This window comes from Euwallacea fornicatus, chromosome 3 (assembly GCF_040115645.1).
Source record: "Euwallacea fornicatus isolate EFF26 chromosome 3, ASM4011564v1, whole genome shotgun sequence".
Lineage (NCBI taxonomy): Eukaryota > Metazoa > Arthropoda > Insecta > Coleoptera > Curculionidae > Euwallacea > Euwallacea fornicatus.
In genome coordinates this window covers 3,106,356-3,244,016 of record NC_089543.1, presented here as the reverse complement: position 1 = coordinate 3,244,016, position 137,661 = coordinate 3,106,356, and the positions used below count along the sequence as shown (strand labels likewise).

Genomic DNA, 137,661 nt, shown 5'->3' with positions numbered 1-137,661 from the left:
TGATATAGGAAAAGTTTTCGTGTATTCAAAACGAACAATTTTGCTTCCGTTTTGCGACATATTTACTTAGGAGAGGCCGTGTTCCCACGTAACCAAATATATTAAATTTTTGAAGGAAAAAATTTCTGACAGTTCCGATGAAACCTTAACTTCAATATTTTTTTTGCAATGACTCAGATGTTTGTTGATAATGAATACTCCCACGTAATGCTTCACGACCGTACATTTATGTAGTCGTAACTTTTGCACATCGCAATACCTTGACTTCAATGTTGATGATGAACTTTGACAGTTTATTGTAACAACTTTGTTTTGTAAATTATAAGAAATAAAAATTGCGTTCTTCGTGACCTGAAATTCATCATCGAAGTTCCTGATTCAACATCGTCGATGTAGATTTTGATTCGATATTTGTGTTCTCCCATGATAAAATCCAAACACGTTCTAAGAAGTTAAGAAAACTAGTATCAAGTGTATAGGGTGGCCCAAATTTTTTATGCATAAAACCTAACATCCAATCCCTTTTTTTATTATGACCCGGGACTCACAGCACGTTTGTATACATACAGATCACTTTAAGATTCCCAATCCGACCTCCGAAAGATTATATTTTTTTCATCGTGCTCAATCTCTGTTTTGTCAGCCCATAAATTTTTCTTAAAAACTTTTGCATATTTCTTGAAAATGAAATATTTGCATGAGTAGAAGATTTATTTTCTAAGAGAAATAGTTTAAATTTAAAATTTTTAACGTTTACGCAGAGGTGAATACAATGAATATGAATTAAGTAGTAAACTTACGACATGTAAATTAACAAGTCAATCTGCTTTGCGGATATCCATTGATTACAACGGGTGATTACAGATAGGTGTAGGAGGAAATTAAGCATAACTAGCTACAAAATAGAACAGATAGTTAAAGGAATCCAACTAAAAACAAGATTTGGTTTTAAAATATGAATCAAAGTCAAGACATGGAATAAATGGATATAAAACAACCTATTTCTAGTAAAAGTGCCTGTAAAATCTCTAACTCACTTGAGGAAGTGCACCTGTTTCTTCAATGCAACTTCTATTCTGTTTCATGTTTTAGCCGCTATAGCCGCAAAGCAGATTTGCTTGCAAATTACCATTTTGTAATTTTATTACTTACTTCATATTCATTGTACTCACTTCTGTGTAAACACTAAAAATTCAAAACTATTTTTTTTAGAAAATAAATATTCTATTCAGTAAAACTCTGCATGTAGTACCTCATAGGTCATGTTAGAAAGTTTTTTTCTCATCGAAACACAGAGTGTGAGAAATAGCGAAAAAACAATCTTTTATCGGCATTAATGGAATGACCACAAAGCAAATTTGCTTGCAGATTTCCAACTTCTAATCTCTCTTCCTGCATATTCATTTCATTCCTGTTCTATTTCATTTAACCTTTTTTTTTATGATACCATTTATATTTTGTGATAGCCATTATCAGTCCTGAATGGCGAATCCCTTAAAGAAAATATCACATTTTATTATTAAATTTCGTTTAAAGAAAACGTACTAACGCAGCCACTTTGTCCAATAATGGATAAATTTCTATCCATATCCGTTCGGCCCAATAATGTAGTAGCTGAGATTTAGGATCTTAGGACAAACCGAAACATGTGCACCTCACCAAATTCACTAGGAAATCGCACTTTTTGTTAATTACTATTGTCTTTCTTATATTGACCATTGGAAATTGAATAGATTCGCATCCTGGTAACTTCTATTCTGAGTAAGTAAACTTCGTAATTATCAACAGATCGTTAACACAAAAACTAATTAGTGTTAGTTGAGTCGGTTGAGGAGATCCCTAGAGAAGAGTGTATGTGAATTCCTTAATAAATATTTTAATTCACTTACATAGTTGATTTAGGCTTGCTGGCGGAAAGACGGGCGGAATATTACTCTCCAGAGAAAACGTTATAGAGCCAAAAGCCTGGTGCCGCAAGCAGTTACTATTAATTAGCGACATTACGTCTCCAGCCTTCTACGAAGCCTTTCTGACTGTTAATTTAACCGTTTCAGACTTCATAGTCTAATAGAGTCGAGCTAAATACCTTTGCTCTCGTATAATATTTAGAGGGCATGGTTAAAAAGTTAATAATGTATTGGAGATTGAGAAAGTGCACGCTCATCTAATTTACCTAAAAAAATAAAATGGTTTCCTTATTCGTCTTGTTTTAAAAGGACCCATTAAACGACAGCACATTTTGACTGATCGTTTACACATGAATATAAGAACAGTAACTGGAACCAATGAATTTCATATCCTTTTAACATAATCGCGCCAAATCCTTGGGGAAATCAAGGGCTCCGCTGAAGGGGCTTGAGTGAGAGAAGTCGATCGGAGCACCAAGGATATCGGTGGCAAGAGGTCTAAATTTATTTCCTGCTGTTTGAACGACAATAATTTTCAAAAAAAAAAAAAATTAACCATACATTTTTCAGCCACGCCTAAAATTTGTGAGATGTTGGGAAATCAATTTCAATACCTACGCGATTATGTAAATCCAAAATGAAGCATCATTTCAGCGTACACGTTACGATAGAAGTAATAAAAAGAATGGGAAATGTTAATTTTGAAATAAGGGAATGACGAAATCCCTAGAGCACGAAAGCTGCACGTATTTTCTTTGGAGCGGCGTCTCTTGAATATTTCTCAATAAAAGCGGAAATTTATTGTTATAGTTCCATATCAGAGATTTCTAAAAATTCGTCCAGATGACTCAACGCCGCTGCAGCTTTTACCAAAATCAAGACAAGACAAAAAAGTATTTCTCAATTTTTCAGGTATTTTAGAGACACCACTACTGAGACAGAAACATTCAATTGAGAAAATATTATTTATCAAGATTATCTTTTGGCACTCGTTCGCGTGCAGAAAACTGATCTTTACTGATGTAGTGTTTCACAACGTGCCGTATGCGGCCTATTCCGTTTGGGTAGCACCTATAACATTATAAAGATATCAATTGACCAACCAAAATACTAAGGAACAATTCATCTACCTAAACATTGATAACAAAATATAATAGTATAGGTCTGTGCTGCGAGACATCCTGTACCAAGTCGTGCTTTTAAGGAAAAATGTCTTTTAAAAGCCTGATCAAAATCAATTTGTTAATTCACTATCAAACTTATCTATTTCATGTCTGTAGAATATACTTACTATTTTGACATCTAACTGCAATAAGGATGCACGAGAGCCGCATCAAAGCCATTGAGAATTCATATCGTCCCCTACTGTGCTTTACAAGAAAATCACTACCTATACCATTTTCAGAAGTTCCAAAGTTCAAGCTTGATGATTCACCTTTGAGGCAACATACTGACAGGTAACAAAAGTTCCCTTACAAAGTGCATTAATTTTAGCAGAGAGAATGACCAGTGTACATTTTCAAGGCTTCAACGAGACGATAGGAGAGCTAAGCATCCATAGATTATTAGTAAAACATGAACTCCGTAAGCCAAATTACAAATAACTTACCTTAAGTGTTGGGGCGGGAATTTTGAACTGGCTCTGGTAGAAGCTTATAAGTGATTGGGAAGTTTGTTATATATGCATTTCAGGGTTGTTTGCATACATGTATACTGCTCTTATTATTATTCAATTATGCAGAACCGCGCTTCTAATGATTCATTATAAGTCGAAAGTGCCATTTGGTAATTAAGTATTCCAGTAAAGTCGTCTTCAATTTAAAAATGAAGCGAAGTCGAAAATTTCTAATTTATCAGTTCAAACAGCAAAAACGAACTCTTGAGGCCCGTTTCCGCTCATTTTCGACTGATGAATAATCAATTACCTTCTGTTTTACAGTCGAAGTCAAATATACGGCACCTGGCTTCTGTTGCCTCAGTCTCTCATTCTTTTCTGCCTCAAACGGTCCAAATTGAAAAGTTTATAGACGGGGACTCCGATGCAATTTATTTCCTAAACGCCATGAATAGGACCTATTTTGTAGTTGCTTATTGAATTTGCATAACCTTTTAAAAATTGTCGAAAAACTTTTTTGTATGGGCCCTTTGTGAGATCCAAGCATTTTTTAAATTATCTCCACTAAGAGGAACGTGCCTTGGCATTATGTATATATGTGGACGTGTTTGGTCTAGCTAAAATTGAAGTTTACACTTGTCAAGTTGTTTCAGCTGAGGTTGCGTGCATAGTTTGTGGGGCAATGACGATTTTCCTATTCAAGTAATGTTTTAACGATAAGTTTCGTACACTAAATTACATGACATTTACTTATGCAAAATTCCAAACACGACTCTATTATCCCCTATTGACCACATTTACTGGTCATATTCTCCGATCTGGAAGTAGAGAATTCCTGGGAATGACGTTAAAATAACTTATATTTATGGACATTGCATATAAGACAACACACAAAAACCGTAAAAAAATCCTTTTTTCCTTAATTGATGATGATGTATAAGGATAGCTATAAAAGTATCCGACCTAAGAGTTAAAGAAAAAAAAATTTTGCAAAATATCACACTTCTTCTTAACATAGTCCTCTATGAGATTGACCCACTTTTCCCAACGATTTTTTATGGCTTCTATACCCTGTTCATAGTAAGAAGCTTTGAATGTTTCAAAATAGATATCGACCTCGGATTTCACCTCTTCATTAATGGCAAATATCTTTCGACCTATCATTTTTTTTTTAAGTTTAGAAATAGAAAATAATCTAAGGAGGCTAAGTCTGGTGAATAGGGTGGGTGACGAATAAGTTCTACATCAAGTTAATGAAGTTTAGCCATCGCGATAACGAAAGGATGGACTGGTGCGTTGTCTTGATGAAACACGCCTTTCTTTTTTTACCCAATGCGATCGTTTTTTCCTAATTTCTTCGTCAAACTCTGCCATCACCTTTTCTGCAGATAGAACCACTTTCTCCTTCTTTGGAGCCAATTCTTTTGAGTTCATTGTTTTAATTATTTTTTCGTCTCAGATATGTATTGATACACTCATGTTGCATCCATTGTTACGAATTAATATAAAAATTCAGTTTTTTTGCTGGAGAACTTTGCCAAATACTCCCTTGCAACATTCTCACGGCGCTGTTTTCGTTCATTCGTGAGTAATCGCGAGGCCCACCTTGCGCACAGTTTTCTCATGTTCAATGGTTCGGTCATAATTTGATGTCCAGGGCTTTGTGAAATTCCTATCATGTCGACTAACTCACGCAATTTTAACCGAAGGTCTTCTAGTACAGTTTTGTGGGTTTTCACCATAATTTCTGGAGTGGTCAAATCTGGAGTGTCATTGGGTCGACCACTGCGGAGCTCGTTTTAGCATCTCGTACAACCGTGTTTAAACTCTGCCACTCGATATTTTACACTTGTTAACGAAAAACCAGATTTCCCTGAAATAGAATTTAACTCCGTTTTGATGTTCGATAGACTAAGCCGTATCAAATGAAAGTATTGAATCGCGTAAGGATGATCAACTTGTTCCACGCTTACATAATCTTTAAAAGCGTTCACTAAAAACGGCTTAAAAACATACCAAAATCAGCGTAGCATCCTTAAAATCATCTTTTCACATAAGTTTTTTACAATTAGATTTTTGTAATATAGATAAATTTTTAACACAAAAATAATATCAGGTCGGGTACTTCTGAGACTATCCTCGTATAGACAGTCAGTCACGAAAGTACTCAAATGAAACAAATAACAATGTAATATTGCTATTTACTTAACATATGGTAAATTAAACTATATATATATATATATAGAGGGAGAATCTATATAGATAAATAGCCACTAAAAAAATAAAAAATACCACTCTATTGTGTGTGTGTGTGGGGGTGCATGGCGGCAGGTGGGTCTAGAAACCTTGTCATCATAGACATAATTATAGATAAAGTGAAAGATTTGCAAATATTAAAAAACAATTTAAAAGAAAATGTAAACAAATTAGGTTTGCCAAAAAATTGTTAGTTCCAACAGGACAATGATTCATAGCACAGAGCCCATGTAATAAAAACTTGAGTGCTTTATAATAAACCTTCCTTATTACCAACTCTACAATAAAGCTCAGATATATATATATCCCATAGAACATTTGTAGGATGAAGTAAAAAAAAAATTAAGAACCTTAACTAACCAGAAATAATCCGATCATCGTTAAGGATAGTTTAGCCCAATATATCTTGAAGTTCTGGAATTCAAGTGGTGTCCAAGTGGCACTAAATTTAGTATATTCCATGCCACAACATCTACAAGTGGTGATCGAGGCAAAAGGGGGCCCAGTTAAATATTAAAACTCTAAAAATCTATTTACTTTTATTATGTTCGAATACTTTTATGCGTTACATTTTATGATTTGCGCAAAAACATTATAATTTACATTGGTGGTATCTAATTATTCTTAATTTTATTTTTTTATATAATTTAATAAAAATTAATGTTCTTTTATAAAATATAGTATATCTTATTTTTTTATGATGTATAAGAATAATAAAGAATTTTACTTCAAAAACTTAATGCCGTTCGAATACTTTCGTGATTGACTGTATATAGTTAATAGATCGAACGTTCCTGCACCGCTGAACATCTGCCCTTAGCATGAAGAAATCCAAGGTACACTTAACAGTACCAAAGAGATTTCTTCTTCGACTCGACAGGAAAAATGCGAGGATTGCGACCTGCCTATCAACTAGTCACTTTCACCTCCAGCAACATCAACATCTGGTGGAAATTTTTGAGGACCCTGAGGGCTGTGCCGCTGATGAAACGCTTGATGGAGGAATGTCCAGCTTTCAGACGTACATACGTGCGGTACTGATGGTCGGACTAATTTTGCGATACTGCCAATTACGATTAAAGACTTCGAACGTAATAAACTTTTCGGCTTCGTCGATTTGACTGAACTACTGTAACTTCACTTAATTGGGACTTGACTAACACATTCTTGACAACTCTCATTACTGATGGATTTTAATCATAAAACATGTATTCTCCCTTACAAATACCCGCAAGTTATAAATGGAAATCACGGATCTGAAACGTTTCTTTTGTAACAGCAAAGAAAGTGTCGTGAGTCACGTTTAGGCTAGGCCAACAAACTTAATGATATATTATGCGTCAGCACAACACACAATGGAGCTTTAAAATTACCTTAACAGTTAAAATTCGGACTTACACATCAAATCAAAACCTGATTTTGCAATAATAGAAGAAATAAAATTATCATTTTCTTAAGCAGCCGGAAACGACATTTAAAGTGGCGTAACAAATAGTATGTCTTATGCTCATGTTTATAGATCATTAAATGAAAATACGACATGTTTTGCAATGTTAAACAATACAAATTCTAGTACACAGGATATGAAAATTATGCATGCCTTTTCAGCCATGTCCCTGAATGGCTTCTCGAGATATAGATGATAAATCCATATAGGAGAATCCTTCGTAACAATATTCGCCACCCGTTACAAAAACAGCGACATTCAAATGATTTTGCCAATCCGTTTCGCACCCCGTAAGTGGTCCCTCTATGCGACATTTGGACTTTTTCGACAATATCCTGCATCAACGAGAAACAACCCCTAGATCTGCCCTTAATATTTCATTCCTAAAAACGCGGTATTAAGTCGTTCTGAAGCAGGCTAATAGAGGCAACGCCATGGGAGTTTTCTGCAGATTTGCAAGTTTTAAACATGAGAAATCTCAATAAATTTGTTACAGATCTGAGTAACAAATGGTCTTTATCTGAAAACTCTGGGGTCCACTTTGCGGTCAGTATCCGGGGTCTGTCGAGGGCATTTCCTTTCCGTACCGTAGCGTGTAAATTGCTTTTTTCTTCCAGTGGTCGACAAATGTGACTTGTCAATATTATTTTTGACTAATGACCTTCCAAATATAAATATATTTTAATGGCAAAAGGCACATCTCCTCAACTTGTCAAGTCTGGAGAACGTTCTCGAAGACTGGTTATTAAAACGGAAAACGTAATAAATCGACGAATATTATTTTATTACGGTAATTATCCGCGAAACCTTCAAACCTGACTCGACTCAAAAACAATACAAATTGAGACAAAATGGGTCCAATTTGGAAGTTTCGGAAGATAAATTGCTTCGGTCTCTGCGTATAAACTTCTCAATCGAGATCATTTCATTGGGACATGAAATAATGGGATAAAGTGGAGAATCAGAAGAGGAAGGTGAAACAGATTGGAGCTGGCATCCTAAACAAGGTATAATTGATTATTCAACAAGCAGAACAAAGATAATGGGTAACTTGTTTTTTTGGATCTAATAATCATATTCCGCCAAATACCCTAGGAGACTTTAGACTATATGGAGACAAACACGGGCAGGCACGATATTTTGCATTTTCGAAATAATAAATCACTTGATTGATTATCTATCGTCTGTTAAAGAACGCTATTAGATGTGCTGTTTCGACTCCCTTGTAAAAAACAAGTTACTACAGAACGGGTCAGCTCGATATAATAATATATAAATTCATGGACATAGATTCATATTACAAGAATTTCAATGTTTCAATCAATTTGGACACCTCTCTGACTTAAATGTATTTTCAAGAAAAAATGTCTTCATTATTCATGTAAGTATCAGAGATGGCACTCACAAAAATATAATATTTTGCGAATAAATGTGTAAATAAAATTCTCGAATAATAACGCCGAAACAAAGACTAATTTCAAGATTCACAAATTTTACACTGAAGTAAGTGATTATTAAAAAAAAAATGTGTGACGCTAGGTATCATGTTAAATGGTTGTGGAAGATACATTGCATAAATGTACTTATCTGAAGCATAAGCAGCTTTCACATTTGCAATACTCTTTAAAAGTAACAAGAAACAAAGCTTCAAAATAGCTTCCATTGTCAAGAAAGAAAAGTTCGAAGGATAATAAATCCCCTCGTTCTTTCCACCTGTGGCAAAGAAAATAAATCCGGCTATTTCGTGGTGAATTTTTAAAATCCGGATGTAGTAAATTTGGAACTTTGCTCAATCGAAGGCGGAATTTTACAGAAATATAACCATCCTATCTAATTTTATAACTAAATGGAATTTAAAACAAAATTGCCCTGTCATCTGAAAATGGCCAACATTAAAATGCCTTTTTCCCTAGTTCAGATACTGTGCCATTCCCATTCGAAGCCCCAAGCCATTTCCAAACCGCATCTGAATGGCTGGGTTTATTCAGTTTGGACTAAAAATGAAACGATCCCCTGAAAAGTCGACGTCAGGAAATCTTGTAAACATTTTTGTATGTGTTCCATTCAACGGAATAAAGAAAATCTGGCCAAAGGGGGCCTGGTAAATGACAACTTTATGCATGTTTAATGCCCTGCCTGTTTGTTATTCATCACCATCTGAAATAAATTTTACACAGAGCTTTGTCTCAGCTGCTATATTGAAATATACCTAGCAACTGGATTTTTTTGCATATAAAAAAAAAACATGAGAAAATTGGAGAAGTATAAGGATTTCTTTTGTCGTCAAATTTAAAAGTAAATAATTAAAAAAAATCATGTGGTGAATACCCCGATGTCAGATACTCACAAGAACATTTTTAGAATTGAATAGCCCTGGAGAAGAATGGCTCTTTTGTAAAAAAAAAGGAGAGTTTCAATTAGAGTCTCAATCCTGATAATTGACCCACTACTACGATATTAGGAAATTCTCCAATGAACAGGTGCTACGAATTACTCAGGGGACCAAATGATTGGATGAAACAATCTTATATTTAAATAAAACTTTTCATTCCTGAATTATACAGGATTGCTCATAAATCCGATATTATTCCAAATGTATATCATTGCGCAACAAAATAATTTTTGTCAATGCACACGTGTATGTTTTTAGAAGAATTTAATATGGTTATCTCATAAGCACTACATCTAACGTATGAAATGTCCCTGAGAAGGGGGTCACCCTTAAAACTCGTGTTCGATACCTAGCTAAAATGAGATTTTCAGGTTATTAAAGTGAAAGTGAAAGTGAAGGAGTGAAGGAAAGAAAGAGAAAACAAAACCTAAAAATTGTTACATATGTAAGAGATACAAAGGTGACCTTCAAAACCTGGCTATTTTTATAATCGTAAGTAGTAAATATGGTGATCTCAAAAAATACATATTAGTAAAACATCAAAAAGTCAACTTGTAGAGGTTTACAGTGCTCAACATATTCAAATTATGCGACATATTTCCAAAAATGCATAAGAACATCGAATACTTAATCTAAACCTCAAATTCTTTAAATTTTTAAGAACTCATTATGCCATTTAAAAAAATCACCTCATAAATGGTTAACACCTACAACCAACATTCCGTATTGCTGAAAACTCGTACTTCCAAGTACACCCTACATGTGCATCCTTGCAATCTTCAGCAATGATCACCTAATCTAAATCAGCAGAGGTCAAATTAAAAAGTAATATAACGACCTTTAAATTCCGAAAGAAGGCTGATGTACTCCTTTTAAATTCTTGATCTTCATTCATGTATTTCACTGCTTGGCAGAGGCGTGCTCGGCAATATTCAACTTTCATTTTCCACCCTCAGAGAGCTATTTTCTTCGTAATTGTCATAATTGCTGCAATTGTCCCACTTGAAAGGGCTAAAACCGCCAGTTCTGCGGCATTGCAGAAACCAAACAATTGCTAAATTAAAATCAACGTCCACGTAGGGAGGTTTAATTAAGCTCGTGAATTAATAATATATATGTTTCATTTTACCCCGTAGGCTGTTGTAGTTTGGAAAGAGCACTAAATGAGAAAAAATCTTTTCTCCCTAAACTGAAGTAATCTGGCCCGGGGACAAACACAAATATCAATTTGCAGAACACACTGGAAGATAAATGATTATAAACATAGGACACGCCAATGCGTTTAGATGGGAAGACCGAAAAGCCAATATTTACCGAGACCAACCTGCAGACATGGAGAAAGCGAGACCTTGAAAGCTGTAATATGAGAAAGAACTACATTGTGTGTGATTTGCATTCTTGGCATATGATGGTGCATGTGGTTTACTGAATCCTTGGGGATCCAGAAAATTTCTAAAAATGTATATACATTTATGTATATGATTACCAAAAGGCTGTTACGAAAAACACATTTGTTTGGGTATAATTAGTTTCATGTTTAATGGATCAAGAAGTATTGGTTTCCGCTTTTATGTTTCAGTAGACGAATTTATGCGTAATGTGCCTTTCTAATTTAAAACGGGCAATAACTTTTGTAATACTCGACATGTCAGCAGTTCCCATGCAAAGATATAATCTTTTCCTACAAACTTTTCAAGGCGCTGCCTTTTTCGCATTCTACAAATTTCCCATTTAACCTTTTTAAAAACAGCTTTTGAGAACTATCCAATTTGAGAAAGCTGGAATACATCTCCTGTCTTTATTAATTTAAATTTTTTTAAAGTTTTTTGGATGTGCTATCATGTCCGAGGTCCCTGTAGATACTAATAAAAATCTCAACCTGTATATCTGCCACAAATTCATTTTAACAATAAAATTCAAAAAATGGGTGAAGGTCCGCTATTTTAAAAAATAATTAAGTGAATGTATGTAGGTACAGCTGTAATAGTTCCTATAGTATGTTATATCAGAAAAGAGGAATTTTATGCCACAGCCGTATTAACCAAATTAATTTGATTGATTTATCGAAATCTTACTCTTATTAATCAGTAAGACCAATACAAGGGTAACGAGAGATTATAATATGAATCTCTGTAATTAAAATTACGTCAATGAGCAGCAAATTAAAAATATGCGTAATATGCGGGGTGTTCTGTCTGAAAATGTAGATTTTTGAAGTAAACCGTGAAAGTAAAATTATTTAAAATTTTGAACTGTTTATGTCCCCAAAAACTTATAATAATAATAATGATCATACTTGCCTGGTTTAGGGGTTACCGTAATTAATCAGGCAGTTTACACAGGCTTTGGATGTGGCGCATTGCCGGACGATTGAGATAGTCCCTGTGGTTGTCCCTAATATCGACAACTTATGGATGTAATAATTTTTGGTAATTAGGACTGTGCTTGTGTTAATAGCATATGGTATGTTACATAACAGCCTAAAAAAGTAACTTAACGCACGAGCGTGAAACATTGCGTACGAGAAGCAGGCGAGAGTGGCTATCGTGCGACAGCTGTCTTTTTTTTTTTTTTTTTTTTTTTTTTTTACAGAGGTGGAAAACCTTCCAAAGGTACCCGGTCTTATGGACTGGCGACCTGGTTATGTGGGATTCACCCCCTGAAGGGAGGCGCCTACCCACTAAAAACCCACCTCTCTTCACCGTTGTTCCCCCCCGGAACCGCCTAAAGGCATTACTTCAGGGGGGTGGTGGTATCAACGACAGCTGTCTTACGAGTAATTCATATTATTTTTTCAACGATCATGGATCATTTACAAAAAAATCACAGAGATACTTCAACATTTCATAATTGCAGGTTGGCCCATTATCACTTTCACGATAGCTTCTTGAGCGAAGCTTTTTGACGTTTCATGACACATTTGTTAATTCCTAAAACACGAGTGTGTTAGTATTTCTGTTTGCGACCATTATCATTACTTATAAGGCCTATTTTTATATTAGGTTGTGGGAAAATAATTCATAACGCAGGTGGTAGCGAGGTTTTATTAGCTGCGTTGATGTGCGACTTCCCAAGCATCAGTTGCCAAGGGATGATCATGACGTAGGCCAAACTATAGGCTGTGGGTGTATGATTTACTAAACCAGGCCTTCGGCCTTAAACTTTGGATCATTTATCACTCCGGAACTCTAAAAAAGTGAATAACTGAGAACAGTGTTTGTATTAAGTAGGTAAATGATTCTTGTAGTTGGTAGATTACAAAGAATTAGCAAGACTGGATTATCTTGATTATTTAAGTCTTAAAGGAAAACGAGACTAAAATTACAAAATGTGAAGACTAATTGATTAGTTCAAGTCCGCATGGTTAAAAACTAGACAAAAAACGGGAGGTGCCTTGATTTCGCCTCCTAACACTGCATTAATTCTTTTCCTATCTACAAGATGAAATCCCTAACACATGCATCTAGCAACTTACTTTAATAAAGGGTTGTTATTAAAGAAAAAATCTACCAGAAGATGGCAAAACGTAATCGTAAAGGCGTTGATAATACAATTTACTAGTTAGTTTCAACGCCTTTTGAGATTTTTTTAATGATCACTTTTTATTATACTCCCATATTTTTCAACTTGGAGCTGTTCCACGTAACAATTGAAATTTCTTTCATGGTATCGTGCTGTCTCTCGTTACAAATACAACTAATCCGGAATTCCATGCTTTTAGTTAATTTGCAACAACGAAAAATTATATCGAACTGAAATCGATGGTTCAACGATATAAAAGGAAAATAATAAATAAATGCAACCTACGTCAATGCATGAAAGTGAAATTGATTTGTTCGATAATAAGACCTTATTACAGATGGTGCAATAATTCAATGGCGACCGATACACATATGCTAGAATTACCGTTTAGTTGAAAGATAACTTTCTACAAGTATTTATCTCGAAGCACCTGAAATGTTTTAAAGAGATATTAGTTTAATTACCGTAATGGTGGAGTAGAAATTGAAATTTTAAGGCAGGAAATTTCCGGCTTGAAATAAAAACCTGCCTCAAAAATGGAGAACTACAAGAAAAGAAAAATTAAAATGGAGGTCTGGCAAAATACTAAAATGCAAATTACGTAATTTAAATCAACCACTGGCAAATTACTCCGTGCCTAATGACGGTTAAAATAATTATGAATTCGTGGCACGCATATACACGGTTCTCTTGTGGCATTACACTTATTTGGCAACGCTTAAACATATAATACACACCGTGTAAATGCAAAGTAAAAAATTATTTAAATTTCCCTATTTTCACTAGAGAATGCAATTTTCTATGCAAGATGTCAACACAACGTAATGCAAATTAGGACTTCCGCTCAATTATACATCGGGGCAATTAAAATTCGAACTTTTACTTTAATTTGAGTATACTAACTAGGTACATGACAACGTGCTTGTTACAAAGTTCATTAACTGAAATACGGACCGGCGTAGCCCATCAGATTTATGGTAAAATATTATCATATATGTATACTCAAAAACAACTATTCTTATCCTTCAGGTGCCTGATTATTTCTTTTTCTGGGTTTTCTACTCCGAATTAAAATAAAACCAACACCTAACCTTCTTCGCTCGGTATTTGCTTTCTTGCTCTTATTAAACACTTTCTTGCCGATATTGCACCATCATTATTTCTGATACACACATCGCTAAAACTGGAGTAAGAATAATTAGCGATGATGATGACTTCAGCAAGCAGGATTTCGGGCAATTAAAAAAAAATAGTTGAAACCTGAATATTCGTGTTAAGGTCATTATTAGAATTATTTAATTGTTTAGCTTCGTGAAGCATTTTAAAAATACCCATAAATCTGGTAAGCTGTCTTGTAATAAGAAAAGATGCAGCAAAATTGTTTTCATAATTATTGTAGCATGTAATTTTTCTACTTATGATTACATGAATTACATTGAAGGACTTTGCGTGAAAGAAAATGATAATAAGATAATATAATCATTTATGTGAGATAACATAAAAAAACACAATGGTATATGTCGTAATTGCGTTATATTCTTAGAGGATGCACTAGTTTCCCCATTTCAGTCGTTAGGTGTCATATTTGAGCCTCATTTATTCCAATATAGGCAAAATGGCATATATTTTTTCAATACTTCTAAGACATCTAGTAAAGCTAAACAATGTTTTAAAAGGTGGACCTGATAGTTTTTCTAAACACTTTTTCTTACCCAGTATATATACATTTTACGTAAATATGCGGTTCCCAATTTACTATACCAGGTGTACCACATTAAATGCATACTATTGTTCACTATATCATTAATAGAGCTAGAACCCTAGTTTAAATTACGGAGAGTTGTATTTTCTTCGGCTGGTTGCGATGGTGATACTAGAAAAACAATCAAACATCGTGTTTTAAAAATAATTTTAAAACCTCTTTTTTCTAATGAAACACTGTATATATTTATAAAAGAAATTAAAATTAATATAATTTTATAGAAAAAACTGCAGTAACGTTTTTTCTAAAATTAATATCTTTTAAGATATTGAACTATTTTTATTTCTAATTGTATAAGAGGCAAATAATCAAATTACTTTAATCTGGCCAGTGCTCAGTGGCTAGAGGTCAAATAGATAATGCACATAATATAATACATTAGTTGATAAAGTGTCTTTAAGGCATTTCTGAATTGATAGTAAAGGTGCTTAAATACTTTAAAATGACTTTTTCACACAAAGAAAAATATGATATGTTATTAGCGCACATAACATATAACAAAAAATACTTCTTTTAGAAAAAAAAAGTTATTATTTCAGTTATATGTAAATATACGCGGTGTTTCATTTAAAAAAGTGTTTTCCTTTTAATTATCTTAACAACGTGATATTCAGTTGTTTTCCTAGTGTCACTATCATAGTAGCAGCGGAAAATACAGCTCTTTGCAATTTAAACTAGGGTTCTATCGCTACTACCAACAAAGTTGAAAATGGTGCGCATTTAATTTGAAGCACCCAGTATATAAATGATTTGCATCGGTACACCATCTTAACTTTGATATCACATTACACACTCTATGTCGACGATCTAAAAGAGGTAGATGTAGCATTGCTTTTCACAGTTTTGCGTGCTCTTTTTAAGTGCACGTAAGGGCGTGTAGGTAGGTACCTATTACCTACTTCTGAGTAAAAACAACAGCTTCTCCTACTCGCATAGAAGTATCTGACACATTTAGAGTTTTCTCTATTTTTCTGATTGGAGCTTAATATAACCACAAACTGCTTAAAATATTAAATAATGCCTATAAGAACTAAAATGTTTGGAGAGGTAGTGAATAAAGCCAGGACTCTCCGAAAGCACTTTAGCCAAAGAAAAATCTAAAATGACGGCTTAACAAAAATTTCTCATTCTCCCAAATGACGTCTACGTTTTCACTAAAATTAAATTATGCTCACTGTTTTTATGGAATGCATAAAACATTGTGCCTTCACTGAAATTAATTAAAAAAAAAAAACATTACTTTAAGCACCTGGGCAACGATCCAAAAATATCTCCAAACTAATTAAGTGCAAAATATATTTTCTGGTTATTTCACGGATCCTTTTCTAATGTATTTAAATTTCAATAAAATACATATTTTCTTATACGTACAAATTCTAATTACAAATTGTTATTTAATCTCTCCTCACATATATACGGTATTTTGCACAAAAGAAAGTCAAACTATGAAGCAATAAAATTCCCATTTGTATCAAATATTCTAAACAAGATTTTGAATTTCAATATACCTCTGGTCGGTTAATTTATGGACATCTCTTGTGATACTTAATACGAGCTGGGTAGACCGAATGGGCATGGCGCGACTACTTTCATTATCCTACTTTCTCTCTCATGTCCGCTTAAAATGATCTGAGGAAATGCTTTAACCTTCTGTTTCTTATGACTAAAGCCATATTAAGAGGGGATACTCATCTCGAAGCCGATATTGTAAAGTGAATCTATATATTCCTCCCGGCCGACAGGTGTGGGGTATTTTTGAAAAAACAACACAGTCACTCACATGGTGTTAAATGTAGTTTAGTGTTTGTGACTTACTTATTTTTTGGATTACCCCTTATCATGTGGTCACGAAAGGTTAGTGACATTTCGTTTTGTTATAGTGTTAGTGAGTAGTGATGTCAATATCATCCCCCAGGCGAATAGATTTGTGAAATCTGGATTATTTTGGAATTAATTATTTTAGATATTTTTTAAGTGTACCCTTCAGAAGGAAGAATTTTATAGAAAAAATTTGTTTGGTATTTATTGAGACAAAACACGATAAGTGATGAGATCGATAGTGGTAATATTTCAAGTCGCCCCCGTCACCATTTTTATTCAAAATGCAAAGTAATAGCCAAAAGAGCTATAGCAAGTGCTCTCATTAATGATTAATATATTGTATTAATTTACCGGCATTTCAATTAAAGTAATACACTAGTCTGAACTGTTTGATGAAACTATCATAACAATTTGCTCCCTTTCGACAATTTTAATTTGCAATTTAATTAATGAGTGGTAATTGAGAGAAGTGGAAATTATTGAATGCAAAATATCCTTTTTAAGTCTATTGTTAAAACCGATACATATACTCAAAAGCTGAATTTTCGATTCAACAATTTTTTTAGCTTAAAAAGAAATTAATGGGCGCTGTCCAATTTAGCCAGTAATATTTTGTTTCAAAAAGTTTTAGATGAATTTTAGGTCGTTTTATAAAGTGCGAAAATTTCAATGAAGCAAACAATAATAGGACCCTAACGTTCTAAAAAGGGTTACTCGCATACATAATACGTATTCAAGGTTTTGTTCACAGGAACAAGTGCACAATCAGGGAAAGTAGCATTGCATGTCAAGCAACAGTTTGAACTTAGAGTAATGATAAAGAATAAAAATTACTCTTTATCTCGAAAAATATATGGGCATGTTGAGGAAGTTATATTCATTGACGTAATAGGCCTAATCTCCCAGTTAAAACGCGAAAAATATGGTAATTTTCATATTAGACTCACTAACATCAGGAAATGTGCAGATAATGGCCCTTATGTTAGCACAATTTGATACGTCATCTAAACCTTACAGTAATTACGTAAATTCCTTATATACCTTAATGATGAGGCCATATTTATAGTGAAACTACTGATACTAAAGTAGCTGAAGACTAATCCACTAACCTACTATGTACTACAACGCATAAACTCAAAGATTCTACTATAGAAAGTTGCATATGTATTTTTGTTGTTTCACATTTTGTCCACCACTGCAGCATCATCATCGGGCAAGTATATGTACATACTTCAAGAAGTGGTAGATCATATGATTCTAAGAAGAAATTCTCCTTTGAAAATTTGTGTGCTAAGGTTTCGTTACTGAGATATACGGCATCCAAATTTCAGACTTGATGAAAACATTTCATAGCCTTTAGTTTTTGAAATATTAAATTCAAATTTTGGAACTTTGTTTGAGACCTGCACGATACGAAATTTTTTTGTAAAAGTATTCTAGTCTTTTTGGGGTAAGACCTTCTTTCCCTTTTTAAAGTTTTTAAAGTACACCTTAACTTATATTCCAAAATTTCAGTTCATAGGCAAATTTATGGGCTTTGTTGCTCCTTTTTTTTTCGATTTTTTTACAGTTATTAACGACTATCTTGAAGGAAAACATGTCATAGAATCGTCTAAGCTGCTCACTTTGTCCTACTCTATCTCATTAACGAAGAGATAGGCTTCAGTAAAGAACTGATTCAAAGTAATTTCACATTTGTAATCACTAATAGTAATTTATATTTTTTTTTCAATTTTTTTGTACATTGTAACGGTTATTAGCACTAATATTATATACACTATCTCCTTAACAAATTGCTAAAATTAACTGGGTGAAGAAAGCGTTTAAAACAATTTAACATTACTTGTTTACAAATTTGTGTATAAATATCTTCTGAGTACTACTTTCCTCGTATTGGGACTTTTTTTTTAATCAAATTTTTTTGTAATTTACTACTGACCGCTAATATTAATCCTAAATTTTAGTTAAATTTTTATTAAAAAATTATTTTGCCTATTGCTTTGATTTTCAATATGATGCAGTTTTCAAGTTATTAGTAACAGTACTGAAGAAAAATTCCTCTTAGTGCACTCCAGACTACTCACTTTTCCTTTTATACTCTATTTCATTAATAAAGCACTGAAATTGCCAGAATGAAGAAATCAATTGGAACAATTAAATCATCACGATAAATTTTACTATTAGCTGCAGTTATCCCGTAATTAGCGAGAGTATTGAAAAAAAATACGTTCTGGTGGAATCTAAGCAGCCTTTTTGCCCCTATATGATAAATCGTACATTTGAAAACAACCAAAGGTACCAGAAATTTACAACATATTTTGGCGTAATTTGCGTCTCCATCAGACTAAAATCGGATTAAAGGCAACGACAAGCCGATTGAAATAATACCACAAATACATGTAAATTATGCACATAAATTTGGGTTTTATTACTTAGTTTAAACAGAATTACTTTTTCATCAGGATGTGATTTCTGAGACCTAAATTTTTGCTTGCTTTTGCAACATGGATTTATTATTATCTTTAATTAATCATTATTTTTTATCATAATTTATTGCTTGATAAAAATTTAGATACAAATACCGCCATTTCAAACAATCATTTGAGTTACATATTCCTTTAATCGTTTTTCAGTAGTTTTTTTATCAATGAAAGATTAAATCGACAGGTTTAAAATTCTTAAAAATTCTTCATAAATCAACTTTTTTAGCTTTCAAATAAGAATATGTGACCATTGGCACAGTAAAGTGAGACCAGATAATTTCCAGTAATTGACAATGCCGATTATAACAGTTGACAAGATACAAAGCTAGCAGGCATATAAACAACTTATTCCATCTCGCGATGGAATAGTTCTCACATATATATTTTATTATTATGTTAACAATATTATGCTCTTATTGCAAAAGCGAATGCAGCCATAATTCAACTACATGATTAGCGGCAAATATCAAACATGCAACCTAATTTCAGTTTTCTTCGGATACACCTGTCTGTATGTAAACTCTTTTCTCAACGATAATTAATTGCTACCGCAATCAACTCCAGACTTGCCCTGACACATTCAACTACAACTATCTCTAGAGGACGTGCACTTGGACTAAAAGAAGTAATGATCGCTTCGGAATTATTAATTGAGGTAGATTAAAAATCGCACTAATTGCAAAATTTCACGACCTCGTTACCAAGGACGCGGATCTTCCAATATTTACCTTACAAATATACCAAAATATACCATAAGAGCCTAATACTTTCCTTTTTAAATTGAGTCCCAAAATTGATAAATTGTTCCTGTGTTGCCTCATCATTTTCTTAAGAATGCGTCAACATGAATAGACAGCCGCCGGTGTCGGCAGATACATCTGAATAAATTTACTTTCACAGCCAGGGTCAACTTTCATTTCAGTTTCAATGTCGATGTCAGTATGAAACAGGTTGGACTAGATTTTTCCTGATTTTGCAATTCATGCCCTTGATAAATTTGTTTTCGTTACAAAAATACGCGAATCTAGCCATTACACACCGCGAACTATTTAAATTCTGGCAAATTATAACTCCCTTATAATAAAAAAATTCAATAGAGACTGAAATTAAGACTAAAGCAATTTAGTTCCATTAACATCTATCCGACTTAGAGCTTTCTCCTATCTTGCCATCATTTTCATCTAATGAGGTTCGACTGTAAACTATATCGTGACATAGGACTTTCCAAAATGGGACAACTGAAACCTAACAAGTTATGCTTCACTTAGTCAATAAATTAATAAAAAATACTAACCACCTCTTTCTTAAATTAAAATCTTCAAAATTATATTCGTTTCAGATGCTTGTTGCACTGTTGTCGCTCTGCCTGTCTCTGCAATTCACCGCAGGAGTGGTGAATAGTGGCCAAACCAAAAAGAACGAAGAACAAGTCAAATCCGTGTCCGAAACCAAAGAATCAGACCAAATCGTTGCTGAAGGTGGAGATCTGGTGGCGGAGGGTTCTGAATCAGCCAACCGTAGAGAAGCCCCTGCTATTTTAGACAGTTATGCTCCTCCCGCATTGACTTCTTCTATTGTTAGTTTGCCAGTGCCGATTTATGGGGTTCCCAACACACCATCCAATAACGTGGTATATCCTGCTCCACCCCCAGATATACCTCCACCACTTCCGAAACCCCTGTATGGAACTCCGGTTTTAGGGAACACTTATGGACTTCCCCAAGTGCCGGTGATACCTAAAGGCTACGGACCTCCATCTCTGAAATACGGAACGTCTTCATTTGGCTTTACTCAATTTTTCCCGCAGAAACTGTATGGTCCTCCTAAGACTACTTATGGAATTCCTACTAAACCATTCAAATTCCATAAGTATCCTCAGAAAAATTTCGGACTAAGGCCTCCGAAACCTGTATATGGAACTCCTTTGATCTATAAGGATAACTTCAGCTTTAATAAATTAAACTACCCGAAGACCAACACTTTTAACAACTTATTCACCTCAAATTTATACTCTGGAGTGTCGAATTTAAACCATCAATACGGAGCTCCAGTTTTGCCTCCTAAAATCTCTTACTCTGCTCCTCCTAGTATAGGAATATCAACCCAATATGGAATTCCCGAAAGGACAATCTCATCCAGCCACTCCCTTGCAGCCTATGGCCCTCCACAACCTTCTCCAAACCCCAGACCTCCACATCCTGGGGCACCTGCACCCCCCACTCCTCCAGACATCAAATATGATGGATGGCAGCCAATTCCTGGATTAGTATCCAAACGCCCTATTGAAACAGACATCCATCAGGTATCAGGGGAAGGTTCGGGATACCACGACCTGTCTCCCCCATCTTTGAGCATTGGAAAGAATCAATTAAGTGAAACTTACGGAACTCCGTCTATAACTTTAAACGTCGGTCATTTGGATCAATCAGCAGGAGCTAAAGGGGTTGCTGATTCATATAGTGCACCTCTAGGTACCGTTACAGGTTCTGGAGGAGTTGTCACGTCGTCTGGAAATGAAGCACATGGTGCCGGAGTACATGGAACTTCTCACAGCAATTCTCATAGTATTAGCCTGGATTTGTCTTCTATTGGAATTGGACATGGATCTGATATTCAAGCTGTGAAGAGCATTGAGTACAATTTAAGTCCTTCTGGAGGTAATTCCTTATCTGATACCTACGTTGCTCCACAAATTGGAAACTTTGGGCATGAAACACATAAAACGTTGTCTGGGTCAGCCATAGGCTTGGTACCTCCCACAGGAGTTTATGGAACTCCATCTAGTCAATATGGTATTCCCCAGTATTCAAATATATATTCAAATTCAGGGTACAAAACTACCTCCAGTAAAGGGGTATATGCTAGTGCCTCCAAAGGTAACTCTTATTTACCTCCATCACCTCCAATTGCCCCGATCAGTTCGTATGGAGTACCTGAAAGTGGACCTGCCATTTCCTTCCAGAACCTAGCGTATGGTTCTTCTACCGCAGGGCTCGATATTCAGCACAGTACTTTGAATATTGAAGGTGCAAGCGCACTCCCATTGAGTAGCTATAATGTTCCTTTGGGAAATATTGATGGTAGCTATACACTTCCTCAATCCGAGGATGCAGGTCTAACTGTGGGGGTAGATTTTTCACACCCTCCTCTATCAATTGATCTAACTAAAGCAAAACATGGACAGGCTGTACCTCATGATTGTTACAAACAGCAGTTGCAAGTGCCTTCTTTAGCATATGGCGTGCCTTCAGCTGATAGCTATACTTCAGCACTATCAAGCCTGACGACCAATATTGCAAATAGTCATGTACAAGCCATAGGGCCTCAAGCCACCTACGGAGTGCCAGCACCTCAATACGGAGCTCCAGATTTGATTCACAGCTCTTCTGTTAAAAGCGAAGCGAAAGTTAACTCTGTTATCAGTGAAAATGATGAAGAAACTCATGGAAAAAGCTACGGCAAATCTGTAGCTGCCAGTTTTGGGCCTAATAGTGAATTAGTGGAATCGCAATCTATTGATCTGAACAACATTCCTTTGCAAGGAAATTTGGGAAGTTACACTCTTCAAATTCAATCTGCAGACGGCAGTAATGGACAAGTCCCTCACACTCAGGTGCTGAACGACGGACTCTTGCAAAGCATTTTACAAGCTATAGAAGAGCCAGGAAAACAGGGGCAGGAAAATAAATATCCGATCATACTTCAGCCTAGCGTGGAAGAGGAAAATTACTCTGTTAACGAGACCATCAGTAATTTTGAAAAGGCTCATCCGCAAGCTTCGGAAATCAGGGAAGTCATAGTTGATGCACCTAATCAGGGCAATATTGATACTAAAAGTAGTAACGCAGAAAGCGAAGAAACACTTCAATTATTGGATACTAGCAATATAGCTCTGTATTTCAAGAAAGATGCTGAGAATGAAAAAACTGAAGAGAAAGTGGATGATAACAGTGTAGATACTGAGGAAAATTAAATTGTTAAGCCATAGTTGTCGTGCATGTGGCCATATTTGATCCTAGTTGAGGACGGTAGAAGCGGAAGTTTATAGTTGCTCAACTTATTTCTTTATCGTAATAAGAATTGCCGTGTTTTTCTACTTTAGGGAATTTTCAAAAGTAAAGCAAATTGCCAGGAAATAACTTTATGTACATACTAATGTTAGTTGTAGAACGATAATAATATTTATTTATTTCTTGTCTTACATATATGCTATTCTTAAATCAATAAAAGAATAAAAACGTTTATTCATATTAAAGTAGATTTTATTCCCTCAAGTAAACTCCAATTTGATTTTAACAGATATGTACATTACTCTAACGATCATACTTTCACCCTTAATGACAGAAAGCTGAATTCTCCCTCGCTGTGATAACGTCAGTGCTAAAAAGATCAAAAGGGAGTAACGGACATAGAAAACCAGCAGGAATGTACAAAAAGCTGGGTCACTCGAGAAAATTCTTGTTTCAGTTAAAACATCCTTTGTATCCATAGCATTTTAGGGTTGATGTCTTCACAAATGGCCCTTTGTGTAGCTCGGCAGCCTTCCCTAAGTCTCCGTATGATGTATGACCGGATTAAAACAAAGCCATAACATACGATGTCCACTGAGAGCCTAAGTGCAATGTTAGACCTCGAAAGCGATATTGTATCGATTTCGTTATAGGAGACCCTACACCTACAACAATCATTTATTTTTTCCCCGGGAAGTATTAAAGGGACCATAATTTTTAGCTTGTGCTGTGTGTTGTAGGTCATGTAAGTTTCATTACGAGGGGAACACCAATATTTCCGGAATGAAAAATTAAACAAGTCTATCCAACAGAATACTGGAGACTGGCAATAAAAAAGTATCAAATATTAATTTGCCGCAAAGTTCTCGAAAAATAACGTTTACGTCCACAGCTTTGTGGATGAAACCTCTAGACTTTCCGTAAGGATTCAGAGAAAAGTCGGTATCAAAATCGAAAATATAATAGAACTTGTCTTAAATGACTGTAACTGGAATATTAGCAGAATTGTTATGATAATGAGTAATGAACTAGTACATATGGAGTATTACATGCAGACGAAATATGAAAAGTTTTTTTAAAGCTAACGTTGCTTGTAATCTTTAAACATGAGTCTATCCTCTAGTCAGCCAGAGCTAATTAAACAAAGACAATTCCTGAAAAGTCCGCATACTGGTCTATAAATTGCCAACCAAAGAAAATTAATTCCTCCGAACCTGGAAAAAGCAGGCGGAGTATCCTATAAGCGGCCCGGCTGCCGTTTGATCTATAACTCTTCCTTCTCCCTATCAAAACGAACTGAGGCGAAACATCCACTGGTTAAATTGAAAATTTCGCTGTACAGCAGCTGTTGACATTTTTCCCATCCTGAAAATGAATATGTAATTAAATTTAAATTAGATTGGATTTTTCGTTAATTTGGCTCTGCTGGGGCGAAAAGGTTTATGAATTTTAAAAGCATGATTTCCCGGTGTTCGTTCAGACAAAGGGAAGCGCATGCCGCAGATTTGTATGCCAGATATCTGATAGGGCACCTTCAAAAGTTGAGGTATTTAACCTCTTAAATCGTATCTTTCAGCCAATATAGTTCCAAATTGGCTCCAAATTCTCTTACCGTTTGCTTTACTTATCCGCAAAAGTCACTCCTATTTTTCCACAAAGTATTTGCCCCATACTTTACCAACCTTTGCTGATAAAAGTGTTTATTTTTCATCAAGGTTTGACCCTAATATTTTATTAATCGTTTTCACTGTTTTTCCTTTCCCCCTGAGCTGAGCAAATACACCTATATCCAACATGATTCAGAACCATTTATTATTATAAGTAAACGGATGGATTAAAAGACTGAAAGGTACCTACTTGGCTAAACAGACAAAAATTGATAGAAAATAAATAAAAAGGGACCGTATTGGTAGTGCCAATTTGACGTTGAAAGAAAGTTATAATATAAAAATTTTAAAAAACCTTGTAGAAACTATTCACCAAGATCATATATCACAAATTCGAATTAATTGCAATTGACAATGAATACGTAAAATACTTGAAGATTCACCATCGCAAAAATCTAATCATGGTTTCCCATACATATAAAGTAGAGTATGAAGTCTTCGATTTGTCAAGAAACCTACAATCGATCGGACCATAAATTGGAGAACGAGTTTTGCTAAGAGGAAACTGCAAAAATGTGAAATGTGCTGTTATATATAAAACACCAGTATGGGCAAAGCCGCTACACAGTAGTGGTACCACAAAAAAACAAATAATAGAGACGTTTAAGTAAGGTAAAAATATATTAAACAGCAGCAAGAAACTATTTGAAATGACGAGCTAAATGGAGAAAAGAACAAAAATCTGCATCCCATATATGCAACTGTGGTGCAAAAGGAAGTGGGATACTGTCAGGTATTACGAACACAAGCGAAAACCGTAGATTTACTTCCAGTGGATATTGAACGCGTTTAGCGGATCTTTTATCGACGTAAAAAGACAATAAAACAAAACACTGATCTAAGTAATCGCTTTATTGAGAATACGACATGAAACAAGACATATCAAAAGAAATATTAAAATCTAAAATTACACACAAAATTAGGATCTATGACCATCAACTGTCTTTAGTCTGCAATGGATATTTAATAAATTTGATTGACAGCTACAAGAGATAAATTGACTTTTTAAAGGAGTCATAGATCCCCGCTAATAAAAGTAAATCTTGCACAAATTCAATAAACTATTAACTGCACTTATACATAAGATCTTTTGTGAAAATAAATATAATTATTGAATGTTGAAGGTGCTTTATTGTTAGAGACGCCACAAACTGAAGAAGCTTTATTAACACTTCTATACAAATATTTATCTATTTGACATACATCAGCAAACAATACTATTTAGTTTCTTTTTCACTTGCGGCTAAACATGTCTAGCAATAATCCCTTCAAATCAATTTACAAACCTGCGTGTATATTTCTCCGTGACAGATTGCAAGGAGGCCTACTTACTGGTAACACTGTGAACAGATTACATTCTCCATAGGAAAATTGCAAAAACGAGCACCAGAAATACTAAGTTTATGTGGAGACACAGAAAACGATAAACAACAAACCGGGTTTTAGTACAGACGTTCAGCGTGGAAAACCTAAACTTCCTTACTATTTACTTATAACTTTTCCTTTAGATTGTAAGGCTAAAACTGAGTTTTGTTACAAGGTAGTGAGGATGTTTTTCGTAGGTACTTTTACTATACATTTGTATATTATTAAAGGCGATTGCTTTATGAACATTATCAAAGAGTAGCTAGTTAGTTAGCACTCTCAACTACCTCCTACATCTTAAAGCTTATTTATTGTTTTATTATGATCTGCGTTTTAAATCAACAGAAAAGCTTACACTTATAAGGACAATACTGGAAGCAATGGGCGCTTCGAAACTTATCAGTCGAATAAAAAATTAAATACTTACAACTACTAATTTAACAATATCTTCTTGGCTATTACAAATATTTAACAAATGACTACTGCCCGTCGTCATTTTCGGGTTTATTGACCTCCTCTTTCTTAGAGTCCTCCTTGGGTTGAGGGAATAACAATAATTTATCCCAATCTATTGGGTGACCAAAAACCTCTTGCTCCAGCCACAATTTGTAATGTTTTGTGAAACTATCTGAGAGTTCAGGACTGCGGCCTAAGACGCTGGTTAAGTTATTATCTACGGGTTCAAATTCGCTGTCCTAGGGGAAAAAGCAGTGTTTGAAAAGGAGTTCAAAGTAGCTTCTTTAATTAGACAAGTAGCCATTTGTTCTGATCATAAAACATGAAAATCGTAGGAAGTAGATGCACGACGGATGAATTGCATTAGAAAATATTTACATACACATCAAAACCTGACCGTTTTACTTACTTGAGCCTCAGTATATCTGCGATTATTGAATCTATCCACAGAAGCTCTCAAAGCACACTCCTCGGCCTGAAAATCCCATGGTCTGGCATCAAGATCTGTGAAAAAAAATCTTAATAAGTCCCAATTGAATTATACAAATATATAAACACAATAGATAAGCAGAATACGACAAACATACCATTCCCATACGCCCAATCATCATTGAGTCTATGGCGTACCTTCTGATAAATGGCACTAATAGTTTTCATGTTAGACTTACGCCATTGCCTGCCCAAATATTTAGTTTGCATTTTGAGTAGTTTTAACACATAGAGTTGTGTCATAGCGTGTCTGATTTTCAGAGTGCGTTTCAGGATTGGAGCCGATTTAAAAACCACTAACATCTGCAACACGTAATAGTGATTTTTAAAAAATCATTAGAAAGAATTGATCTCAGATATTTATCAGATTTTGATAGACAACAATCTAATATTTTTAGTCAAAACTAACCATGATCCTAGAGTGTTTCCACTTGGTCAACTTATTTAGAATCCTCAGAAGATTAATACAAGCAAACAAATTACGCCAAGAAAAGGGAGCTGCGTCTCCGATTTCTAGACTTTCGGCAGTTAATTCCGGTTGATCTCCCAAGATGCATGCTGGGAAATCCAGAATTGGAATGCTGTAAAAAGAAATATATTTAAGATACACCACAAATTCATAAAATTATGAAACTTACGCGTTCTTAGCTCCGATATAGCCCATGATATTCTGGTTAAAAAATTTTAAAACGAGGGGGATACAATTTGCAAACACTAAATGTTGAGACATGAATTCAAACTGGTAAATGTGGTTAAGCTTGAAATGCTTTAAAAGGAGCAACAAAATTGCTGAGACTGCTTTTACTATAATTTCTTTGTGCCTGTTCACATCGTTGCCGAGTTTCATTGACTGTAAGACAGTCATGCTATAAGAGAAACATTTTTTAGTAGTTAATAAGTGATTCATAGTTAAATATTCATTTAATATTTATGAGCAGCAAAGTATCAGAAAACTAAATAAGAATGGCCCTTGGCATAGAGACCTGACAAATATACAATGTAGCCTATGAAGTAAAAAAATGACAACGTGAAAAAGTTAATATCTGAAAAATAATACTAAATAAACGAAAAGAATTACAGACGTTGAAAACATTAAGCATTTCTTTTAATATAAATTCTTACGGCATTTCTTCCGGTAAAACATCTGCCATAATGTTAATGGAGTCAGTTTTAGCCTTAGACGTGGGGGCCGCTGCAAGCAATATCTTCAATAAAGCGATCATATACTGAGGTAAATTCGGCAACATTGCCTGATAGAGTATTTCAGTCGGATTATAATCGATTTCCGGCTCTTCTGTAGAAACAGGATTCCTAGCAATCTCCTCTTCTTTTTTAACTTGGAGCTCTGCTATTGAGGTGTAAACATGCTGAGAGAACAATCAATTAAAATTTCATCACACACAAAAACTACGTCTCTTACTTCATTTAAAATCCTCATTCCTTCGTGAATTGGCTGAGGCAGCCCGAATATAGTGGTTTGATCGTTGGACAAACTATATCCAAGGAACTTCAATCTCGAAGTATCCAAAAAGGCATCAATATCCTTCTGCCTAACCTTGGGTTTCCACGGGAGACCTCTCGGTATGGCTTCATGCTGGGGAGGAGGCGAAACTTGCATGTTATACATGTTCAAAATGTGGTTGTTAAACATCTGATTGGTTTCATTGGTATCTGCAGGACGTCTCTCATCGTAATCGACCATATCAGTCATGTCATCCCCATTTTCGTTAGCCATGGATGTTTCTAATTCCATGCCTAAGGACTCCTGGTCGTCCAGGCTGCTTTGCTTCATCAAGCTCCTACGAAAAGGGCGAGTGCTTCGCTTCTGGTTTTGAGCTTCTAATAAATCTGAGGCACTGGCAGGGGGTGAAGAGGATCGCATTGTTTTGGCTATCTCCATGGTGTCTTCGTCTTGAGGTGGAAGATTTGCTTTACACCGTTTTTCTGCTTTCATTTCCTATAACAAAAAGTTATATGAAAAACAAAAATTTTACTGGAACTTAAAGGTTTTCCAACCTTTAATTTGTTCATACCGCCCAGCGATACGAGTATTATTTTCCACAGAAGTAACAAAACTTTTTTCATGGGGAAATGAGGTGCAGCTCCACTGCAAAATCTTGTGACCATGGTTAACAGTTTGATTACCAAGTGATCTTCTCCAGAACCGTATCCTAAAATTATATTGATGCTAGGGAAAAAAACTAAAAGTAGGCAACCGACTTTTACCTATTTCGTAAATAAAAGAGTTAATTTCAGATTGGTACTCGCTGTCTTCATTTAATCTCTCAACCCGAAGGACTTCAACTATTGTATACATTACTGATAAAATAACTCGTAAATCTTGGGAATCAGCCAATGAGACTGCGATTTTCCGCATTGCAACATGTGCAGCAGTGCTGTTACTATGAAGTCCGAAACATAGACACTTAATAAGACGGCAAAATATTATCATAGAGAAAACAACTTACTCGATTTCGATGTTCAACAAATCCATAAATGAACTGAAGGTCCCCAACTGAAATAGCATCAGTGTATTCAACCGTGCCCAATGCTGTTGCTCGGTGTCTGACTGTACTTCAGCCCAGCATCCCTGTGCAATATACAGTATGCACCTAGCACTCCTCATTCTTTCCCGTCTCCTGGTACATTCCAGTTGGTCCAATAGTTTCATCACTACCGATTTGCGCTTCTCTACCGACAACCGTTGCCAGCTAGGTGGTAAATCGTACAGGGTCATTTGATCTTCAAACGCCTGATACAAACAACAATGGAATAACTAAATAAATATAGTCTGAGGAAAATTATGAAAATTACCCGAACATTGAGTTGATATTCCGGTTGTTCTGTGTAACTATATAGTTCTGCAATCTCATTCGCATGAGAGTCGGCGTCATCATAGATGAAGTCCAAATCTGGAGAATCCGTTCCACCGCCCTATAAATTCGAAAAATGCGTAAACACCTTCCCTTGGGCAAAATCTTAGTCTCCTACTGTGAGGAAAAAAACAAAAAACGGCAAAAAAGCAGATAGTTGAACTCAGAATACCTCTCCTGAACTCATATTGGTTTGAATCTTGCTATCAACTTGAGTTTTCTTTTACACAATGCGTGGCGTTTTTAAATAGTTCCTTCATAGAGGAATAGAATTGCGGGATTTCTTTACAGCAGCAAGGCGTAAATTGGTTCTGATAGTCATCTTCCCGTAACCCTGAAATGATAGCTCGTGAATCATCACTGTTTCTTTTGGCCTTTAACAGGTTTTTTTACAAACACCGCAAGCGGCCAGTATTGAATGTCAACTCGTGTATAATGAAAGATACTTCTTTGTCAAATTCATTATCAGTCTTTTTTTTTATTCTAGGACAGCAAATGATAAGAAATAAAAAAAAAACTGAGATCGTCCTTGGAATGCACAGAAATATTTAAAGGTAAATTATTCTTAACTACCTACCATTCTCTAGGGAGATTTCCGAAATTTTCTGAGGTTTAGGAGAAACAAAGAGATCTGGAGTTTCTTTTTTAACAGGGCTAATGATAAAAAGCTTTTTACTGCTCGATCTATGTCAATTATGTTTTAAATTATAATGTGGTGAAGAGCCACTAAAAAACAGATTTTGCTGAATCTTTTGTGGTCATATCAACATGTGTGTTTGTATTGAAATTTTTGGAGAAGACTTACAAGTGGAATCATCAAAACTCGACAGCTTAAATCTACTGATCAATTGGCCTTCAGTTTTACTGTTTAATAATACTTGTCTTTATGTGAGAAACCCTCAAGATTTTTTTTCCCACAATTTTGAGCTAGATTTACACTTTATGACATCAAATTATTCTAAAAAACTTTCAAAAGGCATTGTAAGAATTTGAGGTTTTGAAGTCAAGGCAACACAACCCTGAAGACCTATTTTCAAAAATGTTTCTTACTTTATACATCTTTTTTATAAAGCCTGGTGAACTTGAATTTGACCTATCATGGGATTTTTCAAAACAAAAGCAGTTTAAGACCTAAATTTTGTTATTATTTTTGACAAACAGGTTTGCAAAAGCATGAATACAAACTTTTCAAACAAAATGGGATTTTTTGAGGCTTAAATGCTGCATATAGTATTGAAAGGCTAAAATATTAAAATTTCACAAATTTTGACTATAATTTAAGAGCTATATTCTGCTTTTAAAAAATGAATGCAATCCACTTCAATATCAGACTTATTGAAGTTGATTGATGTTGCTTTGTGATCCAGAAGCTACCTGGGATAAAACTTTTGATTTACCAGTACCTCATATTGCAATCCATTATTAAAGAGTACTGTTGATAACTTTGTACTATGTGAAGTACAAAAGAGACTGCTTGAGGATACTGTTATTCCAACATATTTGTATATTGTATTCAAGAATATTTTTTGTTAATGAGGCACATACATTATCAAATGGGTTTTTTAAAACTGATTCGTAGTGATTCTAAAACAAAAAATTAGTTACCAAAATTAATGATTGGTCTATAACAAATATAAAGAAATATTGCTAATGTGCATGATTGACAGTTCTATTACTGATACAAAATTTTTAATTGTGGAATATTGTAGGTGTCTTTTCTACTGCCACTGACATTGCCAGCGATGTAAGATATTATTATGATAGTTTTTATCTTTGCATGTATTATGAAATATTCCTATGGAATCCTCATGGCACTGTAATCTAGTTCGTACATGTACTATGATGAATGCTTACCCTCTCAGTTTAAAGAGATGCATTTATAACAATATCAAGTAATTAAAGCAAAACAAAATAGAATAACCATAATATTACTACTAATAAACAGTTAACCCAATAGCTCAAATCAAAATCTGTGCAAAACATGAAAAACTACATGCTGTTATAACTGACACTACCTTATAATGGATGTTATATGTTAGGTGCACCATGAAGTTAATATTATGTGAAACACAACACCCACACTAATTAGTCGTTAGAAGATTTTTCTAACACCAAAAACACAGTCAATCACTTTGAATTCAAACTAATCCATCCCAAATGAATTTTTTTCTACTTCTCTGTGTTGCTCAGTCCCTTACATCTGAATCTTGACGCTGACGTCGGATTAATTCTCTCAGTAGCGGTTTAACATCTTTCTTGCCATTGCCATTTGGATCCATTTCAATATTATAAGCATTATTCCACTAATTATTTTGAAAAATTTACTTTACGACATCAACTAATATTGTTATCCGCCATATTTTTGTTTTCGGCTTATCTTGTCGCTTGCTAACGCCATTTGTCATTTGTTTTGGGCATTTGATGTTCTTACTCCGCTCACCGCTCAGATTGATTCCATATGTGATTCATTTATTAAATGCATTAGAAAAAGAAAAAAATAGGTAATAATGCTTCGAAGAATGTCACTTTAGTTACGTCATAGGTGTCACTTTATCTGATTGACGAACAAACCAATGGGCTCTTCACAGGGACGCCTGCGTTCTGAAAAGAAACAGTCCTTTTTATGTATTTTTAGGAATTAGATGTTCTTAATTAAGTTACCAAATTAATAGAGATACAAAACACGTATCCGTTAATTAGAAACAATTCCAATTAAAGACTGACAATGCCTGTACGAAGAGCCTTACACGCAGGAAGCTGGTACAATGACTCAGGTAATATCCCGTGAATGAATTGACCATCAGCTGTTCCTTTATTATATTAGCTTTGTTTGAAATTACAATGCCCTAGAAAATATATTTTATTAATAATTTCTCAGGTGCTGAACTGTCGCGGCAACTGGAATATTGGCTGAATCAAGCTGATCTCTCCCATGGTCCTGCAAGGGCTATTATTGCCCCGTAAGTAATTTAACAACCCATTTCTCATTTGTTTTGAAAGACTGCTTCACAAATATTAATGAATTTAAACAGATAATAATGTAAAATAAACCCACATTAAATCATTTCTTAATTTGAACCATTCATGGTATACTGAAGCTAAGTTTATAGATTTACCTAATATAAAATTAGCACAGCATATAAAAATCAAACCAATTTAAACAGTAAGCACATTTATGTGAGTAATGTAAGTGATCCATAAGAAAATTGCATAGCATTCAGACTGTTATATTGTATATACTTCATATTATGTGTGTAAATCGATAAACTCAACTTTAGTATTTGGAATTACAGTAATAGTTTTAATAATATTATATTGTTGGTATTGTGGCACTTCATATAGCTTTACAGATAAGATACTTTTTAGTTTAATCCCGTTTTCCTTAAGTTTTTTAATCATAATTGACAAAAGCTGACTTAATCCTGTTACATAAAGTTTATTTTACTTTTGGATTAGTTTTGGAAAACCCAATTTTATATATTCCTTTACAAAATTTATTTTTTATACATAAATAATGTGTGCTATACTAGGGAGGATTTACAAGCATTATTAATATTACCTACATGATAATTATTTTTAAATATACTACTAAAATGTATTTAAATGTATAATAAATAATAAGTTAACAAATATATTGTTGAAAAAGTGTGTCACCTAAACTTTTAGTCATGCAGGGTATCAATATTGTGGAGCATGTGGAGGTCATGCTTATAGGCAAATCAGCCCTGTAGTGGTACGTAGAATCTTCGTGCTGGGTCCTTCTCATCATGTGCGTTTGTCAGGTTGTGCCTTGTCTAGTGCACAGAAATACAAGACTCCCCTATATGACTTACACATAGACATAACAGGTTAGTAAGTGATTGTATTGAAACATGTCTATGATTAAAAGCATAGAGAATTCCCTGCTGGGATTTTATTTAATTACACTAACAAATTGTATTGTTACAGTGAATCATGAACTAGAAAAGACTGGCCAATTTGAGTGGATGGATTTAGATACTGACGAGAATGAACATAGCATAGAAATGCATTTACCATATATAGCTAAAGTCATGGAAAAGTAAGTCTAATTGGTCTTTTACTAGTTGCTTAAGTTATTTTCTTGTAAATTTTAGTTTTAAAAATCAATTTACCATCATCCCAATATTGGTAGGATCTCTTAGTCCAGATAGGGAAGCCTATTATGGCAGGATTTTGGCGCCGTATCTAGCCGATCCAAAAAATCTATTTGTAATATCATCTGACTTTTGCCACTGGGGCCACCGTTTTAGGTATACTTATTATGATAGAACTTATGGCAGCATTTATCAATCCATCGAAGGTTTAGACCGCGTGGTATGTAAATTAGTCACATTTAAAATTTTTAACTCACAATTTAATCATCGGCTCGAAAAATGTTCGTCTTATTACAGTATGTTCGTTCTGCCTTTCTTTACAATATACCAAAATCGGTTTTAGGGAATGAACATTATTGAAAATTTAAATCCAACTGAATTTACAAATTACTTGAAAAAGTATGGAAATACTATTTGTGGAAGACATCCTATAGGCATTTTGCTTCAAGTGAGTTACAACTAAAATTCACTAATCGGAACTATCCCAAATTTTTACTTTCAGGCCATTCAGGAACTTCTCAGGAACGATAGCACCCAAAACGCAAGTTTGAAGTTTTTAAAATATGCTCAGTCCAGTCAGTGTCGTAATATGAATGATTCATCCGTAAGCTATGCTTCGGCTGCCTTGATAATTGAATAGTATCAGAGGGGCCTTAAATCATATTATTTTAATAGATTATCTTATGAACTTAATTCAGGCATATTATGATAGTTGATTAACTTTTCGTTTCTGAAGTGGATCTTCAAGAAAATTTATTTGCGAAATTAATAAGTGATTTCTATATGTATAGAAGCCATGATTTTTGGGAAGAAATGTAATTATTTTGATATTAAGGACATAATAGGCGTCCCTCTGTGGTTCATTTTTCGGGGATGTACGAAAATTGTAGCACTAATTATAAAGCGCAAGTGCAATTGCCTTTGTAATTAAAGCTTTATTTGGTTAGCGGCCATATATTTTACATTTTGTACGCTTTTTAATTGATATTTTAAGATTATTTTTCAAAGGATTGTTTATTCTTTATATTATAGAGTGGCTGAATAAGTTCAGTATGGGGGCAATATATCGTATTTAATGGTTTCAGATTCGATGATAAATAAATCTGAAAGATAGTTTGTGGATTGAGGAATCCTTTATTTCTCAACTTGCTATATTTCCAATTTGAAAATGTAAAAAGGCGTAAATACGAAAGCTCTTACTGCATAAAATATAAACAGTTAGAACTTTATTAAAATCATGAGGGATTTCTTTATATTAAAATTTAGCCTTTTCATTTGCGTTGCAATATTTTATACATATGTATGTATCATGCAGGCCGATTATTATTTCCTTAACATCTTTTTTTAATAAAAAGAGCTCCGGCTGGTGATTCTCAAACTTTTGGTACCTATACAAACAAAGACTGTAGGTACTATATTATATGTATATATTGAACAGTTTTGCTATGTAAATCCTGCAATTCTTATAATAAGCTTATCTGTGACTAAACGTTAAATCTGGAAAATAATATGTGTATATGAGAGGATGATATATTAATATTGTATTCGTGCATAAGCGACAGTGGTTTTCAAAGAAGTGTGCACCATCTTTGAAAAAACGAATCAATAATGCCCTTATTACAGATTCCTAAACGCATGCCCAGTCTTCATCAACTGATCGTTTCAGGAAAGTATTTGGAAAAACATTACTCTTACAAAATTATTTGGATATGTTCGATTTTCCTTTCAATTTTCTTGAAATTATCCGCTGATTAAAACTTTATTTAAACTTCTATATTACATATTAATGCAGTTTTACTTTTAAACTGCTAAGAGTGACAAAAATTACTAGACAATTTCAGAGAGACATAACATAACCTTTCTCATGCTATTACCTCTAAATTATCTAGAGCGTCTAATGAAATACATACTAACAATTATCTACTTGTTACTATAACAAAATAATGCTGGGTTGGTAATTAATCCGCCAATTAATATAGACTATGCGTATGACAAAACTGCAATAAATTGTTTCTACAAAATTTTTAAAGGCGAAAACTTGCAGGAAAAAATTTAACAAGGATCACTTTTTTCAGTCGTCCCGATCACAAAAAAGACATCTTTTTAAAATTTATATTTGAACACATTCAATCAAGTTTTTGTCATTAAAGACAATTTTTTAATGGTAATTTTCACTAACCTGGTCATAAAATTGGTGCACACTTTTCCGCAATTTCATACAAGACAACATCTTTGATTAATCATACATTTTAGTCTTATAACCTTATAAGATCTCGTTTATGAGCTACCATATATAAAAATATTAAACAAAATTTGGCTTTTTTCTGCTAATTTAAGTGTTAGAAGTTAAGTTTAAGTTGTTCGTAATTACTATAATTATTATGTAATTTTGGTCATAAATATTATGAGGAAGTAAGAATTAAGACTTACGGTGGTGAAAAAATAATTAATTTCTAAATACCTTTTGATAATAAACATGTTTGGAATTTATATCTTTACTTAATAAAAAAATTTTTATCATAAAAACCCTTGAACATGGAACAGACATATAGCTTGAATCTTATATTAGAACAAAGGCAATAATATAAAATATCACACTTTGAATAACCGTCTTTTCTAGAATTTTAAGTGTCTAGGGTGGTGGATGTTCTCAATTCAATTCTGAAGGAAGACTTCAAGTTCCTTTTACTGTTGGGCTAGAAATTTCCCTAAATAAATCCAACTCTTTAATTCTTATTATAAAATCCGTACAGTAAAATTGCGCCTTGAAATATTAGTAGTCGAAACTACTACTCGATTAGAAGTTATCGCTCTTTTCCTGAAGGAATATTTGTAATTTGAGAAATAAATGTAAAATTCTGAACCTTATGGCGACTGTGTCTAGGATAGTTAAATGTCGGATTAAATCAATAATTGGCAATAACTCCCGAATTAAGGTTTACTGGATATATCCCAGACAATAACAGTAAAATAGATATATGCACTGAGTGTTATCTTATGTTATTTGGTAAAAATCTATTTTAGTATCATATAATAATAAATTTTCATATGAAAACCCCTACTACCGCTCCACGTATCATAAAAAGTACTAACAATATCTTGCACTCATAACCACATTTTGTGTTTATTTTATTTTAGGTTCTTAGGCTTCTTTGAATATTTTCAATGCCTTTAACAATTTTTAAATGATTATTGAAATTATTTACACATTATTATCTATTAGCATTATTGCCCTTATAAGATTTTATCGGGTCAAGCACCAGTTCACTACCAGTGTGGCATTTTTCAATAAACATTATATTGTAGTAAACAAAGAACCTGATTTAAAAATTAATAGCAACCAGAAATATGAGGTAAATAAACTGTATAGTCCGTATTATTATCTCTTCCTTTGCAAATAGATCCCTTAACATATATATTGTTAATAATTTTGGTATAATTATTTTCTGTCTTATTTAGAGGTATTTTACTGTCCTAGAATTTTTATAGTTACAACTAAGGGATAGGAATTTTTTGTAATTATTAATAGTTTGCTGTGCATTATTTATGCATTATATTATGCTGTATTTGTTGAGTAAATTCACCATTAGACACAGCTCAGCTTCAAGCACAATTAAGAGCAATCCCTGTTAACTCTCTACCACTGCTTAATTGCCCCCAATGAGCCATAATTTTAATTCATTTCCTTATTTTAAGCCAACCCTACAAACCTATTTGCGACAGACATTTCCAAATGTAGCTAACAAGAACCTCTATCATGAATTTTATTTTCCACATCGACTTGATTTTGCAACTAGTGGTCTTTTGTGTATCCCAAAAACTAAAGAAGCCTGCAAGGTTGTATCAAGAGCTTTTTCTGGCAGAATTACCAGGAAATACTATTTGGCTCTAGTAAGAGGCTGGTTATCAAAAGATTTAATTGATATTAATATTCCAATTGGTATGTGGTGTTGTGTTGTGATTTACTTAAACTTCACTCTGAGCAATTGCTTAATAGGAGAAGATGATCGTGAACCCCACATTCAGAAAATGTGCGCCCAGCAAGAGGCTCCGTATTGCCGAAATTCCCGAGTTGCTCAGACAATCATCACAATCCTTGAAGAAGGGGTTTTTAATAATTTTCCCAGCACTAAAATATTGTGCCGTCCTATTAGTGGGAGAAGACATCAAATAAGAGTTCATTGTTCATCTATTGGGCACACAATTGTGGGCGATTATACGTACAGTAATAGAAAAGACGTAAACCCTGTTAGAATGTATTTGCATTCACTAAGGTAAGATTCATTGCAGAAAAATTCCTCTAAAGCTTCAAAATGATTTTTAGACTGCATTTGCCTAATAAAATGGGCGATATTGACGTTGCCACGAAAGATCCGTTTGTTGAAATTAAAGACTGGAAAGTTTTTAGAATAGTTAAATCAATAGACTTAGCATACAGTAATCTTGATGATTATATCAATCATCTAGTTCTGCTTAAAGGTTCATAGATTTGATTGAAAATTAAACATGTTTTCATCTTTATTAAAATTATTTATTTCATCACAGGTAAAATTACAAAAATTGATTGGATTATTATTCAAAATAGGTGATTACATTTCTTATTAGAGAAATTAGGTACTTTTGGGTATTGCAACCAAGTATTTTGATAATTAAATCAAATGAAGAAATTGAACATGTAAACTATAATAAAGCGGTCCAATGTCCTGTATCTGTGCAGGATAGATGTGTTTTAAAAGATAATGGGATCAATAAAAATATTACAGATATTTTCACTATAGGAGAAGGATGTTTGAGCTATTGTTACATATTGCAAGTCATTTATTGAAACAAAAGTGTTTATGACTAACTTTTTTACCTTTCAAATTGTCTCAAATCTGGCCACTTTTTTTCAAATCTATTGAGGATCTCCTTTTTTACCCTGTGTTATATATGAAGAATTAATTTACTAGGTTACATATTATTTATTGCCAAATAGTAATTTGATACTGTTATTAATATTCAAAGCGTAAGGTAAATAGTGCTCAAAAGAAAATCTACAGAAGCAAGCATGAAATTTAACGTGCAAGTATCTTATCTCCTAAAAAACGTCAGTCATTTTTTATATAGGTCTCCGTTTTCAAATTCAATTTGATTGTATCTTTCATCATTATTACAATCTTTGTAGTGATTACTGTTATGGTACTGATTGGTTTTGCTGCTATCCCTGGGGATTACTGGAAAGCAGCACCATAGAATGAATGCCACAAACGCCACGATAGTACCGACAAGAAGGATTATATCCTCGAAAGTCTAGAAATATATCCAATCATTATCCCTACAAAATAAGTAAGAAACACTTACCGCCTCATTTCCCCAAAACACGTTGATAAACACCCATCCTAACTCCTCTATTGGCCGTAGAATTTCGTATATAGCGGGGTGCAGTGGTGAATCTTCATTCATAATGCTTTAGTTTGTATGGAAATTCTTTTACATTTTTTTATTCAAGCTATTTTTAACCTCATATTTTTAAAACCCTTTATCTGCGGTAACAGGTGACGACTAAATCATCACAGGGTAAGAATCGCTTGAACTTCTATTGATTTCGGGAAATGGGTTGGAAAATGTGGATGACCCTGCACCATCTACTAGCGCTCAGGTCGCTTACATTATAGATTTGTCACGAATGTATTGATTAGTGCTGCTATATGATACGAGTCGATTCAAGGGGTTGTTTGAGAATTAAAGCAAAGAGGGAATTAGGGGTAGAGTTAGAGGGGTTATATGAATGATATGAAACTTTATGTTAATTTCAATCGTCGTTATTGGTTGACGTTAAGGCGTTGGTTCGCATATGAAATCGTGTTATGTGAAACATTTGAAAATAAGAGCATTTTCTTGCGCAATTGCTTTTACTAGGATTATATTAAAAATATTTAGATTTTCAGGATGCTGTAGGAATAGATTATAAAATCCCTTGATCTCTTTTGTCCTAGACTATTGTAAAAACGTTTTTGGAAATTTGCATGCTTTACCTTCAAAGCTAAATTAACTGAATAGCGGTTATGCTTATTGTGTAATCTACTGTGTCTCGCTATCTGTTGGTGAATAACTTATTACGAACTCCAATTACAAGAGACAAAATGTTAGCGTATACGTAACGAACCTTGTGTGACAAGCCTAAAATCTACTAATAGCAACACACCATTTAATATCCCGGATATATTCCCAGGGATAAATAGAGCCAATTTCGGAGTGTAATAGACTTGAAATAGCCATTTTCCCGAAAATTAACAATTACGTCATTCATGTTGATATTAGCAAACCACGAGGCATTATAACTCGTGTTCCGTTAGTTCGTCGAAAATGGTAGAATTTGAGATTAATTCGGTTGCATCACCTCAGGAGAGACAAACACCCCTGCCCTCCTTCAGAATATATAGGCCCTTCGTCATTGTCTAGAGAGAAAACTCACTTCTCAACGCTTCGGCCTGTAATTGCTAGTGCGAACGTGGAAACCCTTGACGTTTCATGCCCTTCTGGCTGCTGCCTAATTAGAGACAGTCCACTTGTCATTTCCTGTACGCTCAAAGGGTTGCTTCCTGAATATTTTCTAAACAAATTGTTTCTGAGTGCCGTCATTCCCTTCAAAGCAAAAACACGTGTAGACTCTGCCTCCCGGGTCTTTCTCCTGCTGTGTAAGCAAATTTATCACGGTGATTTATTCAGCCGATTCTGAGAAATGACCAGTGCAATAAGGAAATCGATACATAAGACATCTGCTGGACATTATACAGATGAGGCTAATCCATTATACCAGCTTTAAGGGGTTCAGATGCGGTAATCGCAAGGAACAGAATCTGGGCTAATGAATTTCAATGAGGACCGTTTTCAGAAGTAAAAAGTCCAATCAGAGCGCCTGAAGTGAATGTTTAGGCGAAAGCTTTCAGTTTCTTTGAGAGCTCAGGACCCTGCGTGAATCACTTTAAATTAGAAAAGAGACCTTTCTTTTTTTATGTTAAATATATTAAGTGGAGAGATTCGTTTATTTTCCTTTCGCAGTTCGAGCCTCTGCTTCCGGCTTAAGGTCAGGGCTCAATGCCGATTTTTCTGGAAGAATAATGTAGCACTCCTAGTCGTTTTAATTTTGGAATGACTGAAACGATTGTAGATATCTCGACGGTTTTTCGACACTTGATCTTCAAATAAGGTATCTCAGTCGATTTAAGCCCAACTCGCCAAAAAAAATATTGAAGTTTTACTAAATATTTCCATAAAAAGTTTCTGGTTTTCATGGCTTCAGGAGCCCAATTCAGTTTTAATATGTGATTGAGTCAATCATATTATTTATAATTAACCTTTAATAATGGCCGTTCTGTCCTTTTGCGCATCGCTATGCGAGTACGCTAGATTCAAATTAACTCCACACTGGAATATCTTACTTCAAATTATTATACTTATCAATGTTTAATTTTTTGTTTTTACCTGTAAGACATTTTAAGACCATCTACCCTTAAGTGACCATCCTTCAATCTTAACTCAAGACATTCGCAGATAACTCTATCTCTAAAATAGAACTGCTTAGAGCACATCATTCGCGTGATTTATTGCTCGAAACTGAAAACAGGCGTTTGAGCTCGGCGTTAATGATAGTACTTAAGGAAAAATAAATGGGAAGGGAAAATACGACTGAAATGATCAAGACGACGGGGTTTTTTCAGTCCACTCGAAATTAATATATCACCCGTATTTTGCCCCTATTGACAGGATCTGCGGGAAGAGAGGTTACTTAATAGATCTGCGTGCAGAATACTGTAGAAAGTGATGAGCATGCGGCGTTAAAAACTACAAATTTATTTTATGTTCGCAAGTTACCTACGATGAGTTTCCAATTATAATTAATTTCTTTAAACGACCCGCTGTTCTGGAACCCTTATCTCTTATGCTGCATCTTCTTGCTTTTGTAGAATCATTTGTCTTAATTCGCGTGCCCTGAAAAGGGGTTGGAATAAAGCACCTCGTTTTACGAAATGCGGGACATGGCTAAGCTAGTGGCTTTTACAAGGATTTGCATTACTTACTATCACTGAAGATTAATATCACACTTCTAGAAGCTATGTGGTTATATTTTTTACCTAATTGCCATTTTATTTGGTAATCCCTGTATGTATACAAACTAGGAGTAGCACCCTCCCTTGTAAGATTATGATAAAAAGCAAGCATCTAAGATATTTTTAGTTGATAGATTGGCTCTGAGAGGCTTTCAGACAAGGCTTTATATGGGGTGCTATATTACGAGATTTTCTTCTCTATCAATATACGTAGAGGCTTTTACCGTGCTGGAACGAATATTGCATACTTATATTAGTGAAAACATACTATATAGGCGGGGTATACTTGCAAGTTTTCTTTTCCGATAGTAGGTAAACAAGCAAAATGCGTTTATGTTTACTTATTGTGAACGTTATTCATGTAATACCGATTGATAGCTGAGTTTGCGACATATATGCAGTATGTAGACATGCATATTGCATGTTTTTCTTTAATGGTACTGGAGTCACTTTTAGATTTCTCTGACGAGGTAAAAGTCTTGCTTTTGCGCGAATGTATTTGGTGTGAATTGACAATGCACCTCAAGAAAGGAAAGGACTGTATTTTTCTATTGATTTTTTGGGTAATTACCCTAGTACGTGGGACAGGTTAAATTGTGGTTAAACGTATTTTGAAATCACCGAGAGACAAAGGAACGGGATGATACCTTTCACCAGGTTAGTTCAGGTCACCAACCCATAGCTTATTAAATTAATCGAAAAATGTCAAGTGCATATGTTGTATAAAATTGGATTGAAGTTGTGGAAGATGTCTAAGAAATTATACTTAAAAGACCAAAAGTCCTGCATAAATTCATTAAAAATTGAAGGAAACGTTTTTCATGAAAATCCTGCAACACGTCAAATATTGTTTTAATTGTGTATTTTTTGACGTAACAGCCACATATATAGGATTACCCATGTAGTAGATAAATGTATTTTTTCATTTTTTTCTTGTGGAACTCTGTATATATTATAACACTTTTAAGTTCTTTGAGAATAAACTAATGTATTTAATGTTCGACCTCTGCCTTGTTAGCCTAACTTTAACCTAAACTAACTTGACAGTGGGCAAGTTGCAATTCAGGTTCCTCAAGAATTTTTTTTATCGTTTGAGGAGGTATTTGTTGAGTTTTTTGAGTCATTTTATTTTTTAACTCTTCTATATTATGTGGTTTATTTAAATGCACTCTATTTTTCGGATAATCTCATAAAAAAAGTCCATAGAGGTGAGGTCACGCTATCTAGTAGGCCACTCTAATTGCAATATTGCGCATATATTTCAATAACTGTTGAGTTTAGATATAGTTATGTTCCGAATTCCTCAAAGAACTCTAAAACGTGATACTATACATGAGGTTCTAAAAGGAAAAAATGAAAAAGTACATTTATATACTACATAGGCAACTTTGTATACATGTCTGTCATGTCAAAAAGTACACAACTAAAAACAATATTTGACGTGTTCTAACATTTTCATGAAAAATATTTCCTTCAATTTTTAACAAATTTATACGAAACTTTTGGTGCTCTCTGTACATATACCGTACGACATGTCTCAAGTGAATAGCCCCAAATATCATATATCATATTTGTATTCTGCTCACAATTTTAACTCTTCTGTATTTTAAGCCATTTGAAATAAAAAAAAAGAAACATATTTCCAAAATTCCTTCAATTTATCCCTTCTAAAGTAGTAATAATTACGTTTTTCCTCTTCCATTTCCCACAACTAATTTTAATAGGCAAATCCTTTGTGTGTTTGCTGAAACAGAAAAAAGCAATTTATGTTACATCAAATGAATCTGCCCAAGATAATAGAATTATGTATAAACCTACGAGCAAACATCAACAAACTTTCTCAATGCAGCCTATTATTTCTTTACTGAGCAACTCATCTGTTGATGACAAGGTAAAACTCCCATTTAATTCACAAGACGTGTGTATTTTTCCGACAGTCTAAGCAGCTTCAAAACGTATCGTTTGCATGTTTACTAAACGAAATAGAAATCCCTTCAATAAAGGGTTGTGGCAAGGTGGAGGGAATTAGAGCAGTTCTTTGATATGTGACCGTAAAGTTAAACGTGTACTATTTAGCAGTAACATTCATAGCCTTAGTAGCAAGTAATGATCATCAAATCGTATTTACATCATCCGCAGTTTCAATGGAAAGAAACATGGAAATATACCTTCGTTACTCTAAAGAGATTTACAAAAGCTGTTTTCCAAATCCAGGTACAAGATTTGAAACCTGGAAAGTAAATAAATGTAATGATAATGCTATAGAGCAGGAAAGACACTCGACGACGTCGTAAATGTGCCATTATATTGGAAACAAGTCGATAGGTACACCTTATATCTTCCATTTTTATATTTCTTGCCTGTCAATTGTGAGATCGTTTTCTTGATGTATGAAACTTGATTGGTGTGTAAAACCCATTGACGGAATCGTTTCTCTCGTCTTTTTCCCTACCTTTATTCTTAAATACTGCCAAGTACATTTTGGATGACAGTAACTATGTTTAAAAGGCCTGAAAAAATTTATATTATTTAAATTGGGAAAGTTCTTTGAAGTTCTGCGAGAGAAACCTCATTTTCGCTTAGTAACACAATTGGTTTGTTCTCGATAATTCTCGTCAAAGTTTTACAAACTTTAAACACACTGCTAACTATAAAGCTATTGAATTAAGTGGTGTCAAGAATGTCGGTAAACTTTAGGAGGTATTTGACAAGCATGAAGTTTGGGTTTGTGGCTTTGTATGAGAAATTCCTTATTCCCAACTGGCGCAGAAAATTATCATTTTAAATAGTAATGGTTTTAAGAAGTCTTTTAAGTCTTCCTTCTTGGGTTAAACTGTTTTCAAAACAGAATGGATAATTAAGGCTCCTCACTAATTCAAGGAAAAATTCTTACATTTTTAATAACTTCCAACTTACTTTTTGCGCTTCGCTAAGCTAATTGATTCGGCAAAAATTCCACTTCCAAAAATATACAAACCGGAAATTAAGTCGCGGAAGATAATGGGAACTCTAAAAAATTCAATCTACTAAAACCTACATGGCCCATTATTCTGCTTTTTTTGCAAATTTAAAGTGTCAAAGTAGATAAAGTTGGGCTACGTATACTTACATGAGTCATGTAGCTATAGACTTTGTTTGATATATGCCATTTCTGTGCATGCCAGTCCATTTTTCTTGCTCGAGAAAAAGGACAAAATGTTAAGGAAAGCAGGTCACACATAGCTCGCATTATGCTTAAACGCCACTAAATTTATATTCTCTTGAAGAGCATTATTCTAATGCCTCCGATATCGTTAAATGGGTGTAAAACTGTTGGCGAGAAAATGATTCAACAGAAAGACTATAAGGCGAACGGAAACCCTATAGATGGGCTTTAAATCGACCAACTTTCGAACTACGAAGGCGCACTATTTATGTGCGGCACAACTACACTTTACCGGAAAGTTCGTTTGTGGTAAACGTAATAAATTTGCTTTCATTTATATTTCCAAATAAATTGAAGGCGAACCTCATAGCTCAGTGTATTTCGCTGGAAATTGGCAGAATTTTTCAACTTTTCCTTTGTCTGTTTTACTTGTCGTTTGGAGTTTGACCAGAAGAGGAAGGATTGGTGGGATAAAGAAAGGTTTTAAAATAATTTTTTACTTCGAAATTTACTGAAATGTGCCCAATAAAAAAAAAGAATCAAAACAGCAGCGTGTCCAGGGGGAGCAGCAGCCTTCTCCTCACTACAAGCAACATTTAGCGTAGCGACATAAGAATATCGCCATACTAATGATGTACAGTGTGACCCTTTTTAGTATTGAAACATCCCTGGGATTTTTGCATTTATAACTTGATTTTACAGAAGCAAGACTCAAAAGATTTTTTATGTCCAAATTCGGAAAAAAGGATTGGGGCATTTTTTTTGTAAAAAAATAAGCATACCATTAAATTAAACATTCTTGGGTACGTACTAAATTTCATCAAAAAATAACAATTATTGATCATTTCAGGTAAGTTTATTTTGTAGTTGTAAGCAATATTATTTCAGTAAGATAGTTGAAAACACAAATTCAAACCAATTAAATTGAAAGATAAATGTCAAACTTATTTCTTTTTGGTTGGAAACCTAAATGGACCAAATTTTCTTGAATTTCTTTAACAAAAAGCAATGAACGTTTTGGATGATTTGACATTCACTTATTTGAAAAACTTCTATTTTCAATGAGATGACAGTCCTGTTTGTAATTCCATTTGTGTAAGATAATATTTAAAGTTTGAAATATAAGTGGATAGGCCGTAATAGTCCATAAATCGAACGGCCACCTAGATTTCCCGATTTTACGTCCCTAGATTTTTTTCTGTAGGGTGCGATTCAAAATAAAGTTTATATGCAAATCGCGTCCTCACGATATTGAAGATTTTCGAACCCGCATACGCAAAGCTTGTGAGGAAATAACTCCACAAGTACTGAAAAATGTCGAAAGGAATATTTTAAAAAGGCACAATAAATGCATTAAATTAAAGAGTCGCTTAGTGCGAGTTTTCAAGATTTAATATATTAGTTTATTTACTTTATGTTTTATTTGTTTTTATGGCTATCTTGATAAAATAATATCGTCTGCAATTATATAATAAATTTCTCTGAAATATTTAATAATTATTATTTTTTTATGAAATTTTCAACGTACCTATTTTAAATAATTCTGATTTCAGTGGCGTGCTTATTTTTTCCAAAAAACATCCCAGTCTTTTTTTTTCATTTTTAACAGAAAAAATAAATAGTAGTAGACGTTAGTCGGTTGAGTTAGAAAACAATTTTTACATCTTAAATAAAGCTTTTTATTCTCTATCTTTTGAGCCTTGATTATTTTAAATCGGGTTATAAATGCAAAAGTTACAGGGGTATTTTTACCTTAAATGAAAATACAATATTTCCACTGTAAAAATTCCGACGAAGATATTAATAAATAAAGCAAACTGCATCTCGCTTTAACATGTTTAGCTGTCTTGAATCACTCAAATGTTTACCTTAAAGGATCCCATTCGTTATCAGACAAATTGTGCAACACATGCAGTTACGCAATCATTTTCCAATGTATGGCAATGTTTGATGCGTTGCGCAAATGTTTGATTAGTTTCAAAATTGTCTGATATATTTTGTGCAACGGGAAAGTTTCGCAACGCATTGTGAGTTATAGATGCAGGTTTTATTGTGCAACATTTTACGGTTATAGGGTTGTGGCAAGACATAAACATACCCACACTTTGAAGAAATTTTGCATGAAACATTTGACAAAGTATGGACCCCCTGCCGATAATGGAATTGTTTTTTCACGTCTAATACTCAAAATTTGAATTCTCAACAGCAATGCTTGGGGGTAACATCGGACCGCTGACTATATAGTGCTAAGGTGAGCTGGTAGTTAGCAGTGAGGTAGGTCAGCTTCACATCGCCGACTCCAGTTATGTTAAGCGAAACCTCCCGAATCCGAGTTCGGGTCGATATTTGACGAACGTGGACAACCCAGCAACCTCGAGAAAGCGCACGTTAACGTTTTGGTTATTCCTATGTTTATCGTTGTTAACGTGTAGTCATGCGCCAAGTGAATTACATTTGTTGCCATTATTAGTGTTTCACTTAAATTAATTAAATAAGGTAAGTGCGATATTTTGGATGTCAGTTCGCTTATTTTAGGGCGTGCGGAAACGGCCATTAGAACAGCTGTCACTGAAACTGAGTTATAGGTTAAAAGTTTCAGTTAAAACAGCCTTTTGCCGGCTGCGCGCGCAGACGAAAGCTTGATTCAGAAGGGCGGAAATTGAATGCGGTTGTGGGGTTTTTGTAAATGTAACTGAAGGAAAACACGCTTAAGGCTTTTTGTTAATTAGTAGATAAAAACAAATATTTCCCTCCCGAAATTGTGCCAAGTGAGTTATCTGAAACAGTTGCGTGCTGGCAATAATAATTACAATCCAACCGTGAAATTATGGCAATTTGCTTCAATCCGAAGAATATTTAAACAAAGTAATATAATTGCCGCGGTTACAAAATGACTTACCTAGAATTGTTTATTATGTGTACCGGAATTTGAAAACCCTTAATTCCGGCATGCGCTTTTGTGTAGAAATATGGTCAAACATTTTAAAATGGAGGATGCAAAACGGGAAGGAAAGCCTTATTTAATTACAACAAGAAATTATACTAATAGTCTAAATAGATTTCGGATTCCCCATTGCATTCAGAAGAAATCCAAAGTGCCCGAACGGCAAGCTAGAATTTCGAGCGTCACTCCGATATGACGTCAAGGGCACTTTTTAGGATTTCTAAATATCCCGAAATAAGCGTATTTACCAATACTTTAATACACGATCTACACCATAGAATTCCAAGGTGAATATTCTCCTAACTGTTCTGTACAAATAGTAAAGTTTTCCTCATTGAGCATGGAACAGTGGCGGGGATAGGGCGAGTTTTGCCACACAACGCGAAAGGCGTTAACAGAAACTTTGTACATAAATAGTAAAATCTGCATATTGAATGAATAGCGAACAGTGACGGAGAGAAAGTGTGTTTATTTAATGGCATGACAAAAAACAGAATAGAAGTACAGGAAAGGGAACTTTAAAAACTGGAATAATTCAAACAAAGCCTCTGCGTCAATGAATCTCAGGGTGACCATTCTCGTAACTATTTTACGTAAATAGTAAACCTTCCATCCACCACAAATTTGTTATGTTTAAATCTATTTGTTTTTAAACTTTATTTCAATCAAGTCTAGAGTTTTACACTACATTTTAAACTGAGCTTAAGCTTAAAAAACCACTTGGTTTTCATAAAAAAGTATATTCCGAGAACGCAAAGACAGAGATTGTTCACTCGAAAGGTACAATGACTGTGGTCGTTTATCCATTACATTGCAAGTTCCCATTATATCCCTTTCCCGTTCAATTCATGCTTGAAAGCAACGAAAAGTCCTGTTCTATTCCGGAGTCCGAGTTTGGGGAATACCCGATTCATTTTGCGGCGTCTCCCACTGTCGCGTTGCCAGAACGCATGGATAGATGAATGTACCAGTTTTTTGAGTCGATATCTAAGTATTTTAAAACAGATGTTATGGTTAAAATTATGATTAAAAAAACATGTAAAAATTAAAAAAATCATAAAAAATCCTTCAATGTAACACGAAAATGTGCGTTTTTGAGATTTATATCATGTTGTTCTTGACAGAAATTGACGATCGTTAATTCAAAAAATGTTAATAAAATATGTCTGTTGTCCATCCACTTAATTAACGTGTTTTGCTCAGATATAGCTCTATGAAGAGGGGTTGAACAAAAAATAACATTGTAGAACAGTTTTGAGCCTAAAAAGTTTATAACGTGCGTCTGTAGATGATTTAATAAATGCTTAGGTGTCGACTATAAGACTCAAAAAAAGTGATCTGTCGACGCATTCTGGCATCAGTGGCATCACGCAAAAAATGGGTCGGGTATCCCCTGAACTGGGGCTCTGCAATCCGGAATATATCCGTACTTTTCGTTTCGCTTATCGGTGTGAATTGTGTGGGGAGGGGATTCACTTGCAATATAATATAATCGATAAACCACTTCTCTAATTTTACCTTCAGGGTGAGTAGTCTCAGTTCCTGTGTTCTTTGAATATGTTTTTTTATGAAAACAAAATGTTTTTTTATCAAGTTTAAAGTATGTTTAAAGCAGTTCTAAGTATAAATATTCCTTAAATAACTTGATAAGAGCAATATTTTAAGGCGACGCACCAAATTTGAAAGATCGTCACGCAAACAAAGATATATTTTTGAAAGGGATGTAAATAAAAATAGGATACGTTATTTAAATAGAATTTAATTCGAATATCAGAAATTCTGATTATATTAACCTGAACATATTTTTAATCTCATCATCCTTCTTCTAGACCATTTTACAGCCAATATCCTACCTATATCGCGTTCGTACCACCATAATATTATACCTGATTTAACAACTTGAACATAAAACTTATGTAATACTCAAATGAATTACTTTTTATGAATCCTACAAAGTAAAAGTGCATATTATCGAACACATGACACTTTTACGAAATATCGATGGCTTTTTTACGTATACATATAATTACTCTAGATCGTACCATAGTGTTGGTGGTACTAGGAAGTTAAATGCAGGTTTCTAGCTCCCATATAGAAGCTTTAGTAAAATCAATCAATCACGTACTGGTATAAGAGCTTTTCGAAATATTTGTGAATGTCGCCACAGAAGATTTAATCCGTCTTACACGCTTAATCTAATATCAGTCATGCAGAAGTTACGTGGCAAAACTGAGACGTCGAAAAGTGTCCCAGTTTGTGCCTAATTGTGGCTATTCACGCATTGCTGTTTTGAAATTAATTAACATGTCTATAATTTATTTAATACTTATTTATCGATATTCGCGAAAACTTGAGCTTATTATAAACGAAATAATGGAAGTCGTTGTAAACTCATAGCTTGAGAAAACTAAGTATAATCACTAGATTTTCCACTGCACTGTAGTTAACCGTAATTACTTGAATATGTGAGTCATAAAAATTTAAATGCTGCTATTTTTGCTCCTTAGCAGCAGCTTCCTAAGCACTTTAAGCTATTGTCTGTAACAAGCTGTAATGGGACCATCCTGGAGGTTGCAAAAAAATTTATATACCCAATAAACTAAGTGGGTGCTTGTAGTTTTCATCGCACGGTCTAGACAATAGTATTATAGTATTTATTGTTAACCATATATGCATTCTTAGATTGCTACAACTGATGGAGATGAGAAAAATCAACGGTTGTTAGAATGTTCCCTATTGTTGTTTTGTTTACGTGTAAAATGACCTCCATTAATTTTTTACTCATAAGGTAGTCGAATGTTGAACAGATTAACAGCTACGTGTTCGAAAATTGCTTCACTAGTCCATAAAGATATTGTGGCAAATTTATGCATCTTCACATATATTTTGAATTGGGTGAATATTTTTTTAAAGTATTTAGGCATTATTTAACATCAGACCGTGACTTTCCGTCGCAGTGCTAAAATATTCGAGGTCGATAAATAATGTAATGCGTTGACTAGTATAATACATCAAAGTCGGGGAAAAGCCCATTTTCCACAGTTTTTTAACCTCGAAAATGGTTTGTTTTTGATGATTCAGGATGCGATATCAAAAACGCACGCTTTTAGGAACGGAAAGTATAGCTGCTTAAATTTTTAATGTTGTTCTGGGAAAATTTATTAAACAAGAAATGGAAAAGTTTGCGTTATGGTTTAATTTCGGTTCCAAAGAAAAATTTGAGGATTTACGAGTCCATGTCTCCTTTGCGGGTTTCAAGTTAATGCCAGTTGGCTCAAATGAAAAATTATATTGAAGAAATGGGAAATTTGATTGTCTGAAATACCCTAATAACTATGATGAGGGAAATATCTAAAAATGTGTCTCACTAGATTCTGTTTCAATTATGATTTCATTAATGAGACCGGAGGGAGTCTTAACAATTTCCCATGTTTCCTGACAATTATGGAATAGCTACTTCGTCTATTAGAATGAATTACCTGTTCAGTTGTATAGAACATTGTAGTTTTCGCTTTTATAGCTTCATGAAAAGTAGTATTGTTTGAGATGTGCTTAATTTTCCTCGTTGCTCGATAATTAGAACAGAAACATGAGAAATGATCCTTTTATTATTTACCTGCCTACATATGTATGTATATCACTACTATGTCGAACTGACTTTGAATCAACGTCATCAACCGGCAACCAAAAATTAACACTCTTCAAGGTCGCTAGCATAACTTGTACATGATTTCTTGAACTATCCTATGATCCGAATGCGTCATTAAATTACGCTAACCATCATAACAAACAATAAAGACAATTACAATGCCAACCTAAATGTATGTCGGTGAAGGTAAACAAATGCCTGACTTTGGCATGTAATTAATATATTAATTACTATATTTAAATGCATATAAAATATCTAGTTTCATGACAGATGCATGTTGTAAACTCGTAATCATTAATCCAGGTAATAGGGTAATGCGATATGTATCACGTATGTCATTGTCTGTAGATGTAACATTGTAATGGTGTCAATTTTTAGTCTAAATTTAGCAACGATATTCAAAGTTTAGACAGAGTCTAAAGTAAAAATTCCTTTCAAAGAGCTGAATCCACATTTTGGGACGACAATCGAACTGCAATTTCCAGGTGAGTACGGAATCTAAAATCAATTTAATTTTGTTGCAAACTTTTGGTATTAAATTTTAACCAAATTTCCACAATGTTAATAATAAACAGGGGGTTCTAACCAGACTTTAATTTTGTTCATTAAAATTTTAATTTAGCTTTCTGCTGATTAAAAGCTCCTGAGCTTGAATTAGCTTTGCTTTTGATTGATGATTAAGACCTACGTTTTGAATTAAAAGTCGTTGTTGTTAAACCAGTCGCGTCCTTTCCGATTCCTTCTTCCGTTTTAATTTCATAAATTTTTGATTGAGAATAACCGAACTTTCGGTTTTGATTGGGTTTCAATTATACGCTCTGTAGGGTTCGAAGGGTAAAAAAAAACTACATTGTTTGGTTATGCAGAGATTTTTGGCATTTCAAGCCGTGATTTTGGAAGAGGAATGAAACAAAATTGCAACAATTGATAATGTGATTGTTTTCCATTGTTCCCGTCGCTATAGCTATATTTCCTAAATTCTTTTACTATACACAAGGAACTAGAAATCTGATGTCATCCTTTTCCATTTCTTTCAATCTCACCACCTTATCAGCGCTGCCTCCATAGATTTTCCAACTCTACCTTTATTCATGTTTCCAGCTATCAATATATATAAAAGTGGTATTATTGTTCATTTTGTTTTAGGTCAAGGCGGATTTTCCCCCCTCGATTTTGTGTATATGTGTATATCCTGAGAATGAAACCCTCTAAGTTAGTAGTCTTCAATCAAATAACTAACTCATATTTCCCAACTAATTATTCAATATCATTTAAATTGAATAATGGAGAATACTTGCACGAAATGTATTCAATTATGATTTATAGGACGTTATCTTGACAGAGATTGAATATTTTAGTAGTAAAGTTCCAGAGGAAATTTCATTTAAATACTTCTAGTTCAGTTTGAGAAATGTTAATAAATATAAACCACGAAGTATCAAATATCACTCAATGTTTGTTTTTGGGGTAACATTGCAACTGGTTTTTTGCACTTGTGTTTTGCGAACGTAGATACAGCATTAAGGAGCCAAGAATTTTCAAAAAATACACTTTTATTTCAGTGTTGAAGTCTCGCACAGAATCATCAAATTTCGTAATCCCGTTTGCAGAGATTTCACTGGCAAATCTTTTGAGAACTTTTTGCATACATTCACTTAGAACTACTCTAATAGTAATAGGTTTTTGTTGACCCCATTCTCATGTCAACTCACCTGGATAACCATAAGAACGCCGATCCTCCTTCTTTAAATTTGCTAAAGTTCAGAACCCATTTGATTTTTCCATCGACTTTTAATGGAGAATTAAGGCAATGACTGCATAGACAATGAAGTGCAAAGCTTCAATGACTAGAACAATGGAAACAAGTTCAAATGTCTAGTGCTTAAGATTACATGGGATCGCGGACTTTGCCAACCCTTCGAAAATTACTTTTCTTGGTAGAGTCAACAGATTAAAAGGAGTTTTATACTTCTGACATACTATATGCACTTTCTACTAGAGTACTTTTAATTAGTTTGCGAACTGTAAATAAATAAGCAGATAATCTAGTTTTAAAAGCTGAGATCCTCAAAGCATGGAAACTTTTTTTCCGAAAATGAACTTTAGTGTAATGCGCAACCCGAATTTTCCAGTTCGCTAATGTTTAGGAAAACGTCACTTGCATATAACGATTTATATTTTGCGGACGAACCTTAGGGAGGATATTGAAATCGGTTTCCACTCCGACAAGGAATGATTAATTTAGTCCTCTGTGTTTACACAGATTAAATGCTCCCTTTTTGTTTGAAAATCATTCCCAGTACACCCCGCTTTTGAATTTAGGGGAAAGCTTGAAAAGTAGCAATTACCACATAAAATAATTATTCAAAGTTAGTGCAAGTGAAATCGCATGCACTTTGAATTTAACTCTAGTGTTGGGCTGGAGAGCCATCAAGAACCGTTTTTGGGATAAATAAAACAGCAGCTCCGACATAGGAAAAGCTTAAGACCGCAGTAATACTGGATTTTGCAGCAATAAGCTGCAAAATCGCAAAATAACTCAAAAGATCTGGCACAGATTGTGGCCGTAGCCCCGTTTATTTTGGCCGTAATCAGGCCCAAACATGATGCTCTCGAGGCGTTTAACTTAAATTGCCAATTATAAGATCGATTTTACAATTTTGGTTCTAATAAAGCGCAATAGCGTTAACGATCTTCTCTGAAATTCTTCGAAATTAGTCATTAGTCTTAGGATGCGTAAAATTTATTTGCTGCACTCGAGAAGAACATCTCCTTAATGACATGGCTCGAGGCAATTAAGCAGTTTTTGCAAAGAAAAACGTCAAACCGATAAAACAGTTAATTAGGATACATTTACTGGAAGTGTGTTGGGAATTCCAAGGGAAATAACGAAAACCCATGAAAGTTTTCCCCATCAGTTTTTCATCAAAACCTAACATATCAAGAAATTGGGCACATCTAATATTCAAAATTCCGGAAGTGAGGGCAGAATGTCGCAAATAAGATCCTGGCTCAACTTTTTAATTGGTTTTCCTTCATTCTGATTATTGATATCTGATGGTAATTACAAAACTTTACAATCGACCCACAAACAATTAAACTACGTTTTGATTTCCAGACCGCTTGTGTGCTTCAAAGAAAGCCAGAAAGGCTTGAATTTTAAGGGCAAATCGTTTAGTTTTATTCTGGAATTAATTAAATAAAAAGTTTATCGAATAGTGGGAAAGTTATGGAAGTGCTCTATACTAATAATAGCCCTGAGTAATTAAAATTTAAATGAGAGCCAAACATTGCGGAAAATCGAACAACAAGAATTGTTTAATATTTGTTATAAAATCACGGATGCAAAATTACTGTTTCTCGAGAAGATAGAGAGAGAGAGAGAGAAAATTCATCAGATTGTTATATGTTGAAATGTTGAGAAACTTTGATTGTTGAATCATTTTTCGTCCTATTTTGAACGTATGCTGATTTACAGAGTGTGAAAGACGATTATCCAGGTGAACTAGTAGATGACATTCATGTGAATTTAATTTTGTTTCAGATTATTCGTTGTGACTATGTTCAAACATCTTTGTAATGATTTAGTTTCATAGCGTAAAGTGTAAATTTACCTCTTAGAGGGGGCAATTTTCCATCAAAAATTCTGTAGGGCAAACTACGTCAAGACCAACATAGATGAAATTATTGTAACTAACTTCCAGGCAGGCCCAAACGTCCACTCCAACCAAATTGAAAAAGCTGAAATGGAAATCATTGTCCTATACAAACCCACAGCTCATGCTTAGGATTAGGACTTCCTCAGCGAAATACTACAGCTACACTTACGCTCTATTCGAGCAATGCGCAATATTTCATGTATTGAAAAGTAATCAGTTTGGTGACAATAAACTAAATACCACATTCGGATGCCTTCAAATGCTGGACATGTGGATACTTAGGGCGTCGCGTGTCGTGATCAGACAGACTTCCAGTATGGAACGTTTGAAGTTCGACACGTTCGGGTTTCTGCCAGTATATTTGACACGAGCCAAAGGATGCCTCGAACGTATGAAACAACACCTTAACTTACGACAAACGGCTACATGAGCAGTTGGGTGCTCGGCAGTGAAGTTCTCATTGGTCATTAAAGGGTGCAGCTTCGAATCCTCGTCTTGGCAGTCTGAGCACTTTTCATTTTCCTGCAATTGTCACAACTATTAGGCCAGAAATAATGCAGGTAGCATTTAGGTTACTTCCATTTTTAATTTAGGTTTTTTTTTTTTTAATTTCCAATACACACTAGAAAAAAACCTACACTGTTCTGACGCTGATGAACGAACATTAGCTTCACTATATTTTTTTCTAGTGTTGGATCCAATGTTCGCCTCATCGTTGAACCAAATCATTTGCCAATAGTTAATGTGCTGAATTTTGAGTGTAAATTCTGAAGAATATTGTACTGCACATTGGATCAAATGTTGGACGCATCGTCTGTGTTGTCGAATACTGTTGCCCGATATGGATATTCCACATGCTATTGAAAATTTCACTGAGGCATAAAATGAACTCTTTTCATGTTTTACTATTTTGATGAAGATTCTAACAGGTAGCAGTTTTATTCTGGGAATAAATCCTATGCTATTTGTATCATTAAATTCGAAAAGACAATTAGGGATGAAATGCTCATTTTGGCATGGTCTTCCATAGATTTTAACACAAATATGAGATTTGTTCGGGGACATCACGTAAACCCAAAAAATGGACCCATACTTAACCTTTAAGGTCTCATTAACCCGAATCTTTAGAATAGTTCCGACATTGTGGCCCACCTTTAAAAAAAATGACTTGAACAATGTTTTGCCATAATTTTTTGTCAGTTTAGGTTTTGCATGTTCCCCACTAATTCAAACCATTGTTAGGTTCAATCTAAGAGCCAATGAACCTCTATGCTATAATTTTCTACGTATCCAGAGCATTGTTTGCCCCCTTCGAATTGCTTCATGTTTACGATGGTTAATATGGCCATATCGAAAACAAGAAGATTAGGTTTATTGTCACATGACGCTAAGACATTATTATAGTAAATCAGCCTAATCATACTTCTTGTCATATGACCATTAAGAGGTTCGTCGTAGTAATTGTATCGTGGGCCTGAATGCGAACACATCTCAAGTGAATAATAGTGTTCGGTGCGAGACAAGAGACAATATAGTGGTCCCAGCACATGTGGGTGTGTCAGTGCTCTTGTGGATGTCTTTAAGGTTGTTGAAGGTATTAAAAATTCTCCGCCTCCAAAGTTTTAAAAGTCTCGACCTATATATCTCCAAACTCCAACCCCCTAGTTCAGTTTTTGCAAGTCATAAAGCCGGGAAAATGACCCTAACCATGGCAATTTCAAATCAATATAAAGTGCCGGTGCCATTTGTCTTTGTTTAAGGGGCCAACACTTCTGACAGTCTGGTTTTTTACGGTCTGGCTTTTATTAGGGAATTTCTGCAGAATGAGGAAAATATGAGTCAGGCCCGGTGACACACAGCTTATTAGGTGTTGAAACTAGCAGTTGCTTGCCAGCTTAGCAAAATGTTCGTCAATTCTACCCATTAGATAACAGAGGTGAAAATTTGAAATTAAATAAATGTTAATTAAAATGAAAGTTCTCACAAATAGAAGATAGAAATTGCTAACGTAATTTTTAATTATAGTCTCTCCGAAAAAATGTATGGTAAACTCTATTTTCTAATCATTTTAATAATATCATCTTCCCTATGTAGTTGGGGAGCTTCCTATCTTCTTCATTTAAAAAAAAAATCCCATAAGCATTTTTCCCATTTTCAGCAATATTTTTCCAGAGAAACCATGCCAGATTTAATTTTCCAATATTCCCAACCTGGCTTTCTAACTTCCCTTGTTTGGAAGCAAAATCCCTCACATATGGTACTCATTTTCCCCATATAACTGTGATCCTAGGGGCGTCCTACTCGGGCAAGTTTGTTAATTACAAAAGGACGAAAATCCAATAGAACAAGGAGAACTATTTGTCCCACATTATAACTCAAATACCGAGTTTAGTTCATCATGTTGAGAGGGTCACTTCATTATTTACAACCCCATATTGATTAGCAAGCTTACATTGCTGAAATTTGCTTGTTTGATTATCCTAAGTATTATTGGCACTGTAATTATGGTCCGTGATTGAAAACGAACATAAATCCCCATTAGGGGAAGACATCTAAATCAACTCTGATTGAATAACCTCGATGCAACAGGGAGTGTAAGATTTTGAGAAAATTGTTTTCGAATCTTAACCATTTTAGAGAAATATGAGAATTTCCAATAAATGCGAACCACGCTCATGGAATTATTTTAAAAGAATGGAATTAGAGATTTAAATAGTCCGAATTATATCAATTCTCATTAAAGTAAACCATGAATAGTATATGTAATTGATTATGCGGTGGTTGGCTATGTACACACGTAGAAAATTTGTTTATCCAAACAGCCCTAAACGCATGGGTGTTTATTTAACCTGTTTAAGACTGTTGAAATACCAAATTCAAAACAAATAATGTTGTTTAATAACGAGCTTTGTTTACAGGTAAAAATTATTTAATCATCAGTCTATGTCGCTTGAATTTTTCCAAGTGTAATCTCAAAACTTCCAAAGACAGAAAAGTTTTCTTAATTGGATCCAGGACAGGAAAAGATTTCTTCTTTAATTCATAACTTTTAACAAACTAATGTCTCATTATCGCAAGTCCAAATTAGGAAGAGTCAACCTCCCTTTTAAGTAAATTTTTTATCCCCAACTTCTAGAAGCATTTTTAAAATCTTGCTACGATTAATCAAAATCCGAGTTCCCAATGGAGAACTATTCTCTTTAGACGAGAATTTTGGGTTATCTTCTATCCAAGCGGAAATAAATTGAGCAAATAACTAAGCGAAACAAGTACGTATAGAGCTCTAGTGAACAGGAGTAATAAATGTTGAATTCGATGAACTAAGTCTCAAGAAAATCGATTGGAAAAATTAAAAAACCGTACACGAGATAGAGAACAAGAAATTGATGTTTTCATGAACCGTATATGTTCGTCTTTAAATAAAGAGTTTTATATATCTTATATACTTTGAAAGTACTGAATAGTGACATGGTTTTTGAAGACCTTAGACTAAAATATTTACATTCAGTATAATAGTTTCAATTAAAACCTATTAAAGAGGTACTTAAAGGTCAGTTGAACTTTTGAGAGTGAATAGCGGTTGGACTCGATGAATTCAAAATATTTGAAGTCTACTTATTAGCTTGGTAGTATCAGTATTTTAGTGGGGGTTCGGTTGGATCTGATTCGTTAGGTTCTTAGAGGGGTTGATTGAAGCTTAAACTTGACTGGTTCAGTTGAACTCGGCCGGTTCTTAGAGGAATGATTCGCTAGATTGTTAGTTCCATTGGCCTCGTTCTGTTCTAAAAGGGTATCTATTGGACTTGTTCACTTAGCCTTTGACAGATATTCCCACTCATTATTCAGCGAATTTTTTCCAAGGAAAATATGATTAGAGATATTATTTATTATCTTCTTTAATTTTGAATTAATCATTAAAAAAAATTGAAATTAATTTTGAAAATTATCAAAGGCACTTAATATTCATTTTCACCTAATTTTGTTCAAGAAAATAGGATGGTAATACCAATTTTCTAATATCTCCAATATTCTCAATTTCCTACTTAAATTTAACTGGCATAGTTGCAGCAAGTTTCATGCTTAAAATATCACTGGATCTCAATATTCACGTCTTAGTAGTTTTGCGTGAGACTTGGCACTAAAATTAGCTAATAAAAAAGATGCGTGAAGTATGATTCGTGATAATAACCTGTCGTAATTAGCGTGGGGAAAGAAGTTAATTAGAAAAACAAAAACATCCGGAGTAGAGTAAGCCATAGAAGAGCGACAAAAACAATTAAACAAAGGTCTAACGGTTATCTCCACGTAGAAATAACCTAAATGGATACTTAAGTCCCTTAAAAGACATAATTTTCCGAAGAGAAGGCTATTGTATTTTATATTTTGTAACCATTTCAGGGTGAAATGCCCCGAACTTAGGACTAATGCGAGCGGAGAACCCTTATAATGAAACTCATTTGCAGGCCCTTATACATGTGTCAGAAGGACCCGCAGCGAAATTATATATTATTTCTGGATAATGCGATTATCCAGTAAGGTTGCTTCGTATCAACTTTGACATTTTCAAATATATAGCAAATCTGGAGCACAATCACATGAGGGCTGTTTATTTGTCGAGCTGGTTGGTTTTGAAAGATCTTTAACTCTACACGATGTTTCTTACGCAGTACACAACGAAATATGTGAATCATAAGCTTATTTTAAGATAAAAACATCATATCAAGGCATGACCTGAATTGCTTCCATTTTGATTTAGAGTATTGAAGTTAATTTTTTAAAATAATTTTCATTTATTTCTGTTGCTTGTAAAGATGATCAACTCGAAATTGGCAGTAACAATCATATTAGCAGAACAAATAAAACGAGAATGCAATTATTTAAAATACCTTACAGGGCGTTACTTCTTTCGTGGTCGTTGTCAATATTTTACATCATAGCTTTTTTTATAACATTTTAAAATTTTATTCACTAACTACATTTAATCTCTTGAATCTTTTATTAAGTTTTTTGCCTCTTCAATTTTTTTCATTAGAAATAGTAGTTTAAGAGATATTTGCTTAAATTAAAACTCCTAATTTAGATTATAATCAAAGTAATTGCAGAAAATGTTCTCCTTTTATCAAAATGCAAGATTTTACTCTTCTTTGCATAGATTGTTGGATTGTATAAAATAATTCCAAGGCTCTTTCTAATAGTTTGAAAAGCATATAAAATTTTTCAACAATTCACTACCTTGCATTTTTTATCATATCCTTAGGTCAATTGGGACGAACGTGGTTAGATATTTTTGCAAATATTTCATAAACTACTGTTCCTAATAAAAAAAACAAAGAGGCAAAAAAGTTAATACAAGACATAAGGGGATAAATGAAGTTAATGAATAAAACCTAAAAATGCCATAAAAAAGTACTGATGTAAAATATTGTGAGCGGCCACGAAAAAAGTAACACCCTGTAGAGTATTTTAAACAATTTTTATTTTGTTATGTTGGTAATGCTAAAATAATTGTTACTCTGAATTTTGAGTTAATTATCTTTAACACAGAACAAAGACAGAGACATTAATAAAAATCGAAGAATAAATGAAACTTCGACACCTTGTAAATCAAAATTGGAGCAATTTAGTACCTTTCTTTATATGAAGTTTTTATCTCAAAATGAGCTCATGATTCACCCATTTAATTTTTTACTTTATCACGAAACATCTTGCTTAAAGTTAACATGTATAGACATTTTTGGAATTTTGATAACACATGCTGTTTTTATTCGAAGCAAGTGCGACTGATTCGGAGAGATATTTTCTGAAGCAATTCAGTCAATTTCTAATAGAGTTTTTATGCAAATTTTTTAGTATTGTAAGTCGACCTGTTTACATTTTTGTACAGCGATTTTCATATATCTTTAACAATCCAGACCGAACTAACTCGGAATTTTCGAGAATTTTTAACTACTCAGAATTGACCGTAACAGAAGTTTTTCGAAACATTCAAGCAACTTTTTTGTCTTTATTGAGAATTTTCGAGAATTCGAAGAAAACCATCTCCCTCAACAGAGTATTGAGACATATTTTGGACAGACCTTAACGCCAACTCGTCTCATCCCAATGTGAAATTGCCGGAAACAATTGACATTTTATTTTTTTTTTGGGTACACTGTTATTCCAATTTCCAATTGAATTGTTGACTTTAATAATGATAACGCTTGTACCAAAATTTCCCACAAGCCAAGGAAATGAGGTGTAACGTTCAATAAATCAGCTTCAGCTTATCGATGCCAGATGAATAATTTCCCCTAATCTTTTGCAACAAAGCGAAGTGATTTTCATTAGTGCGTGCCAGAGTAATTCGGAAATTATCATTGCTTCCCTGTTTGTACACTCGTACGTACTCCGTCTGCGGTTTTGCCAATTTAACTCAGGGGGGAACAATTCGAACAATGCAAATATTGAATTTTAAATAATTGATAAAGGAATTTTAATTGTTTCGATACTTATTTCGTATATTATGTATGTAGGACAGTTTCAATTAAAAAGCTTAGGGCACATTTTACAGTTCACGACTGCTGCGAAATAAAATTCTATTATCAATTTTCGTTCGACAGGAACGTGGAAGTATTACTGCGAACGAACAGTCACGATCTAAGGAGATTTTGTTGCACCATTTTTGGTGGGCAAAAAGTTTCATAAAGTGCCTTCAAGTTATGTTTTTTTACACTTGATAACACTGATGAAGGGAATGATATAATTAAAAAAAAAAACTCAACTCCAGCATCATTACACTTTCCTTGTAATATTTAATTAAATTAGTATTTGATTGTAGGGTATACAAAGTTATAAATTTTCACTTGTTACAGAAAAATGGAGCTCCGTTTGTATGTTCTGTCGATATCATTATTCGGCTTCTTTTCACCGTGTCTTTCATTCAATGGAGAGTTGGCTGAACAGGAGTGTCCGGACGAATGCGATTGCCATTATTTCCGCATCAACTGGGTTACGGACTGTTCAAACAGCAACTTGACGCAAATACCTTACGAAGAACTTAGCATGAACGTCTACGTTTTGGACTTGAACGACAATTTGATATCAGAAGTTCAGCCTTTTCCTCCGGATATCAAAATGAGACGGTTACAGATGGCGGACAACCTTATGACCGTGCTCAAAAGGGAATCTTTTAAAGGTTTGTTCCGTATTAAATTTATTTTGCAAGTCACGTATTTTATGGTCAACTTTTCCTGCTTTAATAACCACTGACAAATATCCTAGAATATTTCTATTCTTCCATTCCAGGGCTGCACTACTTAATAGATGCTGACTTTTCGGGAAATGAGATCAGGAGGGTCGATCCGGATCTCTTTTAGTAAGTAGCAACTTTTATTTTATGGGCCAGATGGAATTACACGATATTGTTTGGATCCCTCTTCAGAACAATTTTCAAATGGAATTTATTACGAACGAATATTTCAGCTGTTTGATATTTAGAGCTTTCGTGGTTTGCCTCGAGCGCTATATTTTGTGTTGATCAGGGTTAGGAGGATGTTTTTGGCAGTAATTTAATGAAAGCTACTTTGAAGTTTCAGACATGAGCCAAGTTTATGGGATGAAGGTAGTTTTAGCTACTTAGTGACATAAATTTATAAACTCCATACCACATTTTGCAACCTTGGCTCTCACCGAAAGGAACTATCACACATTTACAACATATAGAAACAAAAAATACATATTATTTCCTTATCAAAAAACAAATTAAAGAACAGATGGTTATAAAAAAAACCTGAAGTAACAATTCATAAAATTAATTAAACTAATTTTAGATGCTGCTATAAAATATGTTCTTTTCATTAATGAATAATGAATAATCGAGCAACAATGTTAAATAACTAAATAACACACGTTATAAAAGCTATTCAAAATATATTCTTTCATTTTCGATTCACAAAAGTGCTCTTTCAATACTTCCAATAACATTATTCAAAATAACAGGATTTGCATTAATTTAATTGCTTTTTCCTTGAATACTTTACCTTAAATCATTTTAATTTCGAACATTTGTAACCAAAATTGCATTTTTAATGTTTGATCTTGGGAAGAAATAATAATGCGTCAAATCACATGACTGTTGGATAATCGTCATTCGCATTCCGATTGATTGTAGTGTTGAAGCTTTAAAGAATTCAAAATTTATTCAGTACAGAATGCCACTACATCATCTTGTCGAAAATAGCTACTTTGCAGTCCATCAACTTGAGGTTGACTAAGTTTCTTAAAACGAATAATGGGTCAATTTTTAATAAAGAATATCTAAAAAACAAACTACGTAGATGCCTTAAACAAAATAGAGGGATTAAAAACATGCCGATAGTTAAATACACGAGTGTTGTACTTTTGGTTTGGATATGCGAACTTCTTTCGAGCTCTGCTTTCCATTAAGAATCGCCATCGACTGACGTTTGCTTAATGATTCAGAATGTATTTATACTGGAGGGGGGGAGGGGGGGGGATCCCATCCATCTGTATCGTCATTGAATTTTTGACTTATGGGTATTTTGGCAAAACTGTCATAAAGATAAATTTAAAATATTAAGACGTCTCAAGAAAAAGAAATGTTTTCAATTCCGGTAACATTGTCTGGTACACATGTATGTCATGATAAAATATTGTTTTCAGTGACTCCGCGGGTTTTATAACTCTGGAGCTGCAGAACAATCCTCTGGATCCCGTTGAAGGCCCCTTCATAGCGATAAGCACTTTATTATACTTGGATATAAGTAATTGTAGTTTGGAATTCCTGAATGAGCACTTCTTCGAGAATATATCGGCTTTAACCACGTTGGATTTATCTGAGAATCCGCTAAACACTTTGGACACCCAAGTCTTTGAAAAGTTAACCAGCCTGGAAACGCTAAAGATGAATCATTGCAATTTATCCGCAATCGGGGAGGATACATTTATTTCGCAGCTTAATTTGAAAACTCTCGAGCTCAGCGGTAATAAGTTCTTGAGGGAGATGAACTGGGATGTGCTTTCGAGGCTACCTTTGTTGGAAAACTTGGATTTGCGAAATTCGCACGTGAATCAATTATCTGAAACTATGTTCTCTAATAACCACTATTTGAGAGTTCTGGTGTTAGCTGAAAATAATTTGTCTGACGTGGATGTAGGACCTCCGCTTAAGAGCTTATCCAATTTGGAAACTCTTGATTTGTCCTATTGCAATTTGACTGTGCCACTATCGGAAGACACTTTCGCGAACGTGACCAAAATTCGAAGCCTTTATCTTACAGGAAACACGTTGTTTGCTTCTGATTTACTAGTCGCCTTATCACCTCTAACGAACTTGCAAAAACTGTCTTTAAGCAACTGCGGTTTACGGCGTCTGCCTGATACATTCCATAAATTTAAAAGTTTGCAGGAATTGGACATATCACACAATCCTCTGAACGATGCGTTTGTTAAATTATTGGCTCCTCTTGAAACTTTGGAGTATTTAAACATGGGCTATAGTAACTTATCTAACATAGCTCCTACGTCGTTTTCGAAAATGACGTCGATGCGGCGACTGATTTTGTCGGGTAACGATCTTAACAACTTGGAGGCCGGTTTGTTTGGTAATTTGACCCGTTTGGAAAGTTTGGAACTCAACAACTGCGGCTTGCGACGACCGCTCAATGCCACATTGTTTTTCAACAATTTCACCTATACAGACTTGACAGAACTTCAGCTCGCCGGAAACCCGCTTCGTGTGTCGAAAACAGGTCCGCTCTTCCCCAAACAACTTTCTCGGCTGCTAACTTTGGACCTTAGTAATTGTAATTTGACTTTCTTGCCACCAGACGCCTTCTTTTGGACGAGGAATATAACAACTTTAATCCTGTCAGGGAACCATTTTAGCTCCCCCAACGATTTCCACTTTTTGGAACTTTTACCGAAACTGGAAGTCCTCGACTTGACCTACAACAACTTGTCGACCTTCTCTCCTCGAGAAATCGAGTTTAACATTCAAGTTACAAAATTAAAATTGATCGGTAATCCATGGAGATGCGATTGTTCGGTGGCGAATTTATGGGATTGGGCGCGTATGGAGAAAGGAGATCTCACGATTTTGGAAGGGTCCACTATAGGGGCTGCTGACGTCACCGTCGGAAAGCACAAGCGTAAGCGCCTGTTAGTTTGCAACTATGACGATAAAATCGGCCTCCCCATGGTCATGAACAAGACCGCAATAGGAAGGAAACCGTTCAAAGGAGCCCGAACCATTTCTGGTACTAACAGGACATGGGCGAAATACGTGAGAGAGTCTGGATGTGCACCATCGCCCAAGTTACTTCTCGCAAGATCAGCCAGATCGCTAGATTCAGTAGGTTACGTCAGCGTAGAGGGCGTGAAGATGCGCCTCGCCGAGCATCAGCCCAACTCTTGGGCCACAGCCGCTATTAACGCATGCGTAGTGTATGGCGCCATCATGTTTGTAGTGGGGGTTCTTTTCCTTGCAAGGAAGCGAAAGCCCCTTGGGCGTCACGTAGACAAAATTAACTAATTCTTTTCTTGTGAATGGCTGAAGTAGATGTATAGTGACGAGTTGACGTTTCAATTTTTCCTTTCGGTTGTTGAATTGTGATCAAATTGCTCCCACAGCATTTTATTTTTGTGTTATTTGTTTTATTATTATTATTGCTAATAGTAATAGTAGTAGTGTTAGGATTGTTAGCTTTCATCAGTTCCTGCTTCCATAGTCATATTCCATTTTGGCGCTAAAAGACTCCTCTCCTAAAGACAAATCTGATGAATGTTATTTATTATTATTAGGTACCACGAACAATATTATTTACTAGCATTAGGAACATAATATGATTTAATATCATAAAAGATAGCTTTTAGATCAATTTTAGATTATAGGCATACACGTAATTTTCTACTTATAAAATCTACAATCTTTACCCCTTAAAACTAGCTAGCTGAAGACTGTTTTATTGTGTTTGGTGTTTACTCTTACTTTACGTATCCTAAATATACAAGGCTGTAATTGAACATTTATACAAACAGATTAAATAAAATTGAACCTATTTGTTTCCGCGTTGTTTTATTTGATCTTTTTTTGTGGCAAATAACGCTCTATTATGCCATGATTATTACTTAATTGGCATAATAATATATTGAAATTAGAGGAATTCCTCTGTATTAAACGCTTTATTTGCTATGATTGATAGCAGCGATATTGATAAATTAATTTAACTATGCGCATAATATTTTCAAAGCCTGCAATTCTATCTCACGCTGTTCAACTGCCGTCATAAATACTAATGAGTGCTCCAAACGCTTTCGTAAATAACAACGATGACCTGGCTTAGAAAATTAATACAAGAATCTACGTGAGGGATCAAAGAATCCTTTCTTATCATAAAATTATCTCACAATGAAACGCATGAAAATTTTTAATCTTTGGATACGATATAGGCGACAACGACCAATTTAGAGAATCTTAAAAAGATTCTGGCTTGTCAAGAAGCAATTTTTCTCAATTGACTCTATAACTATGCACCGACTTCAAGCAGAAGAACCTTCAATAAATTTGATCATCTGCAGATTAAGTACTATTATTCCAAGTAGCCCCAAAGCTATTGGAACTATTTTACCAATCTCTTGAAAGATCGAATGTAATCTACCTTTATTCTCATGTATCATTCTATGGTATGAGCAATCAAAATTCATTGGTGAATTTGTAAATTCAAGCACTCAGCGAGCCATTAGGGCTAAATGTATATACCAAGATCAACTTCTATTACACATTCAAACATGTTTCGGATTTAATGGTTGTCGTCTATCATTTTCGTAATGCTTGACCATTTTCATGCATAGCTCAGACCCTGTATAGATAGTCGATACTTATTATTTCCTCTATGAATAATATTCGGGATTCAATGTCAGTTCTGCTGACCTGCTGAATTAGAAATAAAATGTATCTCTCGCGCTGTGGATCCATTAGTTGATTAAGTAGTTACCAATTTAGATCGTCATTGCGGGTAAACCTGTCAAAAATGTTTTAACTAAGAAAAGGGTAGATTTCATGGCATGAAAATGTGAATGAAACTTTCACTAACAGTGTTCTCGTAACTTATGGGGTTAGTACAAAAACACGTCGTTCGTACCTTGCTGAAGGAGCGAATTGACGTATCAACGAGTGATCAGTGTAGAAACTGCACTCCCAGTACTGCCGAACACAGCTAGATGGAGCTGGTGATATGCTAAACCACTGCTAATAACATCTCTTTTTTAGATTCCATATTGATCGACTTTTTCATTTACAGCGGTAGTTTCAATACTGTACAAATCACCCGAAATAAGTCTGCCCAACTGACGTTGGATTAACTCATCGTCAGCTGGACCATCCCGGAACGCATTTTGGAAAGTAAATTTCTTCTTATTGTATTGACAATTATTGTTCTTGTCTCTACATAGTCTGTAACACCAGTGCACACAAAAGGACAAAGGTTTTAGACCGATTTAAATTTAATATATAAGTCTGATTGGGATTCCCGCGACTTACTCCCTCATCCCTTAGATTCATCCTCATTTTATCGGGACAGGATTCATTGTTAACTTTGCAAATCCCTTTAGTAAACCCACGTGTATACAATGCGTATGGATTTACCCGAAAGTCGAACGGAAGGTTTGATATAAGCCCTTGGGTTAATTCTTGTTATATACACCTCACCCCAGGGGGCTTGATAATATGTCAAATGGTAGCGCTCTATAAAGAAAATATATTAATCGCGACTTATCTTCTTCATCTATTCGTCAATTTTTATTCAGCCACTCGGTGGATAAACACCGCACCCAGATATGAGTTATGATTTCCACTCGTACACGTACTTTATTCCCACCGATGAAAAATCGTGTCGATTTTTCATTTCTAACCATTTTTACGTTCCTTTGGTTGCTATTCATTTCATTCTTAGTATCTTCCATTGATTTTCTAAGCGCTATATCCTGGAATCATTTATTTTATGCCCACGTATATAGATATGTTTTTAACACCTCTCAAATGGATAGATGAAAAATGGGTCAGTTTTAAACTAAATTTCCAAGTTCAAACCGACATTGTCGTAATTGCTTAAAACTGAATTTAAATTCAGACCTCCAAGCACAAGTAAGGGTAAAGCAAATTCAAACTTTCTCGTCGGATGTTAGTTGGCTCGGTTCATCTAAATATCGCTCTCCTCAGCGAATTACGTGCAAAACCAACCAACCTATTACTATTGCCACCTAGTTTCCCTATTTGAGACTGTTCCTTATCCTATTTTATTCGAATAAGTTCCCGAGTTTATATGAGACTTTCTCTAAGATTACCTATAAATTTTATTACAGGACTAAACAAAGCAGTTTCTTTCTAGATTACGAACACAATACGCAAAGTAACTACTTATTTTTATTGTACGAATTTTTGAGATTATGACTATACCAAGGGGGTAAAAAATTGTGTACTTGTTTAGTTCCGTTTCATTGAAGATTTTACTCCGTAAGTTCCCTTCAAACTTAAACTTGACAAATGAAACTAACTTCTCACTAGGTACCCGTACTTTCCTCAGCACGTGTTTGTGGTTTCGTTTCCACCCGTGCGGCAATCAGTTTACATACTGCAAAAACACGTGCACTGTGTTTTCATTTCGGTAAAAAACGCATGACTTCATTTTTTAAATTAACTTTACGCGACAACTTCTAATTTGGCATTATTCATTCTGGTTTTACTCCTTTTACAATTTTAACATTTTATGGTGTGGCAACTTCCTCTTCTACTGTAGCATTTTTAAAGGCAAATACATGTGCCGCTTAAATTGAAACTTGTCAAACAAGACTAATTTATTCCTTTCTGAGCTATTTTCGGTTATGCCACGTGTCGCGCGTGGTTCCACGGGTCCTGGCCAGTGTACACACTGTGAGCGACTATGCACACAGCGAGTTTTTTTTTAAATTTGACTTGAACTTTTACACCTTGCAGTTGCACTCTAACTATTTGATAGGTAAATTCCTATCGAGAAATGTACCTACTTTAATTATGATACGTTTTGGAGGCATTAAATATATGGAAGGTCCACCTGAAACTCACAAAAATAAAGTATATATTTAATTATTTTTTGTGCTATTTTGTGTTTTACGTGGTCGCAATTTAGAGATTCCACGTCTCAGTAACCTTTTTCATTACGTTCCATAATTTTCTCATCGCACTTGTCTGATTTTGTTTTCATTGGTGTAGGCCAGCCTGCACAGGTTATTTGGGGGGGGGGGGGTCAACCTCGAGAAAAATAGGAAAATAAATTTTCTCAGTTAGACGTACTGGAGCCCGCACTCCAGCCTGTGTGGGATATTCACCTACTAACAAACCCCTTATGTTTTGAGGATTTCAGGCCCGGTGCCTATGAATCCTTGATATCTTCACCGCAATCGTCGTTGGGCCTCGCTTTCTCTTTATAAAACATCTCGTAGCCCGCTAGTTGAATGGCTGTGGCTTGACATATCTTACGGGTTGATGATGCCTTTACGTCGCTAGACGGATGCTTACGTTGCTCTGCTACTCCTGCACCTCAACAGTTCTACAGTTGGTGTCGTGGCCACTTTCATTAAATTATTTCGGCCTCCGATGTGTAATTTACCAATGCCCTTAGTAATTCATCTTCATGCGCTTCTGCCTTTTTAAAGGTTTTGTCGGCTTTGACTCTCATGGAGTCGCTCACTGGTTGCCCATTCAGATTTGAACGAATTTCTTCGTTACTAATAAACACAGTATACGAACACGTGCATTTTGCGATTCTTTTTCCGAAAAAAAAACGCATGGCGATCCTTTTTAATTGGATTTTGCACAGGCATTGCTGATTTCATTTTATCGTTTATGGTTTCATTCTGTTCTCAAACGAAAACACTCATCTTAATATCTTTTCCAAATTTTATTTTATAATAGTTTTTTTATTATAAACATTTCGTAACATATACATAAAACCAAGGTTAAGATCAAGTACAGATAGAGTACGATTCTTAGTGGTATTTATTTATTAAGTACAGAGTAGCATGAACAATCATAATAAATAACATTACCCGTAGACAAAAAATTATACATACTGGCCCATCCATAACTGTATTTTATCATCTGTAAAACAATAATATAATGTGGTATCGGGGTGAAATATCGCCCCTGGGCATGTTTTCGTCTTGAGCGCATGCTTGTAGAGGCAAAATTCTGCTAATTTTGTGTTATATTTACTGCTGCGGTAATATCATAAACATATAGTAATTACAGTGGCGGGTGTACGTAAATCTATGTAAATAAAAATATACAACATTTGAGTAGTTATGTAAGTATATAAGTACAGTAAACGTGAAAAATATAAATTTAGAGTATACATGGTCCTGTATATGCTTTTTTGAGTATTGTTGCTATGGCAGCAAATTTAAGTTGAGCCGAATTTAGGTGCTTACGACTCGGATGTACAATACCTTGGAAGTCCTGACGTGAGTAATAATGGTATTTTACAATAACCTCCTTCCCCCTTGTTCATCACGTAATGTGACCAAGTGGGATGATTACAACTTTTCTCTACCAATCAAAAATATATTATTTTTGTTCTCATTTTAATCGTATTTGTCACTCATTAGCAATGCTTTTTTATCTATCATTAGAAATATAACAACACATAGAAGGTATAAAAAGTGTCTGGCACTAATTAAATAGATTATTCCATCTTGTGTAGTGAATAGTCCATTGAACTATATGCTTCAATCAGTATATTGCTTCAAAATTATTAACCTAATTAAGACAAAATAACAAAAACTTTCAAGTAACAAAAACAATCGACGACTAGACGTAACTTACATGCTATACAATGTGTTTTAAGTTTAGAGTGAGTTCTTACTTAGGCCATGCAATTTCCTACTCGAAGTCCAAATAAGGACAATAAATGAATATGCACGTTGAAACAATTACAAGGAAAAGCGAAATGGAAGATCAATCTTTTATTCTTTTTACATTGTTTAGTCTTGATTTCTTACGGACTAGTTTTGTAGTTATCAAAGTATCGGTTTAACATAGCGTCTTTACCCTTTTTTAAATGCAATTTCAAATTTACAAAGTTAATAGAGATACTTTATAATATATTTAGTTCTCAATTATGCGTTCAAAATTACGTGAATGGCTTGCAAACAGGTTTTTTTTAACATGCATGTAACGTTGGTATTAAAACTTTTTCTTTTGCGACTAGTTAAATTAAAATGTTAAATCAGGTTTGTTTTATAAAAAAAAGATATTTTATTGCATGCATTTTTTGGCAAAATATCGAGTTTTACACAAAAAAAAACTCTTAATTTTTATTAGAAAAACATTTTTGTTTGCAGCCACTATGTTTAATTCGATAATTAAAAAAATATATTTTTGTCATCCGGGGCTTTGTCACCGCCCACGAGAAATGTTTACAAACGAGTACCTAAATATAATGTATTTAAAATTACAATATTTTCATTCAAAGGATGGCTTTTATTAATTATTTTTAAATTTGGACACGTAGAGAATGGGCATTACTGATTTATCATGTATACACGTGTGATGTTTCGTATATGTATAACAAACTTCCCAAAGAGATTCATAAGGAAGGTAAAAAAGTGTTAAGAGAAGAAATTAACAAAAATTTGATGAACATAATGAAGAATAAAGAATAATAATAAAATAAAAGAATAGCAGACAGGAAGATTGTAAAAAGACGAGTGATAAGTTTTGTTTATCCCAGATTACTTGGGTTAGATATCAGACTGTAAACTCGAACTTTAACCTGAACTTAACACCCTAAAATAGCTGGTATTAAAATTGAATTATTTCAGATCAACCTGATTTATGAGTTGACTAAAATTAAAGAATAAAATATCCTCTAAACCATAGTTGAGACAATTTTGACACATAGAATTCAGAAAGAAATGTTCAAATCTTAAAATTATCAATTGCTTGTAGACTACAGAAAAATAATCCGAAAACCCTTTGTGCGCAAGAACTCAGCTTTTAAACTGAAAATAATAAATAACGAGCAAGATATTACAAATAATTGCAAATATTCTGTACTTCAGTCTTCGGCCTTCTGAACAGACTGATCACCATGGAAATCCCAACACCCTGTACATCTACGTATCTTTAAAAAATAGGTTCCCCTCAGAAGTATAGTTATTATTATTAAACAACATTATCCCATTATTTATCTTACATTATACAAAAATACTTAAACGTAAACAATGTGTGGTCTATCTCTATTATCATTGAGTTGTTCGTAAATGTTTCCGTTACCATTACAATGCTGGGAGTAAGGGTCCCAGACAGGCAATGGGCGGTTTTGCATAACTATCGGAGGCATGATATACCTTTCTACGTGATTGGTATCATAATTTGGTAACGACTTTCTTGGTGGAGGGAGTGGAGGGGCATTATAGCTAGTTTTTACAATTTTGGGCAGCTCTTTGCTACCCATATCGCGATTAGCTTTCCTCTTCGGAATGAAGAAGAAAACTCCTACAATAATACCTAATATAAAAATAACTGTCAAAGAAACTGATGTAATAGCTAACCAGCTCATCGAGCAGTCCATCTGTCTTTGCGTGGCACTCACTAACTTCCTGTTTTGAAGTTCCTCAGGAGTTTCACATAAAACTTCGTTCACATCAAGCTTTAGATCGTTTTTAGTTATTTGGTTTTGACTTAAGTTGGCGGTGATTTGCAGTTCATTATCCTTCAAAATCTTCCAAAGCCATCCCATTGAGCAATTGCAGTCCAAGGGATTACCCCCCACTCGAAGTTCTTCAAGTTGATCTAGAGGAAAATGACTAGCCACAAGAAACTTGATGGAGTTGTAGCGTATGGATACATATCTCAGTTTAGGATTTCCATGAAACAATCTGGTTGGAAAAGCTTTAATTTTATAGTTAAAGTCCAAACTGATTTTCTCCAAGTTGATATTGTCGACAAAAGACCTAGGGTCTATAGTTTCCAGTGCCTCTAACCGAGCTAGAGTTAAATACTTTAGATGAAATAAACCTCGGAAAGCTACAGGCGGGAGGATGTTGAATGTGTTTCCACTCAGCTTCAAATTAACCAACTTCGACATCTTGGATAGCTGCGTAGTTGGCAAGACTGTTAGATTGTTGTTACTCAAGTCTAAGTGGTCCAATTTAGGCATGTTAGAGAAGCCTTTTTGTTGGATTTCGTATATCTGGTTTTGCACTAGAACTAAAGTCTGCAATTCTGACAAATTTGGCACTTTATCATCTTCTATAGATTCAATAAGATTTCGGGCCATCGAAAGTACTTTCAACTGAGACAAATCAGACAGCTCGTATGGAATTTCCATGAACGAATTATCGTCTATGTACAAAGCCTGTAGATTCGGTGTAAACTTAAAAGTTCCTTCCTCGAAATAATCGAGCTGATTACCAGTCATTCTCAATATTGTCAAATTATTTAAATCCTTGAAGTCATACACTCCAATGGTTTCAAGGAGGTTATTGCTCAAATCCAGCTCGGTAAGTTGCACCAACCCTTCAAACGTATCTTTCCCCAAAGAATCAATAAAGTTGCTACTCAAATTTAAGAACTTAAGGGCTTTCTGAGTCTTAAAATTTCCACTACCAAGGGACTTCACTCTGTTTCTGGACACATCCAACGTATAGAGCTTCTCGTAGAACGTAAATGTGTAATGCAGTTGATTAATCTTGTTGTTAGACAAATCCATCACGTGTAGCTCGGGGTTAAGTTGGATGGGCACCACCTCAATTCCAGCCCCTGAACAATTTGCTCTGAGGATCTCATTCTCACATTTGCAGCCATTAGGACACAACACTCCACCAGCAGAACTAATTAATGATAGGAGACATATTGTTGGTAGTAAGGTTATCCACATTGGATGAGCCTTTTCATCGTCCATTGCAAGGGGACAGCATGGTCAGCTAGACCTGAAAAGGAAAGAGATAAATTTTAGTATTTTTTAGAAAAAATAATCGCTCTAAATTTCAAAATATGTTTCATGAAGTTATTTTTCTACATCATTCAGGTTGGTCACATTATTTACTCAATTTGAGTTGGATTGCGGTCAGCCCGGGTTAGTCAGGTTAGTTCAGGTTAGTACGTGACCTTAAAATCATTTATCTCTATTCAGGTTTATCACGTTACTTCAGCAAATATATTTTCCTTACCACAGGGTTGAGATACTCAGTTCATTGCAATTAAAAAAGTCTGCAATGTTGACGAATATTTTCATATCGAGGGTATTGAAACAAATTCATTCTGGTGATATTTAAAGTGGTTAACTCATAAACTAAAGAAAAAGCCTATTCAACCACGGAAATCGAATTAACGCAGAGCCATTTGAGAAAACCATTTAATAGGAAACTCATTCAAGGGAAAAATTATTTCGTATTCTTTCAAACGCAATAAAAACCTAGAAATCTGAAAATGCGCTTGGGTAAGGTGAGAAAAAGATGACCTATATTATTCCTGAAACGGGTTTTCGTTGGAAAATTCGGAATGATGTTTTCAATAGATTCAATTTCAAGCGGGGTTTGCCCACTGCTATAAAGCAAAGCACAAATCCAGTTTGTTTATTTTTCCAGCAAAAATGGAACGTTTTGAATGATTTCGTGTAGTATAGTAAATATAAATGTAAGATGCTTTTGAATGCTTGACATGTGATCGTAGCTAACTTTAAGTGGCACTTTGAGATTTTTCTTTCAATAAGTCTTAAAATTTTTCTTGACGAATTTAAAAAATAAATTGATAATTTTGGTTAAGAACTTAGAGTTTAGTTTAGATTACTGTTTTAGATAGCATCAATTATTGCTTTTCTTTTTGGAGTTTCCTTGGCGGAGTTTCAACGACAGAATCTCGCCGGGAAGGGTGTTCTAGGTTCTACAAATTGAACGTTTGATGTACATCGCAGAAAGAATATAGTGATAGACAATTAAGAAATTATATATACACTAACTAATTTTATGTGGATGTTCTAGTTGTCCTTTGAATAGTCTTATTTGAGACTGGAAGATATAGAATCACAGCAAATCTGTAAAATTTGATGTCGGTCAACGGATAAAATGCAGCATCGATGCTATATCAAAATTAAAAAAAAATTAAGTCAAGTCCATGAAACTGCTCACCCTAAACATTTAATGAAATAACGCAAATATTATTTGTAAACTCCATCCCTTCATCACTCTTATACACAAATCAACCTACTTTGTACGTATACATGTAGAAGAAACATTTACATGTTTAAATTGCTTTATGCAATGATTCCTTCCAACAGGAACTAAAAAGTTTAGAAATTCTGAAAAGTTCAAGAAATTAATTTCCTGCTGTTTTCGAATTCGAAATCGTTTAAGTATGAGGCCCATAAAAATATTTTTCAAAATATCTTTTATATTTTCACGAGAAAATTTTGCAACGAACTTTGGTTCATCATGTAGATGTCTTTTATGGCCATATTATGATGGTGGGTAAGGCTTGAAATATTTAGCAAAAACGAAAATTATTCGACATTTCGATTTTCTCGACTATTCGCGAAAATCAACTGTGAAAATTTTACCAAATTTAAACGTATCCTTTTACTATATTTTCATGCTGAATTTCATTATCTTGGGCGCTGTATAAGGAAAACTATAATTTTACTAAACTTTAGTGGTATAGTAAGTGGATGCCTCTGCCATACCAAGACATATCTCACAGCAGATTTTGGTAGGCACATATCTCACATAGGAACTCTGATTATATTAAAATTTGCATGTCAGACATATTATCAAAATCGTATATACAGTATAAGTGATAGGGGCATCATTATACATCAAAATTTAACCGGCAAAAAGACACGTACATAGTAAATCTAATAAATGATACTGCACTCGGTATTTGGGTTTTGGTCCAGGTTTTATCTACTATATATGTCAGCAATTCGTTTTAGTGAATAGCCTGATGTTAAAAAAAATTAACAATTTTTTCAGCCCCAGTTACATCGTTTACACTAGACTTGCATTTAAGCCTTATCTCCTTTCATTTTCGTTGCACTCACCGGTAAACATTATGATGGAAACGAAATTTAAATACGTTGCTAGGCAAGTTTCCACTTCGGAGTTCGCATAGATCAAATTCCGTGAGTTTATACTTTCAGCAACTAAATTATTACTGCCGAAAATGAAATTCTCTACGTGAGCGTGTGTGTAAGAGTGTTTCTTCGATCTAAAGGTATTCTTCCTGAGTATTTTTTTGCTATGAATTAATAATTGGCCAGACAAAATACAAATAATTTATAAATAATTTAGTTACGTCCAAAAATTTAAAGGAACATAGACAAATAAATTCCACTAAGAAAAATAAATTCGATTTGTTCAGAAAAATAAACCGATTTTAAATAAATACTTTCATTTAAAAACCATTAAGCAATAATAACAGCAGGACACGGTCATCGAGGTGGACACAAAAAAATTCCTTTTTAGATTTATCGAATAAAGATTTGGTAGGTCCCAGCAAGTGATTTTTTAATTTAAACTCAACAAACAAGTTTCCGCCCCAAACATCTTGTAGTGTTCCCCTCAAAAATGTTGCTAATATAAATTGAGTTAGATTAATGAGGCTCATTACACCCTTTTTCAGAAATGTTTTTATCTCGCCGTAAAAACCATTTTTTAAAACACCTTCGAGGTACATAAAAGTAAACAAAGCAATTCCCATTTGCCAGCTGTTCTGGGTGTTCCGCTCTAAAATTAACAATACCTTTTTCCCAAAATTATCTCGATTTATGGGCCGCATCCCTCAAATGGAATTAGTGGAAGCCTCGCTATAAAACAGCGATTTATCTGGAGCTTTAGTCGACTTAGCTCTTCTGCAGAGTGGCATTTATCCATCACAGAAACTGCTTTTACATCTCCGGCTTCAATTCCGATTTAGATTTAGCCTGTTCCAGCATTGACTAGTTGACGAAGTTTAAATGAGTTGGAATATATTGCTTTCTACACGTTCTTTTTACTCTTAGATTTCATTTAATTAAAGTCCCCAGAGAAAATTATGTCTTCGTCTTGGCTACATTTTGTTGCTCTTCCTGTAATCCATCTTTTCAACATTAACTCTGCTTAAATCCAATTCAATATGTGTAACAATCTGATACTTGTCGGTGACCGATGTTTTCTCGCTCAGAAACCACTCTATTGGCAGTGGATCTAAATCTTTTTATAGATTTATTTGGAAACAGTTCTAGCTTTTGCGAGGCCGTAAATAATCCTTCTCAAAAAAGAAAAAACCTTCGAAAACTTTTTTCTAAATAAAGCTCTTTTTGTTGCTTTTAGTGTGGGGTCCTTAAAAGAAAGCTTCGAGAGAGTTTTTTTTTTCATGAATTAACTTTTTGTACGTTAAAACAGGTAGGAAGCCGACGGAAGTGAAAAATCTAAATTGCAGTTTCAACGTGCAGATTCAGTTTTAATATTTTATATTGAATAAACCCAGATGGAAAGAAAATTATATGTTTGACGCTCAAGGTGCCTTGCACTGAAATCCCGCATTATTAAAGTTTTTAGTGCTCGTTTCGAATAGGAAAGCTGAAGGTTCCATGCAGAGGAAATTTGTATTCGCTTTTAATTATCTTTCACTTCCGAGTACCTGCTCAAAGACTTTTTTGGTACTCTGTTGTAAAAAAATACAAAGTCCTAACTCTTGTTAAACACCTTAGACTTAGAGGTCTGACTGCTTTTAGGTCCAGTGCGTGGCATCCGATTTTTCGAACGTACACCACCCGTACTGCAGTCCATTTATTTGATATATTATTTCAGGCTAAGTTTGTCCGGAAGAGTTTTGTCGCAGATAGTTTGAGGTTCTTTATGGATCACCAAGTGACCTACGTGGCTGAAAAATTGCGTTCAGGACACATGAACTAATTAGTGTTAAGAGACTTCTCAGTTCGTCCTAGTGGGTAGTTTTGACCAGCCCTGGGAAAGTGAGTTACAGTCAGAATCAGGGTTCTGGGAAATAGCACTTCTCTCTTCCAGTCTTTTCACTGGAACTATAGGAATCGTTTGAACGCTTGATGGAGCTCAGCTCCTGTGTCTGTTCTCTAAAACGGATTTTGTGGATTGTGAGAGTAAACTGTTTATCTTCCTTCCGAACCTTATCCCTTTTACCGCCCCTTATTTTTCTTTTGTAGGATCTTCTTTGTTCTTATAGAAATAAGCTCCATCAAGACGTCTATGTGTTGTTCTTTTTCGTCTTTAATGGGCAGCTGCTCAGGAGATAGACTTATCAGGAACTTGAATAAAGTAAAAGGGAAGAAAGAAATTTCCGAAGAAACAAACGTGAATAAAAAGAACCTTAAAAATACGATAAGCAAAGGATTAGGTTTTCCTCTAGAGTAATTCAACAATTAAGCAGAATTACCTCGTTTCCTTGAGGGTTTTTCACGCACTGCTGCAACCAATAAGTTGGCAAGCCGATGAAAAAGAAACTACTAAGTTAACTTGGTTTGATTTAATTAAAACTTCTGGGGGATTTGTATTTCTGAATGGCTAGTTTATCTAAAACTTCGCACGTGCCCCAAGAGGGCCCAGAACGTAAGAGTGTTTCTAATAACCGCCAAAATGAAAGAGACCAACGAGGTAACTTGGATCGAGTGAAGATCGTAAAAAAAAGGATGAACGAATAATTATTCAACTCACTCACCACTGGTATAATTGAATAAAACACCAACCGATTAAGCCCATAAACCAAACAAGGATGTAGATATTGTCGAAATTAACAAAGCGAACAAATTGCGGTCTCCTCATCCAGTAAACGACCTAGCTTCCCAAACTATCCTGCCGCACATTCACAAGATTGTTTCAGAGCAATGGAAGCCCTAGGAAAAAGGCACTATACAATCTGCTATTTCGATAGCACCTATAAATAGTATTGAGATGCATTACCATCATTATTCGAAAATACGAAATGCACACTATAACTCATTTATTAGCACAAATCAAAGGGTAACATCTCTGATAAATAAGAATGTGCTCACTTCTCATGTTACTCTCCGTGCTGTCCTATATTCTGTGATTGGAATCACGTAATGTACGAGAACATTCTTTCGCGTGGTTGACGTGGAGAGACTGGAAGAAAATTCGTCCTTACTCCACGTTAACTTTTCTAAAGGCTCTAAAGGTTCTGGTTAAAGTCTCTAAAGAATAAACCTGCTTTGATTGTCCTCCAATTGCGCTGACCAAGGGTAACAAAATAGCTGGAAAATTATAAGAAGAAGATCTAGAAGTGTTTTATGACGTTTTATATAGGGTGTTAATGCTCAAATGCTCGATATTTCACAGCATCATTTTGCAAGAAGTTTCAAAATGGAAAGTTCTTAGAAATATGTGTCCTATCTCGATTAATTTTCAAGGTACGAAATATCAAAGTTGAGAAACTAAATCACATATTCTTTGATATCTTTCGATCTCTTCCAGCTAGTTTTACGAAATTTCGTGTCCGCGGGTTTTTGGGATAAGAAATTCAAATTTATCAAGGATTTAGTTGTATCTTCTAAAGAGCGCCACAAGCGACAATTTGGACTTGTTATTTTAGCTCTTTTTGGATAATTAGCATGCATGATCAGCTTTAGATGCGTTTTTCTCGGAAACCGTCGCTTCTAGCGACGGCAATAATATATACTTTTTTTAAACACACAAGGTAGATAAAAAGATTTTTCTATTCGAAAGTGACATACAGGTTGGCACAAAAAGTTTCAGGCGTTTAAATGTGTTCAAGTGGTCGTTTGTGGTGCCTTATAGAAGATGCAATTAGATCGTTGATAAATTTGAATTTCTCGTCTCAATAAATCCCTGGATGTGAAATTTCATAGAATTAGCTGCAAGAAATCGAAAGGTATTAAGGAACATGTGATTTATTTTTTCAACATCGATACCTATGGTAAATTAAACCAGCTAGGACAAATATTTATAAGAACTTTTCATCTTAAAACTACGTGTGAGATCACTTCGTGAAATATCGGATACTTATTCAATGACTCATTGTATATTTTTATGCATTTTTGTCCTTTCGTGGCGGCCACTATTAGTTGGCACTTCTAAGTTAAAGGCATTTCGAATTGGCAATGTTTTATTATGCAGGGTTTCATTGCCGGTTCCAAGAAATTTCCAGAAGACTGTCAGGCCAGACTACTAGGTCTGAATATTAAAATATTATCGCCATGAATTTTTTTCCTGTGGTAGATATGAAATTATTTCTCGATCAAAGTGGCCGTATAACTTTCCATAATTATGAATAGAAACCTGTCGGTCAGTGTTAACTTGTCATCGAAGACAACCGGATTAAAACAAAACCCATTATGATAAAAGCTTCAAATAGTTTCTGAACTAAAGCGAACTAAGTCTATTCAACATTCCTGTGGGTTTATTATATCAGCATCTAAAGCAAGAAGGAATTAAAAAGTAATACACATTTTTCGTTTTAAGTTTCTGTGATAGAAACGAAAGCGGCTCTGCATGGGAAAGTTATTATACTGACTTTCCAATGAGTTGATTTATATAATTCCAGTATTCCGTTCTCACTCTAGTATCAAATAATATTCTGAAATATAGAGGCGATTTTACTTGTGAGATTTCTATGGTATGTAAGGTGGAGTCGTAATAATTAAAGTTACAAAGCCGTTTTAGAGTTTGGCCGTTTTGGAACGATAAGCAGATATGGCACAACGGCGACTGTTAATGGAAAAATATTGTTTTAAGCTTAAGCAGTTCGTTTTTAATAATGATTTATGGCTTTCGGGTTTAGCAGATCGGGTTTCCTTTTGTAATATTGTTTCCATTCTTCATAATTGGGTCGTTACGAAGAAGATATTTTATGCTTGGAAAGCATAAATTTACTTATTCTCATGGAGTGGCGGGGTTGTGTTTAAAATTTCAAAACTTTCAATGAGTTATCGCCCGAAATGTATCGAGTATTATTTGTTCACCATGAAATATCCATACCATATTTCAACTTATATTGGCCATCAATTTTATTAAAATTCCCTCATATTTTTAAGATATTTCCCATCCACGATACGTCGCTTTGATGCATTCGATATTTTCAACAGGGATTGCGCGAAATTTATTTGTCAGTAAATAGGATAAAGATATGGCTCATTTGGAACATCAGGATTTGTCTACCATTGACCCAAATCCTGACGAAACTGCTTGGAAATTAACATCCTTTTTTCTGATAACAATTATCTCGATTTATTGGACAAATCCCTCAAACGGCATTACCGAAAGCACCTCTATAAAACCCCTATTTGTCTCAAGCTTAGCTGGCCAATCGACTTAACTTTTTTTGCTCATATATCTTGTTATCTATATGGGTCAAACGTGTCGACGAATATTGGTCAAATGATGAAGAGAAAGTAATAATTATTAAATTTGCTGCGAAGCTGATAGGAGGTGTAGTCGAAAACTTAAAGAAGGAACCTTGGCTAATTCCTGGGAATGATCCCTCCAATAATACATTCTTATATTCCCGCAAAGGCTTTAATTTTGAATTGCAAAAACAACGGTAATAACCGCAGTGGTGGTTGCCTATAAAAACCAACGCTAAGTAGATATGCAAATACCAAACACCAGTTTCGAAAATTAAGGGCAACACTCAACCCTTGTAAACTAGGCTATTCATCTCTTTTGCTTTCCCGCTTAATTTCGTTTCCCTTTTCCCCACTTTTAATTGGGTCCGCCCCAGCCGGCAGCGATAAAGAAAGGTAAACATTTTCATTTCATATCTCTGACTTAATCGTTAATAATTTTGTTTAACCAGCTGGTATAACTAGATGTTAGAGTCTTGGCGAATATTATACGTGATGTACATATCTTCCAATTTTGTTCTCGAATGAAGTCATTAAATGGTTTGCAAATCAAGGGAAATTGACTGCTGCTTCGGTTCCGTGTTAAAGTGGTTGAAACCCACAATAGAAATTGTGCAAAAGCTTTCTTAGTTCTTTTGTTGGAATCTAAGTAACTCAAAGCATATTTCAAAGGAAACTATCTCGAAAATTTCAAGACCAATTCAGCTCAGGAATATATCGAATGTCCAATTCCAAGTTCTATCCCTGCCACTGGTTTCTGGTGCAACTGGCAAACCTCGACTGGTGCAAATAATTTTGAAATCTATATCATGTCAGCGGACCCTCTAAAAATTCATTTTTGTCATTGAGTAGTGGAGATTCTTTCTACTAACGCGCTATAACACGGCACATCTACGTGTTTTTGAGATTCAGCGCCGGGAAACTTGAGGGGGTTTCTACACTTTGAAAGCATTGAAATTGCTTAAAAAGGCCGTGTTAACATACCACTTTTCATAATGTGTGTTTAAAATTCATAGATTTTTTCCTATATACCTGAATAAAATGCAACTTTGCACACCCAGAGGTAATAAATAAGCAAGCTAATGTAGAGGACATATTTACTAGCCAATAAATTAGAGGCGGAGGGTTGGAAGCACTCGCGAATAAAACATTTTTGGGTCGGTATTATTTATGCATTAGTATTATTCTTCTAGCATACTCGTTTTCGCATTTGCATGTATGTGTGCACACGCGTGTTTGTAGTCTTTTGAATGAGTGAGCACACGACAAATTGTAATTCTAACTGGGAATGGCGCATTTCAAGTGTGCTATTTATCTCTCTTCGCTTTAACAAGGGTGCCTACGTGGGGAATTTACGGAAATATTGAAAGTTAACTACAAGGAAATAATAGTTTCCTCATCGAAATATAAATTATTAATGGAGACGAAGTCTTGAAATTTTAAATAACTGTTTAACAATGGAAGAAACGGGAATATTTTTCCTTAACGATAACGAGTTCGTTGGAATCTATTAAGGTACTTCCGTTTCAGAAAATATCTGGATCGTTTACAACATAAAAACCACTACGCTTTGCTATAATTATTATATCTTTCCGTGCCAGTCGAAAAAGCACAAAACAATTTATGGAATGTCAAACCTTTTAAAATATGGAAATTCCTTTTTCCAAAAAGGTTTTCAATCAACATGAAGGGTGCTTAATTTTAATTTATTTATATTCAAAAGCCCCAACTCCATTTCTTCCGTTTTAATAAAACAAGCTATTTATATAAGTTGCTAAGATTTTGAATTATTGTTTACGAAACAATACCTTCCCCCGATAAGTATTATTTAATATCACATTAAGACTCGAGAATTTCTTTTAAGCCACGAAAAAGGAAATTTCCCCGTAAATTGCATGCAATTATATTGAAGCTCCACGTGTTACTGCCACGTGGCGGTAAGCAGAATTTAAATACAATTCAACTTAATCATAAAAATATTCCGTGCAACCACGCACCATTTCTTTTCCAGGCGATAGGCAAAAGACCTAGATTATATTCTGATACTGCCAATTATCGTATACACATTAAGACACGCATTTATAAAAGATTTTGAATTTATGTTGTGCGAAGTATGGAAAGACGTTTTTGGAATTTATTTTAATACCAACTACGATTATAAACACTTTTTCAGTTTCTACAGTACTGAATCATCGCTTCTGTACAAAACACACGAATCCTTCTTCGACCGTTATTTTAAAGATAAGGATGTTTTCTAAATTAATCCATTGAAAATCTTGGTCAGTACACGAGACGAGTAGAATTTTAAAACACTGGTTGTCTTCCTGGATTTCTCCTTTTATGAGTTCGTGTTTGCGTGCAGGTATCATTTAATTCTTTGCGCGAATTTAATTTCGGAACTTCTTGTTGGATGTTCTGATTGAAATAGAATTTTTATTTTGCTTGTGAATGCTGATAATACAAAAGGAAGATAAAAGAAGCCTGGTATTGGAAATGCGGGTGAAACTGGGACCATTGATCTTGTTTGTGTTCATGTGGGTAACTCTCTTACCGCCTGAAATTTTTCAGAATGTACAAGGCCCTTTTCGATATATACAGGGTGTCTCCAAAAGGTCTGTACGAAATTCTTCTATAAATTCGGGGAAGACAATATGACGATTTTACCCAGTTTACCTTAGTCCGAAAGTGGGGGGTTTTTAAAAATACGGGACGACAAAATTTAAGTTAAAATAAGGAATAAAATAAATTACTCCGTTTGTCATGATTAGTACCACTATCTAAACAAAATGGCCTCTCGGAGGTTTTTAGGGGCCAGAAATCAGAATCCATTTACATTTTCGGCGCACAATTTAAAGGGTGCCGGCAGCGCTAGGTGAATTCTGTTTAAAGGTGCATAACTTTTGTAACATTTGGTATAAAAATTACTTATGATTAAATTTGTGTTTTCCTACACGTTTTATGAAAAAAAAATATCTTGGTGCAGGTCCCTACGGACATTTCGTCTCGAGATATTTCAAATTTGAAGTTCGATGCACGTCAGTAAAAATAACTTTAAACTACATTCGTAGGGTACAGCGAAATAAATAATTAAAAATTGGAATAGTCAAATAAAAACATGAATATCCAAAAAATAATAAAAATTGGACTTTAATTGAATATTTTGACATTTTTAGTTTCAATTGTACGAATGATTATGAACTTTAAAGTTATTTTTCAAGACATGCAGCGAACTTTACGTTTCAAATATCTCAATATTTCAAAAAGCAATGCCCGTACGGACTTGTACCGAGGTGTCTTTTTTTCATCGAACATGCACTAAAATACAAATTTAGACATAAACCCGTTTTATACCGCGTGATAAAAAAATAAAACCTCTTTAAATATAGTTCATCTAGGGCTGACAATGCTTCCTACAATGTATATCGAAAATGTAAAGTGGGTGTCATTTTTCATACATAAAAACCTCCCGTTATGACACGTGATTTTGAGAGTACCATCACTTCCTCCACCGTTCTTTCTTTTTTTTAAATTTTCACTTTGACGTCCTGTATTTTGAAATTCGTTCATTTTTCAACTAAAATAATTTAGGTGAAATCGTCATGTTCTCGACTGTGGTAAAATTTTGTGCAAACCTTTTAGAGACACCCCGTATAAAATATGAGATAGCTGGAGAAAGACAATTCAAAATAAAAGTTTTTTCCAGTCTATTTCCCTAAAGAAAACTGCAGTATGCAGGAATAGTCAAAAACTCACTGCAAAGTAAATTTACCTTTTTTCTAATGGAGCACTTCATTTTATCACAGTAAAGAAAGTCGTATTTTGAAGTGATTAAACAATTTTCTGAGCATGAATCGCATATTGCACGAGGGAACCGCATTTCAATTGGTGCTAAAACTGAAATTAGCACATGAAATTAGTTCAGAGTGCATCGTGGAGGGGGTAAATGGCGTAAAAGACCTCCCGAAGAGGGGAAGTCGATTTTAGTTTATTTCTCTGAGCGTTGTAGATCTGATATCGCCGAAAGAAAGGAATAGTTCCGTCCAATACTGCAAATGTTGGAGTTTAGACGGAATTGAGCAGCCAGAAGGCATGAATGGTGCGAAATTAAAGCAGGTTGAAGAGAATGACCTGCCCTAGTTTTTTATGTTTTATACAGCATTTATTCAGCATTGGTAAAGTAACACCAACTTTGAACAAAAAGCTCATAAATAATGAAACTATTTAAATTTTTTATTTAAAACAATCGAGATTACGCCATATACGTTCATTAATGAATTCACATTTTTAATTTAATTTTTTATTATTAAGCCACGCAAGCCTGGAACGAAAATCTCGTTGCATAATTAGTGGCTGAAGTGTAATTTGTGGTAAAACCACAGTTGCCGCGTAAATGAAAATATAAAGAGATTAACTCGTGACTGAAACAAGGAAGTTCCATAATAAAAGGAAAAAAAAAGTGCTTGTTTTACTGAGCTAGCGCTAGTGTATGATATACAGACTTGCTAAAAATTAATGACGTTTTAAAGGCTAATAGCGCTATTGTTCTAAAGCTGTAATGTAGTTCGCTGAGGGAGACTTTGTTATTAATCCAACCACACGTGTTGGAAAAAAGTACTCAGTTAGAAAGGGTAAATTATAAGTATTTTAATCAAACTGTTGCGTAGATTACAATGCCATAGGATGTAATTACATTAAGTGACTATGTAAATAGGGTCATAAATTAGAGTGTCCTAAAATAGGTTTAGGGCTTTGACGTGGAACATCACTTTTAAACTCTAATATAACTTTCTGTCGAGATGCGCTATAAATACATCATAAAACCGTAAAAAAAGTGTCATGTAAATATTAATCCGCTTAACTTCCAATGTAGATTTAGAAGGTCGAATTTAATTGAATTCAAAATCAAAATTTTATCGTCATTACTGGAAGAGGTTTGATTAAATGTAAACAACGGATTTTATTCAAATTTTATGCAACATGACAACAATTTAAATATAGATGATTCGAACGCGTTTTTACTACAGCCGATTTTGGTCAGTTCATACGTCGATTATAATTCCAACATAGTACTTTTATGAATCGCATATACCCGAATACATGGCATGTTGATTAATTTGTTTTTATCTATATTGATGTTCAATTCCAGTTTAAAACCTTTCATGTTATATGTTTTGTTATAGTTGACATTCCTACCATTTGATGTTTATAATTGAGCTATAAATATATACATCATGGTCTGCTACTAGCGTACGGACGAATAATTGTTAAACGTAAAAAGATATCAAAATTGAATTTTGGTCATAGATAGATGTTGACTGTGGAAGTATTTCATTTTTTTCAATTATTTATTTTTCAATTGTTTCGTTATTCGAAGTGTTATTTCGTTTTTTAACTTTTTAGAACGTAGAGCCTAGCTATAGACAGAGTGGTGGTCACATAGAATTGTATTTTTCAATAGGATGCTCAAATGGGTAATAGTAACACTCAACCGTTTAAAAGTTACAATACGAAACCCGACTATAGAAGTCGAAAGCTAGATTAGGCGACCATAAAGAGTCGGCTGAACTGGTGAAGCCACGTGGAACGAATCTGTACATATGTATTCAGATAGGGACAACCAGAACAATGTACATAAATGATACATTAATATGTTAGGAATTAAAAGCGCTTTCGATATATGAAATAAAAAACCTGAGTCGGTATTTTATACAAATATGTCGATACTGATGATTTGACCGATATGTTGGTACAAGTTTAAAAATTTGTTTCCACTACATTTCTGACCAATTCATTTTTTCAAAACATTTTTTGTAAAATTCGTAAAATGTACAATTAAGTTCAATCGATGACCAAAATTTCACTTTGATCTCTTTTTGCATCTAGTATCAATCACGCGTTGACGCGATAGTAGCGGATCATTCAGAATATTTAAACCTTCAAATGCACTCATCATTTCCCTTTATAAGTATAATTGAAAATTTCAATATTCTCGAATTAGGTTTTATTTTCACAGACAATTCCAAAATATTTGATAATTTCGTTATGTTTCACTTAAATCTCGCGGGTTCTTTGATTTCCGGGTGCACTTCGAGTTTAGTTTCGCGTTATACTTTTTCAGTTTTCCCCTCCTTAAATTTCACGGAAACTTTCGGGAAGTTGGCCAAGCATACTATATAACACAAATTTATAAAATTATTCAACCTCGAATGTATTTCTTTGTTTAAAAATCCTTGGTCTATGTCTTATTGTCCCAAGAAGTGTTCACTAATTTGAACTAACTTTGTTTGAACTTTGCTGTAATCTAAAACAAATAGAATTTATTTTTGTCACTGATTTTACTAAGAGTTAACGAATTTTCTTTTTAATTAAAAGTTACTGCAGTTTTCACTTTAAAAACTAGAACGAAAAATTTGTTTTGCTAATTCCCTCTTAATTTCAACTGCGAGATTTGCTTGTAATTACTTTCTTAATCATTAACTGCTTAAGTTTAGGTGTAAATTTAATAATTTCAAAAATTCAACAAGGAAATTAACAAACTGTGTGCCGTACATTATTAATGATCAAAAATATTATGGATAAAAAATGGACAAGTCGATAAAAAATTATATTTTTCTACAGATTTTTATGCGAGTTTAAACATCAGAGAGAATTAAATTATCCACTATTGCGTGCTTGTTAGTGTATAATCAAAAACAACATTCGGGGTGAATTTTTATTAGCTTATTTATATGCATCAAAGGCATGTCTTTTGATGAAACTTCCGTTACGACCTAATGACGAACAGCATTTTGTATCTAAGTCAGGTAATTTTGATTCTGATAAAATGGGACGTATTTGATGTGGTGCTTAAATAACGAACAGTTTGTTAAATAAGTATGAATAATGCATCAGATTTTTTTAAGGATTTTAGTACTTTTGGACAATTAATAATTTTGCATAGAAAGGAGGTACTCAGCAAAACTCCTCGAAACGCGGGTTTTTTATGGCGCTATAAAAAGTATTATTCAAAATATTGATGAAGCGGTTTTAGAAAATAGCTAATTAACCTGTCAATCTGAGGTAACAAGAATGAACTTTTACAAGAGATAATTAATGAGGTTCCAAAAAGCTTTATTTAAAGCCGGGTCCACAAAATTACTTTTCGTAGGCTCAAAAACCTGAAAACTAATCGCAAATTTTCTTATTATGATCGTTCATCAATAACCGAAGGTCGTCCATTTATAATAAATAGGAAATTCGGGAATTGTGTGGAATCATCTGCCATTATTCACCTGTCTCGAACGAAGGATCGTCAAAATATGACGCGGATTTGATAATACGCGTGAGTAAAAACGAAATCGTAATGCACAGCCCGTTTATACTAATGATTGTATTGTGCTGTATAATAAGAACCTCACCAGCAACACTTTATAGAAAGCTCAAATATTCCGATTCCTCGATTAATCATGTCAAGCACTTTTCTATACACAATTTTATGTCAGCTAGGCGATATACCACAATTGATGGTGATTTGCGAAATATTTTTCCTAACAATCTTTCCATTTAATATTGATGAAGCATTTTTAGTCTACGAAGTGCCCGAAGGACGATTTTCAAGGGCACATTGGCCTTTGTTACCGATATTAACTGCGAATAAATTATCAAATTTGGATCATATATTATGATGTATTACAATATGTAAATAATATCTTTGTTCCTTATTAGTTAAACAAAATGTTTTATGAGCTTGCAGTAAGTTTTGAAAAAAACATTAGTCGCAACAATGCAGTTTTATTAAAGACATACAGATTTGACTACAATGAATGTGTTGATGATGGTGAAGGCAAAATAAATCAATTACACAATAATTACGAAGGGAAATACAGATATTTGTTCGATTTTATTGGTTGTATTTTGATTCAGTATTATTAAAGTACAACGTAATATTACTGCATTGGGTGACTACTCCTGAGGCATATAAATAATTCCAGGCAGAAAGGTCCGTAGATTTAATGTTACCAGACCATCCAATTTAATACAATATAATTTTGGTGCATCTACTGTAGGGTAGACTTTCCTGAGGGAACCATCAGTTTTTGAAATTCCATACAACTGCACGGCCGGGATTCCCCGGACTGACCCAGAGGGAGAAGATTCCCCTTTTTTTAACCTGGAGGGCCGCGATTTCCAGGTCGTACCAGGTTAGTCACTCGGACATGGACGTCCGAAATACGTTTTGGCTGTATTAAAACTAAGTGAAATTATAATATGTCCATATTTTTATTCGCAATACCGTCTTTACCTAATGTGTCGTTGCAAGATGTTTACTTATACTTTATAAAATAACTATAAAATGCTCCGTTAATCATCATTACAATTAATGTCTTTACACAGGATTTAACAATAGTAAAATAAGTGATCTAATGCCATCATAAGTCTTCATAAACTGCCCCGCAATTTATCTTAAATGAGTTGTTGAAGATTTGACGAGAAAATTATCTGAAAAAATCCGAAATCCTCATTGTTGCGAACTGACTACCTGCGGTTATTGGCAAACGATCATAATAAGAAGAAAAAGTCATTAGTTTCAGGCCTTTGTGTGTCGGCAGAAAAGCCAATTTTATAAAATAGGTCATAAATAATACTTTCTAACATCCATTTATATCCCTTGAGTAACCGTATTGTTGGTGAGTAGATTGACAGGTTAATTATGTATATTATAAAACCAAATCATGAATATCCTAACGGGTTTTTAGGTCGACGGTTAAATCCAAGAACGTGATGTAATTACGAAAGGACATTCGAAATTGCCAATAAATTTTTTCTAGCACACGTATAGATCGATATTCCCATGATCAACTAACCTAAACAAGGGAACCTCACGATACAAAGGATTTTAGTAGATTTGCCTTGCAAAACTGATTTTATTTTACTACAAAGTTACTTTTGATTTTTACGAGAAAGTTAGGGCGCATCTTTATTCAAATAGGGTAAATTCCTTTCTAAGCCTCAGGTGTCAGTCCGATACTGAATAGCAGTCCAAGCCTTTTCTGTTTTATGGAAATAGGACCCCAAAATTAAATGGCCAAAAGTTACCATCATCGAAGTCTGGAAAGTTTCCCCGAATTCGCATATAAATGCGCTTGATGCCGGCTTGTGCCTGACCAGTTGCGCATCAGTTATTGAAAAATTGAAACTTTTAAATTACCTCTTAAAACTTTTGTGGTAACCTAAAGAACTTTGCAAATAGCACAATTCAGGGTGTGTATTTGTCCATGTATACAAGTTCATTTTCAATTCACTCAAAGTATAACTCGAAAGCATTTGATCCTGATCCTTAGTGGACGTCTTTGAATGTGGCATACTGCCATTATAAAAGTAGCTCGGGTAAACTCTAAATGGAATTTTTCCCAAACATTAACTCGGTTGCAAGTTCTGGGCCATTTATTCATATAACAATAACAAGCCTTCTCATAGCTTTAGTTGAATTGAATTTTTGATAGCAGATCCGCAGGTATTTTATGCACTATTTTATTTATTATTATTCCCTCGCTCGTAAAGATCTAAATCCTTTGTAGGGCGTAACCTTTATACCCCACTTCGAGAAAATATTTTTCGCAAGCCCAAATAGCCAACGTATTAAAAAGGATAAAATGGTCCAAAACTATTTTCAAATGTTTACGATATTCCTCCCTTATTATCGCTATCGTTGCCTTCGTGGGCAATATTCACAAACATTTGCTATGATATAATGTTAACAAAGAGGTTTTGAAATGATGGCTATGTAACTAAAGATTTTTATGTACGAATGCCCGTAAAGCGAACGAAGCTTACTTTCAAAAGAAGTTTCACTCGACGGTGATATCGGCGTATTTTAGAAGTAGACGTAGAAAATTACTCGCCATTTCAGTTTCTGCTCGACCGAGGTTCCGAGATCCAGGTTACGAAGATGGCCATAAAGTCTCGTTTATGGGTTGTCGATTAAACATATTTATATCTACTACCCCTGTTCGAGATTTTTAGTTCGTGTATGAATTGATATTATTATCATTGTGAGTATAGGGTGTGTCAAGCGAGGGTGATGAATTGCGCCTCAGATGCCTGCAAGGTATACTTCTGGCGAACGGGGCGTGAACGTGGTGCATATTTGACATTTGGTTTTTTCACACTCCGTTCCAGATTTTCGAGTATCTATTGCCTCAAAATTGTCAATTTTCATAGAAAACTCTATGAATTTTTAGGGTCTATGAAGAGAAGTGCAATCACCAATTTTCCAAAATTAGAGTGACGAATGATGATCCCCCGTTCTTCAACTTTTTGATCTCGAAAATCTCTTTGGTGCGATATTGGTTCTTGCAAAATCCTCTGAGAAATTTAGTATTTTATTGAGCACTCTATCAGCAAAACCTACACCTCTTTTAACATTTTTTAAAAATCTTAATATTTAATGTTTTCAACATGTCAGGAAAGAGTTGATGGCATTTCCGAAAAATTGCATGATTGTTCAAGTAGAAAGAAAGAGGATGTTGGACAATATGGCGACAGATGTTTATATTCATTGATTTCGTCAGGCATGTGTGTGTACAAACTCATCATAGGACATATGTCCGAAGACTTAAGCCCACGCTAGTGCAACCTAAAAAGGACGAAAAGAAGAAAAAACATAGAAGTCGCCACGCACGCACGGGGCTTGCTATTTTCTTGAGCCCTCAAAAATTTCCTCCTGCTGGAAATTTATCCAGGATCTGGACGGGAGCGTTGCTATGGGTAGCCGCTATGGTTAACCGGCCGTGGAAAATTTCAAGCAAGGATGTGTTTGCGCGGACGATTGGACATGTTAGGAAAGTGTTGAAGGCATTTCCACAAAATTTCATGAGGGTTCAAGTGTTAATTGCTGTTTTGTCCTTGTATTTTTCTCGGCGTGCCTGTTGAGTATAAAGTAACACTAAAAGTACTCTTCAAACTAAAAGATGTTACAATAAGAACGCAAGATTTGAATTGTGCGTCATTTTTGCTGTTATCTTATAAGTGAATATGTGTATCTGGTCTAAAGAAGACATTGTTGAATTTTACTATCAAAATAGCTGGGTTGGTAATATTTATAAAGTGCGTTCAATTTTCGGTTGGAATAGCGTTTTTACTTCATCACCTTTAAAAAGAATAATCGATAAATTTGAAAGTACTGGTTCAATTATTGATGCGAAAGAAACAAAACGACCTCGTAGTGGTCGTCTAGAAGAAAATATCGAGTCAGTTCTCCAGAGTGTAGGCGAGAATCCAGGGACCTCGATTCGTCGACGTGCACAGGAATTGAACATTTCCACAACCAATCTTCATCTTATTCTCAAGAGAGATTTACATATCCATCCTCACAAAATCCAACTGACTCAACAACTTTTGCCTGCAGGCCATGTACAGCGAACAGAGTGCACCTATTGGATCATTGAACGGCATTAGTCGGATCATCTCCCGTTGTGATAACAAAAATTGGCCTTCACGATAATGTAACCTAACGCCTCTTGACTTTCTTAAAATCATTAGCAAGTGAATATTTCCAGAATCAACTACGAATCAAGGGCTTATCGGCGATATGAAAGTTGTTCTAATAAAGAAAATTTCTCCCCCTCACAAAAGATAAACTTCATCGTGCATTGAGCCTCCTGTTTAAGATTAATTTTCTTCGAGCTTATGTACTAATCAATATAATTTACCTAACATAGAACTAAAGTCGACGGAAAAATAAATTGACTGTTTACTAACAAAAGAGGATTGCTTCCGCTCAGATGCTCCAGATAGAAATTTAATTTCCGGTTTGTTTAAATTTCGCTACAGTGTTTCATACCGGGTGGTGACCAAAAGTCAGATATCTCGGTATTTCTAGGAAAAAGTAAATAAAATTGCCTTCTAAAATACAGGTAGTTTACCTTTGAAAAACTAATAACCGCCCTTTCGTGGACAAATCGATTGTTTTTTGTTCATTTCAATCACGCAAAAAGCCATCGCAATTCTTCTCAACTATCCTTCACCCTTCTTTCCGCTCACAGGAAATGGCTACGAGGACACACCAATAAATTTATCCGCTCATATAGAAGAATGTGTGTTAAAGTGGAATAAAAACGACCTTTGAACCTTTGAGTTTCCACTATTGGCCACAATATTATTCTAAGTGGCTGGGGAAATATATGGCGTTGAATTGTCCGCGTGAGGTGCGAGGGTGACGATTAATCATATAAACAACCCCTAGGGGACGATACTATGAATAACCAAAGAGGTACGTAATTTCATCCTCTGTAGCATTTCAATTTCTTGCAATTTCCAATTTCTCCACTGCCCCTAAACTGGTTGGCTTTCCTTTTCCACCTCATTGGCTTTGGAATAGATTGGGGCCTTCTATTTACTATCACCGTTCTCTCTATTCATTATTCCTCGTTATCTGGGATTAGCTTTGTTCCTTACTAATTACACGCACTGTTTCTTACATCCTGACTGGACATAGCTTTGTTCTATTCTTATATTCTTGCTAAGTTAATTTCATAGCGCTAGATTGTAATGGGGGAGTGAAATGCTTCGAAGCACCCGATAATCCTTTAATTTTAGCCAAGGAAATAGGAATGTATTTGGGGCTTCAATGGTATTACTAGCAGATTAAGAGTCACGATTTAGCACCAAAGTTCTACCCAATAATTGCGATCTTACAACATCAAATTCATCCTTCGGCCTTGATGCGATGCACATTATTAAAATAAACGTTTATTCTAATTTTCGTTACATTATCCCGTTTCAACATTAATTACAATGTATCGTGCACGAGGGTTTAGGACACTTAATCTCGTCCACGATGCTGTTAGCGTTAGAGCAGTAAATTGGACAATACTTTTCAAGCCAGAATATAAAGTAGGTACCTATATTAAATCTTCCACTCAATACATACTGTAATATATTTCTATCACAAAGTAAAATATATAACGAATCTCTTTAATGCAAACTCCATTATTTCATTTTGCCGCTAGTTTGTCTAGAAATCTTCTCAGACAGTATCATCATAACAAAGGCTTGCGGTGCATGACTGTACTACTTAAAGATTTCAATGGATAAACCTTCCTCAAAGTAAAAGCAAATTTAACGCTTAAAGAGTTCCCCTTGAATCGATGTTGCAAAGCCTTTAAAAATGTGTACATGCTTTGAAATATTTCTAGGTATGTAGGCCAAATTTCACTCCATTTAACATTTGAGAAGATTTATGTTACCGCAATATGAAGTACAAAATAAATTGTTCGAGAGCAGACGTCCAGTCATAATATAATTTATAAAATTGCTAAATTGCATGGACTATAGAGAAAGTTAATGTCCGCCATGCTCCAAGTTCAGTGATGCTTCGGTGACAGGATTCCCGGGGTCGAGACCTCCAGGAAGAATAAATTAGTGCAATTATTCGCGCATTAAATAAATATCTTGAGTGAACCAGATTAGCTTGCATGAGAGACAACACAAAGCCTTCCATGCAACATTTATAAGCTGGAATTCAAGATAGAGCTGGATATTAACTCTAATAATGAAAATTTAAAAAATATCATTGTTTAAATTTTCATTTCGTAATTGTTTCTACATCGAAATTTGATCACTTTTTACCTACATATCGCTAGAAAAAAACTAGGAAAAAACTATGACCATTTTTGGAACAACTACGAATTCCTTGGAAAATTTTTGAAGGTCCGAAGAAGGCCCTACAAAATTTCTGACATTGCCACATTTTCCAAGAATTCTTTTAACACATCTTGAATCTCACAAGAAGTTCAATATGTATCTACTTAATAATTTGCAAACAATGGTTTTCCACCAGTTAGTCTTCATCACAATATCACGTGAAGAGGGTCACATTCCCCGATTCAATTTCAAAAGCAGGTTTCCCTTACATCACTTTGATGCCACAAAATTAAATCAAAAATACCTGCTAAGGTATCAATATTCATGAAATATTAAATGTGTTATCATTGCTGTTGCTATTAAAGCTTTCAATTATAAAATAGTTTTACGTCATTGATGAATGAAAATGAAGCATTAATAAATTATAAAATGGTTTGTTGATATTGAAACTATTGAACGAAAAATTATAACGAAACAAAATAGTGAATTGGTCGAAAAAAAAGGGTTTTGATATGGATATACTATTTGCTTATAATTTAATACCAATATTATTCAATTTTTATGTACTGCGAATATTTTTGGCAATATGGGAGCTTTCTGCATCTCCAGGTCTGACATTTCATGAAATATTTAGTAAAGGTAGCAGGGTTCTGATTGGCCTATTTATAACGCCAAAATCTTAATCGAACCCTCAGTAAGAGAAGCAATAAATAGAAAGTTTAGGTGGAAAGTTAACCGGTTAACGATTGAAAATTAGTCGGCACGTGACTGCGTTGAGTTCATTCAAAAAGGAGGTAAACAATAGGGGTAATGAAATAAAGTCTTGTTAATTTTTTTTCAGATGCAAGCAAAAATTGAGAATTTAGCCTTTAAAAGCCGTTCGGTCTATTATAATGTAAAGCCTGTGCGGTATTTTCAATATCTATGGAACCTTGCTAAGTATGTAAATTGCTATTCGATTGCCCACACTCACATATTCAGCATTTCCATCTTTTCTTTTTGGGATAGAGCACGTGTGAAAGAAATTTCAATTCCCCGCATGTCTGGATCGTTTTTTCTTCCAGGCAAATATCACTATATTCTCGACAGCTGAGAATCAATAAAAAAGTTATTAACTGGCGGAAGGAGCCCATGATTTCTCGAGTGTAGGGTCGTTATAAAAACACAAGAAAGAACACTTTAAAGGTTTAAAAACTGAAATATAAAGGTCCCTTTGATAACGAGGGGTCGGATGTGCATACGGGTTTTTGGTGGCGTTTCTACGCTTGAGGGGACTTTCTACTGGATATGTTGACTTTTTGTTTCAGATCTCGACGCACGATACAGGTAGCCCTCTGAAGTTTAATCAAACAATGTGCCCTGTCATGAAACGTCCAATAAGTATCAGCCCACCCTCTCTCATGACAAATTATGGATCGATTAGGAAACAGGATTAAAGTAGGGTGTGATCAGCTTAGTCCATTGTGAAATATTTTAGGGCATTATAAATAGCGGGCAAGCGTGAGTTGTTAACTTTATCAAATGGACTTGGCCATCACGTGCGTGTAGGCTTTTTTAATTACGGTAATTTTTCCGGGCATATTTCCCAACCAATAATTAAGAAAATCAACACACGAAATCTGAAACAGCAGTAATATAAATTACAATATTATGTTACAACGGAAGAAAAATGCATGCGGCTCCTTTCATGCAATCTTGGTTTATTACCAACACGTGAAATATTACGAGTTGCTTCGAAATCATACTACATTTTCAGCAGACATTGTTTCTAAAAATTTTCCGACGGAATACATATTTTCATGATTTAGAATCCCAAATACTTAAATACATTGGCAAAATATCGGCTGTTGCTATATTTGTTGATGAAAGACCCGCAGCCACCTATTGACAAAAATGTTGAAATTTTAAGAATGCTCACGGTAATTACTGGAGGTAACGAACCGAAATGTGCAAAAGTTGCAACTAACGAAAATTTACCGGTCAGCTACAGACATTAATTAAAAACTCTAGACTTCTTAGTGCCACAGAAGACTTCTGAAAATTAACCACAAACTTGAAAATATAGAAAAACAGCTTTGACTTAAACATCAACCACCAGTGGTGTCTTTAGAAGGGCTGAGAAATAGTAACGATGCTCTACCTATAAGGACTAAAATTTTAGGTCTTAATCGGAGTAGTTGAACTTTCGATGGCTTAAATTTAAATATTTAGGAGATACGTGGGAAAGCGCCTAGCCCTTGTTAACGAGGTCATCAACCGGACGCCTATTGCTACGATTGTTGTAAAACATTGGAATGTTCTGAGGTCCACCCACAAGATGCTGTTTCATATTTACTATTACATAGCCTGTTTTCTTGCGTTTCTATGTGGTGCACCTGACAAGAGTTAAAGCAAAACAAAGCCCAACGTTGAAGTCTGCTCGAAAAATAAAACCAGAAATGAAAAGTTTCAACTTATCATTGATTACCTCTGAATATTTTTCACATTTTTCTGCCTGCCTCCGTCTCTAAATACCCTTTACATCGACTGTAAATGCGAGTTTATTATCGCAATAAATTACCGCTCTTATACAGAGAGTACATTGTCTATACACCAAGCCATAAATTGAAATGGCCTATAAAACGACAACTACATAAATGTTTTTCGGTACAAAGCACTACAGCCCTGTAAACCGCTATTTGCCCTATAGGACATATCCAATTATTTATCGATAGTCAAACATACACAGATAATAGGCTTTCAATCAGAGGACACACGACGTTTTGTGGGTTCTCTTTTTTTGCTTCTTTGGATCACTGTCAGGGACAATTCCGGCGGGAGATTGTACTTGTTTATTGTGTACAATCACGAGGTAAGTGATGACTTACTAACTGCTCTGGAGGGAGTTCAGAAAATAGCTTTTTTCTAAATGATAGAAGTTGATGAACTAAAAAATTTTCTAGACCAAATCTTCAATTCCAAGTATTCGAGAATTGTAATAAAAAATCTACCGTTGGAGTGTCGCATTGTTTTTTTATATCTGATTTCTTAATTAAACACATATACACACATAGAAGAACAAAAATCTCGCATAAATTCGTTAAAAATTGAAAAGCTGGAACACGTCAAATATTGTTTTCAGTTTAGCATTTTTTCTTTCGCAACAGACATTATTACGGGATTACCCATGTAGTAGATAAATGTACTTTATCATTGTTTTCTTATGAAACCCTGTGTATATTATGACGTTTTTGCGTTCTTTGGTAAATTTTGGACATATTTCATGCACCATGCTCATGTCAAAATTCGACAGTTATTAAAATATTTGCAATTGGTCTGCTAGATCGCCTGACCTGACCCAAACGGGATTTTTACGGAATTATCTCAAACTTGGGGAGTATTTAAGAAAGCCCAATAATATAGAAGAGTTAAAAAATAAAATTACTCAAGAAGCTCAACAAATACCTCCTCAAATGACAGAAAAAGTTCTTGAAAAATTTTAATTGCGGTTTGCTCACTGTAAGAAAACCTAACGAAGCGCAGTTCCAACATTTAATACATTAGATTATAATAGTTTGCGTTGTTATTTTTTAAGTCTTAATAGTTTCATCGTTATTTTTTATTTTTGTAATTTTTTTACGAAAACTGTTGAATTTAGTCGCGGGTATGTTACATGAAATATGTTCAGAACTTGTCAAAGAACTCAAAAACGTCGTAACATAAGTTGGGTTTTATATAAAAAAAAATTAAACAACATGTTTATCTGTTGCAAGGGTAACCTTATATACATATCTGTTACATCAAAAAATGCTCAAGTAAAAACAATATTATACGTGTTTCGGCATGTTCGTGAAGAATATTTCTTCTAGTTTTTAACAAATTTATGCGTCACTTTTGGTTGCCTATGTATATAATGAAATTTTTACTCGTAATTGAAATCTAAATCCATGAACTGACTATCCAATTTGCTATAATAAGTTCGACTGGTATTATCTCTAAATGAAAGTAAAAAGAGCGGAATAAGAACAAACCAATTTGCTACTCTACTAAATGATAGTACACGGTAAATTCGAAATTTTCATTATAAATGTACTATTATGGAATAAAAGCAAATAACGGGTATATCTAACGAGAAAGCTTCATATTTTACGTTGGTTTTGTTGGCCGCAAATTAAAATTAAACTCGTCCACGCAAAAATGTAATAACTCTTTTGCAAACAATGGATTTTATGATTCCATATAAAGGAAATATTATTGTACTAATTCTTAAAATGAAAACCGAAGCTATTGTAATGTGAGTCTAAGTCCACACAATAGTGAAATTAATCCTATAAAGTTAGACCTAACTAGGCTGACTACCATTGATTTTAATAAGTTGGAAAATATCAACTTTCCAATTATCTTCCTCAGAAGCTTGACAACTTGAGAGAATAACGTTACATCACTTAGTTATTGTTACTTATCGAATGAAGTCAACAAAAAGTTTCTTTAACAACATTAAGCGCCTTCGGCGGCAGTCATATTGGCGTTCCCGGCATTAAATTTTATTTTCATATAAAACTTTTAAACATCTTAATCGCGAATACCGAATACTTCCTATTTTACGCGAAACTTTTTCAATTATTGGCTGATAAAAACTTTGATAAATCAAAACTTTACGATGCGAAAAGTGATACGATCCCCGTGCTTACTTTTACCGTATACCTAGCAAATTATTATAATCGAAATTGATAGCTCCTCTAATATTTATGTAACACGGACTCAAATATTTTCACTTTTATATTAGACTTTGTTTCCTCACAGCATCAACGTCCTGTTTCCTTTAAATTCTCACTTTCTTAACATAGCTCCTGCTTTATCCTCCTTATGACAAATTTAGTTTAGTTTGAATAACAAGACGAGAGACCTTTTGCCTTATCTAACGTGAAAATTCGATTTGCAGGGCCTTCCTCAAAAGCTTGAAAGGTGTTTAATTTTAATGTGCTTATATTCAAGCCCGACACCCCTATCTTATCGAGGATTCTGTGAAAAGGAACACAGATTTCCTGATTTAAATTTTCTTCCATGTTTACCCTACTAACCCATATGCAAACCGGTCAAAAAGGGGTTTTAATAATTTATGATGCAGTCTTTGGAACGGAGTGTGATTGGATAAAGAGGGGGTTTAGAAAGGAGGTTGTTACACTATTATTGAGAGCACGTTGCCTAGGACCAGATCCAGGGGTAACAAGTAACAAAACAGAAGATAGAAATGACGTTTGTTAACCGCACTTAATAGACGATAAATGCAACGTTGGTTTCGTAACCAATGTAGGGCAAGTTCAAAACTGGGAAGTTGGTGAACACATCTGGATGTGTGACAAAATACTGATGAGACATGATATCGAGTCAGACAAGGCAGATGTAGCACCCAAAAGGAACCCGAAGATTCTAGACCACAGACTCCAAGAACTGTCAGTTACTATCCAACGTAGGATTAGATCATAAAGATTACATGTTCAATGAGACCATTCAATACCCCTTTGAGGAATAGTTCCCCTTTATGAAACAGGGGGGGGGAGGTAAAGTTTGAAACTTTCACCACGGAGATGGAAATCTAGAAGAGCCTTCCACCGGGAAATTAAAGGAGACTCATGGGCGGGGTAGGATGGTTATTTTCAATCTTAAAGGTGTATTTAGGTAAATGTCAAATATCCTGGTGTTAAAACTTTTTAATTCCAAATACTTTCAGGAATATTAACAAAAAGATGGTGTTAGTATTTGTTTTTGACATAGATAGATAGAAGGGACACTCAAGAAGGCAAGCACTGATAATATTTGCGCTGTTCTTATTGATCCGGGCACCCCACCCCAGTTGGAGGGAAGGATTAAATCAATCCGTCGAGATCGAGAAGTTATGGCATTTCTAGGAGACCCCAAGAAGGGAACCAGGATTGAAAGTGGCTGTCTGTAGGGTAGTTGCTGATTACCACGACTGCGGCGCTCGTGCTTATCAGGATAACCGGCCTTTTGGAAAGGCTTTGGGGTTGACTGCAAATGAACAAAAACTACAGGAGGTTTGTGGTAAATACAAATACCTGTATAACAGACTCTTAAAGGATATTTCGACATGTTCATATGACATGCTTAACATAAGATTCCGGCAGAATACGAGAGTCGAATTAGTATAAATCGAGTCACCCTGTATAAATCTTGGACTGTCGAAGCACTTACCAACCGACGTTCATTTCCTCTAATAGAATTTCCTCTATTAAGATGTTGTTTTTGGAGATATTTTGTTTAAGAAAGAAAAACATGAAACGCTACAAAAATTGAAAAATTGATGACTAACTTTTAAAAATATTTTTCTCAAGGAAATAGGATTGATGACTTTTCTGGTAATCGAAATCGCAGCGTGTTGACGGAAATTAATTTCACTCATTGTCTGGCTAACCGTGGAGATGATATCGGTCCAAAATTACGGAGAGAGCGAAATGAAATGGTTGAACAGATCAGAGTAGTTTAAGAGAACATTTACCGTGCATGTGACATTTGGATACACCCCTTAATTTGAAGTGACAAGCAGACAAAGCCTCTCGCCTCTAAATGTATTTAAAATAACAAAACGGTGTCTCGAATGGCATATTATTAACTTTAGAACCGACGAAAATTCGATTTCCGAAAGGCTTTCTTGGAGGCAATGGGAAAGAAGTTTTTAGCTCTATGGGAGTTTAAAAATCACGAGATAAGGATATTTTTCTTTTGAAAACTACCGCTATACTTATTCAATCGTCTTGTAAATTTTCAATTGATTGTGTGAAAATCACTATTCGCATGTCTGAGGATATAAAAACCTTTTCATATACCCCAAAGAACACCCTGGAAGGGGACAAGTTTTTTGTTTGAGACCCCTGTTCATTACGCAGGGAGCAAACAGATTTCAAATATGGGATATCCCAAGGCATATCCGACTTATTTCTTAGTAAAAGAGCTCCTTAACAAAGGATCTTTGTTCTTTGACTCAAATATTGCAGAAAGTGAAAGTGAATATTAGAATATAAGGCTTTCGGGAGCCTATAACCTCGTAAAATGAATAATGGCGCGTTTCTATAAGAAGCTCTGCATTTGCATGCGACAAACACTGTCATCTCTAGTTTCGTATGTAGTAAGGAAATTCCTGATTCCGGGTCCTCGTGGGAATAATGCACAGAGTTGCAGTGAGAACCTTCGTTTAACCTAAACAAAGTCATAAAGGAAATAAGATTATGCCCTATCCTACCCAAGTACAACATCCGCTGGAATTCCTTTTAAGGAATGTTGATGGTTAAATTGAATTCTATTATTTGCGCTAATATTGCGTTCCAAACTTAGGGCAAGGTTTTTCTTATGCTTATTTTATGAGGAAGTCACAATTCAATTCTTGTTTAAGTATGATTGGAAATTGGAAACCATCGTTGCCTTGACAATTGGAATATTTGGTTATTTTCAAAGTTGAAAGAAGCTTTTGAAGACATTTGAAGAAAATGTCCAAAAGCGTCTTTGACTTGAACACACTCTATGTGTCTCTCGATGCAGATTTGTATGATGTATTTGTCATTAAAAAAGATTTTTATGGAAAGTTAGTGTTCCACTAGTATATCTTTATACGGTACCTTTTTCACTGCTATACATGTGGAGTTTTAGTGAGTGCGAGCAAGAGGTAATTAGGCGATTGATAAGTGCGAAGGAGATAAACTACCGTTTCCCGTTCCATTGTCAACGATAGACTACCGTTGTTGACTTGCAAGCAATACGCCTCAATTCGAGGACGTACCACGTCAGAAAAAGGACTAATTTTTCTACTGCTGTGTTCAAGAATTTCATTTTTACCGTGGTGTTTGTACAGGTAAGATTAAAATAACATTTATCATGGAATTTGTTGTCGAAGAACGCATTCAAATTTGCAGGTATGCCTGTAAATTGCATCCTCCAAAATCACGTAGAACTACAGCCCATCTTAGATTAAAGACTACTGCCTACTACTCAACGACTCTAGCGGATCGTTAACAATGAAAAGGGATGAGGTAGTCTGTCTCCCTCGCACTTATCAATCGCTCAAGTACCTTTCGCTCGCACTCATTAAAACTTCAAGTGTATAGGAGCGAGAAAAGTACTGTATAATTTCAAATGAATATGTCCTAGAAATAAAGTATTTTCTCTTAAATCACAAAGGCGTAATAAATAGCTCTCGCAATTTTTCAAAGACAAAACGAACTCTGGTGTTAAGATTGTTTCCGGGGATGCACCGACCCCACTCTAGATCGTATTATGTGATATGCAGTCGCTAAATCCGATTAATAATTCTTCATGGTTGGGGGGCAAACTGATTTAGTGCCAATTTCTTTAAACCCTGCTTTGCGAGCTTTCTTGGGGTTGCCGAGGCAGTAAATCGAAGGCAAGAACAACGACAGTATTTTTCCCTATTCTTTCATTTCTCGAAAGATATGGATGTATATTTTTCGACTAGTTCGAAAAAGAGGATTCAAAGCCCCTTGATTCGGGCTCGTCCTTTGTTTTCCTCAGAGGGTGGTATGACAGACCGATAAAATCTCGAGCTAACGCGTATTTTTGCAGATAGAGGCCTGATAAAAAATTGGGCCAGTTTGATTTACACATCTCGTTACTTACAAATGATTTTGTAATGCAAAGAATGGGTGAAAAATTGTACGATCAGCGAAATTTATGAGGGGAATCATTTGAGAGGCCGAACGAAATTTTCTTTATTACATTAGCAATTTATTTCCATAAGGGCTACCGCCTGGGTTGACCCTTTTCCTCTTTTCTGTCAGTTGTCAACCAAGTTTCAAGACCATTTCTAAAGTTGCAACACTATAATTTAGTTAATTTATTACTCGCCTCTTGAGGCCAAAAAAGTATTGAATAATTTGATTCTGTAAAGTTCTAAGCGTTACAATTCTCTAGTGATAAATCTAGTTGAATTGTAACGTAGTTGAACTCCAGTTTTAAAACTACAACAAAGTTATAAATTCATACTTCTGTGCGGCTGAAACAAAGTTTAAAATATTCACCTCTTAAAGCCATTAAAACATGCTCGCAGGATGCCTTCGAAAAGCAGAAACGGTAACTTACCGGTAGATTTACATGATAAACTACATGGGTATTAAACCATACAAAAGCATGTTAGATTTTCCATTGTCGAGACATCGGGAAACAAAACAGTTCCAAAATCGCTTTAATTCACCATTTCTCCGTTCGTCTATTAACTAGAGCAGGGGTGCTTTGCAAACGGAATTCTCCTTTATAGCATCGGCAAATCCACATCCGGTTTAGCCACTATTAAGAGGGAGAGTCGTTAATTCTGCAAACAGCCCTCCAGAAAACTGCTTTCTATTTTCCATTAATGCAAAGTTGTGGGGACCAACTCGCAGTGATACGACTATTGGGTGTGTCTTGCAGGGCATAAATTTCCCTGCAAAACGGTAAATAATTACGCAGGGAAAAATTCTTACAATACAAAATTTTAGCAATTTTTCCTTTTCTATGCCGCGTTTAATTCCGTCTAAGTTTCAAAATGAATTCATGAAAAACCGTCTCGTCATAGCAAAACGGTCTACGGAATATATTTAACTTCCAAAGCAGGAATCGTATATATTAAAAATACATTTGGATCTAATACTCATTCAGATGAGGCCGAGCTGGGAAAGAGAGATAGCCCGTTTAAAGTGAATTCCAACGTACAAAATGACTTTTCACTTTGTCCATAAATTACATTTTTTGCTTAAATTAGCGTTGTTAAACTATAGAGAAAATCGAGTTGGTAATTCAGTGGAGCAAAATGGAACATTCGAAACTCACCCGTCAGAAGTTCTGCCACAAATATATAAATCAAACTAATACGATATAGTGGAAGATATCTGTAAATGTGTGTTGGTTCCGGATTTTATCGCTTGCCACATGACGAATAGAGAGAAACAAAGCATTGGGCCCGCATGCATTGGGAGGAAAATACACATCCATATTTTGAACAGAATCGAGGAACGAGGGAAAACGCTATTTTTCTTATTGCATTCGATTTACTACGTCGACAACCCCAGTTATTGAAAATGTCGTAAAATCAGAAAGCATGGTTTAGAGAAATTGCTACTAAATCAGTTCTTTTATGCCACGCAAATTACTTACACACTTTTTTGCGCAAGATTTTTAAATTTACGGCTGCTCTGAAATGTGGTTAATCGAGAATGTTCATCAATCCGACACTTTGTTGGACATATTATCTTTTTGATCTAGTACAGGGAAGGTTGCGCTCGCCAAATTTGCATGCTAATTCTAATGTATTCCTACACGAAACCACGATAAAAATCTTGGCAAATGAAAGATACGCACAGACTATGTATGTCCATCAATTTAACTACGCTGTGCAAGTTGCACAAAGTCAAAGTATCTACAATCCAGTCCCATCAAATCCATGAAACGGTTCCTCGAATGCTGAACCCCACATAATCGCATGGAAAGAAATTTGTTTCCTCATATTCAAACTTCTTTAGTATAAAACTACCTTGAAATTTTCGTTACTTTAGAACTTTTTGGTCGATTTACACTTTCAAAATGCAGATTCTCTCCTTCACACGTTTTGGTTTTGCTTTATTATTGTAGGCTTTTTTTTTTCAGTTGTCTAGGGTTTTATCTCTGGGTTGTTACAATTAGGGGCTTACTTACTAACTTAACTAACTTAACTAAGAGGATGCTTGCGTTCCTTCGCGACACTCCCGACACCTCGCCGAATCGTCACCTCGAGAAAAGAGAGCGTCCCCGTTTTCTCCAATACCTTAAATGCTACATACAGGGGCAATAAACCAGCGGCGTACCCTAACCAGAGACCGATTCCCGATCCGCCATGTGGCCAGTCATACCTGAACATCATGAACCATCCTTTGTCAGAACCGTTGTCGACTGTCCTTCGACCCTCTTTCCTGGTTCTAACAAAGAGATGCTCGATTTTCTCTTACTTCATGTGGCTCTCGACCAGGGGTAATTACAGGGAAAATTCCAGTAATGCTGCGAACCACATGAACTCAGTGACCATACACATGGGCGTATCATCAGGGTACCTCACTCTTTATTCCCCTAACTTAGCCTAAATTATAGTTACTTTACAATGTACATCTTCCTATTTGCATCTCGATTTGGTCAGACGGCAACAGTTATACTTATTGATTAATATTTACAAAATATTGTAGCGATCTGACAAACGGATCCTACATTATTAAAACTCGATTTTTTAATTATCACTATTTTCATCGGCTTTTGCACATCACAGGCTTCTGGCACACATCATAAGCACAGGGATAACCATCCTTACTGAAAGTATTTCACACATAGAATATTACTGACATAAGAGGGATCGAAAGGCGAATAAACGATCAATTTCTAAATTTTTAAATCGCATGAACAAACGTCTATTTATCCGAGAAAATTATTATTTGTAGGGAGTGCACACTGAAGGAAAGCATGTTAAAATTGACATTAAAACAGTTTTTTGAGAAAACCACAAATCTTGTTAGGGCTCCTCCTAGCTCGAAGCCGTGAATCATTGATACACCTGCTGTATACATCGGGGCAACTGAATCACTTTGAGCGTGCATCGGTAATGAAGGTGCAGTATTTATAGGCAGTTTATGGGTACATAGCTGGAGAGAATGTACACTGAGAAAAAGTCATACTCGTATGATTTTAATCGTAGGTGCTTAATGTTAAAAATTCAGCATGGGGCGGCTCAAAAAAACGTTGTGATATTCAATGTTTTATTTTAAATGAAGGTATGTTATTTCATTTTTAAATTAGTCACAGTTTAAAATAAAATAATTGAATCGCATGGCATTTTTTAAACTCCGTATGTTTACATTTATATTCAGTACACGCCTCAGTATCTTTTATGTCTAGAAACTTGTAGCTAATTGCTGGTTCAATCATTTTAAGAAACCCTGTACTCATGTATTTCATTTCGCGTACCGCAAAGATTAATAGTATGATTGGGTCGTTAAACATTGAGTTCTCTAAACATACATAGAGGGCCGAAAATCTCCTATAAATTGGTTAAAAGTTTTAAGAAATATTCTTTATAAAAATGCTGTAACACGTCAAATATTGTTTTAGTTGTCCATTTTTGACGTGACATATGTGTATACGGTGTTACCCATGTAAAAGATAAATGTACATTTCCATTTTTTTGCTTATGGAACCCCATGTAAATTATGACATTTTTGAGTTCTTTGAGAAAATCTCAAAAAATATTTTTTGTTATATACCCATATAATATCAAATAATAATACATTCAATAGATTGCATGAAGGGGACATTTAGAGTGATTTGCTTTAAATGCCCCTTCTGACCTCACTCTCAGCCATACGGACTTTTTTCCGGGATTATCTGAAACGTATGGTGTATTTAAACAAGCCCAACAATATAGGAGAATTAAAAAATGAAATTACTCAAGAAGATCAACAAATACCTCTTCAAGTGATAAAAAAAACATTCTTGTGAAATTTGAATTGCGGCTTGCTCACTGTCAGGAAGTCAACGGGACACAATTTGAACTTTTAATACATTAGATTGTAGTAGTTTGTATTGTTATTTTTAGGTATTATTAGTTTTATCGTTAATTCTCCTCTTGGAATGTTTTTTGGAAACTGTTGAATTTAGAAATGGGTAGGTTATATTAAATATATTTAGAATTTTTCAAAGAATTCCAAAACGTCATAATACACTTGAGGTTTCATAAGAAAAAAATAAAAAACTACGTCTATTTAATATATGGATAACTCCACACACATGTCTGTTACATCGAAAATGCACAACAAAAAGCAATATTTAACACATTGCAGTCTTTATAATAAAAAATATTTTTTTCCATTTATAACGAATTTGTGCAAAAATTTTAGTCCTCTATGTATATTCGAAAGGCTTTAACAAGATCGCTACATTATCTTTTTACTAAATTGTTAAATGGAAATATTATGACGCTGCAGTGTTTTCCGTAAAGCGCTCGGACTTTATCGCCTGTCCGCAAATAGATGCAATATAAAGGAATTTGTATGGTCCAGATATTATAATTAAGAGAACAAAGAAGAAAATCCGGAGCTCATACCTTAATATTGATTAGACACATTTGGTTTCTGCGATAAGTTTTTGAAATGGAAATTGTGATCTATTTTAAGGAAAAATTTCAAGGTCAATTTTAAAAGCATATTCATGCTATCACGATCCTCAACTGAGTGATCTGAGATAAAAATACAGCTACATTTTGTTCAGCCCTAAAATTGCAAATGCTTGGGCTGGCAGTTTCGTAAAGCCGACGCAAATTCCCTTTTTATACCGGCCTTATGATTCATATCTTTACAGTTTCACTATGACAACCGATAAAAATCTGAAATCTTGATGTATTTGCGGATATTTTATATACGACCGCCATCGCTATGAACGATTTTTCGGTCTTATATTGTCTATGAAATAGGCTTGTGACTCATATAGGAGATTTGAAAACACAAGAAACTACCATTAATCCTTTAATTTGAATTTTATGGCGTTCCGGAAGTATAAAACCGTATTTTTGCACTGACACTATCTACCGAAAGTTGCCGCCATAAATGCAATAAAAAAGCTATTTCGCACTAAACCGCAGTTTCTTACACGTCATAAACTAATCCGATGGTTTTAATGGCAGGCGACAAATGGGGATACTCATCGTTAATTTTATGTATGGTAAAAATGTTTTTCGGAAAAGGAACATGTGTCAAAGTACCTACACTAAAATTGGAACATACATTCTTGGACATAAAAACCGAATAACATAAATATTATTCAATTTTATCTTACATAGCTTTCTTAATTTTATATCGATTTTGATCATTTTTTAAACAAATTGTAGGCGTTTTGGTTTTAATCATTATTCGATATTGGCTTTACCAAAAGTTGCAATTAATTTGTCATTACTTTTGTTAAAAAATTGAAATTCTTTTGAGAATAAATGTGTTGTTATGAATCAAAAAAAGGAATGTTAAGGAAACATAAAGTTTTGCAATTGCACACAAAGATATCTCATACTGTCGTCATATACTTCCACAGGGTGTTCAGAAATCTAGATGATGAAGCACCTCTTCGTTTCGCCCTGTGTAATGACAAAAATTACAATTTTTGGCGAAATTAACATCCAGTAATAACTAAAATGAACACGACCACAATTTGTCTAGAAAATAATCGAAATCGGTATAAAATAAAAAAAATTGTATAAGCTTGAAATTCAGTAGTATTTATGTTGTCCGGTAGTTTTCTCTATGAGTTTAAATGAACGTTTTCGATCGCTTTATTTTTGTTAACCATTCAATCACGATTGCTCGAGGAAACTCTATCATAGTCTAGGTCTTAATATTTAAAATATGCATGTTTAAAAGCTCACATGTTGACAAGCGATTTCCCCCATTAATCCCCATTTTAGCTTACCAGCACATCGAATATCAACCACCCATAGTTCAAGCTCTTAAAACCTATATAAAGAATGATAACCCATATAAAACAGGAAGTATACTGTCAGGGGAATTTATTTCAAAGGAGGGAGTAAGACTGGCTGCTGCATATTTCTTAAGGTTTTGTCATTTTAATGGAAGGGAGAGGAAAATTATACTTTCCGGGCTTTCATTGGAGCTTGAATGTCAGCAAAAGTGGATATTAAAATATATAAGTGTAAACAAGAAATCCTCGATAATAAAACCGTACACTGGCGCATAGAGATCCTGAAAAATCCAATTATACCCCCTCGAAGAATTAAACACGGTATTCCCAACAAATCTCCTGCCCCATGCCAATCTTTTTTATGCTAATTCGAATATCAAATACAAGACGAATAATCTCTGATGTTTTGGGCCGTGCACAATTATTAATTCTGTCAGATACAGGCGCTTATTTGAAGTAAATTATTAAACCAGCAAAACCTTTTATATTAAAGTTTCCCGAAATTTATGTACATATATTACTGATTTGAAAAGAGGAAAGAAAGCTGATATTGGTTCTGCCCATTCCTGCGTATTTTCATAGGATTTTGTTCAGTATGCTTAAAAGAGATATCTTTGAGAGTTGCGATAGAGGAGTACGTTATTCTAGGTAAATTATTTATAGTTTTATTTTTTTTTCCTGCTCGTCACACTATTCAGTAGTCCGGTAATGCATTTAGGGTTACCGACGGTGTCAGTTTGCATCTAAATGATATCCGCCGGCAACATAATTAAAACAACAGCTTCTGATAAAGCCTAATTTAAATACAAGGCGCAGACGAGTCACGAAAGCACCGCATACAGTCAGAATAAACAGTAACCAATTATAGCAAATTAACCTTTGGTGTGCCAAACTGCTTAGACGGAGCAGATCTTGCTTTAAACTGTTTTATGATAGTAATTTATCTTCTTTGTCTATCTCTCACCAGGCGCAGAGAAGCAATTAGACGTATTACAAATTTTAGGACTCGTGGATTAAAGATACTAACTCTAGTTTTACCATTTACGTGTTGATTCATTACAAAAATGGGAGCGCAGAGAAGTGTAAATTAAGTAGAAGGAAACTATGAGCTCGATGCTGCAAAACCCGTATTGAAACACTACTCACGAATGCAAAGTAGCGGTTTGCAAGGCAAAAGGGTTTCTGGGTTTTTTTGTTTCTTTTTTTTTATATTCCAAGAAGTCTACAGCACAAATAACAAATGAAATAGTAAAATTATCTTATAACTCGCGAAATGTTACATTCAATTAGAGACTCGCTGAAAACCGTTATGAAGCTGTTGATGAAGGCGGAAAATACAGAAAGAAAATACATCAACTCACATTTAGAAATAGCCATTGGAGCTGGGCCCACTAAGGTACAACCGAGTCGGACTAGGTTATCTCCGTCGCTTCATCATTTTTCAATCGAATACGATCGCTTCTGTTGGGCTCAAAATGAACCAAAACAATTAATTAAACAAATATAGGTTAACACCGAATGCCACGAAAAACAAACTACTACTTTCAAATTGCCAAATATAAGCCGACTCGCCAGCAATAATAACAGACCAACGCCCAACGGAACCAAGGAATGACGTGAAGTACTTGGGAATAATAATCGAGAACAAAATTAAATTTGCAAAACGTATACGAAATATCAGACTGAAAATCACCAAAAAGACAAAACACGTTCGAATGTTAACATACAAGGACAAAGGGGCCAGCACTAAAACTGCAGCAAAAATATACAAATCCATTTGCCGACTACTCTTAGACCAAGTTTAAATATTAAGGGCAAATGCAACAAAGAAAAAACAAACCGGTATATCGAAACAATAGAACAGATAGCACTAAGACTATTTACACAAATTAGACACCCGCAAAACCCGTTACAGAACCAACCCAACCCATTATCATACGAACGCACACACATGACAAAAATAACGGAAAAACTACCACATCTGCAAAAGAAATGGAAGGGAAATCTTCACAACTCGACTATTCTAAAACCGCTTTGCTTAACAATATAGAAACAAATAATTACTTCATTTGGAATTGTACTGTCTGAACCAAATGTTGCATTGGAGGGTTTTTATGGACAAGAAATCAGAACCCGTTTATATCTTCGATGCATATTGTAGAGGGAGCTCTCAGCACTAGGTGAACTGTTTTTAAAGGGACGTAAATTTTTTATTACCCGATATAAAATTCATTTATGTCTAAATTTGTGTGTTCTTACATATTTTATGGAAAAAATATATCTCTGTTCAAGTCCCTAAAGGCCTGAGATATTTGAAGTTTAAAGTTCGCTGTAAAAAATAACTTTAAAATGCACATTTATTCATAAATTTATTAGTTTGAACCGTAAATAATTATCAATTTTTATTATTTAAAAAAATGCTTTTGTTTGACTGTGTCAATTGTTTATTACTTATATTTTGTACTGTACGAATGTACTTTAAAGTTATTTTTCATGACATGCGACGAACTTAAAGTTTCAAATATCCTAAGATGAAATGCCCGTAGAAACTTGTATCAACACTTTTTTTCGTAAAACATATATGAAAACACAAATCTAGTTGTACATAAATACTATATTTTGCTAGTTGTTAAACAAATTATACCGTTTTAAAGAGGGTTCACCTAACGCTGAGAACGCTCTTGAAAATGTGCATCGAAAATGTAAATAGATCGTCATTTTAAAAGAAAATTGCTTTAAGAAAAAACTTTAAAATCTTTGGTGATATTCTACCTTCTATTATAGAAAACACTTTCAGAATCAACATATTATTATAACTCTGCTTTCCAATTTAAATGCAGTGACTCCGCAGTTATAGACGAAACGTCGGGAAGCAACTCGGTATTGCCTTATTTACGATTGCCCCAATAAACTTAATAATATTAGAGCTTTCTAAATGCATTTCAGATTGAAGAAACATGAAATATTTTAACTCCTAAAGAACTTCCTATAGTGTCCCTAATCCGTTCAAATACCGAGTTTGGCAAATTAAAGACACAATTAGTTTTCGAGGGGCCTTGACTGATAACGAACCGTGGCCTCGTCTCTAAATGGGCACTAATTAATGAACTCGGGTATTTATTTTATTGTCAATTTAAGCGAAAACGATTAGTTTTCTGCTTCAAAGGGATGCCGAATTTATTTAAACAGGTCTTTTATGTTTAAAATACCCTTTAATCTTTTATGAGGATGTTGAAGCGTAAATAAAAGATGTAAATGAATGTTTTCCATTCTTTTTTAAAAAGATTCAGGCTCTTCTTTTGTTGTAACGTGTTTGTTTATCGCAGCAATGCTCAAACGTAGTTTAATAGTGTTGCAGAGAACCAAAAGAACTCAATGTATGATTTCACTGGAAAAATGACTAGTGAGGAACTGAGTAACTTTAAAATTAATTATATTCCCTTTTAAACGAGCAGTGGTTATTTTGTGTGGTAATTAATTCCAAAATAAAAAATTGTTGGTCATTTATCAAAAAGAACAATAGACGCAAAATTATATTTTACCCACGACTGCCAAAAGCCAATGATATTAGTAATCTATTCTCCTTATTTAATTATAAATTCCTTCAAATACGGTCCCCGAAACCTGCAATTGAAATCGATGGAAATCGTAAATATTACCTACACATAATTGACAATTTCTCACCATCAAATACTCGCAAATTAAATAAATTAAAGCGCCGAATCCTACTCTACCATTAAACTATTTATACAATGTATTTGTAATTAAACAGGACACGAATAACCTGGTGCATCAGTAACTATATAAACAAATATTTTAATAACTAAAATGAACAATTCCCTTGACTACTTCGTTTTATTAATGCAGAACCGGAAAAAGCTGAGCATTAACGACACTACGTTTGTGCTTTGAATTATTGTGACGTGTAGAACACAGGTAATGAGTTAGATTTTTAATCTGAACAATCTATCTCGAATGCCATTTGTTGGATGGCAGTTTTATGGTGAACTAATTTAATCCACTACTTATTGTCCATTAATATTTGAGCTAAACGTTCAAGAACACAACTTTAGATAATATGATTTACCAATTACTATTGTCCTTAAAATAAGTTTGTAAATCTATAAAAAGAACACCGACGTATGGAAGATGACGGGAAAATGCACTAGCTTACTTTAACGACTAAGACAGTAAGCTTTTTTTTGAGCGTCAAAGAAAAAAATACGAATATACGAAACATTTTCCCAGAAACCTAAATAAGAACTGGAAACTGAAATTTCCGCCCTAATGAGGCAATCACTCAAAAGACCGGCCTGGAATCTGCAATAAGACAGGGTGGAAATATCTCCGGGCTCATTTTCAACGCGTAAATAGAACGTATTAAGGTAAGAGCTTTTAATTACATTATTCGATCATCATCCTTTATAAATATGTACCCCAAATCCGATCCACAGAAATGGTATTAAATCCTTAAAAACGCATATTTTATCTGGCTCAGCTGAAATTTGGTTCGCCACGCAATCAATAGCTACAGCTACGGACATCGGCAAATTTTTCAAACATAGCACTTTTTTTGGAACAAAAGAAATCTGTTAATTAAATGTTACTTGAACGATTGCATAGCTGTTCTTGAGAGCGATTGGAGGAAATAAAGTGCTTAACTCCTCGCACTTTAAATTTTGATTAATCAAAGTGGTGCGCCCACTCTGAACAACTATTCCGCTTACGGGAATCGCATGAGCCATGTCACCATTCCCAGAATATCATTTTGCTTTATTATACCGGGCGTCCAGGCGAGCCCCGGGCGTAGGAGATTTACATGAGAAATCGGTTTTTATTTTTTTGCACCTGCACGGATTATCCAATTGAAAAACTTTTACGTTTAGGTCATAGTATTCAAGACCGGTCATCATTTCGCAATTTGCTCAAACTTCTAATTAAAGCTGTTTTGGCTCAAAACTACGCCAAATTAAAAAAAAAATCAAGATCTCGTGTAAACGTTCGATGCAATGATTAATCAGAGTCAAGGTCAGCATCAAACAAACACAAAGTCGCCAACAACATCAGCGTGGAAACCCCACATCAAATAATTTTTTTTTTTAAATTTAACCTTTTATTTAAACGCAACAGAAAAAAAGTGAAACCATATGAATCAAACAACTACCTGTATATTGAAGTTCAACCAAACAAGCAAGTGAACAAATACAAAAAAAACTTTAACATTTTTTGCAAAAACATTTACAGCGATTGCTCGAAGAGACCACTGACCAATATGACCAATCGTGTTGTTAGGGACTTTAAGTTATTGGTTTTTTGTTTGTTGTTGTTAATTTTGGTTTTTGTTATGTATTTGTATTTTATACCTTAAGTTACGTCCATGTACGGCGATTCTTATTCTGAGAATACCATCTGGGTGCCAGACCATATGGCTCATCAGGCCAAAACTAAGGGTACGTTTTGGCTGGGGAATATGCTACTAGTCAAAGGATGCTTTCTCGGTCAGGACTATTGCTATGATGGGCAACTTGTTGGGCCTGCAATATTCTCAGAAACGCGACTGGTATAGATATTCCCCAGAAGGCCGCGATTTATGGGATCCGGCGTAGCCATAGCCCGTAAGGGTTCTTGGTGTTGGTGCGCTCCTGGTTGAAATTCCTCGAGTTTAGTACTTAAGGGATAATCGAAGTAATTTTGCCGTCTCTTTTTTCTTCTCTTCGTGTGGAAGCCGCGTCGGTGTCGGGATATGATTGAAATCATAGCGTGTAACCCGTCCAATTAAGCATTCTCACTCTTCCTACTTAGACCAAAACTCTTTCATTATTTGATATAAGTGCAAGTTAAATACATTTTTATGTAAACCAAATTGATGTTTTTGTAGTTTCATTTATCGAAGGAACCCCTTAACACGTGGCTTCGAACAGTTACGCGGGACGTTCAAATTTTTGAAATTTGGAAGCGTTTTGAGTCAAAAGGGTTTTAATTAGGTGATTGAAAAAATTTCGGAATAATATCTTCGGTCTCGAGTACTATGACCTCCATGCAAATGATTTCCAACTGGATAATCCGTGCAGGTGCAAAAAAAAACGATGTGTTAATCTCCTATATCCCGGGTTCGCCTGGACCTCTGGTATATTAAGACATATGTATTTACATTAAATAATTTGCACAGTTTTAAAATTTACAATTACAACCGACTTAAACAAACTTTTTCTCATTTTGTGCAAATTCATATACTGTACATTGGCGAACAATTCGCTCAATTAAAAAAATATTCATATTCTGCTCATGATGAATTAATTATATGTTGGAAGGCGATATGGCGGAAAATAAATATTTGCCTTGAACACGTAAGAATTGGTTCAATAAGTTATAAAAAAGATAAAATAATTACCTCCGTTTCGAGTGCTTTTAACACATTTAGAATTTTATTACTCTTTGTAGTCTATAGACATAAAATTCTTACGACTTGTGTACGCTGATATTAGTGACTTTTAAATATATATGGAGAATTTTAGCACAACTGGTAGGACGAAGCACCGATTATACGATTATATCACCGTCATAAATTTCCCGAAAACTTTGCTATTAATAGTAATAAATCTCTTATCCTTTGAGCGGACAGGCAAAATTGAGGCACACGTGGGCTTTAATCGCCTCAAACAAATCCTGGAGATTTTGTCTGGCAGATTTCGCCGGGACCTACATAAGGCAGACAGCCAAGGCACACTCACATTAATTCATAGCATGACATAAAAACCATAATGCCGAAGATTTATAAACAGCCAAGGGTGGGAGACAAATATTTGGCTCTTTCCATTTACAGCATACGGCCATGTTTCCGCATAATCCGCCGACATTCTCGTGTTTATGCATGCTGCCACCATCTTCTATATCAGAAGGGTGGACAAGTATCATATAAATAAGGCTTACAAATTGATTAAGCATCCCCTAGAGGACCACACACCCCTGCCTGCTCACTGATGCATCTTGTCTCGCCGATCTCTCCCCCCAACGCCTAACGGAATGAATAAACGGGAATTTCTCTGTTTGCGTTCTCTTATCTCATCCGCTAATAAAATTGCGTTTTTAGTGGTTTTCTTTTAATTTGGTTTCCTTGTTTCCCCCTCTTTTCTTGATTTTATAGGCTCATCTTTAACGATAGCGTATCTTGTATTATTATGCTGTCTGGAGATGATATCATAAAAATTCCAGCTTATTAGACTAAATAAAATTCTTTTCATTAGGAGTTTTCCATTTGAAGACGCCCATACATGTGATAAAAACTAAGAAAACTCAGCTAATATTCACATTCTCGTTCGAGTTTATGTCTGAGCTGAATTAAATTCGTGGTAGAACTTCATTCGTTCAGAATTTTTTTGTTTCCGAGAACATAGCCTGGGGCTATGTTACGCCAATGGTTTTCCTATTATTCGCGCGATATTTTTTAGTCATCAAGACAACTACTAAATGTCTTTTGATGAGAGAACAGTCACGTAGCTTGTAAATTTATTTTGAAAAAAAGTCTTTAAAAGTGTAAAGTTTTGCAATTATTTTTTATCTGAGAGAGTTAGTCTGAAGCTATGCTGCGCTATATATTGGTTTTCTATTTTTGAAATATTTTATAATCATCAAGATAACTGCTAAGCGTCCTTTGATGAGAAGACTGTGGCTTAGCTTGCAAATTTATACTGAAAAAATTTCTCAAATGTTTCAAGTTTTATAATTATTTTCCTTCTCAGAAAGTTAGTCTGCGGCTACGTTTCGCTCATGATTTTTGTATTAAGTCCGGGATATTTTCTAGTCATTAAGGTAACTATTAAGTGTCTTTTAATGAGGAACGTAGCTTGCAAATTTATACCGAATAAAACTCCTCAAAAAAATAAAAGTTTTGCTGCTATTTTATGTCTAACAGAGTTAGGTTGAGGCTTTATTACATTAATGATTTTTTTATTGTTGGTTTCATGATATTTTCGATTCCATTTCGATGAAATGGAAAAGGTCAAGATATCAACAATTCTGTATTTTTTGAGTAATTTACATCTTAAAAACTGGGAGGTTTCGATATAGTATATCTACGTCTTTGTATTACTAAACCTACAAACGCATAAAATGGAAGCTAATACCATTTCAATGGCGAAAATTAATATTTCACTGCCGTATACGTGCTCATAACTTTTAAATATTGTCGCTAGCAATTAACTCCAATAATAATTTATATTTGCTCGCATATAACCGGAAATTAGGTTACGTTTTCGCTTTAATCAAATAAAATGGAACTTAAATGAATATTGTACATATCCGCAAACCAAACATATTATTTTTACTCTTTTCGTCTAGAGATTTTCTTTTGTGGGGAGTGAGCTCAATAGTGTAACAGGGAACGTCAAATTTCAGCAAATCCAGATATCACGTATCCAAAGAAACTGGGTAACCCCTACGGCTTGTTCTCCATTACGTCCCGTCTCGATCCCGCTGGAGACTTCTTATCAACGAGTTAAGAGTTATCCTGCAAAGCTATCTGCAAGTTCCGGAGGACTTTCCACCAACTTTTCCTAACTGGGCTGATGATAATATTTTCGCGTGTCCGACTAAATAATGCGAATTTATATACCTCGCAAAACAAATGCTTACTCCACAAATCAGAATAACTGTGTTGGTACGTGGATCGTAAATTCCAAAACTGTCTAAATCGGAAAACCATTTGTATAAATTATTTAACAAATCACCTACGTTTCACAGTCAAACAGAAGGAGTGATAATTTTTTACCCCGAAACATGCAGAGAATTTTACGGATACGAAATGCATTTCAAAAGTGTAACATTGTTTTAAATATTTTAACATCGCAGATCGGGCGAGATTTTATTGCTGGAGAGGCGCAGAGTAAAATGTTAAATATTTGAACGGTTGCAATTTATAGGTGTAATAATGCACTTTAACATGTAGGTACACACAGCGATGCATGCACGTTCTCCTTAAATTATTGTCTACGGCCGAACATCAATCTGTCGCCGATATTTGGAAATTTACTACCAACAGAGACTACCTTTTTGTCGAGAGTAAATTCACGCTTTTGAAGCACACATGCGCACAGAACTAACTAATAAAAAATGCGTTGTGTACGTTTCAGGCGGATCATTCATTAAAATTTTTTTTTTTTTGGAACAATCTTTCACACCACAATAGAGAGAATTGCGTGCTGTTCTAAGTTACAGCTAACCTGGAATGACATTGCTATGCAAAAAATAATAAAAAAGCGAAAATGAACGATAAAGAAAAATGTAGTAGAGGTAAATATTTAAATTTAACTTGTGTAAAGTTTTATTTTAAAAGTTTGCTCTGAGGGAAGGCATTAGTGTCTAGTCATTATAGCTACTTAAATCTGTCTTTTTCAAATTAAATTTGTCACTTTTTGTTAGTGTTTAGCTGCTATTTATGTGCTCTAGATTACCCCTTATTCAAGCAAAGATAACCAAGTGCTATGTGTGTGTACCGAACTAGCGGCTATGCATATATTTTTATTAAGGAAAACGTATGCACTTTCTTTGATTTCACGCTTTTTTGATCATTTTTGCTGGGTAACCATGCAAGCATCGTTCCAGTTAATTCTGCGACCAATGTAGTTTCGATGCTCTTTAGTTGAGGTCAGTTCAGTCCACTACTGTAAGCGACGCCACTCTCAAAAATGAAAACAAAAAAAATTTGAAAGCAAACTTAAATGGTTAAAATATTCGCAAATGATAATAAATTGTTTCCGCTCACCTGACCCAATATACGCTCTGTTCCATTTGTGTATAAACTCTGGATTTGCCAGCGATATATTATCCCCAAAATAAAAACGAAGGAGATTAAAATAATAGAGACGGGTATTCTGGTCCCATCTGCATTCAACCCTCATTATTTAAAATTCAAATGTAATCCCCTCATCCTCCTCCGATGCTTCCTGGAAATATACTGGCCGGGCGTCACGAGAGGATAGTATTAAACCACTAATTAGTACTTGACAAGCACGGATTTATTGGTAACAGGTTTAACATTGTCCTCGGAACGCCGCAAAGTTTTGGGAGATATATTAGCAATTAAAGCTACCGCCATCGTTTCCGTCTTTCCGCTTACAAATAGTGTTATTATCTTCAGCATCAATTCAATTTGTCATAATCTATTTTAAAGTAACACCCTTGAAGGTATTTACGTGTTTCTTCTATATCTTCTTCAATTTATTTGCTAAGCTGACGAGTGCGATAGGAGCAAATACAAATAAGAAGAGGCATTGTGACGAAATTCTGTGGCTGTGCCTCTTTGGAATGTGAAAATTCCTATTCAAACACAAATTTTGCCTGAGCCGCTGGAGATGTTAAATTCCCTGAAATGTTTGAGAAAACTCGAAACTGTTTGTCACACATTCGCAAGAAGAGAATAATTTTTTTGTCTCAATCATTATATTATTCGTGGAATTAAGAATGTGGTGATTTTCCATTTCTCCGCACATGTCCAGTCGAAATATATTAACGCTCATTAGATACCATGGATGGACAACTCGGATTACTTTCGCACCTTATATCTCTAGCCGTTTAAGAGATTCAATTGCTCCGGCTTGCAGACTTGGGTGGAATACAGCAAAACTGTATTCGAATATTGAATACACAACTGAAATTTTTATTCGAAAATCCCGATATTCGAAATTTGAACCCTCCTGAATTTTTATTCGAGTACCTCCATGCCGTTCATGCGCCATTCTTCACATTCCCGTTCTGGTTAATTTTACATAATGAATGTCATTCAATTTTTAGGATATTACTGATATTGATATCGAATTAAATACATAACTAAGTTCACGATAAACAGTGTTCATCTATTAATCATGATAAATATCTTCCTATTCAAACCAAAATCTACTAGAAATATAAATCATAATTCCATTTTAACTATCATTTCTGATTCCAGTATTCGAGTTTGTTTGAATGCGGTCCAACCACTATTCGTTACTGAGAATACGAGTTTGGCTTAAAAAAACCTTTTCCATTATATGTTTGGTAATGCCATTAGCTAATTTCTAAATAGAAAAATGACGCTTTGAAATTTTTGTCATAGTAAGATTGGAACGGTTTTGCCTTTCATCATGCAAAACAAAAAATAATTATTAGTATACTACTACCAATGTCAAAGTCGAATTCCCAGTGAAGTGGAATAGACCTAGATCTAGATAGTAGATATGATAAAACTCTATTTCAAATTAACTAAAAACGCAACTGCAATAACGGCAGCCCGTACCCTGCAAAGAAAATAACGGAGTACTTTTTGTAATTAACTAATTGTTGTAAATTGTAGATAATTGACTATTTTTAAATCATCCATAATTCTCCTAGCCTTCCTAACGAAATAGTCCACATGAAACGTAGTTTAGGTATATAATCATATACTTATATACATGGTACCTACGTACATAGTCTTTCATGTGGTTGATATCGTTAGAGAAATTGTGCATACGTTGCCACTGCTGCAGTTGCGTTTCCATTTCTCTACTATGGGAAAAATTTAATAAGCTCCATTTTGCATTTTAGAAACGATATAATGATGTCGACAAGTATATAGTTGAAGGGCACTTTTCGAAAATACAAAAATTTAACGTGGTGTTCAGAAGACTCACACGGAACGTGGAAACTAATGAAGATAGAATTAGTTTCGATACGTCATCGCATTCTACGTAAAAGAGTGCTCTAATAAAGCTTTAGCTTGAAAATAACTTTCGGCTTTGTTTAGAAACTCCCGGGCAAAGTTAAAAGTGCAGTGTTTTACTTTTTTCCATTTTTCTGGAAAACGTAAAACCTAAAGCAATTTTTAAGCCAGGTCCGAGCTTCTTATAAAATTTCTTAAAACTTTCCTAATTTAACTGAGTCTATCTTTTACGGTAACCAAGATCTCTATACAAGTAGAAGCAATTTAGGACACACTGTAGGCAGAGTTTGTCAAAAGTACCGGAATTAGCCAACAATCTAACAAAAAAAATAACGGAAAAAAATTAAATTTTGTATCTGCCGGTTTCTCGGCATAACTTACTTAAAATGTTGTTTGCAACGTTGTCAGATCTACGGATTTTTGCAATGCGCATGCCAACTTCTTTTTTTTCTTTCGCAATTTTACGTAGATCAGACAATGAGGTAAATTCGGTTTTTAAAAAGGGTGTGTCAGTTCAATATCTGGGCATGAACCTCCATTACGTAAAAAAATTTGTCCATTTATGTTCCTCACGATTTCCTGTCCAATTTCACTATGACCCATCAATGACGCAGCACATTGTAAGTGATGATTCCGGTGGGTACACGATGAGGCATGCTTAGGGGTAGCGATGATTAACCGAAAAAAATTAATGAGTCATCAAATTATGTTATCCATTTTGATTAATCAAAAATATTCGATTAACTTGGTTTTTTGGAGATTGATTAATTTTAGTTATATTATACGACACGTATTGCGTGCTCCGTGACCCGAGTTTAGTTTGTAATTAGTGCTACTCCTAGGTCTCTGTGTGTAATGTGAGTGTGTGTGGCAATAATTATACACCTATCCCTCGATTTACACGAAAGATAGGTTCCGCATAAAACCGTGTAAATTGAAGTTTTGGATTTTGTTAAGTAAAATCATAAAACGAAAACAAAAGCAAAATACGTAAACCTCATCTATTTATTTACAAAAAACGAGAGTCACACATCTTCGAAAACTTAAAATTGTGCATAGTTCACGAAACAACAAATATATTTAGGTAATATGAGTACATATTTAATTCATTTCATATCAGACACAAGAAGATTAAAGGAAAAAACAAAAGTAAGACATCTTGAAAAACCCAAAATTATACCTTTTCCATAAAATACCAAATATGTATATATAGGTAATATAAGGTACATATTTAAGTCATTTTACACTAGGTACAAAAGATAAAAATCATCCTTAAAAAATTAATTATAAGTTTAATGACCCTCATCACCTTCTGGAACTATCACACTTTTCTTTCTGACTGGTATGATGTCAGTCTCATCACTTGAAATTTATTGATGCGATGCTGGTTCAATGGTTGACGCATTAGGGAAGATCTCAGATCGACAAGACTTTGTAGTGAAATCCGTAATTCCTCCTTATATCCGGAAGTTCCAATACATAAACGCACAATAATATGTATATGCTTTGCTGCTAAAATGATTCTGCAGTAGGTCACATGAACCAAATAATTTTGCTGTTGTGAAATACATATGTGTGTATATAGATACTAAGAAGATTTCTCTAAATTCATATATTTTACAGCACGGAGAATTCCTTGTTGAGATCACTATTACGAAAGGAATAAGATTCAAAAATATCTTCAAATATATGTATATGCAGTCAAATATACTTTACTATAAGTCTTTTGAAATTCGTTAATTTATGAACATTTTAAAAGCGAAATCGTGCATTGCAGGTGCCGTGTAAATCAGGGGATAAGTATAGAGTATATATGTATGCATATGCTACAACATCAAAATTTAATCCACAATAATTGAACTCGTTTAGTTAATTTAGATTCGTGTGAATTTTGTCTTGTTCATTGGCGGTAAATGGGGATGTCGTTCATTAAATACATGGCAAGTCCTATCTAAAATTTTGTAACATTCTCCGTCAATATAAAATAAATTGAGAATTTCAGCGTTTATGTATTCTTCCATTTTGTATTGAAAGTTTTACTATTAGTACTATTAATAGCCACCGCAAAACTGAAAACACAGAATGCAGATAATAACAGTCATTTTTGATAGGAAAATGCATTATTTATTTTTCCATGATCAACTACGAGAAGAGTAAAAATTTACCACAATGAATATGTATTGCTATTCTCACATAAACTTAATTATTTCGAAAATAATTTGTAATAGGTATAGCTTTCCCTGACATACTTCAATAAAGAATTATATTCTCTACTGGACACCGCTTAAAGTTATAACGTGTCCCATTAAAAAAATACTTTCGCAATAAAAAAAAAAAATTTGGATATTGGGAGCCGAATTTTGAATACCCTGTATAATATTAAGTCATATAAATAGCAAAGCTGTAAATTTAACACTATGTATTGACATTATGCAAAATACGGAAATTTTGTTTTTAATATATGCAATTTTAAAATTTCTTATTACGGAGGCACGTTTTTAATTCAAGATCAAATATCTAAAAAACGGTAAAGGCTAAGTATAGTACATCATAGAAAAAATGTATCCAAAATATTACGTAGGATCTAAAAATTAAATAATACACTGGGGTCCCATTCAAAATAAACAAGTCGACACCTATTTCCGGTTAAACCTCTAATAACAGAAAGTTGAAAATATTTAAAAAATATTGAAGTTAACGTAACTCCAAATTTTAAAATTCATATCAATTTTACATTCTAGTAAACTTTTACTGAACAGGTTGGGTGACTAACCCTGTATGTAATATAGCGAATTCCATTAGGAACAATAAAGGTAAAAGGTTTATGATAGCATGATAAAGTATTTGTTGATTTCTGTGCACTATATTTAAAATCTATACGTCTGTGAACAATTTGAAAAAATACTAATTAATGAACACGATTATTTTACAAGGATTATTATACTTGAGAACAAGAAGTCTTAATATCCTGTTTTAAAATGTTTTAAAGTTTTCCTTAACAATGATCCCAAAAGTTATAGATGCTAGCGGTTACGTAAAAGCTTATATAAATAAAACTTTTACAAAATAAATGTTTTACTCCAAAGAAGTCGAAAAATCATTTAGGAATACTTTAAGGAATATTCACTAAAATAAACGAACTTAAACTGTAAATAATATAAATGAAAGAACTTTTAAAGCTTGTATAAATTTATTTACTATATTACGATTGCTATAAAACTTAACTGAACCGTAATGTACTTAAAATTGTTCATTTAGTAATACCACGACTGTGTTGAACTACACGACATTTCGTGATGACACCTTGATGGTGCCTGATTCGCATTAATAGTCGCCCATATACTCAAAATTCGAATCAATGGAGATTCGCTTGATTACAATTCTCTAACCAGTAAGTCCATGACATCAGCAGCAGTAACTTTGAATGACCTGCATTATGCCAGTGCTGTCGATTACTTCCGTAAGGCCTGATACACTGGGTAATAAATAACAAAGTCCTCCCTGTCGTCCGTAATACTTCTCCAAGAGAGAGTAGTACAACACTTGAAGTTAAAACTTGCGAAGATAAGGGAAGTTGGTGTTACCTCCAGACCCCCGGAGGCGGTCTTGGAGTTTCGTCAATAAAAGGTGCTTGATAACAATCGGAGGCAAGCAAGAAGAAAGATGGCGGCAAATTTAATTGCTAATATATCTCTGGAAAGTTTTGCGGCGCTGGCGCTGCCTCGAAGACAACTTAACAAAATGCTACAGATTTTTTCTCCTTCGTGTCAGGACCGTTAAAAGTTCAGTTATTGCAGGTGATTTACGGGAACAGTTAGTTTTAGTATTCTCGGGCGGGAAGCTATGGAATTGCTTACGAGGCAGCGAATTTTCAAGCAATTTATCTTTAAGAGTGAAAGTAATTATACACCATAGTACTTCCACCTATAATGTACCTCGATATCACGCTCCTGTGCAGCCTTCTTATCAACTACTACTTTTTACCATTCATCAGAAGCTCCTTCCTGAGGGGGACATTCCCTCGCCGAACATAAATGGTGCAAATCTAATTATCTGTAATTTCAGAATTACGTATTGCGTCAAACCTGACAACAATCCAACGAATTAATTAATATTAGTGTGCAGAAAATTACAATTAACATTTCATTAATTATAGATTTAAATGTTGATACGTTATTATAAATATGCCTTGTTTTGTATGTACACATTGAAAATTGAAAAGGGTTTTAGGTCAAGCAGCTATTTTTTTTGAAACTAGGAATCGAGTCTATTTTCCAGGCCGTTAACAGGACCACATTACTCTTTTAGGAGTTATTAGGGTGAAGAACGTAAAGACGAAAGTTTCGCAAGGTCTTGAAACTAGGTGTTCATTTTTGGTACCTTAGGTAAGGTCAGCTAGAATAAGGGGATTTGGTTCAAATCCTAACAAAATCTAAATTAAACAGCCTTTCGTAAGGCTTAATGGGCTTTAGATTATTACATGAAAATCTTTATTTTTCCGAAGCAAGGGCATGGAGTAATCCCTTAAACACGAAGTGAGAACGTCAGATATCGAACAGCAACGCTGGCGCAATCTCGCTTTGATGATTAAATAAACAAGGATAACACCACACGTAACGATAACTGCAAGCAAAGTTTGAATGGCCTATTCGGAAGCGCCTTGTACAACTTAATATTAAATTGATGCAGATTTATTAACACTAAATTAAACAGGAAAACTTGAATTGAAATTTATGCGTTTTAGTTGCCATTTGCCCAAACTCCTAGGATTAAATCCAACGAAAAACGAATTCTAAATTAATTTTTTCCCGAAGCATCTGCAACCTCATGAATCTCTTCATTAGAGTTGCAATGAAGGGGGCCGAAATGTAAGCTGGCCTAAATTTAATAACAACTTCGGGGATTATTAATTTCTGCCCACCATTCCAATCTTTATGAAAATTGTTGTTTAAGGAAATGTTCTAACATGGAAGAAATTGAATAATCTCATGTTGAAGGTATATCATTAAAGCAACCGAATTCAAAGCTTCATATCCAAAGGGCTACTAAAAGCATTTTGCATAAAATAGACGGGCTTAGCGGAGAGCTACTTATTTTCGTTTGCATACTATGGAATATCCTGAATGCTTTCGCAAATCCTTTAACCAAAGTAATTTAAATAATCCCATAATAAAACTGGAATATGATGGCTTTCATATTTTGTTTCAAGTTCCTATTTTTTCCTAGATACACTTAGGAGACCCTTTATATAAATTAATTGAGCATAGCTATGACTTTTTAACAATTAAAAAGTAGTGGTTGCAATACAGATAACAATTCAACAAATTAGAATATGAGTATCTTGTGAACAATCACAGATTCCTACATTTTTCTTCCGCTTTTGCTAACTGAGTAACTTTTTATTATTATTTTTCTATCCTTCATTCCAGTAACTTATTAGAAAGTATTTGAAAACTATGCAGAAATGACAATTTTGCAAAGCAAAGCTAATTCAGATTTCCCGTGATTGGCTTGTCATGTAGAGATTACAGGGTGTTATTTAAAATTTGCCACACGTCATCACAATTTCGAAAACTGCATAGCAGATAGTTAGGTATAAACGTTTCTATTAGGCCTAACCATTTGTGATTGCGGCACGATAACGTTTTATTTAATCCAGGTTGTGCGTCATGTCCATTCTGGTTAGTTCAGGTTAATCAATATTGCTCTTAAAAAGTTTCAGTTTTGGTTCAGTTTAAAAACATTGGTAATTATTGAACTTTCGCGTTGCTTTAAAATATCATGAAACATGTTACCTATTTGCTACAAATATTTATATAAAATATCTAATATTACCAAAAGCCGGGTGATTATCCGCTTAATTGAATAACCTATGTAGGTGGCATCTATTGCAATACGCCACACAACTAAATGAGGTCAAATATAGTAAGCAAAATAAGGAATTCATTATTATTAAGTCAGAAAAAAAAATTAGATCTTAACACTTTAAAAATTGGTTCTACTTAAGAAAATAAACATTAACTCGAGACTATAACTATAAACCTCCTATCAAATGATGGAAACGGTCAGAAAAAGTGCTATGTGTTGCACCAGATCACATATGATTAACACGCCACACGCAAGGTTAAAGAAACAGTGTAGATTAGATGAGGAAAACGCTTTGAGAAATGTTAAATAAAGGGCAAATCTATAAACGGGGAAACTCGAAAGGAAAAAAAATCATCTTAAAAGAACAAAAATGAATTTTGTGCAAAATTAGGACTATTGAAAAAAAGGTTCAGTGTTCAAGAAAAGTTGACAGAAAAGGAAATACCTTAAACTTCGTAATCTCAACCTGGAATAGGGTGAGTGAAAGAGGAACTTGCAAAGAGAAACTAGAGAAATATAATTGAAGATTCGTTCGAAAAGAAAAAAATATTTGCGGAAAAGGCTTCATTACATTCCGAGTATTATTGTTCCTCTTCATGTTTTGATCGTATTCGAATGAAAAACGGAGCAATAATTAAACTAAGTTACTCAGCTACATTAAGGTATTCTCACTACTTCTGCCGTTTCGAGTAGAGAAAATTGTAAAATTCACAAACACATAAAAAGAAAAAACTTTAAGCAACATTCCAATTTTCGATATTTTTGTAGAAACTACTGTTGAGTTAATATTTGGGTATCTGCATAAAGTAAAATTTGTTTAGCTTCCGTCAAATATATGTATACATGGTTAGGGAACGAGAGACTAGAGCAAGTATTCGCGTAAATGAAATCAAACATCAGATTGAAAAGAGGGATTCTATAAATTAAGTAGCGGAAATATGTAATAATCAAAATGAAAAGCTCTACAAACAAGAATTGGCACTAAAACCACACACGTGAAAGTTTGGCAGCCGAATAATGGATTTGAACCATGGCCTTCATGTTGGTTGAGAACCAATGTTTGCGAAAATCGGAATCTAAATTAAAATTGAGGTTTTTGTGCAAATTCTCGGATAATACTTCTAAAACTGCTAATACACACATAAAACATCGCAATTTTCAAATATCTCATTCAAAACCCATGCATTTAAGTTTAGAGCAAGCATTCAATTAAACGACACGCAAAATTGAATTCTCAACGATAAAAGTATATTAGAAAACATTTTTATGAGAAAACAATTATATTTCAGAAGTATATTTCTATTGAGTAACAGATTATACTACGTTGAAAAAATGAAATCAGAAAAGTTTAAATTTGAAATTCTCTTTCCTCAGAGCTTCCTGATTTATACTTCTTCAAGTAAATAGTGGATAGCAACAAATCATTGAGGTAATTAAGTTTCAAAAGGAACAGGTAAGTATGTACTTTGGAAGGATTATATTGTGCTTTTGAAGGATTCTCTTCGAGAAAAAAGAAAATCAGAAAGCGTTCCATTCCATTGTAATTATACGCTCTTGCACTGCTCTTAAACTTCCGCCAACCAACATCATTTAACGGCACTCCTGAGGCCCTGAAATCTACATGAAGCGAAGAGATTATTTACCTGAGACTTTAAAATGTTTACATAGCCACTTTTTCCAGACGGCGGTGAAAGTTCCAGTGCATCACGACACATAACCACGCTGAAAATAGCCGCGATGTTTTCCAGGCGCGCCGATCCAGAGTCCGTTATGGAACGATTCCAAATCGCGAATGACAGACAGAGCGAGCGGGAGTTGGGAGAAGGAGGAATAAGCAACCGGCACGAGGAGGACCGAAGTCGCGGCAGTAGTGAAGTTTCATCGGAAAACGCCAGCAGCAGAAGAACCAATGCACTTACCCCCGGAAAGCAAACTTTACAGCCAGCAGACGTCACAAGGATAGAGGAGGGCGCGCGCCCTCACGCATCTGTCTACTGATTAATTACAGCTAGAACGAGCAGACCCGTACGCGGCGAACCTCAATTACACCATTCCTGCAATTCCTCTCGAGACCGGTCTCATTCCTCATTATTGTATTAGTCAAGATCGGCCTCTTGTTTTCCCATAGGACACTTACTCGCCAGCTCCACTGACCCTCTTACCAAACATAACATTAATAAACGCCAACATTTAACAACTCGGTAGTAACATCAGTTTATAGCGAAATGTATTATACATATGTTTGATATTCGTTTCCCTTCCCAACTCGAACATTAAAGTAATGCTTCTAGTATCTGTATAAAATATATAGTACCTTTTGCGCTGCTACGGCCATGGAGTTTTAATGAGTGCAAGCAAGAGGCAATTAGACTATTGATAAGTGCGAGGGAGATGGACTACCGTTTCCTCTTTCATTGTCAACGATCGGTAAGTATCGTTTACTCGCAAGCAGTACGCGTTAATCAGGGGGTGGGTGCAGGTTTGCGTGATTTTGGATGATACCGATGAAAAATTTGCCTGAAACATCATTTGCACCGAGGAATCAAGGTTTTCATTGTAGGAAAAATTTTATCCATCTGCTGCTCCAGTTAAGGCCTAAGAAAATCCTCACCAGACTTATGATGGAAGTCCTCAAGAGTCTCAAAAACTTAATTTTTGGACAATGACACTATTGCACCATTCTTTAATCGTTGAAATTCTGATGTTTAAAAATATCTGAAATTTCTTGAATATCAAGTTATTCTCGATATTACTGAGGTGCCTAATATTGAAAACAACAACATTTGGCCCCAATAAGACGGTTGTCTTGCCCACAACGGCCAAGCAATGAGGCAATTCTTAAATCAAAATATCCACCACAATTGTCTAATTACTAGATTTGGGAATATTAAGGGGGCCGCTAGATCACCTGACTTAATTCCGAATGACTTCTTCCTCTGGGGTTATCTTAAATTAAAAATATTCCAATATGAGAAAGATCAGGCACTTGATGTAACACGATTGAGAGAACAAATTCTTCATGCCTGTCAATCAGTTTCGCCGGGTATGCTAAATAAGGATCGTACGGAATTCCATGATCGCGTTGGGTATTGTTCAACACAAAAGGGTGGTGGTTTTGAGCACCTTCTATAAACCTCTTTTTTAAAACAGATAAATTTTCTCGTTGCTGCGGTTTTCAATCTCAAAAATTTAAATTTATCATAAAACAGAAAGTATGTGCGCAATTTGCATCCTTCTAAAATCACATAAGATTACACCCTTCTTCGGATTAAATAGTACTACCTGCGAGTCAATAAGCGTGATCGATCGTTGACAATGGAAGGGGAAACGGTAGTCTGTCTCCCTCGTACTTATCAATCGTCTAATTGTATCTTGCTTGCACTCATTAAAATTCCATGTGTATAGCAGCGAAAAGCTACTGCATACACTCATAAAAATCATCATTGGTAACTTTTTTAAATGCCTGTCTCAAACCTTAACCGTCAACAACCCTGAGATGATTCGCATTGATTGTAGAGATTCCTGAAGGCTGATTCTCACTATAGATATCGACAAAACGAGGCGTATGTACGAAGAAAGAAATAAGGTGCCTTAAACATATTATCTAAGAAGAAAGAAACTTCATTACCCTGAGATAAAAAGGCTTGAGAACAAATAACTGTCGTGCTTCTTGCTAATGGGTCATTTCTTGGAATAAAATATCCTTGAGAGAAATATATTATCTTGCCCTAAAACTTATTTCCAAGCAAGAATCTCTTTTTGGTTACAAAGTCGCGAAAAACTTTATTCAGAATGTGCATCTTTTGTGAGGACGGAAAATATGCTACTGTCGCTTGTATCATGTTGTCTTGTGGATGCTTAGTGTGTGTTCAAGATAAAGATGTCCAGCACGAGGATCTCGTAAACTGCACATACAAGACTTAGATAAATGGGAGAAAAGTTGCGCGCTCAACGAAAAAATTTTACAATGCAGGCAAATCTATAAAATTATTTTTTCAGTTGTTTCAATAAAACTGATATTTTCGTAATTCTTTTTTGTTTTTACTCGTATTGTGGTGAGAGATAGATGAAAACTAAATCCATTTTTCAATTGCAGTCATTTGAAAGCTTCAACATGGCAAGGGCATGTTTTGCATTTATCAGTTTGACTTTTAATTTCATTTTGTTAACCACTGTTTAGTTTCGTTTGGTTGATGCATTTTGACGTTTATTTAGAACACTTCTTAAAGATCTTTCCTGTAAAGTTTTCAGGTTCGGAAAGTTTCTGAGCTGCAAAGTTTTCCCGTGCTCATCTTTATTTTTTATTGAAATATGTTATATGTTTTCCCATTTTCAGCAATGGTATTTTAGTTTTGCAACTAAATTTGCCAAGAGGAAACCTTCGACATATTAACTAGTGTAGGCAATAATAGCTGGTGACAATCTGCTGTGTTTATGTATCGTAACAAGGACGTATTATTTAAGGGAATATTTGATTTCCCTCGAAAAATAACTTAAAGTTAGTTCGTCTTGACTTTTAAATTCTCTAGAGCTGTTCACTTTCAAATATCAAATTAAACATTTTGATGAACACTATAACCTACAAAACGGGGATCGTAATATTTATTTTAATTTCAGAAATATTAAATAATTTTGATATACAATTTTATGACGGTCAGAATGCTTAAAAAAAATTGTTGACAATTAGGCACTTACGGTCACTACAGAATCCAAAGAAATTGACATTTAAATCATTTGATATAATTTTTTCTTGAAAATTTCTAAAATGAATAGGAACTACTTCTAGTAACGATTTAATTTGTAATGGTGTATAGTCCAAACCACCTTCCTTGGAAAACCGCATTACATTAATCGGTTTATCTGTCTGAAGGGTTACGATATCACGTCTAGTTTGCAGGATACAGTATCAGAATCATTAGCTATTGGAATACTCAATTCGATCATTTTTTAACACCAAATTCAGGCCTCAAAAGTTATTATTATTTTATTAAGCTAATATTTGAGGCAAACGTACTGATAAATTGATATTCGCAGATTTCAATCGAACAATTTATATTTCATTAGAACTTTTTAACTCACCAACAAGTATTTTTAACAATTAAGAAGTCTCAATTAACTCATAATCTTTTTAAATAGTGCAATAATTATAAATGCATTTCATTAAATTTTCAGTCCAAAATTCCTCAATTTCCAATCGCTCACCATTAGGAAAACATTTATAATACTAAGCTAATGGAAAGTTTATGCATTTACTTTGGGAAATATCCAGACAAGATTTACAAAATGGAGAATGGCATTTAAATATGCATTTTAGGGGAAAATAGTCAAAGCTCCGGTCCCAGAGTGGGGTCAAAATTTACATTACAATACATGTGAAACAAAACTCGATAAACTATTTAATAAAAAAATTAGAGTTGAAATGGTAATAAAAAGGCCGCAAGGGATTATTACTTATTCTCTTTGGAAAATAGTTATAATTTGTTAGAAGAAGCAGAGATCGGTATATTAATAAATGTATTCGCTTTAATGGACACTAATAAATAATTTGTGTTCTCTAAGAGTTATTTACCGTAACAATTCAAATCTACGATTAATAATAATTTAGTTTGTTGGTCAGGGTAATTGTTCCACTGAAGTAAACTCACAGATAGGAAATTAGGATTTATCCTTACTCGGGCATAGACCAGAACCGAGAGTTCTAATTATTAGCTAATGCTTGCAAGCCAAGTGCAATAATTGTTTACCAACTACTCATTCAAAAGCATACAAAGGGCTCTAAATTGCTTGTTAATATTTCTTGATCAAATAACTTAGCTCCTTGATTAAACAATTTAGCTCCTTTGATGTGAATGCTAATAATAATCCTTGTAAATGGTTTATTAAAAATTGTTTCAACTTACAGCTTAACTAACAAAAAATGTCAGAAACGACTGCTTAACAAGATTAGCAATTAATTAGGGGAGGCTCAAAAGGTTACTGAAATATAGTTCTCGTGGGAAAACAAAGTTCGATTTTCGCTAATGACTTATAAAACGAGTAATAAACTGATGTCTCCAAGGAATTATAGATAGCTGTTTTAACAAAATAATACAGAGGTGTTTGTTGAATTGTGTATTACGTAGGTATATCAGGTTGAGAAACTTAATCCATAGGTCAATTGAGGGTGGTACTAAATTAAGAGGTAACGATTAAAGCCTCCAATGCATAATTTATTTATCGAACTCTCCAAAGGCTTATTTTGCCCCATTATGATTTTACGATTCTATAGAGATATCCACCCTCCCTTACGTCTCACTCTCTCACAGTGGTTGTCTATCCTGCCAAATATTTTATTCTGCTTGTAATGCCTTATCCATCAAGATTCGACCCTTTGTAATAAACCACCCTTTTGTTCCCTGAATATTAATGTTTACTTACGAGCACCAGACCAAGAAACCCGAATACCTTCGGGTCTTGTCTTTTATTAGAAAATTATTTACCGAAACAGCACATTCACCGCAAAGGGCTGCCGGGATCACTTAACAATGAAAATGAAAGTAGATTTTCTCTAATGAAAATGTTTCTCTGGAAAATTACTTGTTACCACTGCGTCTTAATACTATTTTATTTACTTAGCCGATGAAAAAGAGATTTATTGTGTCGGAAAATTGCTTTTAGGAGAAGTTTTGATATTTGCGTAATCGAGGTGTCGCGGACATTAATTTTTATTTAATTAACATTGATCGACTTGAAAAAACAAAAGACTCATTTATTTTTCACGATATAATCAACGTTTAGTTGAAAAATGGCAGGATTAATAAAGCTCTACATATTGAAAAACTATAGCTATAAAATTCTTTCCCGACCCAAAAAGGTCTCATTTATTAAGTGAAAATAATTAATATCCAACTCAACGTAGGTATTTTATAAATTCGTGTTTAAAACGGGTAATGCAGAATTCCAAAATTGGCGAGCAACTAAAATAATACATCAAATTATACCTGCCGTACATATATTTTATTAATAAATGAATACTTCTTTTTGTCACGTTTGTTTCAATTGTTAGCTGCTTAAGTTATTACAGCAATATCTCTACTATTAAATTAAAAGTTTTTTGTTATAAACATTGTTTTTTGTTTTTCAAGATTATGAAGAGTAGATCTAAATCGAGCATTCATTGTATAAACTCACCTCGAAAATTTGGAAATATTTCTGAACATTTCCAAAACTGCGACAGGTTTTTTTGCAAGAGAAAAATCTTCAATAATATACCCGATTCGACGTGTGGGATTCACCGAAGCGCTCACTAAAAACCTCGGAATTCCTGTTGACCCAACTTGCGACGGCCCGTGACTGTCACTGAGGAATATAAGCATTGGAGTCGAAGAGGCGTGTGTGCTTTTGATTAGCTGATTGCCCTTTTGTGCCCAGTTGTTATTTTCCTTTTTGTATTGCTCCTATGAATTGTTTAGCTGTGGGAGGTACCTACTATTGTTACTTCTCAAATTTCCAACCCCAATATCTTGGAAATTTGTATAGTAATTGGCTTAAAAAATAAAATTAATTGCCCCAACGAGTTCTATAACTCTATGGAAACCGAGCCGTAATATCTTATTCGGCTCCTTAAATAAGGGAACAGTTTAATGCGTATTGCCACGGTATGGCCTCTTTTATTATCTTCTCCAAGCTACACCTGTATGTACTTATGGTTTTGGGCGTCTGTAGTATGATGTGTGCGTACCAACTTTGTACACAGCCATGCTTGACAAAGCCAGTAAACATAAACACATATTGGACAACATTTTCCTAAAATGTTTAGTCATCTGCTTGTACTCTTTCTTGATTATTCATTTTGTTGCGATATCATCTTAATTAGATATCGTAAGGTGATTGAGTTGCTTAATACGAACTTACTCAGACAAATCGTCTTAGAAGAAAATTTGCAAAAAAAAAATTTCAAATGGTGAAAAAGGAATTTTATTATAGAAATTTAGTAGGATGTTGAATTATTATCAAATTTATTAGTAGGAGATATCTTGCAGAAAGATTAGACAGAAAAACTGTTTTGAACTATCTTCCTTTTTATTTTTTCAAGCAATAATTGCGATATTGTCTCAAATTTAAATGCTTTCGGGTACACCGTTAATTTTTTGTACTAAAAAAAATTACAAATACCGATTTAAGAATGTTTAATAATAACATTACAGATTGGCTTCGATATGCGATTTTAAACACTATTTCATAAATTCGGAACGAAGTATACCTAATTTTACATCCTGCCTGAGTTGCTTTCCAATGAAGAAACCTGTGCATGAAGCTGTTTTAAGTATCTCATTAAAAATCAATATACGAGTACATATACGAAACTACTTGCAAAATCTGCTATTAGAGTTTAATTTTCAGTATTTAAGAACACTTTGTAGCCAACATTTCTGGCATGTAACTTCTATATAGGTTAACTTCGCAAGTTGTAAAGTTCAGAGGCAAGGACAGGGTTTAAAAGTTAAAAGAATCACGTTTCTCTAAACCATAAAGGGCCTGCCATAAACTCTTATGAGTTAATAAAGTATCAAATGTGGCCTTCATTAAGTTGTTGCATCTTAACGAAATGTGTCACTAGACCCGATACCTCTTGAATAATAAATATTGAAGTGTCTTAATTCAAGCAGTGAATCACAAGAGGACTTTAAGTGGACGTCTGTCTATATTTGCCAATACTTTATTAGCTTTCAGATTGGCCAGGGAAAAACTGACCTAGTTATATCTGTCCCGGTCTCCCATATTTCCAATAAACGAAACGAAAAAATAATAAAAGAACTCCATCCGATATTGATCATGTTCGGAGCATCAGTGCGTGGCTCTTTTTGTAACTCAGATATTATTGCATTCCTTTTTTCAAATGGACCATCAATCACTCATCTGGACACTTAAGCGTGTTAGAGATACATTGCTAACAAAACTATTTACGTCCGGCTTAATTTTGTTCTGCTAAACGGTCCATTCCAAAACTAATGTGTTTCAACCAGTTATTTTTAAATCAAGTTGTTTCTTTTGAAACTTCTTTGTCGTGATTCTTGCTTGATTAATTATTTTTATTTTTAGATTTCCGTAAATTCCATTCTTTGTTGCCACATTGCAAAAACAACAATTCACGAAGTCGTCTTCGAAGCAGCATAGTCGAAATTTTAACAGATCCTTGTATATTTTTTCAATTAGAAAAATATTTATCATTTAGCTTAAAAAAAAGTGAGTAATTCCAAGTTAATAGCTTAGAAGCTGGCTTTAAATTAGTCGAAATCAGAGATTCCTAGAACTTTTATTTCGATGAAATTTTTTAATTCATTTTTTAGTCCAAATTGCGCTTTACTTGATTTGGATATTGATGATATTGCACAGGATTCAGGAAAGTGTAGTAATATTAAAAAAGTCCAGGTTTATTAGCGTCAAAACATCTCTTAAATTATAGCAGAATAAATATTGAAGCTGTGGTTTCCTTTTTTCTTGACAATCTGCCTTAAATTTGTTAATCGGAATTGAAAGTTATTGGATTCGAGTATAGACTCTGTTTTAGAGCGTTCAGGGAGTGATTTTGAAATTTTGAAGAAATCAGAATTTAGCGCCAGAACTCTTGTTTCCAATGTAGATTATTTTCAATTTTACCACTGTGTTTTTATATTTTGAATTTTTTAAAACTCTTTTTTGAAGTTTTTACTTCTTTTAAGATCCTTTTAACTGTCTATTAAATTGTCTTGCAAATTCGACCAAAAGTTCCCGTTAATATACAGGATGATTGATTGGGAATAAGACATTGCAAAACCCAAGATAGCCTTTATAGCGAAGAATAGATTTGGCTTAGAATAGCCGTTTCTAGTAAAAATATACCTCTTAAAAATAGACTATTTAATTGTATTGAATAGAAGTTGATCTTATTTGCACTTATTAAAAAAATATTACTAAAAATACTGAAGCGGTGGATGGTAACAAGCAACCTCTAGAAGCTACATAAAAATCAGATAAAAAT

At 34.4% G+C, this 137,661-nt stretch overlaps 7 protein-coding genes and 1 long non-coding RNA gene across 12 annotated transcripts; 5 read left to right on the top strand and 3 right to left on the bottom strand.

Moving 5' to 3' along the window:
- The first annotated feature begins 16,588 nt into the window (after window positions 1-16,588).
- On the top strand, window positions 16,589-23,444 carry LOC136350470 (uncharacterized). Its single transcript, XM_066302204.1, has 2 exons — window positions 16,589-16,755; window positions 20,545-23,444. Exons 1-2 carry the CDS (start codon window positions 16,741-16,743, stop codon window positions 23,176-23,178), a joined length of 2,649 nt encoding a protein of 882 aa, XP_066158301.1. The 5' UTR covers window positions 16,589-16,740; the 3' UTR covers window positions 23,179-23,444.
- A 2,272-nt stretch (window positions 23,445-25,716) lies between these two features.
- On the bottom strand, window positions 25,717-32,460 carry Strip (striatin interacting protein). Of its 3 annotated transcripts, XM_066302721.1 has the most exons (13): window positions 32,264-32,417; window positions 30,238-30,399; window positions 30,007-30,126; window positions 29,661-29,944; window positions 29,419-29,594; window positions 29,209-29,363; window positions 28,613-29,149; window positions 28,315-28,559; window positions 27,831-28,058; window positions 27,602-27,773; window positions 27,291-27,495; window positions 27,113-27,207; window positions 25,717-26,942 (listed from the first exon to the last, which is right to left on the bottom strand). In XM_066302721.1, exons 2-13 carry the CDS (start codon window positions 30,250-30,252, stop codon window positions 26,727-26,729), a joined length of 2,448 nt encoding a protein of 815 aa, XP_066158818.1. In that variant the 5' UTR covers window positions 30,253-30,399; window positions 32,264-32,417; the 3' UTR covers window positions 25,717-26,726. The 3 variants fall into 3 exon arrangements, with proteins under 3 accessions (XP_066158818.1, XP_066158816.1, XP_066158817.1); XM_066302719.1 differs by lacking the exon at window positions 30,238-30,399 and having other exon boundaries at window positions 32,264-32,460; XM_066302720.1 differs by lacking the exons at window positions 30,238-30,399; window positions 32,264-32,417 and adding an exon at window positions 32,081-32,257.
- Window positions 32,461-32,630: 170 nt separating this feature from the next.
- LOC136350715 (protein MEMO1) lies at window positions 32,631-36,670 on the top strand. Its single transcript, XM_066302731.1, has 7 exons — window positions 32,631-32,839; window positions 32,944-33,025; window positions 33,732-33,913; window positions 34,014-34,125; window positions 34,181-34,400; window positions 34,524-34,628; window positions 34,683-36,670. Exons 1-7 carry the CDS (start codon window positions 32,791-32,793, stop codon window positions 34,818-34,820), a joined length of 888 nt encoding a protein of 295 aa, XP_066158828.1. The 5' UTR covers window positions 32,631-32,790; the 3' UTR covers window positions 34,821-36,670.
- A 384-nt stretch (window positions 36,671-37,054) lies between these two features.
- LOC136350716 (RNA pseudouridylate synthase domain-containing protein 1-like) lies at window positions 37,055-38,702 on the top strand. Its single transcript, XM_066302732.1, has 4 exons — window positions 37,055-37,533; window positions 37,877-38,120; window positions 38,178-38,454; window positions 38,505-38,702. The coding sequence occupies exons 1-4, from the start codon at window positions 37,366-37,368 to the stop codon at window positions 38,665-38,667; spliced, it is 852 nt and encodes a 283-aa protein (XP_066158829.1). The 5' UTR covers window positions 37,055-37,365; the 3' UTR covers window positions 38,668-38,702.
- Window positions 38,690-40,113, bottom strand: LOC136350717 (uncharacterized). Its single transcript, XM_066302733.1, has 2 exons — window positions 39,521-40,113; window positions 38,690-39,469 (listed from the first exon to the last, which is right to left on the bottom strand). Exons 1-2 carry the CDS (start codon window positions 39,620-39,622, stop codon window positions 39,272-39,274), a joined length of 300 nt encoding a protein of 99 aa, XP_066158830.1. The 5' UTR covers window positions 39,623-40,113; the 3' UTR covers window positions 38,690-39,271.
- Window positions 40,114-47,427: 7,314 nt separating this feature from the next.
- LOC136350438 (uncharacterized) lies at window positions 47,428-47,666 on the top strand. The gene is made up of 2 exons (XR_010734155.1): window positions 47,428-47,552; window positions 47,622-47,666. It is a non-coding gene; the product is annotated as an uncharacterized lncRNA (long non-coding RNA).
- A 93-nt stretch (window positions 47,667-47,759) lies between these two features.
- On the top strand, window positions 47,760-66,730 carry LOC136350431 (insulin-like growth factor-binding protein complex acid labile subunit). Of its 3 annotated transcripts, none has more exons than XM_066302104.1 (4): window positions 47,760-47,911; window positions 62,519-62,841; window positions 62,952-63,021; window positions 64,329-66,730. In XM_066302104.1, exons 2-4 carry the CDS (start codon window positions 62,523-62,525, stop codon window positions 66,196-66,198), a joined length of 2,259 nt encoding a protein of 752 aa, XP_066158201.1. In that variant the 5' UTR covers window positions 47,760-47,911; window positions 62,519-62,522; the 3' UTR covers window positions 66,199-66,730. The 3 variants fall into 3 exon arrangements, with proteins under 3 accessions (XP_066158201.1, XP_066158203.1, XP_066158202.1); XM_066302106.1 differs by lacking the exon at window positions 47,760-47,911 and adding an exon at window positions 52,474-52,493; XM_066302105.1 differs by lacking the exon at window positions 47,760-47,911 and adding an exon at window positions 57,108-57,261.
- Window positions 66,731-70,581: 3,851 nt separating this feature from the next.
- Window positions 70,582-129,898, bottom strand: LOC136350436 (insulin-like growth factor-binding protein complex acid labile subunit). The gene is made up of 2 exons (XM_066302120.1): window positions 129,305-129,898; window positions 70,582-74,633 (listed from the first exon to the last, which is right to left on the bottom strand). The coding sequence occupies exon 2, from the start codon at window positions 74,603-74,605 to the stop codon at window positions 72,911-72,913; it is 1,695 nt and encodes a 564-aa protein (XP_066158217.1). The 5' UTR covers window positions 74,606-74,633; window positions 129,305-129,898; the 3' UTR covers window positions 70,582-72,910.
- Window positions 129,899-137,661: the final 7,763 nt, after the last annotated feature.

Excerpts from the sequence above, each read along its gene's own strand:
- LOC136350436 (XM_066302120.1), bottom strand. The coding sequence starts at position 74,605 with ATGGACGATGAAAAGGCTCATCCAATGTGGATAACCTTACTACCAACA.
- Strip (XM_066302719.1), bottom strand. The coding sequence starts at position 32,344 with ATGGATCCAAATGGCAATGGCAAGAAAGATGTTAAACCGCTACTGAGA. Across the intron at positions 30,127-32,263 it reads GTCAGCGTCAAGATTCAGAT|GGCGGTGGAACGGATTCTCC; the intron begins GTAAGGGACTGA and ends TCGAATTTATAG. Across the intron at positions 29,150-29,208 it reads GCGGTATGAACAAATTAAAG|GAAATGAAAGCAGAAAAACG; the intron begins GTTGGAAAACCT and ends TTTTTGTTATAG.
- LOC136350715 (XM_066302731.1), top strand. The coding sequence starts at position 32,791 with ATGCCTGTACGAAGAGCCTTACACGCAGGAAGCTGGTACAATGACTCA. Across the intron at positions 33,026-33,731 it reads GCAAGGGCTATTATTGCCCC|TCATGCAGGGTATCAATATT; the intron begins GTAAGTAATTTA and ends CTAAACTTTTAG. Across the intron at positions 34,401-34,523 it reads TCGAAGGTTTAGACCGCGTG|GGAATGAACATTATTGAAAA; the intron begins GTATGTAAATTA and ends AATCGGTTTTAG.
- LOC136350431 (XM_066302104.1), top strand. The coding sequence starts at position 62,523 with ATGGAGCTCCGTTTGTATGTTCTGTCGATATCATTATTCGGCTTCTTT. Across the intron at positions 62,842-62,951 it reads CAAAAGGGAATCTTTTAAAG|GGCTGCACTACTTAATAGAT; the intron begins GTTTGTTCCGTA and ends CTTCCATTCCAG. Across the intron at positions 63,022-64,328 it reads GTCGATCCGGATCTCTTTTA|TGACTCCGCGGGTTTTATAA; the intron begins GTAAGTAGCAAC and ends TATTGTTTTCAG.
- LOC136350717 (XM_066302733.1), bottom strand. The coding sequence starts at position 39,622 with ATGAATGAAGATTCACCACTGCACCCCGCTATATACGAAATTCTACGG. Across the intron at positions 39,470-39,520 it reads TGTTTTGGGGAAATGAGGCG|ACTTTCGAGGATATAATCCT; the intron begins GTAAGTGTTTCT and ends ATATATTTCTAG.
- LOC136350716 (XM_066302732.1), top strand. The coding sequence starts at position 37,366 with ATGATTATTGAAATTATTTACACATTATTATCTATTAGCATTATTGCC. Across the intron at positions 38,121-38,177 it reads TGATATTAATATTCCAATTG|GAGAAGATGATCGTGAACCC; the intron begins GTATGTGGTGTT and ends ATTGCTTAATAG. Across the intron at positions 38,455-38,504 it reads ATGTATTTGCATTCACTAAG|ACTGCATTTGCCTAATAAAA; the intron begins GTAAGATTCATT and ends AATGATTTTTAG.